The sequence below is a fragment of the Sorex araneus genome, chromosome 2 (assembly GCF_027595985.1).
Source record: "Sorex araneus isolate mSorAra2 chromosome 2, mSorAra2.pri, whole genome shotgun sequence".
In the NCBI taxonomy this organism is placed as follows: Eukaryota; Metazoa; Chordata; class Mammalia; order Eulipotyphla; family Soricidae; genus Sorex; species Sorex araneus.
The window spans coordinates 196,427,518-196,571,696 of NC_073303.1; the positions used below are offsets into that span (position 1 = coordinate 196,427,518).

The following is a 144,179-nucleotide window of genomic DNA, read 5'->3' on the forward strand; positions in this document are numbered from 1 at the left end:
CTTGTAGTCAGCTGACTCAGGTTCCATTCCTGGCATGACACTGCATAAGATCTCTCAAACACACCAGGAGTGATCTCTGTGCCCAAAGCCAGGAGTATACAACCTGTGACAGCTGGGTGTGGCCCAAACTTCCCTCTCCTCCCCCCAAAAAGGTATGTGGGAACTTTCTGTATTATTTTTTACTATTGCATATAAACCTAAAGTTCTCTTACATGGCTTGTAAGAGTCTATCATTCTGTATCTGTAACAGCAATGAGAGGTTAATTGGCATGGTCCAGTTGATGAAGAGAAGTAATGGTTCTGAGAAGCCAACACATAAGACTGCAAAAGGCAGCATTAGAACCACTAGCCCGAGCCTCTGCCTCTTCACAGGGGCCTAAGAAGTCGGTGGATTTGTATGCCTCCTTCCCACCGGTCCCCCATCCTTCCTTTTGCTGTGGTTAGAGTCCTCATTCCTGCTTATCTCTGCTTTTCCTGCCAAGCCCTTTGTGAATGAGGACCACTCAGAGTAAGCTCGGGAACTTTTTGATGACTAGTAATCTCAGAGTATCTTCTTGAGACTATTCCATGGAGAATAAAAAGAGATGAAAATGTCTCAAAACCAAACACCAGCTTGACACTAAGCCTTTTAACTTATTTTTCCCAAATGTTACTCAACTTGTGCCCAAGTTTTTTTGTGTATGAATATTTAATATAATTTTTTGCCACACCCAGTGGTACTCAGGACCTACTTAGTTCTGTGCTCAGGGATCACTCCTGATGGGCTTAGGGAACCACTTGGAGCGCCAAGGATAGAACAAGGGTTGACCAAATGCAAGGCAAATGTCCTACCAACTGGACTATCTTTGGGTCCCTTAAATGTTTTTTTTTAAAAACTTTCATGTTGAATCGCCTTGAAATATGTAATTACAAAGCTGTTCAAGATTGAGTTTCATATAATGTTCGAACACCCAAGCCTTCACCACTGCACATTTCCTGCCACCAATGTACTCAGTTTTCTTCCTGCCCCCCCCTTTGCCCTGCTGCTGCAGCTGGCCTCTAAGACAGACCTTTCTCTTTCCCCCCACTGCCCCCCACTTTTCAGGCACTGTGGTTTGCAGTACTGTGAAAACATATCATGCATATCACCTTACCTCCTTTCAGCACTCGATTTTTGTCTAGGGTGATTGTTTCCAACTATCACTGTCATAGTGATCCCTTCTCTGTCCTACCTGCACTCCCCTTCACCTTGGTAACTTGTGTCCAAGTTTAAGAAAGGTGGTGGAACACAGCAGTATGGTAAAGACAGGTATATTTATTTCATGTGACGGCACATTTCACAGGATATGTATGTACAGAATGCTCAGATACCACTGACTTTCATACTGTATTTCTATAAAGGGTATAGTTATAAATAGTGGATGCCACATCAGCAATAAAATACTTACATATAAACAGAAATCTACTATAGAGAACAAGTAATTCACAAAGAGATTCTTAGTGTCTAATTCCTGCTCTGCTTTCAACAGAGCTGGTAGATACTTTAATAATACACAGAATAATGGCTAGTTATTGGCAGCAGACCTTCAACTCTCTTCATGGTGCCCTTGTAGCAACTTGCCACTTGTAATGTTCCTGATAAAAGGCTGAGCTGCTACATGATATGTATATTGTAGACAGTAGTTTATATTCAATGGGAAACACTGGTCACAGAACTTCAATCGGCACTGGTGACGTTTCTATGGAATCGCTTGGCTAATGGAGAGCAAATACCATGTACACTAATCACAGAGATGGTAAAGCCACGGGTTCAACAAGTTAGTTCACATTCCGAAGCACACTGCTTAATACTGTTGTTTAAGATATACTACCGCTGAAATGATTAGAACACCCCCCACCCCCAAAAGCACAATATAAAACTCACAAGAGTGATTTCTAACAGCAAAATACGGGCTGTTAACAGAGAGGATTACTGCTCTAGAGAGTCATTTGATAACATTTGAGCATTTAGAAAAGTGCATTTTTCCTACTAGATTTGCTTCAGGTGCTAAGTGCAATGCAGTTTGCTGTGCTTTTACATTTCACACATTCTGAGCCATGAACTCTGTTTTCTGATCCTCCCCCAGTGCATGTCTTGAAAGGTGAGTGCGGACAAAGGAACTCAGGTAGATAGAGACAATTCTTCAGAGAAAAGGAACACTAAAGTAAGCCTCAGTGAGTGCAAATGCTCTGAACCGGGACTGAAAACAAAACATCTCCTGTTTAAGGAACTTTCTGGTTGGACTGGCCTAATGCTATCAAAATATAACATTCTGTATAAAGTGAAGAGAAGCAGGACCACGTGCATACTGGCAGTGCAGAAGACAAGATCAGAAAACTTAAAGCAGCATTGGAGATATGTTCCATCGCCTGACAGGGAGAGGGAGCAGGCGGAAAGAGCCCAACTCAAAGCCCTGACAGCACCTGGGGCGGCTGACGAGGTCCCAGAGTACAAGCAGCAAAGGCCCAAGTGCGGGATGAAATGGGCAACAGACAACTTCATGTTTGGAGAGATGAGTCTGTTCAGCTCTGGCTTTTTCACAGACCTCTGGGGGAGTGGGGTCTCTTCTCCAGACCTAAGGCCATAGTGCCTTCTGGAAAGGGTTGGAGTGTGCATCTCTACCTCCTCCAGAGGAAAGCACAGAGGCTCGGGAGTGGGAAGGGATAGGGCAGCATCCATCGTTTGAAGGCGGGGTGGGGTATAAAATGAATGAGGCTGGCTTTGCGGTGGACTTACTGGAGTTTGGGAAGGGCAATGAACACAGTGATCGAATACATTTCCAGCTATCCTTTTGGTTATGAAATACCGAGCAATGAACTGTTAGAACTTTTAGAGAAGAATTTGGCCTGAGTTATATTCTAGACTTTAGGAGTTTCCCCAATATGTGTCTGTGTGTTTATGTACACTTTTTGTTTTTTTCAAAATTCTATTCAGTATAATTTCGATAGTTCTTTGGTAAATTATTATAAATACCAATTGTGAGCAAATGCCAAGGGCTGACAGGAATGACAGCTAGCTGGTAGGGCTTTTTTGAGATTTTCAGAAGACAGACAAGGGAATTCTGCATAAAGACTATTTTCTAAAGTAGTTTTGAGCACTTTTTAGGGCTACTACTCTGGCTTACTTATCCAAACAGAAACACACCAAAACTCCGGTTAATAATAAGGATTCGTCCTTATTTCCAATATACACATATTCCAGCTCTGTACACATTCAATAGTGGTATCGTGAAGATATCAGTGCACTAAACGGCGACTTATTGCACATCATGAACAACTAATGCCCCATCTTTCAGCCCCGCCTGCCCCGCCTGCAGAACACTGCTCTCTGCTGTGGAACGTCATCTTCCTGTCGAGAGAGGCCGGCGGGCTGGGCTGGGACCATCGGGAAGCCAGGGCCACGGGGCTATGGTCTTCCAGATGGCGGAAACCTTCATCCCCTTCCTCTCCCTCCAGTCAACACCAAAGGTCCACACTGGAGCCCCAGGCTACCTGGGCTGAGCGCCCCGCAAATCTGGAGAAGGCAAATGGGTTTTGCCCTTCACACCAAAGTCCTCTTCATCCTCAAAGGTCACCCAGCCTTTGGGGTGGCTCGGATTGACTGTCAACTGGCCTGGCGGCTTGAAACTGTCCTGAAAGCCATCGAAGGATGGAGCGGGCTGATCAGGACCAGAACCCAGAGGCTTCAGAGGTGGGAAGGGCCTGGCAGCCAGCGGCGGCTCTTTGCAGAACCAAGCGGCTGCCTCTGATTCCTGAAACTCAGCCCGGAAGGGGTTTCTGGGCACGGCAGTCCTATCCACGAAGGGGTTGGTACTGGACAAGCCGGCGGTGACAGGGTCTGAGGCAGTGCGCACGCTATCCTGGGGCTGACTGCGGGCTGGAATGGGAAGCAGTGGAGGCATGCAACTTGCAGAACTCAAAGTGTTCATGTTACTTGGTGTCGCGGAGGGCAACTGAATCAAAGGCCAGGGCGATGGGGTTGGGGCCAGTGATGTTGGAACAGAGAACTGAGTCTTGGAGACCGCAAGCAGGTTCAATGACAGGTCGTCAAATGGGTCACTCTTGAACGGAGAGTCCAGTCTGACCGCGGCCACTCCGTTTGTCTTTGCCTGGAATGCAAGAGAACATGGAGGCATCAGAAGGCTTGGCACACTTGCTTCGAGCACCCCTCAACCTTCCTGTCTCAGTTACTCTTCATGTTGTGGGATGAGGATGCAAATTAAATGATAAATAAATAAATGAGAAGTAGCTTTGTGTAGTCTGTTACTCTGCCAGTGTCAGTAAGGGAAAACAGACTCAATCTTCTGGTCTCAAAACTCCCTCCTAAACCAACCCTTTCTAAGGAAATACCTTAGAAAGTTTTTCCTTCAAATCAAATAGAGCTCCTTTCTTTCATGCAAGGTAAAATAGAGGCACATACAGAATTGGCTAGTGAGTTTGATCATGCCCTGAAAGATCCAACAGGAGCATGAACTTGGAGGCAGACGCAGGGACTCTGGAGCAGCCAGCCATTCATGTACAGGCCTGAGTTTGACCCCTCAATACCCCATGGTCCCCTGAGTTCTGCTTGCAAGGCCCCTCCAAAATAAAATTTAAAAAAATCAAGCATCCCATTAAAAGAGAACTGCATATTCAGAGCTTATGCTGGATCTATACAGGTAACTTCCAACACCTATCTACGATGATGATGATGATGTGGTTCCTTTTGTGGAATAATACATTTTTATTGAAAGTTAATGTGGGAACATTCAACTTTATTGAGGGATGAATTTAATTTTTCCAATATTCATAAGCTGAACACAATTTTTGTCCTTGGGGGGAAAATGTTCAAAGTATTCTCTGCCTGTTAAAATCTAAGTTGTCTTTAACAGACTTGAACCCTGTGAATAGCTTGACTATGGTCCTTAACTGACCTTCCATGTAAGGAAGCCAAATAGTTAAAATCAGAGTGGGTGTGGGAAATCCTACTTTCGTTTTGGTGTTGTGATTCTAAAATCAAGATGAAGCAGTACCCAGGGAGGTGGACAGTCCGTCCTCTGTGACAGAGCTGGGAGCAAGTGGCTTTGACGAGTGTCCAGGTAATTACCAGCTCACGAAGTTCACCAGTGGCTAGTGCGCGAAGAAGGCAGAGGAGTGGGAGTGACAGGGGAGGGGACAGGTGAGGTGGTTTTCCTTACAGGAAACAGAACTAAGATCCAGCCTTGATAAGCAAATGACTGAGGCACTTCATTTTAATAAGACAATTTTAAAAAACCCTAAAGAACTGAATCTCATTTATGCCAATTTCAAATAGAAAAATCAGCTTTGGGGTGGCAAAGAGCCGGAGAGGGCAATTTATAGCTCAAGATTTGAAAGATAAACGATGAAGCCAAGTGAATTCAGACATTGTTGAAGCAAAATAGTGAAACTTTCCGTGACTGTGGAAACTGGAGTGGCATGGAACAAAACAGAAATCTGGTGGTGCCTGAGAAGAGGGAAGGCTGCTGAGGTGCAAAGCGTGACGGTGTGGATCAGTGTCTCCAGCCACCGGTGCGAAGGGGTCAAACCGGCCCGCAGGTGTAGAAAGGCCGAAGGACACTGGCGTGAATCGTAAGGGAGTAACGCTCAGCTCTCTATCCAGTCCCACTGTCTTACGATGGATTTCATAACCCAACAAACACATTTTTAGCCAAACCTGTTATGACAACAAAATTTTACAAAATTCATTTAGGCATATATGTTAATGAGTCAGTCTCTAAATTGCATTCTGTATGTATCAGAGGTTAGCAAAAACCTCTATGAAAATCTTTGAGACACAAATTTATTATAGACATCACTAAATTATAATTAACTGTATTATCTACAGTCTCAGGAGAATTGGAGCATAAAAAACAGAAGTATTAGGCTGGTACCTAATGCTCCCCTGGCAGCTGGAAGTCCATAACTCAGAATATTATGCTTTGCACAGCTTAGAACAGTAGGCTCTTGTCAAATAAATTCTATATATTTAATTGTCTTTATTTTCATATCTAGTTTGTTTCTTAAAATACAATTTATAAGAAATGAATCATTTTGCCCAATCAGACTTGAAATCATCTGAGAGCCACACCGCCAGTCATTGCATCAGAATTTATTTATAAGCAAAACAGGGTTTATTATTACATTAAAAACTGGTGTTTCTATAAAACAGAGAAAGGTGTTGGAAGGACCTTTAAATAATCCGTTAGTTAATTTCACCCTTTTAAATCACCAATTATTCCTTAACAATAAGAATCCTGCTCCTAAAATTATTGGGGTGGGGACGTCCCCCAAAAAATCCAATACAAAAAATATAATTTTATATTTACATAACTATGCCATTGTTATAACCAAGAATCTATTTGATTTCGCCAGACTTTTACATAGCTAATGCTTACCTTCTTGATGTTACACTGTTAAGTTTTGTTAACTTTCATTAAAAAAAAGCAAGAAATAGAAAAGCATTAGCTAGAATAACTACGATGGTTCCTAAAAACTCAAAATACTAAGGAAAAGAAATGGCTTTATGGCATGAAATAGAATTATTAATGTGGACAGGTGGTTTTAATAATGGGTGAAACCTTAGATGTATGAAAAGCAAAAGATTTCATACATCTAATGTGCTCTGACAGATGGAAAGCACAAGTAAGACTGAGAAATAATCCAATACCTGTTACCCTGACGGTTGCTCCTGCTTTGAGAAAAGGAACACAGATGTTAAAGGCAAGAGTTAGGAGGACAATTCCAGACCCCCAGCAGCAACCCTACCCAACCAGTCTTCAGAGGACTCTGAACTCCATGACATGTGGACAGTCAGTTCAGGAGTTGTGATTTTGGGGCTCAAGAGACCATTCCAATTTCTTTGTAATTGTAAATGAAAAGATGTCTCTCCGAATGAGGGCTCACACTTTGATTCTGCATTAGGTCGATTACTAACCCGTTTAAAGTTTTGTTATTCTCCAAAGGGTTTGGGAGCTCTGAAAATATTTTCAGTGGTCTGTGGTGGGAAATGCTTGCTGCCCCTCCCCCAGCCCTTCAGTGGTATGGCAACTGGAGATGAGGTCTCTGGAAGAAAACTGGGGTTTGATGAGGTCACAAAGGTGGGGGACCCCAGCCAGGAAAAGAGCTCTCTACAGAGCAGCCATCTCGGATTGTGGCCTCCAGACCTGTGAGGAAACATATTCGTACTGCTCAAGGCACTCAGTGGATGGGGATTTGCTGTGGCAGCACACCGAGAGCAGAATACAGGATTTATGTATACAGAATTTATGTAATACAGAATTATGATCCAAACTCCAGAGTTCTGAGGGAACTGCTCCCATTTTGGAATCCGTCACCACAGCAGTCTCCACAAAACAAGACACTCCCTCCTTCTCGAAGAAAAGTGTGTTTGTGCATAAGATATCCAGAGGAATTGGAGAGGGGGAAAGTGAGTTAGGATGTAAGCCATCTTTGGTCTTCCTGATGAGCCAGATGCAACTAGAGAACATCATCAGGCCGCAAGTAAAGTACATGCTCCGACCGCCTGCCACCACGTCACTACTCCCAACTCACAGCAAGCAGGACCCCTCACAGTGGGGAATGTGCTGAGAGAAAGGAGTGTGGCCAGCATTGCCATGTTCATCCCAGCGAACGCTGCAGCTGGGTGGGACTTTGTACCAGAAGCTGCAGTCTGGCTGACACCTTTGGTCTTTCTGCAGTTTTTCAGAGTACTGGAACTCAACTTTGGGATAGAAGTTCACTTTTACTATGGAAATAGATGCTCAGTTTCTATCCTGAAACAGTAGTAAAAAATTCTAAGATGTCTAGTATGAAAAGTTTGGGAATATTTTTCCCCTAAAATTACATTAAAAAAAAAAGATATTCCACACAATGCAAGAAAATGAGAAGACAATTCCTGGCTCACTACAAGTGGATGGGGAGAGAGAAAAGCAGTGGATATATTGTTTTGTTTGGGGGCCACACCTGGCTGTACTCAGGGCTTATTTCTGGCTCTGAGTTCACGAATCACTCCTGGAAGCCTTGGGGTACCATATGGAATGATCAAATGATGGTCAGCGACCTGCAAGGCAAGCGCCCCACCTGCTGTACTACTGCTCCAGCCCAAGCAATGGATATTTTTATCTTTAAAGGATTTACACAATTATCATCTATCCTTACCAGATTTAATTGAAAACAAAAAAATGCAGAATATCTTTTGGAATTAATCAGCTTAAGAGAACATTTTCTTCTCAACTAAATGTCCTTTTTACCTTGTACAGATGTGACCAATACCCTCAGAAGGGTTAATCACTCACAATATCCATTTCTGCTCTGAGTTATATGTACTCTCATATCTGCTTTTCATCATGCAGAAGGATTAAGAAACTATTAACTTCTGTCCACCAGTTAGATATGACCTTCTATCTGTAAAAATAAATGTTATTTATTATTTATAAATATGCTTAGGAGACACTGCCAATATGTAGCATTTCAGTATCTCAGATCTTGTCAAGGAATAAAGACTTTTCAAATATGACACATGTCTTTGTCCTTGATGGCAATTTCTGGTTAAATTTTAGGCTAAATAAAGTTAAGGCTAGACAATGAAAAACCTATTTACTGAATACAAATTTTATTTTAGCTAACTGAAATGTACAAAATAAAACTAAATGGATAGAGCTGATCACACTGCCCCCCTCCTTTGAAGGAAGTGAAAGGAAGTGAAAGCTGCCCAAACAAACTTAATAGCTTGGCTGTAAACAATTAAAAAGTTACCTATTGTTTATGCTTATTTATTAAATATTTAAAGTAACACAGGGGCTAGAGCAATAGTACAGCAGATAAGGCACTTGCCTTACATGTAGTCAATAAAGGTTCAATCCCAGGGACCCCCAGATGGTTCCTGAAGCCCTTTACTCCCTGAGTGAAAAGCCAGGAGTATGCCCTGAGCACTGCTGGGTGTGACCATAAAACAAAACAAAGCAGAAACAAGGTAAATCACACACACAACTCCAAGAACATCAAAGATAAAACAGGAGAGAAGCCTCTGGAAATTCCCCCCGGAACCCTAATGTCAGAGGCTGAGGGAGACAGTGCAGAGGACATGCTTGGTATGTAGGAGCCCGGGTTCGATTCCCAGCACTGCATGGAGCACCAAGTCAGAAAGAGCTCTGAGTACCAATGGATCCCCACAACCAAAAAATACTCCGAACCTAGCACCACTCTGACAATCTGGGACCCCTCCGGGAACCCATGTAAATCCAAACACTCCAAATCCAAGCCCTGGGTTTGTTTTCTTGACCAGTTAGCCGAATGTCAAAAGGCACCTAGTTACTGAAGTCCCGTCTCACTCAAGATGCCATTGCCACCGACACAGGCAAACAGGAAACGGTGGGATGTTGGGTTCCTTCTTCCAAAGGCTCCCGGGTAATATGGCCATGTGCAGAGAGCCTGCGCAGCCCTCCCGGCGCGCTTACCTGTGGCTGGGCCGAGGGCTCGGAAGGCAGGTTGTGCGAGGACCTGCTCCGAGGGGGCGGCTGAGGGGGCGTGTCCAGGTTAGGCTGTGCTGCTGCCGTGGGGACCAGGGGCTCCTGCATCTTCTGGCCCGGCGGTGGGAGAGAAGGCTGCACAGGAACGGCTGCCTGAGGCTTCAGCGGTTCAGGAAGGAAAGCTGAACCTAAAGAAAGTCATTCTCCCTTGTTAGTTGCCTTCCAGAAATGTTTGCTTTGGCCTTTGTCAAGCGAAACAATACAAGAATCTAGGGTTTTGATCGCCGCTCAACGTCTCCAGCTCCCCCAAAAGAAGGAGACTCATTTCTTGTGGCATAAAGAAGGATGGAGATTCCCTAGTTAGGAAGTTATGGAAGGTCAGCAGAGGAAAAGGATAAGTTCTGGAAAATATGGGCTGGGGAGGTGCTTAGCAGTAGAGCACTTACTTGCGTAGTATGTGTGAGGCCCTGGGTGTGAGCCCCAACACCACACAAGGGGGAGGCAATACACTAAACTAATTTGGGGCTGGGGGAATACTTTCCATGCAGGCACCCCCCACCCCCCCAACCCCTCAGTGAGCACTGACTGATAACTTAAAGAATGGAAGGAAAGAAGACAGCAAAATCTGCGCTTCTCCCAGTACCCACCTTTCGGTCCTTCTGAGGCTTTGCTTTGGCTTTCGGGGGTGAGTCGACCGGCAGATGCTCGAGCCTGGCTCTGGGGGGCGCTGATCACACCAGCACGGGGTGGAATAGTCTAAGAATGGGAAATGGAACCACAGAGATATTTGTTTTCAACAGATAAGATTTTGTGGAAATGTTCCTATCATCTTTTTCTTAATCATCACGATTTTTTTGGAGGGGGCAGAGGATGGGTGTCGTGAGGCAGACCAGAGAGAAGGCAAGTCCCTTATCTGCTGTACTGTCTTTCTGGCTCCTATTATTATTTATTTATTTTTTTTGCTTTTTGGGTCACACCCGATGATGCACAGGGGTCACTCCTGGCTCTGCACTCAGGAATTACCCCTGGCGGTGCTCAGGGGCCCATATGGGATGCTGGGAATCGAACCCGGATCGGCCGCGTGCAAGGCAAACACCCTACCCACTGTGCTATCGCTCCAGCCCCAATTTTTGATTCCCTATTTATAACCATGTCATCTTAAGTTTAAAATCCTTCAGTTTTAGAGCCAGAGAAATGGCACAGCAGGTAAAGAACTTGCCTTGCATGCACCGGACCTAATTGGATTCCTGGCACACCATATGTGGTCCCCTGAGCCCCATCAGGGGTGATCCCTGAGCTCAGAGCCGGGAGTAATCTCTAAGCATTGCTGGGGGTGGCCCAATACCGTCCCCAACATGGGAAAAACACAGATACACACACACACACACACACACACAAAATAATTTAAAAAAAATGAGGAAAGAAAAAACTTTCCGTTTTATTTTGTTGTTGTGAGGTGCTGGGGATCTACCTCAGGCCTGGAACAGGTAAGGCATATGCTCTCCCAACAAATACCCCTCAGAGATAGGGCTTATTTAACTGTCTTGTTTTGTTTATCTATTCTTTGTTTTTGGGTCACCACTGAAAGTGCCAGTCTGATTCTTAGGGCTCTTCTGGGCAGTAACGCTAGCAAACAACCTCAGACGGTGCTCGTGCAGAGCAGACGCTCCCTTGGAGCCATCTCTCCAGCCCCGCAGTCGGTTTCCATTTTTGTTGTTTTTGGCCACACCCAGCGATGCTGGGGGCTAACTCCTGCCTCTGCATTCAAGGATCACTCCTGGCAGGAATTGGGGACCAATCGTGGTGGGGGGGGGGGCGGGGAAAGCAAGACTGGTTCCACCATATACTACCGCTCTGTCCTCCCTGGAGTTATTTTATTTTTTGTTATTTATTTATTTTTATTAGTGAATCACCGTGAGGTACAGTTACAGACTTACAAACGTTCGTGCTTGCATTTCCGTCACACAATGATCTAGTACCATCCCTCCATGAGTGCCCACTCTCCACCATCAGTTATCCCAGTATCCCTCCCATCCCCATCTCACCCCCCTGGGGTTATTTTAAATGTAGTTAAAAGATCCAGGCAGGGGTTAATCACAGAGCGAGCAGGCTGCAGCCTGGCTCTCCTCCCTGCTGCTGGCGAAAGGCACAGACCCTACCCAGCCAGGAAGGCTCAGACTGACCAAACCAAATGCCTCAGAAAAACCACACTTCTTTCCCACACAAAAACAACTCAGGTGACTAATTCAATATGCTAATAGCCTCCGAGAGGCAGACTGGTGAAAAATACATTTCTATTTCTATACACTTGCTGATGCTCTCAGCCCTAATGCTTACTTCCGGCAATCACAAAATTCTGACTACCCTTTTCTACGCCTCCCTGTGCAATTGATGGCAGCACCAGCAGGAAGCGGAACAGCCAATCTCCCATTTTCCGATCAAAGGAGAGTGGGTGGCGGATCTCTTACTTAGCTCTGTGGGGAGTAGGAACTCTTGGCATTTTTATTCAGAGCGTCACACCAACTACAGAACAGGACCTTTAGATATTAAATGGTCAGATCCAACCGGAAACGAGTCATCTGTCTCCCACACATTAGGAGAGTTTCTCCTGAGAGATGAGGATCAGGCTCCGAGTTTCTTACCCTTCCCCTTTCTGGAGGACAGTAGTGATTCTGTGTCCTCATGCCTCAGCCAAGGCTCACTGCTTTCCCATCCTGAACTTAGCTTCTCTGATTTCTCTTTAGAATTCTTTATATTCCAGAGTAGCACTGTCGTCCCACTTTTCATCGATTGGCTCGAGCAGGCACCAGTAACATCGCCATTGTGAGACTTGTTACTGTTTTTGGCATATCAAATACTCGACGGGTAGTGTGCCAGGCTCTGCCGTGCGGGCGGGATATTCACGGTAGCTTGCCGGGCTCTCCGAGAGGGGCGGAGGAATCAAACCCGGGTCGGCAGCGTGCAAGGCAAATGCCCTACCTGCTGTGCTATCGCTCCAATCCTATTCCACAGTAAAACAAACAAAAATGGTGGGGGCAGTCAGGGCTGGGCTTGAGCCATATCCAGTAGTGCTCAGGGCTTATTCCTGACTCTGTGCTCAAGACTGACCCCTGGCCATGCTCAGTGGGGACCATACATGGTGCGGGGGAGTGGAACCAGGTCCTGGCTGCCAGTGTCACATGGAAGGCAGGTGCCTCTCTGGGCCCCCCTCTTCCCAACCCTGGAGGAAAGAATTATTTAGGTAGCAGAATAATTATAACCAGTTTCATTTCCCAATTCAGGTATTTCCCCTCTGAAATCTGACTTTTAAACTTTCTTCTTGCAGATGACCATATCCTCACTCAGCCTGCTGGACTCAAATGAAAGGACACAAAGCTGCTGCGATTGGTACACCAGACAAACAGGGATGCTACATTCTGTATTTTGAGATCCAAATTGCTTGCTCAAGTCCCTTTTATTAACACCGCGATGGAGGCTTAGCGGGAGGCTTAGTGACTCCTGGAGAATGCGTTCAAATAAGGGCAGAGCGGAAAGGTATCTGGGGACTCAGCAGTGTGAGAGCTGAGAAAACAGAGGCTTTGAGGAGTCACATGATGTCTCCAGTGGGCAAGACTGGTGAGTGGCAAACAGAGCTTGGCCCTGGCCCTCTCGGTTCCCAGGGGTGCTGCCTACCGGTCTGGCCATAGTGTATCCAGCAGATCCTGGGCCCGCAAGTCCTGCTTGAGGGGAAGGCTGACCGCGTCCTGGAATGAGAACAGCACAGTGTGAGGAATGCAGGCATTTCGGAGACGAGAAACCACGTACTTATCTAAACAAAGTGTCGGTTCCAGTGCAGTTTTAAGGGTAAGTAGCCAAATTCAAGTACTTTTACCTATATTATCTTTCCGCGTCACTCCGGGGCTTTTGGGAGCTTTGCAGCAGGAAGGAAAGAGAATGAGTCATAAGTACATCAGAGCAGTAACTGCAGTATGTCACGATGCTCTGTTCCGTGAGCAGCAGAGACGGAGGCGTAGGCCGTGAGGAAGGGGACTGCAGACCCTGAATGAGATTCTCCCCAGGACAGGGACATGGGAACTGGGGAAATGACAAGACTGATCTTGTCTAACCCCTCACAGCGTTCCTTTGAAGGTGCCTCTCACTTAGCCCCGCGGCCCCTGTGCTCAGCCCTGTGTGCAGGCCTGTGTTGTTGCTACCATTACGGATGGAGGACTCTTACAGGACACACCAAAACTGAAGGGCGGAGGCAGAAGACAGGCATCTGGGAGTATTAAATGCCTGCTTACGGAAGACTGCTCAATCAGGGTTTCAACTATTTAGAAAGGAGCCAGATAGCTAATACAGGAGGTGGTAAGGCCTTGCATGCGGTCACCCCTGGTCTTGATCCCTGGCACCACATATGGTTCTCTGAGCACCGCTGGGGGTCACTCGTGAGCAGAGGGCCAGAGAAAGTCCCCGAGTACAGCTGGGTGGGGTCCCAAAACAATACTAAACCCCAGCCATTTAGGAAGGGAGCAGAAATAAAATCCCTTTCGGGGACCAAGAGGAATTTGGCACTTAAGGAAGCACCTCAGATTCCTACTTTTGAAAGGAAATTTAAGTGTAATTGTTACCTGAGGTCCATCAGTCCTTCAAAAACTCTAGTTTCAATGACTGGCCTCCAGTCCTAATGGCCTTTGGAGCAAATTTAGTTCAACATCATTATATTGTACATGGAAACAGTGCTGTTATCTGAAAGTTATATTCTTAGATTTGAAGAGGGTTTAGTGACAATATACTATCATTAATCTTTAAAACTTCCAAGTTTGTATACTGACTCCCAAACATTATTAGACTCTTTAGGTCAAAAATTTTGAAGGCCTCCTAACACCAGACAGTAATTTCACATCCAACATACAAATGAAGTCTCTACAAAATGACATTAAGATCACAGTGAATCTAAATGGGTACCCAAGAGGAACTATACACAACAGAGAACGAAAAGAGAAAGAATACAAGATTACAGGGGGAGCAGAAGGAGAGGAAAAGGACAAGGCACGGTTGGACCACAGAGGGCTTAGAATGCCTTTCCACACATTGAGGAGAGCACAGGAGAGACCCATTTCCACAGTACATGGGCTGGTTACCTTCCATCTCTCGCCTAGCTACCCCGGGACTGGGAGGGGCTCCAACACCTTTTCAGAGAAAGAACAAAAGCTGTATATTGTTCAGAGCCCACAGCACAGAATGAAAGGCAGGCATACAAAACAAGTTCTGCATTAAACTTACTTTTGCAAAAAAAAGGTCCTCAAGTACTTTAAAGGTCTTCAAATTATCAACACAAACCAAGTGACTTTGGATGGACTGGCCTGAAATGGAGTCCCCCTTGCCATGAACAAGAGTAGAAAGCAGGGGTGGGCTGGCAGGGGCGGGGGGCACTTTTCACATCTGAGATCATTAGCAGGAGGGAATTTTAGAACTTGTTTAGTAAAAGCTTTTGCTTTATGCTATTTGCATTCCTTACACACAAATGAAAAGCTCCAACAGACAGTCAAAAGGAAAATGATAAAGCTTCAATTTCCTTTCGAGTTTCTATGAGGCTATATTAGTATCTGCAGAGGTAGTTACTGATGCATTATTTAAAAAGAAACAAAAACAAACTCTAAATGCACCAAAATTACTTTTTTTCAGCTTATTGATTTAAAGGAGTTCTCGGTAATAGAATATGCTGCAAATACCACCGATAAAATAACTCTAAGAAGCAATTTCAAAAATTTAAATCAGATTTCAAAGTGAGCCACTGAGATGTTCACCTAACTGCTCACAAATTCATTGTAAGATCTATCTTCTACAGGTTGTTTCCCTAATATAAGGAGAAGAGACATAGAATTTGTCATGGGGATAAACATAAAAGTAGGTGTTTGAAAGGAGGAAGGAGAGGTTTCCTGGAAGTCAGTGAACCATTATCTAGCGGCATTCTGCAGAAGCTGGAGTGCTGAGATCATGGTTGGCCACCCTGATTGGGCCAAGTCGAGTCTGTAACATCCACATGTAGATCAACTCAACCTGCAGTTACCTAAGAATTGGCTGAAAATGCCATCAAGCAGCAAGAGCAGAAACAGGCCAATTTATTCAGGTACAGTATGTCCCGGCAAGCTACCGAGAATGTCCTGCCCACACGGCAGAGCCTGGCAAGCTACCTGTGGCGTATTCAATATGCCAAAAACAGTAACAGCAAGTCTCACAATGGAGATGTTACTGGTGCCTGCTCGAGCAATTGATGAACGGGACTACAGTGCTACAGTATGTCCCAACAATACGAAAACTGGACTTGCAAAAGCTCCTCTGCGGAACTGCAGTACTTTGCCACATTCTTTCTTAAGAATTACATTAATGGGACCAGAGCAATAGCACAGTGGTTCAGGTGCTGGCCTTACATGCGGCTGATCAGGGTTCAATCCCCAGCACCACATATGTTCCCCAAGCTCTGTCGGGGTGATCCTCCTGAGCACAGAGCCAGGAGTCAGCCCTGAGCACAGCTGGATGTGCCTTGTCTCCCCCCAAAAATAATTACATTGAATTTGACCATTATATATTTGTTAAAGCTCTAAAAGAGCTTGGTGGGAATTTTTTGTGTGAACCAAAATAACTGTACTTCAAACAAGTGATCCTTTTGTTTTTTAAAAGGATCTCTATTGGAAAGAAGATACTCATTTTTATATTAAAAAATGGAAGCATATAAGGGCTGGGGCTGAATCTCAGTGGCAGAGCACATGCCTTGCGGGTATGAGGTCCCAGGTTCCATACCCCCATACACATGCTCCCCATACAATAATATCAAATGAGTTTCAGGTCATGTTAAGCTAAAGCCATGCAAAATGAAAGCAACATTTTAGATAATTACTGTAACTTTAAATTACACTCCTAAGAAATGTTGCTAATCCACAAGCTACTGGAAAAGGAACTTACTAGAGCTCTAATACAAGCTAATGCAATCAAATGTTTGAGAAAAGCTCTATATTCACTGTACCTAAATCACTTAAAATCACTTAAATCACTAAAAAATTTTAAATCACTTAAAATCAGTAGATTTTGGTAATTAATACCAAATTGCCCATATTTACTACATAAAGAGCCAGGATGATGGCTCAATGTCTAGCATATGCTTCACAGGTGGGAGCCGTGGGTTCAATCCCTGGCACTGCATAGTCTGCCAAATACTACTGGGATTGATTCCCAAACATTGCGCCAGTAGTAGTCCCAAACGCAAAGGTATGGCCCCAAAAAATAACAGTGGAAAAATAAAAAGGAATAAATAAGAAAAGGAGAGGGGGGGAGGAAAAGAAAAAAAGAGTAATCAGGCCTTGAGTAATCATCAGAAGCTACTTGAGAAATGGAGGTCTTATTTATTCTAGTCACAAATAAACTAAGTTCTAGTGTTTTACTTGCTTAGGAATATATCATTAAGTCGAGGGCTATTATTAACTTTGAGTATAAATGCTATTTGCTTTGACATTGATCAAACACACCCAAAATGTCTTTTAGTTACAGGGCTCAAACTTTCAGTCAACCAAGATCCACAATTGACAACAAAGAGAAACGGTTACCTCCAAATTCTTTTCTAGCAGGTGCAGGACTCCTAGCCCCTGAGTGTTCATAAGGAAATGTGCGGCAGAAAGGAGATGACAACAGACAAGAGTGGAAATGTCAACGATTGCATTGCACTCATGACGGCAATATGCAGCGACTATGTATGTCACTTGGTAGATTACTTAAAGCAAACCCTTCTAATAATTTAAGTAACACCACTATACTTGTTTAAAATGGCCTCATTTAAACAAATATATACAACTTGGTATAGTTATCATGTTTTTTTCTGTTCTAATTACACATTACAGAAATTAGAACAATGACATCAAAGTAGCAAACCCAAACAAACACAATTTTCATGCTTTAAGATGGCAGCAAGGAGAACAGGTTACAGAAATCTAGTTGGGACATACTCGTTTCACCAATTCTGTTCCGCCTTCCAATGTTCTTTAGAGAACGGCTGAAGAAGTAGCCACAGAGAGGGGAGACCTGTTCAATCTAGAAGCTGCAGTCTGAACCCATGCGGAACTGTTCTCAAAAGCGTGGAGGATGATAGTGGAAATGGACTTAGAAACGGGCTGTTAGTTACCTGAAGGCGGAGGTGGTCTCTGCGGGGGAGCAGGCCGGGCTGGAGGAGCAACCGGGCGGGGAGGAGGGGGACGCTTGGGCTCCAGAGCCTGGGCAGCATCCTTCTGCTGGAGCTGTGCTCCTGGCACACTGTCTACAGGCGAACCTGGAAACAGGAGAGTCAGTGAAAAGAGCTGATTCCGGCGCGTGTGGGTACAAAGGTCTAGCACTGCCTGGAGAGCGAGACACTCTCTCCCTATGCTCAATTTCTAAACTTGCACTCTGAGCTACTGACATGTGCAAATATACAGTTAAATTACCCCTGGGTACATGGGAAGCAGCAGGCAGTAAGTTCTGGGCTTGCCTTGGTCCCGGATTTACCAAGTGGCGCTATCGAGATGGCACCCAGCATTCTACCAGTGTAATCATTTGTGTTGTGGCCGGCAGAGAAATGAGGCAGCAAAGGAGTTTCTCTTGAATTAATACAGCCAGTCCCTGGGGGGCATAATGGGAGAACAGTAGAGGCTGCGGAGATAGAAGGTATTTCCTAGGTATTTTCTGAAGATACTGGTTAGTAGAGAACAATAATTTAATGATTCTGCAGTCAACCATTTTCAGAGAAAAATCTTTCAACTGTGGAGGGGAAATGATGACATATTTTAATCCCCAAATTTGCTTTGTTGCTTTTTTCCCCCTTATCCACTGTAATGTAAATAACATGCAGATAGATGGTTAAGGCCAGACAGGTATGGGTTCTTCCAATCATGACAGAGAATCATCCATTTTAAGACAAGAGCCAACTGACCCCAGGCAGAAAGGATAAACACTTTTCCTCTGTGAGGGTGAATTTCCTTCCCGTTTAAGGCTTAACCATCTATAAACTTCCCTTTTAGTAGACACAGACAATTAAGTCACAAGATTTCAACACTTTCCCATAGGTCACAAGATTTCAACAAAATAGCTCTCCAAAGGCATGAGATCTGACTACTGAAAAGCAGACATAGGAGCCAGAGGAAATGACACAACTTTGAATGAGCTACACACTCTGTGAAGACGGGTGCCCGGGAGTTCTTGCTGGTGCTCGACTAGGCCTTGTGGGAAAGGACGGTACAGGGCCCTCGGCTATTGTGGGGGACTGGCAGGGGCTGGTCCGGGGTGAAGAGCTCGGCGAGGTACCAAGGCCAGAGCTGGAGGAGGGCTGGAGATGCTGAGGAAGAATTTCCTCCACTTCGGCACTATAGTCATCGACGTCGCCTATGGGAACAAGGTTATCAAAGACATCACCATTTGAAGTCTCGAAGTTTCCTTTACCCCAGCAGGGTAGAAGGGGTAAATAAACCACATGAACATATGAGCACTACGATATCACAAACAGGCACCAATGAAGCAAGCATATAAAAGCATTTGTATATGTAAAACTAGAAGTAGTGCCAATGCACTTAGAAAAACTCTATTAATGGATTCGCCTCAGAGCAAGAGGCCCACTGTGACAAACACTTGGAGCTGTATTGATTTAATAATGGCCTTCAACAGCCCACCATGCAGCTCCCTCCAGCCCTCCCCTGCCCTCAGCTCAGGTGCCGTCTGTCACATACCCTCCCCCACCCCAATATACACCACCTCCACTTTAATTCAACACTGACCCTCAAGGTCATCTGATCTACTCTAATCTCAGCCTCAGAGAGTGAGACCCTGGTCAGCTCATTCCAATCTTCCTATGCTGAACAAAAAGGTCTATTTCCTCTGAGGCCATGTTATCCAGAACTGAGGTAACACCTCCCTGCTCCCTCTTGAACTCCCTCACACTTGAACTCATTCCCCCATTACTCTAGGACACGATGCTAAGTGAGGGGACACCCAAGTCCACGGGTGTTAAGGCCATGGTATGGGCGGGACAGTGCCTTGTATTTCCATTACTGACCTTTACTCTCTCACTGTTCTTCACCTGAAAAACATTGTCCCTCAGAACTGCACTCCTGAAAAGATGAAACCAGACTCCTCCCTGGCGTGCCTGGCCTCGCCCTTCTTCCCCTCAGTTACTCTTTCTTCCCGCATCTGGATCCGAGCCCTGGGTCCGTCAATTCTCAGCCCAACCAGATTAGGCGTCCCCAGATCTAACTTGGGGACCCACAGCTGTCACTGGGGCTGGTCCCCTCTGACACTGTTCATCCATCTATGTCATCTTTGAGTAGTGGCACTAGGGAGGCTGCGGTCAGGGCCAGATGAAGCCAGTGTTCAGTGACGACTGCAGTCACGTGAGTGAGATTGTGGTCTTATCTCACCAGAGCCTAGGGGGGGCCTGGGTGCTGCTCTCCCTTACTCCTTTCTACCTCAACTACCTCAACCTTCCTCAACTCTCCAGACTTTAACTCACTCCTATACATCACCTTTTTTTTTTTTGACAGGGTGGGGGTATTGAAGCAAACCTGGCTGTGGTAGAGCTTACTCCTGGCTCTGTGTCAAGGGTCATCCCTGGTGGTGCTTGGGGGACCCTAAGTGGTGCTGGGGATCAAACGTATGTCAGCCACTTGCAAGGCAGGCACCCCACAAGCTGTACTATCTCTTGGGCCCTTAAATCTTAAACTTCACAGAAGAAAAAAGAAATCTTAAGATAGTAAGAATCTGCACCTGAGCTGGAGGACAATCTCTGTGGCACCACACACACACACACACACACACACACACACACACACACACACATGTGGCACCACACACACATACACACACACTCACACAAACACACACTCAAGCACCTAACCATGAACAAATGGGGCCCACACTTCCTCAAAGACTGCTCCAGTATCCATCTGGTCCTGCCTTTGCCCAGTGTTTCTAGGCCTTTCTGTCAGTGTCAAGTCTGCTCGAGTCTGTCTCTTTTCATAACCACACTCCCTGCAAGCCCCCTCTTCTGGGGCCACTGTTCTCTCCTCTCCCTCTTCTTGCCCCTTTAAAGAGTTGTCTGTGCACGAACTTTCCACACTTGTACCATCTCCCTTTACCCCAACACAGAAATGCCTCTGGGGTCACCATCAGCCTCCTTTCCTGGCTCCAGACCACAAGGGACATGCTGCAGCCCTCAAGACTCCTGTCGCTGACAGCACACCACTCACGTGTCACCTCTCCTGGTTTTAAAGCTGGTTGAGTCCCTAGACTCTTCGATATTTCTATAATATTTCCTTCTATCTAGATAACCTGTCTCAAAAAAAAAAAAAGTAGATAACCTGTCTCAAATTACCTTTTTTAGGGGGGGATAACCCCAGCAGTACTCAGAGGTCAAGCCTGGTCTGGTGGTGCTGGGCACCCATATATGATATCGAGGATAAATCAGGGCCAGCAGCATGCAAGGCAAGCCCCTTATGCCCTGTATAGTCTCTCTGGCCCTCCAATTCTGAACTTGATGTGGTGACATTTCTTTGGATGGGCTCTGTTTCAAATGCAAGTGTTCCTAACCACTTTGAGGATTTTCTCCCAATTACTTTGAAAGAGCGACTCTTTCGTAGGAACTATCTTGAATTCTACTTTTCTGCCTTCACTACCATGAATGCAAATCACCAAAAAGACCCATCTGTGATCACACCTTTTCAGGTAAGATTCAACCTTCAAATGGCAGGATGGCAAGCGCATTTAAGTCTTGGGATGAGCCAATTCAGCAAAACAATCTCATTCCTAATCTTCTCCTAACTGCTACGTGAGCACAGTAAGCAGGGAGCCTAAGACTTCAGCAGTAGGAGCAGAAGTGAAGGTATTCAACAGACATACCTTCCATATCGAAATCGGCTGCGAGCTCCGCATCTTCACCGAGCAGGGTAGAACTGGTAGACGATGGCAAAGGAACGCTGATTTTCTCTAAACTCATTTCTTCTTCCAAATTTCTAATCCAGTCTGGACTTTTCAAAGTAATGGTTATCGTTCGACCCAATAACTAGTTGGGAAGGAAGACACAAGATAAGAGTTCATGGGCATGAAAATTAACCACTGAATAAAGCGACTGCTTGAGTTAGGTTGTGTTGTATACTGGGGTTTGGGGTAAAGAAGCCTGACTAAATTCGACCTCCCTTCCTCCCTCCCTCCAGGAGCCTGTGTGCAAAATCTAGTCTTCTTTCCTAGGATGCATCTAGATGCAGGTTCCCTTTGCAGCGGCCAGTATCTCATTCTGGACAGATGTAGATTTTGCTGCATAATTTTATACTTCTTTTGACTTGGAATCATATATTAGATAACAATCTCCAATGCTAATATTCTTACATTCTTATAACTCTGGGCAAGAGATAGAGTGCCACTACAGAGTGCATGCTTCACACGAACGACACCCTACACACATAAAGACACTCATACACACATATACATCCCCAGACACACCCAAGCAGAAGAAAAATACTTTTTCTTCGGGCTTCTCTGATTGGCATATTAGTCTGGAAAGTTGCTATACTGCACAAATAGCTTCAACACTCCAACTATCCAAAGAATGAGTATCCTAAGATTTTAAGACTGCCTTAAATCTTTAATACAAATGAATCTTTACTACATAGGTAAGTGAAAATATCTCTCCCAAGGGCCCAGGAGAGAGCTGGAGCTTTCTAAAGGACTGAAATTCAATCCCTAGCACTGTATGGCTTCCTGAGCACCACTGAGCATGACTCATTAATACCAACCAGCAAAAGCGCCAAAGTATTGCTGAATTTGGGCCCCAAAACAAAAAAGAAATTAAAATTTTAACAAATTATAAGGGCTGAAGTGATAGATAGTACAAAGGGTAGGATCCTTCTTTGCCTTTCATGTGCCCCACCAGGGTTTGATCCCCAACACCCCATATGGTCCCCCAAGCACTGCCAGAAGTGATCTCTGGGTGCACAGCCAAGAGTAGAACTGAGCAATGCTGGGTGTGGCCCAGAAATTAAAAAAAAAAATTATCCCAAATAAAATACTTTAAGTTTTTTATGATAAAATAATAAAAATCAAATTATGTCGTGTGGGAAGTAGGAGGAGGAAGTAGTGTAGGGGTAAAGAACTTGCCTTGCACGTAGCTCTTCTGGCTTGATTCCTGGCACTGTGTGCTGCCTCCCCAAAACACCACCAGGACCACTCCCGAGCACAGAGCCAGGAAGAGATCCTAAGCATCTCTGGCTGTGGCCCAAATCGGCCTCCTCCCTTCACAAAATTAGGTGGCAAACATGTGTTTTTTTTTCTTAGTCTGTATTAGTGGTTAATATTTTTAGAATATAAATATTTTAGGGTACAAAATAATCCTAAACCAATCAGAAAACTAATCTAATTATTAAAGCAAATCATAAAGTCTCTTATTTTAGGGTTTGTTTTTTGAGGATGGGGGGGTCTTGCCTGGTGAGTTCAGTGGTTAATCTTGGCTCTGTACTCAGGACTTACTCCTGGGGGTGCTCAGGGGACCACATGGGTATCAGGGATTGGCCCCTGGTCAGCCATGTACAAGGCAAATACCTTACCCACTGGACTTTATCTCAAGCCCCTCATAGGGCCTTGTATTTTCCTGAACTGGAAATACAATTCTGTAATCTTTCTGCATGTCTATAAAAAATAAACCCAGTTTTAGAAAAGCTTACAATGAAAGAATGTCTCCTTACCTGTGTTCCATTCAGGCTGAGAACACTCAAGGCAGAGCTGCCCTCCAAAAATGTAACCCACATTTTATTTTCTACAAATCTTCAAGAAAAAAGAGAAAACAATGAAAATACAGAATGAATACCTACCCCTAACTAGACAATGACTAAGCCAGTAACTACTGATTAACAAGGACTGGAAATCTTAACAGGAGAGCAGTGTGGGGCAGTCACCTGCAGAGGGAACCCTCTCCCCCCAGGAATTCAGATTCAAATTTCTTTCCAATACAATTGTGGACCCCTCCACTAATGCCGCCTGCTAACCCAGTCTGTCACTTCAGTGACAAGGAAGGAAAGAGCCAGTGGTTAAGTGGGTTGTTCAATGTGACCCTACACGCATCACTTTCACTATCTGAATAACCCCTAAAAAGAAATTTCCATTGACTCAAAAAGTAGACAAGACTCATATATGTGTATGTATGTACATGCACACACATGCATACACATGTTACGTATATACATGCACACAAGCATGCAAATTCACAACACATACATGTATGTATGAGTCCAAAGTGCCCTTAGGTTATGTCCTTTGGTCCCTTTGCTCACTGATGCCATCCACTCTCTGAGGACTTTAATGGTCTATGCTCTGAATCTAAATGTGTAATTCTGAAGCAATAAATAAAACTCCAGCGTAGGGTATGTCATTTGGTTCCTTACTCACTGATGCCATCCACTCTCTTAGGAATTTACTGGTCTTTGGCTATGACTCTAAATTTGTAATTTTGAAGCAAAAAAACTCCCCAAGAGGGAAAAACGAAAAGAAAATTAAAACAAGTTCCAAAGCATATGGTCACTGATATGTAATTACCTTCCCATGCAAAAAAGAATGAAAGGAAACAATAATGTTATTAGTGTTATTTCAGAAACAATTTGATGTTCTGAACTATTCCCAACTGTAAAAATAAAGTTTGGAAATCCTTGCAGATATCTGCAGGGTGAGAGAGAAGAATATGTACACCTAAGTACACATAGACACACTCAGTCTAGGATTCAGAAGTATGGTTTGGGAATATGACAAAGAAAAGCTGAAGACCAAAGTATGTACAAGGACTTTATCTTAGTTCAATTAAAGGTTCTAAAATAATTCTAAGATCATTCAAACGTGAACAAGGAAAGAAAATCCTGGTGTTATATCAGTCAGGTTACTTAATTGCAGGATACTATCATTTGCAAGACAAAGAGTCCTTCTTACCTAACACCACAAGGGCACCTTTTTCAAATTGTTGGTGATGGGTGAAGACTCTCCCTCCCCCAAAAGCTAAATCACTGCAAGAAGGCTGACTGATGCAGCTCCAGTGTCCATGCAGCTTTCTTTGTCAAGAGTGCCAATCTAGGGCCTGGAGCAATAGCACAACGGGGAGGGCATTTGCCTTGCACATGGCAGACCCGGGTTCAATTCCCAGCATCCCATAGGGTCCCCTGAGCACCACCAGGAGTAATCCCTGAGTGCAAAGCCAGGATTAACCCCTGAGCATTTGCCAGGTGTGACCGTCAAAAAAAGCAAAAAGCAAAAAAAAAAAAAAAAAGCAAAAAAAAAAAAAAGACTGCCAATCTATCTGTGGTCTCCGCAGGGATCATCACTTGGTCCTGGCCTTAACTAGCAATGTGTCCCTTGCACACTTCCAATGTGAATAAGTGATAAGAGATTCTGGTTCTAACAGCCCTGGACATTCTTTTAAAAGGTGTATTTTCTACTGCTTTCACACACTAGGGTAAATGCTTTTAGATTCCACCCCTCTCCTAATTATTAGGTAACTTATACATGTAACTTTTTCCCATCTATATCTCCAAGACAACAATAGCACAGCAGGTAGGACATTGCCTTGCATGTAGCCAACCTGGGTTCGATTCCTCTGTCCCTCTTGGAGAGCCCAGCAAGCTACCGAGAGTATCCCGCCCACAAGGCAGAGCCTGGCAAGCTACCTGTGGCGTATTCTATATGCCAAAAACAGTAACAATAAATCTCACAATGGAGATATTACTGGTGGCCACTCGAGCAAATCAATGAACAATGGACGACAGAGTCTATACTATTAATAGTGTTTACAGGTTTTAGTCACTTTTTTGTTTGTTTGTTTGTTTTTGGGCCACACCCAGAGATGCTCAGGAGTTACTCCTGGCACTAAAATGCTCCTGGCAATACACAGTGGAACGTATGGGATGCAAGGCAAGCACCCTACCACTGTAATATCATTTGGGCCCACAGTTTAAGTCACTCCTATGGCTCTTATTCTAGACCAAGGACCATAAAAGGTTTTGCCTTAATGGTCACAGTGGTTCTCTTCTTACTTTTATTGTCTGTCTTCCATTTGATTTAATTTTCTCTCCTAAACTGACCGTGTGACGATGTGCCTCCTTTTGCTACCACCAGGACTTTTCCCAATGATGGTAAGCACTTTGCAGGCAGTGTTCCCCAGACTGAGTTATAGAGCCATACACGTCTTTTGACCTTGATATACACAGAGCACTTTTTTACCGCTACATATAAGGACACTTCTCTGTGACTCTGCTGCCCTCTCACATGCCTCCAAGATGCTCGCTCTAGTGGTTCGGCATTTCTGTGCCTGGCAAAGCTGACTCATCTGTAAGCTTGGAGATCTCATTATGTACTTCTTAGAGCCTTATGTTCTTTGTCATATTTTACAGTGCTGGGGGAGATCTTTATGAAAAGGCTGAGGGAGGCCTAAACACAATTTGTTTCTTTGTTCACTTCTCAGAGAGACACCAGTTTTTGTGGGCGTGCTTCTCACTGTGGAACCCACCAACTTCATTCTGTAGATTATTCTGTCCAACACACACACACACACACACACACACACACACACAGCTCTTCCCAAGATAGGGATCAAAGCTTCAATGTCTCTTCTGTTACTCTTCAACAAGAACAGAGATTTGTCCACCAAATATCTATAAAATGTACTGATGTAACAGCACAGAATATAATTTAATAGTACCTCATCTTTATGTAATTCAGATAGACACATGTTAATCTCTATAACTACTGTGCTTTTTAAACAAGCAAAGAGGCATCTGGGTAAAACAGCAACAAAAACCTAGACTCAGGGAACCACACAGGGTTCTAGAGACTGAATCTGGATTAGCTGTGAGCAAAGCAAGCATCCTAACTTGCGATATTATTTTTCTAGTTCCCCCAATTAAACATTCTCCAAATTACTTATGACATCCAATTTCTTAAATTGAGGGGGGTGGGAATCATCCTACTTTACCCCTATCTTTGCTTAAAATAATAAAATAGGGACCAAAGAGAGAGTACAGGAGTTAAGGTGCTTGCCTTGCAAGCTATTGACACAAGTTTGATCCCTGGCACTACATAGAGTCTTCCTGAACATCACCAAGGATGATTCTTGAATCCTTGAGCACTACCGAGTATGATCCAAAAACCAGAAATAAAGTAAGTTAAAAATAGTGATCACTGGGGCTGGAGCGATAGCACAGCGGGTAGGGCGTTTGCCTTGCACACGGCTGACCCAGGTTCGTTTCCCAGCATGCCATATGGTCCCCTGAGTACCGCCAGGGGTAATTCCTGAGTGCAGAGCCAGGAGTGACCCCTGTGCATCATCGGGTGTGACCCAAAAAGCAGAAAAAAAAAAGCGATCATTGGGGCTGGAGTGACAGTATAGCAGGTTAGGTGTTTGCTTAGCACATAGCCATGGCCGACCAGGGCTTGATCCCTGGCACTGGCCACTGGCACCCCATATAGTCCCTTGAACCCTACTGGGAGTGATCCCTGAGCGCAGAGCCAGGAGAAAGCCCTGAGAAATGCCAGATGTGGCCCCTCCCCAAAGAAAAGCAGTAATACCTTCATGTTGACTTAGTGTTTTGCTATAAATCATACTAGAGAGGAAATCCTGAGGTGCCATATCTGAATATGTGAATATTTTACCATCAGTGGATCTTGTAAAGTTTGACTGCCTGACGACTTATTATACTTCCGAGTAGAAAAAGCACTCTCCAAACCTGAGCTCTTTTCAATATTTTATGTTTTTTTGGTCTTTTTTGGTGATGTTGGTGGGGCTGGTTGCTTGTCTACACTGGGTGGTGCTCAGGGCGTACTCGTGGCTCTGTGCTCGGGGATCACTCCTGGAGGCCCTTGGGACCATATGTGGTGCCAGGATTCGAACCAGGCTCTTACACAATCCCTTTAGCTGATCTTATTGTAGTTTGGAAATACAAATATTCCTATCCTAATCAAGGACTAACTGTGGAATTTCTAATACATGACATATTAGAATTGTCAACTGCTTTTGGACGACAAATGTTTTCACTCACCTTATGAGTATGACTTCGCCATAATTTGTAAACTGCTGCAGAAGCTCATCAATCAGAGCATCATCAAAAAAGTTACTTTCTGGGGAGGAAGTTTTGATTGAGACCAACACGGTCCCGTCGGGTGGCCCCTGCACGGCAATGACCTCCTTATAAATGTTCTGCCTCTCTTCCGCTTCAACTTCAAAGATATCGATATCGATCAGGGCAATGACAGGCCTGCAGGCAGAGAGGAAGACAGCCCGTGAGGAGGGTCTAAGGAAGGGTGTGCCTGCAATCATTTTCAAGCACGATCAAAAACACTGGGGCTGCTCGGACCTGTGGTCTGAAGTCTTCAGCTCTGCGCGCCCATAGTGCAGAAGCGTGCCAGGAGTCCACGTGTAAAGGATTTTGCTTCCATCCTGAAAGCTCGCATTGAGAAGATCTAAGTCTTCAGCTGCATGAGAACAATACACAAAAGGAGCTGCGTGAGCATGGCTGATGTAACATGGCAAAGGCCAAAGTGACCCAACTCAGTAACTGTGGCTGTCAAAATACACAAGAAGTGAGAATTATAAACTCCTCTAAGCTTTCTGCTGTTGTTTTGTGGTTTTTCTGTGGGGTAATTTGATACTTGGTATCATCTGCTACCAAATGGTACCATTTGATACTTGGTAAAATTTAAGATGAAGCTCCACTTCTGAAATTACTTTAGGCCTTGACCAAAATGTTTTTAACAAACCATGTAATGTGGTGCTAATGTGGCACCAGAGATATGAAGCAGGGTCATGGACAAAGTGTCTTTCCTTCTATAGTATATCTCCAGTCCCCCAATACCATTTAAAACAAGGAAAGGGAGATAAAAAACATTTTGCTCAAGTTTAAAACCTTAATAGGGGGGCCGGAGAGATAGTACAGTGGGTGGGGCGCTTGCCTAGCACGTGGCTGACCTAGGATTCCTGGCACCCCATATGGTCCCTCAAGCACTGCCAGGAGTGACCCCTGAGCAAAGAGCTAGAAGTAACCCAAGCATCACCAGGTGTGGCCCCCAAACAAAACAAAAACAAAACAAAAAATACAAAACAAAGAAAGCTTAACAGGAGTTCTAATTTCAATTGACAACCTCATAACCATATTTCCATGCTCCTCTTTGACATGTCACTGAATGAAAATAGATGAAGAATTAAATTATAAGCAGGTTTGAGAATATTTTTCAAAATCTAGTTTATATTTAAATTGTATTTATTTGTTTATTCTAGATAAACTGTAAAACGATGGGCAGAGTAGCCCTCTTCTTAGCAATCAGTACCATTCCTTCTGCCTCAAAGACTTTGCCTTGGGCTCATTGAAAGGAACAAATCCAAGGTTAGAGAGAAACTACAATAGGTAAGGAGCTTGCCTTGTATGCAACTGAATTGGATCGATCCTCAGCATCCCATATGGTTCCCTGAACTTGCCAAGAGTAAGCCCTCAGCACAAAGCCAAGAGTAAGCCCTGAGCACCACCAGGTGTGGCCCAATAAACAAAACGAAACAAACAAAAAAACAAAACAAAAAAGAAGAAGGAGACGAAGAAGAAAGGAACAAGTGTGTTCCCCAACCTGATCTATCAAAAGGCCATTTCCTCCTTCTCCAGAGGACACGGTCTGTCCAGGCAGGGGTGCGGCATTTCTCACTGGTATCATAGTCGTCCGAAAATAAATCATATTTGTATGTTGGAGCAAAGGTTACTTTTCCCTCCAAGAATCCTCTAAAAATCTAAAACAAACACATGAAAGTAAGTTATTCAAAATGTAAGAGATTTCCTAAGATCATAAGGGAGTCACTCCTTTAAGGCCTATCATGAACTGGAAACAAAGGAAACCGTGCATCTGATAACATTATTAAATGAATGAAACAAAGCCATGAAAAATAACCCAAGACATGGTATTTTTGTATTCCATCTGTTTGATCTTCAATTAAACAAAGTACACCAACATGAAGAAGGAATTTCCACCAGACTTTTGAGTTATTTACAACATTCAGTATTGAACAGAATTCTGGAGATCATCCAGCCTTGTGTCTTAACTCAAATGAAGAACTCAGGCCAAAGTGGTGCCCAAAGCATTAAAACTGACATCTGATGCGAGCCAGAGTGAATACAGCAGGGAAGGCAACGGCCTTGCCAGGTTTGATCCCTGGTACTACATAGGTCCTCCAAGCCTACCAGGAGTGAGCACAGAGCAGAAGTAAGTCTGAGCACTGTCTGGTGTGACCCAAAACAAACAAGAACAACAAAAAAAAATTAAGTCTAGTGATCATGAAGGCACATTATCAAAAGGTATTACTTTGAAAAACTCTTTTATACTAAATTTTCCAAAATATTGTCATTAAGTTTTGTTTTGTTTTTTGCCACACCTGGCCATGCTAGGGCCCATGTCATAAGTTTTAAGAAATAAGTTTGAAATGGCAGAGAAAAGAAAAAAAAATTTTTTTTGGGTCTTTCTGGGTCACACCGGGTGATGCTCAGGGGTTACTCCTGGCAGTGCTCAGTGAGCCATATGCTGCAGATCGAACTTATATTGGCCACATGCAAGGCAAATGTCCTACCGGTATACCATTGCTCCAGTCCCAAGAAAAATTTCTTTAAAAAATGCACTTTATCATAAGATATTAAAACCAAGGAAGTGGAATCCTGTAGATTCTAAGTCTACTATGACTGTGGGGAAAATGTATATTCTTGAACTTGAAAATGAATCTTACAGGAATATATTTTTCCTTCTGGGAACTACTGAGTTTTTCTCTTCCTAGCTTTCTTTTCCAACCCTTCCTTCTTCCCATCCTTCCTGATAACCCCATATCTGCTAAGCTACAGATATTTATTTCTTAAGCATAAAAAAATTCAAGCTTTTCAAAAAGCAAAATTATTTATAAAGTGTGTTTCACAATGAGATATAATCTTATACCACAGAGACTTGCACACATCAAAAAGAACAAAAACAACCAGTGCTGGCATGAATGCGGTGATAAAGGAACTCTTTCACTGTTGGTGGGAATGCCGACTGGTCCAGCCTTTCTGGAAAACAATATGGGCATTCCTCCAAAAATTAAAAATTGAGCTTCCATATGACCCAGCAATATCACTTCTGGGAATATATCTCAGGAGGTGCAAAAAAGCACAGTAGAAATGACATCTGCACCTGTATGTTCATCGCAGCACTGTTCACAATAGCTAGAAACTGAAAACAACCTGAGTGCCTAAGAACAGATGGCTGGTTGAATAAACTATGGTACATTTACACAATGGAATACTATACAGCTGTTAGGAAAGATGAAGTCATGAAATTTGCTTATAAGTGGATGGACATGGAGAGTATCATCCAAGTGAAATGAGTCAGAGAGGGACAGACATAGAATGACTGTACTCATTTATGGAATATAAAATAACATGAGACTAACACCCAAAGGCAGTAGAGACAAGCGCCAGAAAGATCACTCTATGATTGGAAGCCTTCCTCATGAGCTAGGGGAGAAGGCGGCTGGGATAGGGAAAGGAACACTAAATCAATGATGGTTGGAGAGATCATTCAGGATGAGAGATGTGTGCTTAAAGTAGATGAAGGAACAAATATGATGGCTGCACAGTATCTATATTGCAAACCATAATGCCCAAAAGTAGAAAGAGTAAGAAGGAAATTATCTGCCATAGAGGCAGGGGGTGGGGTCAGGTGAGGGTGGCAGGAAGGATACTGGGGACACTGGTGGTGGAAAATGTACACTGGTGGAGGGATGAATGTTTGATCATTTTATTACTGAAACTCAATCATGAAAACTTTGCAACTGTATCTCATGGTGATTAAAAAAAAGTGTGTATCATAACAAAAGAGCCCTTTCTCAGAGCAAGTATCATCTTAAATATGTACATACCTGTCCAGAATTTTTCTGATTGATAAGTTGATCTCCTGCAATAAGAGAATCCCAATTTTGCTGTCTTATGAGCTCTTTAACTTCTTCATTTGGAAGATCGATTCGATAGTTGAAATCACCGCACCAAAATACATAGTCATGAGAAAACAGCATCCTTCCCTGCAAGCAAGAGATGGCATTTGAATTTCAAAACTACAAATTAAAAAAAAAAAAACATCAAAACATGTACAGGGGGTTGGAAGACAGCTCAAGCGACAGCTCTGTATGCAGGAGTCCCAGGCTGGATCCCCAGCACCAGGGGGCCCCCAGCACTGCCAGAATGAACCTGAGCAATGAGCCAGGAGTAGGCCCTGAGCAACACCAAGTGTGACCCCAAACAACCCAAAATGTATGGGCCTAAGGATGTGACTCTGTAGTAGAACACAAGCCTGAGGGGCTTAAGGCCCTGGGTTTGATACCCAGATCACCACCACCACCAGCATCACAACACCATACTACGGCCTCAGACATGCTTGCTTACCCACTGTACCCGGTTTATATAATCCAGGAGTGAAAAGACAACCAATATTCACAGGCGAACACTGGAATGTTCCTAAAGTTTCACAAATACTGACAGAGACTTTGGGAGTACAGGAAAATAAGGTTCAGGGACCAGAGAAGTATTACAGGAGGCAGGGTGCTTGCCTTGCACATGGCTGACCTGGGTTCGATCCCCAGCACCCCACATGGTCCCCCAAGCCCACCAGCAGTGATCCCAGAGTATACAGCCAGGAGTAAATCCTGAGCACAGCCAGGTGTAGTCTCCCCCAAAGAAGAATGTTTAGAACTTCTGCTCTCCTGACAAGCAACGAGTGCTTACCATGGGAAAACTCAGCTTGCGTGCTATTTCAACAAAGTCTTCATTTCTTTCTTTGACCTGTGACTGGCCCGCGGCAAAGTGGCTACAGACAAAGCACAGGCTCGTGGTATGGAACAGCATGCGGATTGCCACTGCTCCCTTATTTCCAGTGGCGCCGCCCATCCCAGTCTTCACGGTATCGACTGCAACATCCCTTGAAAATAGAATGTGAAATCAGAGCTCTGAAAGATCCAAGTTTCCTTGTGCAGACGAGCTAGTTATTCTTGAGGATCTGAATACATTCTCTATAGCGACATGGAAACAGGTGGCACTAGAAACATGCAATGTTATAAGCCAATGTCACTGCCAACCAAAAGCAGAGAAATTGGGACTACAGAGGACATTGTTTTAACTACCTATGTTCTGAGGAGTCAGCGTGTGAAACACTCTAGTACAAGTTAGTGACTCTTTCATCAAAGACATTTTAATGGAAGAATCACGAGCAAATTTCTTTCGGAAGCAACAGATGTTCTCTCAACGATCTCTAAGCCTGACGGCAGGGTGTGGCCGTGGGCGGGTGCTGCGTACTGACCTGATGAACGGAGCATGCTGGGGCCTGATAAAAACGAACAGGCAGACGCCTACCAACTGCTCGGATGCCAGCAGCACATACTTGTTGTCCCTGGAGATGGTCTTCTGAAGTTCCACAGCCCAGAGCTTCTGATTTGTGGTGCTACCAAGAAAACATCAGGAAGGAACTCTCTTGAGAGGACAGAAGCAAAGGCAGTTTTCTAAGACACTGCCAGTGGTGACCTTAGGTACCCATATTCACCAAGACTATCTGGTGGTGATTAAGTCTTTATGTGGGCTATTCTTTAAAATAAAAAAAACTCTCAAAAATTCAAAAAGCATCACATTTTAAAATCGATTACTCCTTTACTATGAAATTCTAAGACCATGTATTAAATGAGCATTCACCACATAAATAACCTGGACCTTATACCCAGCTTCAATGGTTACCAACATATATTTTCTTTTTTTGGGTCACACCTGGCAATTCTCAGGGGTTACTCCTGGCTCTGCACTCAGGAATCACTCCTGGCAGTGCTCGGGGGAACCATATGAGATGCCAGGGATCAAACCCAGGTCGGCCGCATGCAAGGCAAACACCCTACCCACTGTACTATCATTCTGGCCCCAGTTACCAACATTTTGCTTCTCTGCCTGCCTGCCTGCCTGTCTGTCTCTCTCTGTCTCAGTCTGTCTGTCTGTCTGTCTCTCCTCTCTTTCTTCTTTCTTTCCTGCTTTGTTTTGTTCTTTAATGTTTTATGGTCACACCTATGATGCTCAGGAGTTACTTCTAACTCCACTCAGGGGTCACTTCTGGCTGGGCTCATGGTACCATACGGGATGCTGGGGATCAAATCTGGGTCAGCTGAATGCAAGGTAAGCCTCCTATCTGCTGTACTATCTCTCCAGGCCATGCTCATTATCTTTGTGATGTTCCAAGGATTAGATTCAGCCTGGGGCAGTTCACGGTCAGAGAGTGTTCAGGGGGGTCCTAAGCACTAAGCCAGGAGCAACCCCAACCATGTAGGTGTGGTCCCCAAACCAAACCAACAAAAATCCAGGTTTCTTGATGATGAAACATCCCAGGGATGGCGAGCTAGTACAGGAGCAATCATTCACCTTGCACACAGCTCCTTCCGTAGTGACACGGGTTCAATGCCTGGCACTGCATATGGTCCCCTGTGCACTGTCAGGGATCACTTCTGAGCACAGAGCCAAACACAGGTCCTGAGCACTGCCAGATATGGCTTCTGTCATCACTGCCTTTGGTGAACTGTTACTGCTTCTTATCTGTCTCCTCTCCTGCTAGAACAGAAGGGCATTTCACTGATGTATATCTGGCGTGCAAGAGAATGCGCTCTTGAGAGAGGGGCTAAGTGACTATATAGTCATTTAAAGAGTATCACTGTATCACTGTCATCCTGTTGTTCATCGATTTGCTTGAACGGGCATCAGTAGTGTCTCTATTTGTCCTAGCCCTGAGATTTCAGCTGCCTCTCTTTACTCGTCCTTCCCAACAGTGCTGCGTTGGAGCTCTTTCAGGGTCAGGGGAATGAGACCCATCACGCACTGTTTTTGGCATATGGAATACACCACGGGGAGTTTGCCAGGCTCTGCCATGCGGGCAGGATACTCTTGGTAGCTTGCCGGGTTATTAAAGAGTAATTTAATTAAATCTACATAGACAATTCAAAATATGTCTAATACCCAGTGGTCTACAAATATGTTCCATTTGAAGACTTGAACATAAGTTTTCAGGAAAGAGCAAAATGAATCTGGGTTTCTTTTCTATTTGCAAGTGTGAATTTTATTCACTTCTGAAAAAAAAAAGCATTTGTCTGATGGTTATAAAATAGTATGCAGCATACTCCTTTTGAAACTCTTTTTTCTTTTTTGGTTTGTGGGCCACACCAGGTGATTCTCAGGTGCTACTTCCAACTCTGTGTTTGGGGGACCAAATTGCATCAGAGCTGAAACCCAGGTTTCCGACATGAGAACCTTTTAGAGTTCAACACAATAGCTGAACACTGGGGGAGAAGGCAGTCGGGATAGAGAAGGGAACATTATGACAATGATGGTTGGAGGGATCACTCTAGATGGGAGATGTGTGCTGAAAGTGGGTGAAGGACCAAACATGATGGCCTCTCAGTATCTGTATTGCAAACTATAATGGCCAAAGAGGGGGGGGGAAGAGTGAAAGAGCGAGAGCGAGAGCAAGAGAGAGAGAATGAAAGAGATGAAAGAGAGAGAGAAAGAGAGAGAGGGGAGAAGGGGAGAGAGAGAGAGAGAGAGAGAGAGAGAGAGAGAGAGAGAGAGAGAGGAGAGCTTGCCATAGAGGAAGGTTGGGGGAGTTGTGGGGAGGGATATGGGGGATATTGGTGGTGGAAATGTACACTGGTGAGGGATGGGTGTTGGGACATCATATGACTGAAATTGGATCATGAAAGCTTTGTAACTATCTCATGGTGATTCAATTAAAAAAAAAAGGAGTACTGGGGCTGAAACATGGGCTCCTATGTGCAAAGTGTTCAAAACTGTTCCATCCAAGAGCAAGCATGCTTAAAAGTAAGCACTGGAACTGTTATTTTTTTTTTTGCTTTTTGGGTCACACCCAGTGATGCTCAGGGGTTACTCCTGGCTTTGCACTCAGGAATTACTCCTGGCAGTGCTTGGGGGACCATATGGGATGCCGGGGATCGAAACCGGGTCGGCCGAATGCAAGGCAAACGCCCTACCCGCTGTGCTATCGCTCCGGCCCTAGCACTGGAACTTTTAAATCCCACTCAAATAATCTGTATTCGTAGTACAACTTGGGAGCAATAGCTTTAAAAGTGTGCTCTGCAAATATCCCTGGGCCTCCCCCCAAATCACAAGGTGAAAACTCTCTGGAAGACACTGAGACACTCTCTGCCTTTCACTGTGCTGACTCACATTTGTGCAACGCTTCAAAAACAACAATGTGTAAACATGCCGAGGCCTCTTAATCCAGGCTGCCAGCTTTAACAGAGAGTGTTCGTTCTGGTCTCTACCACAAAGCACTCTCGGTTACACAATGCCATTTTACCCAAGAAGATCCTTGCCAAAGCAGAAACGTTACTCATTTTATCAAAACCCAGCCCTGGAGTCACATCTTTTAAATACCCTGCACGCTGATGGGAAACATACACACACACACACACACACACACACACACACACACACACACACACACACACACACACACACACACACACACACACACACACACACACTTCTGCCTGTGGACTGCTGCAGCCAAGACAGGTATTCTAAGACTGTTCCTTTAGGGAACACACTTTTTACCTAAACTAATGACAGACAGGATCTTATTATTCAGACTTGGTTATCTGGCAAAGTATTTTATAAGCAAAAATGAGAATTTTAGATCCACAATAGGTTCTCAAATACATACTTGAGAGCCCAGAGAAATAGGATAGCAGGCACAAGGCTACTTGGATGTCTTGTATTGCCTTGTATGCGGCTGATCTGGGTTTGATCCCCAGCATCCCATTTGCACCCCCACCCCAACCCCAAATTCATCCTGGAGTGACCATGAGTGCAGAGCCAGAAGTGAGCTCTGAGCACTGCCAGATGTGGTTCCTGCTCCCCCCCCTCCAAATACTTGAAAGATTTTCTGGTAAGATCAAGTGATATTACTTAACATGAAGCTTTGATATCATACAATAAAATGTGTCAAACTTTGGAAGACCTACCTAATTCAAAAAATTGTTATTTTCCAAATAAACAATTATGATGTTTAAAATCATATAAGGTAAGAGACAGAACACTGAAGACCAGAGCAATAGTACAGCAGGAAGGGTGTTTGTCTTGCACGTAGCCAACCCAGGTTAGATCCCCATCAACCCATTTGGTCCCCCATGCACCACCAGGAGTAATTCCTGAGTGCAGAGCCAGGAGTAACCCCTGAGCATTGCCAGGTGTGGCCCAAAAACCGGAAATAAGAGAGAGAGAGACAGACAGACAGATCAATGAATTTTAATATGCACAAAATGTTCACTGCTAGAGCTATGCTTTGGCAAAGTATCAGAGAAGAAACTATTTTCATTTTCAATTATACTTTTGTTATTTTCTTCATATAATTCAATCAAAACAACATATGGCAATGGCTAACACTTAAATAGATGTGAAAATCCAGCTGTCTTAAGCCAGATAGATATTAAAGAGAGATTAGCAAAACCATAAAAAATACAATCCACAATGCCATCCTTCTCAGTAAATTTTTGTTTGGGAGAGTTACTTTTCTTCTTTTTTTTTTTTGTTTTTTGTTGCTGTTGTTATTGTTGTTGTTTGTTTGTCTGAGGGCAACACCTGGTGGTGTTGAGAGCTTACTTCTAGTTTTGCACTCAGAGATCACTCCTGGTAGGACTTGGGGAACCACATGGGATGCCAGGGATTGAATCGGGGTCGGCTACAAGCAAGGCCAGTACCCTACCCACTGTAGTATCACTCTGGCCTGGGAAGAATTAACTTACTAGAGAAAATATGCACTGTTTTTTAGTCTATAGTAGGTTTATTACTATTTTTAAGTTAAAAAATTAAACTTCATTTTAAATTTTTTACTGTGATAGTCATGAAGAGCTATGATACATATGTATAAAAATTCTGAAACCAACAACTTTAAGAACTATTATTCTGGGGGTTGATAGTACAGGGAAGGGCTAAGCACTTGGCTCACATGCAGTAGATCTCTGCTTCAAGCCCCAGCACCAAAAGGTGCCCCAAGTACTGCCAGGCGTCACCTCTGAGCACAAGCCAGGAATAGGCCCCCAAACATTGGGAGGTTGGCCCCAACCCCTCCCCACCAGAAAAGAAGTGCTATTTTGCATTTAAGAAGCACATTTAAGGGGTTGGAGCCATAGCACAGCTTGTCAGGTGTTTGCCTTGAACAAGGGCGATCCAGGTTTGATCTCCAGCATCCCATATGGTTCCCCGAGCACTGTCAGGAGTGATTCCTGAGTGCAGAGCTAGGAGTAACCCCTGAGCATACCCAAAAGCCCACCCCCCAAAAAAGCACCTTTAAAAATATTATCTTAGTTTCTTCTTGGAACTACCTGCCCTCTGTATCACTGATGACAAGAACATTTTCCAGAGTTACCACACTAGCTTACCTTGCATTCACAATGTTTCCAGCATTCAGTTCTACCATTTCTTCAAAGCCAATTGCAAATATATCCGTTGGCTTACTTCGTTTGTCTGCAATTAAGCATCCAAGAAAAACTTAAAACATGGCCTCAGTTACATAGGAACTCCCTACCCCAACAAAACAAAGATCAATTCCAAATTTCACACATATACATAGAATGTTTTTTGTGTTTTTAGTTTACCAAATTCAAATTAAAAGCAAAAATGCATGAGGGGAACAAAATTAAATTAAAATTAGAGACTGAACCAACAAATGAAAAATATTCAGGGGCTGGAGAGATAGCACAGCAGGTAGGGTGTTTGCCTTGCACTCGGCCAACCCAGGTTCGATTCCCAGCATCCCATATGGTCCCCTGAGCACTGCTAGGGGTGATTCCTCAGTACAGAGCCAGGAGGGACCCCTGTGAATCACCGGGTGTGACCCAAAAAGCAAAAAAAAAAAAAAAAAAAAAAAAAGAAAAATATTCAGAACTGGAGTCTTAGCTATCAGTTTATTATTATTATAGAAGAATTATTACTAGTTCAAATACCATTTCAAGTGAGGTTCACTATAAAGAAACAACTTTTTAAAAAATAGGGGTTGCAGGCTGGAGAGAGAGTACAACGGGTAGGGCGTTTGCCTTGCATGTGGCCCACCTGGGTTCAATCCCCAGCATCCCATATGGTCCCCCAAGCACCACCAGGAGTAATTCCTGGGTGCAGAGCCAGGAGTAACCCCTGAGCATCACTGGGTGTGACTCAAAAAGCGGTGAAAAAAAAGGGGGTTGCATTTGACAGGCATCATTAAGTGCTAGAGATCAAACTCAAGATCTTTCACATGCTAGACATGTGCTTACCACTTAAATTGTCTCCCTGGCCTCCAAAAGGACATTTTTATAAATATCTGTCAGAAACTATGATTTAAGATGTGAATGCACAAAAATAACTAAAAATGACAACTCATTTTTCTTTTTCTAATTTTTAAAATTTACCTTTTTATAAAGTTGTTCATGATAATTTGTTACATTCAATATTCTAACACCAATCCCACCACCATTGCATCTTTCTGTCACCATTATTTCCAATTTTTCCAATCACCCCACAAGTCTGCCTCTATAGTAGGCTCTGAATAATTTATTTATATAGTCTGTTATAAATAATCCCATTAATCATCGATTATAAATAATTCACTAAAAATGATCAAAAAATGTTTCCTTAAAAGAAAGTGTGTGAAGATTATTGCATCTCACCATGGAGCCATTAAGACATTGTATAGGAGATTACTAACGTGTTGTTACAGGGTAAGTCTTGTATGCTTATATTCTGTTAATCGAGATTGGTTGCCTTCTACCTTACATGCCATCCAATGTAGTGTGCTACTCATGGTTTATCAGTGATGAAGAGTTTGAGATGTCGAGTGGCCACATTTACAGCCATGCGCTCCAGGAATTCAAAATATTTGAATGGGCTGATACAGCTGCAGTTAAATTTTAACTGGATGGTGACTTTGGGTGGCTGGACAACTCATTCTGGCATGGGGTCCAGAAGTGTCTCTGCTACTTGTTGATCTCTTTCAAGATTAATTTATGAGTCTCTGGATCATGGCCAGTTAATAAGCTTATTGGACGCCAGAGGCAGTCCACAGGCATGACTACCAAGGCTTCTGGAAGAATGAGGGAGGGAGCCCATCCCCGACTCCCTGAGAGTCTGGATATTCAGTCACAAAACCTGTATACCTGACTTTTTCAACATATTAACTTAGAACTTATTTTTCTTATTTATAGCTTGCCTTACAGGATATCTGTTTAAGGATAAATATATTTATTTATATCTATTTAAAATATTCTATTTCCGAGATTCAAATGCCTCAGGAAAAAAAAAACCTTTTTATTGTAGCACTGTTTTATGAAGTAGAAAATAAAGACCTAGAAATAAAAAAAAGACAAAAAACCCTAAGACTTGGGAATAGAGAGAGTACAATGGGTAAATCCTGCATAAGGCTGGCATAGGATTGAGCTCTGGAACTCCATATAAGTCCCCTGAGTACTGCCCTGAGTGATCAGAGAAGGAGTAAGCCCTGGGCACAACAAAGAATGGCCCACAAATCAAAACTAAAAAAATCAACAAAATAAAACAAAACTCCAAATAAAACATAACTAAGAATTAAACTGAATTGCTATTACTTACAAAAATGCTAGCCTTCAACTTTATAAATTCTAGGTTTAATGTATACAATATAATATATATAATATAAACACACACAAGTAAAACACTAGACATAGTTTTCTAGATCAATAAATCTTCCTGTTGCTCATCAATTTGTTCCAGCGTGCAGTGAAAGTACAGTGGGGAGGATGCGACTGACCCGGGTTCAATCCCCATATAATTTCCCAAGCACTGCCAGGAGTAAGAGTAACCCTGGAACTTTGTCAGATGTGTACCACCACCCAGTGCCATCACCACCCACTTCACCCTGGCACCACCCGCCCCACACACAAAGGGCAACCTTGAAATTCCTGGATGCCAGCCAACTTGGGTGCGTCCAGAAGCCAGTCAGTGAGCGTTTGGTTCTTAAAAGCTATGCTGCGAAACTGCTTCCCGCCATTCACGTTCCAGGTGCCAACACACACACGGATTTTCTTGGGCTTCGAATACTTGTAGAAATTCTCACACATGCTCTTTAGGACTTTAGACGACGCTAATCAAAAACCAAAACAGAACATTTTTTAAAGCATGACATCACTTATAAGTACTGTCTTTCATAACTGAGAAACGATGTCTGGGGAGTACAGTTACCATCAGAGCAGGCGTAAGAGGCATGCACAGGTACAAACAGGGAGCAGAGCAGCCTCAAACTTGGACAAAGTCCAGCAAAATGCAATTAACCAACTACACAAGAAGAAAAAAACAGTGCACAGAAGTCAGTTTGGAAAAAAAAAAGCTTATATAAAATGATTGCAGCAACATAAAACATGCAGAACAGCTGTTTCAATGAAACAGTACAAGTGAAATTAGGAACTACACATTTTCAAGAAGAATAGCAATTGATGTCCGTATAACTTCTATTGGAGGCGGGTAAAAGATAAACTTTCTTTTTCTTCAAATAGGAACCTTGAAGAGCATTTCCAGACAAGATTCTATCTAGCTCTGGGCAGCTGGTATACTGAAAATGACTTTTCTGACAAACACAGAAATTGCAGATGATAATGAGATGTTGAAGAATGACCTCATGGGAGACACTGGACATTTCACAGTGAAATCTTCCAGGCCCTAAACTTTCTGCCGTATCTTTCTGTCCTCATCTGCCAGCCCTCCCTGTTCACTTCCCGGCTCTTCCAAACCTATGCCAGGTGTGTACCCATCACAGAGCCTTTGCACAGGGGGTTCCAATTGAAAGCAGCCCTCTTTCCTTACCTTCAGATCTTCACTTTCCCTTTCTGAACACCTTCTCTGAGATTTCTTTCTGCCCCTCACCATTCATTTCTTCTCCTTGTTTTATCTTGCACTCTAGATTGTATCACCATGTACCAGTTATATGCTTATTTCTGCTGCAACTATCTGTCACCTCTCCCAAGAACAGAAGCTCGGAGCAGGCAGCACTGTTCATTACAGATTCTCTGGTGATGAGAAGAGTAATCTGGTACACAGTACTCTAGATCTGTTCAGTGAATGGTAAACAGTGCTCTAGATCTGTTCAGTGAATGGCTGCGCCATGATTCTGAACCTTCGTCACTTTCTTCAGTCTGTGTGAATGTGTGTATATGCTGGTTTATTTATTTATTTATTTATTTAAACCAATTCTCTTCCTTCCAGCTAAACCATACTTTATCTTGGTTAGTTAACTTCAGCACTTAAAAGTCAAGAATATCAATGTAAAAACAGATAATGCACTTACTTGGCAGGGTATAGAAAAAAAAAAGGCATGAGAAACAGGAAGTTAAAGGTACAAAGGAAAAAAAAAATTACTGGCCCAAGGGAAAAAATTCAAAACGATTTTCACTTTTCCACTGTACAGTCTTTATTGCTATTATTTTGTGATACTAAGATTTGTAAAAACTGAGAATGGGGCAGATAGCATCTTAGTAACACAGTATGGAAGGCGCTTTGCCCATGACTCCCCTGAAACAGCTGTGACTCAGACATCAAGCACAGGCCTACGGTTTCTGGGGAAAGTGGGCAGCTTCTGGCTCTCTTGATTTTTGATTCCCTCCTACAGAAAAACTTCTGGTGAAATGAAAGCAGGTGATTTGCTCTGGCCTGTTGTTGTTGTGTTATTTGTATTCAAACCTGGCTCTTTTTAGACAAAGAATTATTCTCCTTTGCTGTTATTCTTCATTCTTGCAACTATGGGCACTGCCACACCATCAAACACAACTTCTATAATGATTAAAAAGCTTAGAATAGTCAGCAGGGCAGAAGAATGTGTAACAAATACATTTGCCATGTAGTATGAACTAACAATATCTTTTTTTCCAATGAAACTAAAAGTTAAGAGGAATTCTTAGTTTATTTTCAAGTTGAGTTGGCAAATAAAAATAAGGAGGGGATTCTATCTTTTTTTTTTTTTTTTTTTTTGCTTTTTGGGTTACACCCAGCAAGATGCTCAGGTATTATTCCTGGTTTTGTACTTAGGAAATTACTCCTGGCGATTCTCAGGGAACCATATGGGATACAAGGGATTGAGTCTGGGTAGTCCGAATACAAGGTAAACGCCCTACCTGCTGGACTTGCTCCAGCTCCAACCCATGGGGGGTGGGTGGGTTCTATTTTCAACAGATACCCAATATTTTAAATACTGCACTGTAGCACTGTTGTCCCTGTTGTTCATTGATCTGTTTGAGCGGACACTAGTTAGGTCTCTATTCTGAGACTAGTTGTTACTGTTTCTGGCATATTGAATACACCACAGGTAGCTTGCCAGGATCTGCCGTGCGGGCGGGATACTCCTGGTAGCTTGCTGGGCTCTCTGAGAGGGACAATGGAGTTGAACCCAGGTCAGCCGCTTCAGAAAACTGGTTTTGTTAACTCAAAAACAGATCCAAATATTCTCATCCTCCATCCTTCTCAAAAACACAACCAAGAGTATCTCCACAACTATACTAGTAATTCACAACTATTATTAAACAAAGTAATTCACAACTATTATTAAACAAAACAATGTTAAGTGAAGGGATGAGGAAATTTTCCTTTTTCTGGGGAAAATTTTTGTTCCTTTTTCTAGGGAAAAACGATAGTCTGGGGAAAGTTTTTGTTTCTTTTACCACAGATTCCTGTTTTGAAACTAGATCATATATCATGATGAGATATGAATGTATGGGAATGAAGGTATATGATTCCCATGAACAGAAAAGGTGAAAAAAAATGATGAGTTAGGTTTTACACATTGAACTTTTAACTGTTACCAATCTTAATGATCTTGAAAAGATTTTAGAGTAGGTTTTACAGTCACATAAACATTTGATCTACTGCATGAGAAGATGAGTCACTCCCTCTCCAGTATCGTGTGTGAGAAGCACTGCTGGGTCCTCATAAACATCCCAGACAACACTCGGAAATTACTCCCAGACAGGCATATCCGGCTTTGTTTTCCGTTGGCCTAAGGATAAAATCTAATTTGCTCAATAATACATGAAAGTGAAATTAAAACTAGACAAGTTATGTTTAATTAAAAGTAACGGGCCAGAGAGATAATACGGAGGTGAAAGCGCCTGCCTTGCATGTGGCCCACCCTGGTTCAATGCACATATGGACCCCTGAACACTAGCCAGGAATAGGTCCTGAGCACCGGGTATGGCCCCAAACCAATAAATAAATAAGATAAAGTAAATGAAATAAAGCACATGTGACAAGAAGACAAGGAGTACTACTTATTTCCTTCGAAATGAAGTACTTTGTTTTCTCAAATTTAAGTGTTATTTGTTTTTCTGAGAATAAAACAAGGTATCAAAACAAAGGCAAATTAAGAAATTTCATTTCTGTGACTTTATTTATAATATCGGCTTTGGAAAAAATAAATAAAAAGATGCTTTTATTATTAATTTGATTTTCTATACTGTACCTGACTGTAATGTCTGTTCAGAAACTAGGGATGCAGCAAGAAGAAAACAAAGAATCATTAGTCAAGCAGCAAGTTAAGAGTTCAAATGTAGTATCATGACAGAACATTCTAAGACCGTCTTCCTTTTTTTGTTTAAAGTCTATGTGACCACTTTACTTTGCTTGGTGGCTAAAAGGCCCCAAAGACAAACCATGAGTGATAAGCTTGGTTGGCACAAACCCTCTGTATCTAAAAAACCGGACAGGAACTACTAGATGTCCCTCCGGAATCTACCCTGACAATCCCCAAGTGCCGCATGGGCCTAGCATTCAGTGGTCTGGCTGGTCGGCCTTCAGCCACTGGGGGTGGTCGCCAGGCCTACTGATCATTGCGTGGGAGTTTCCGCACCCCAAATCACCATGCTAATGTAAAACAGTACAAACTCCCTGCGTCACAGGGACAATGGGATTAGGGCTCTGGGATCTCCTCTAGGGGCACTCCAGAAGAGAGAGGAGCCTGCAAACAGTAGCATGGTCTCACACGGGGGAGGCGGGCAAGAAAGAACTGAAACTCCTTTAATACGACAGTTCATCTTGGAAAAGGAGCTTACGTTTGCTTGGCAAAATGGGTATCACGAGGGACCCAGCATGTAATTGTGAGTGATGGGAGAATAGTTCTCCGACATCGGAGAGAATGGTGAAGTGTGAATGCAGGGGGCTCCTCGTGCACCTGGTGAACGAAGGCAGGGAGATATCTGGAGAGGGTGCGGATTTGTATGTGTGCTGCCTCTATTTTTACGCACCTCTCTTCTGTATGGGACAGTTTTCTGCTCTTACCAAGTGCTATTGCTAGTGGAATAAAGTATAAATTAACACAGAACTAGCATTCTCGATGTTCCCGATCAGAGCATCCTGTTGAAGGAGACCCCTTTCTCAGAATAAGTGTTATAGCAAAACTGACCACAAGGACTCTTTTTACATGTAGTAAAATATTTCAAGGAAGGCAAAACAAGTCATGTTTGGTCAGGTTCTGAAGTCCCTGGCTTCTTTCCTTCCTCAGCAAGTGCTTGCTTCCCAGGTCTGCTTACTGCTATCTCCACAGCGAAGGGGGCACAGGTGGAAGGAGGGATCAGGTGCAAATTAGGCAGGAGTCGGCTGCTGGAGGCAGGATGAATGCCTGCAGGTGGAAGCTGTAGCTAAGATCACAGTTTGGTCTTTCCAACATCAGTACCCCAAACATCTCATAGGCACCCCAAGGAACTAGCAGTGGGGATTATCTTCAGCCCCAGGTAGAATTCTGAAAGAATCTACGGTAAACTCTTTGACCAAGTAATTACCCCAGAGTATATGACTCACTGGGAAACAATTTCTCCTATGTGAATAGGGGAAATTCAAAGGTTTCGTTTGGAGACAGCAGAAAGAAAAAAATAGGCCACAGTGCTGAAAAGTTAAAATAGGAAAAAGCAGAATTAAGAAAGTCTAATTGAGTGTTAAGACAAATGCAGTGTTCCCAAGGTATACTATGTATATATACATGCTCACTGACATGAGCTCTAACTCTTTTGCTGTTAAGAAAAAGGTGAAAGATAAAAAGTCATTAAAGAAAGTTATTAGATTTGTTAAGTACTAAGTGTCAAACAATAAGCAACATTTAAAATTACTGATTAATATGATTTAATATTTATACAGATGGTTGAAATTAAAAGGTAAGATAGAGTTATATAAACTTTTGGGTAATGATTAGCAAAATAACTACTTGTGTTCCTTCCAACAAAGCATTTGTTTTCTACATAATTAACTACTGAATGCTCTTCTAAAAACAATGGCTATCTTAAACTATCCTACCTTGTATTACTACTACACTTAGTAATACTTAAATCATTTACCTCTTCAATCATATTTTTTAAAAAGAAAATATGCATGGACTTCTATTTTTGAAAGAAAGAAACTTCCTTTGGAGAATGCTTTTAGGAGAAAGTTTTAAAAGATGGACAGAATTTGTTTCTAAAACTACTTTAATCAATGTAATGCAAGATTAATTTGTATAGTGTTAAATTTACCTCTTGGACTTTTAGAAGGAATATAAATAATATAAAGAACGCATACCACGCAAACTTCCAGTAGTTAAAAGTGCTCTAGCTTTGTCAGCTAAGTCACTATTTAGAGTATTTCCCAGAAGCAAAACATCAATGGCCTCTTGCTTGGAGCTGTCAAAGAAGTTATTCTGAATTGTTCGAGTCACAGAACGAGCACCATCTTTTAACTTTCCAGCCTGTTTGGGGAGAAAGGAGCAGGGACTTTTTTCATTCAAAATACCATTGGGTTTGCTGAATAAGCATCCTGAACGCTCTAACCAGTTGTATATCATTGTTCTGCAGTAAAAAGGACTGAACGCATCTATTCTAAATATTAAAGTATGAGACTGAAATGGCTCAATACTGTCACAACAGCTCTGCATAAGAGATGGGAAATGCTCAAAACCGCAACAGTGTCCATAAGGGATATCTAGAGCAGTGAATGTAGAGTTTTATGTTAACACAAATAAATGGAAGCAAGCATATTTAAAACAAGGAAATTACTTCTTAAATCAAATTTATAAACTTACAATGGGGATAAAGCAAGGGAGAAAAAGCACACACGCTGCATTTAGCTGACTCCTTGTAAAACTCTAAAATGCTTAATAGTAGAATAGTAAAATGAGATTGCTTCCAAACTCTACTAACTGAAACTAAAACTGAACGGGAGAGACATTTCAATGGACTGAAGTATATACTTTGTACCAGGGAGCCCCCAAGTTGGATCTCTAGTACCACCTGGTCCCTCAGGCACAGCCACAAGCGATCCCTGAGCACTAAGCTGGGAGTAGCCTCTAAACATCACTGATCATAGTCCAAAACCCCAAATAAATAAATTAGAGCATAAATGGAGGCCTAGTGTTAAAAGATATATATCTATATTTCAAAAATAACTATTACATATAAATTATAGTTTGACAATTGTAGGTCATTTTATCATCTATATAAATATGTAATAAAAATAACATCCAATTCTAATAGTAAGAGATTCAATTATAACTTTTAATGAACACACACATAGGCATATAATAATGAACATAAAGGTTTTTTCTGATCTTACAGATACTGATGAATTGTTTAAAAAACAAACTTTAGGAAATAAAACACTAGCCTGCAGTTGCTAACTTTTATTATGTAATAGACTTAGAAGCTTAAAGTGTTATTTCCTCCTCCATACAATGACACACACAAATGACATGACTTGAAAAGGGCACTCACCATTCACATTATCAGGCAATTAACCAAAAGGAACCCAGAGAAGAAAGGAAAAGAAAGAGCAGTTCAGAAGTTAGATTTTAGTTCAATCCAAACTAGTATATGTAATATATAAAATTTCATATCTACTTGTTAGAGATAAGAAACTGAAAACATATGTATCCTCTGACATACAATGTCTTAATCATTGCAGAAACAAAAGGTGGAACATAATAAGCAATAGTTGTAGACAATCTGGTTTTGATAGTAAGAATTATGTTCTTAATTTAAAGAAAAATAATGAAAGTTTAACAGTTTCAGGTTTTCAAAAATAGCAACCATTTGAGAACTGCTTTTTGTAAATGCCAAAACAAATTATTTATATGAATTAAGAGGATAAAAAACAGAACTCCTGACAAACAAAAAAAGGAATTACAGCCTTATTAAATTTAAGCTAATAAGTCTGAAGCATGGCATTTTATAAGAACAGGACAGGAAGAAGATTTAGAAATTAAAAGATTAAGTGATGAGAAATGTTCTTTAAAAGAATTTCAGTTACTATGATGAAGAGGCTAAATGTTTTTGTTTTGTTTTGCGAGTATGTTGAGGAACTTGAGAGAATTAAAATGTTAACAAATTCTCCTGAAGCCTGGAACCTTAAGAAGTCAGCATTTAAATATACAAAAGAATGAAAAAGATCTCAAGTGTGCTTCCAAAGGGGTCAAATAGTAGAGCAGAAAGTAGTCTTAGATGAGACTGGCAATCAGAGTTGAGACATAAATTATAATCAAGTCTACATCACAAACTTCCTTTGCATACTCCAATAGCTTGCATCTCAAAGTAAGATAAGGAAAAGAGAGAAAATGCAAGCCTTAATGGCACTGAGTTCATAACAGGTGTTACAAAACAGTGATAAATGTCCACTGGCTTGTCTAACACCATTTGTAATGCAACGATTAACAGAAAGCAACCGTCAATTAAACAATATAAGTAAAATATATGCAAGGAAAATTCACAAAAAGGATAAGCAAATCTACATATAGCCACAGTGAATTATCACTCAATGGCTAACTATGTCAACAAAGAAATAATTATTTTCCAGTCAGTTATTCACATCTGATACAGAAAGAAACATTAAAGAGGACACAAAAACATGATAAAAGAAGTCTAAAACAGGTATCTTTAAAAAAAAAAACCCCTACTGATTAAAAGTAAACACTAAGAAGCATATTTTTAGAAAAAAATTTTAAAAATTTAATTGAATCATTGTGAGATAGCCCATTACAAAGCTAATTATGTTTGGGTTTCAGTCATACCCATCCCTCCACCAGCGCACTTTATTAAGAGGGAAAAGAAGGGGTCTTTTGTACAACTGTTATGCTGTAGACCTACCTTTGCCTTTCCTTCGAGAGCGCCAGTTCCCGCATATATCTTACTGATCGAATCACCATTCACAGACCACATGGACCGAAAAACTTCTTGAAAGCGAGTCACCAGCTGAGGTTTCTCAGCTAAGCCCAGAGCTTCCAACTGTCTAGCTAGCATCTGAAACAGAAGAGAAACTTTTGTGAGTATACGCTAGTTACAGTGTATAACTACTAGACTTTTAAAGCACTAGTTACAGAGGGACTTTTAAGAACTACCATAACTAAACCAAAAGTTTGGTCTTTGGGTCTCACCGTTTCTTCATCACTGATAATGGGTCAATACTGGAAATGAATTTAGCATGAAATATGGTCAAGTCAAAGGAATAAATAATCCTTATTCAGCCTATTTAGCTTATTTGGAACCCAGTCATAGTGTCTATGGCTTATGGTTTTATTCCTTCATTGGCTTTACCTATAAGTATGGTTATATCCATATATACAGATGAATCAAAAATTAACATTAAAAAAAAACTGAAGAAAACATTAATGATATTTTTGAAAAAACACTAGGCTAGGTTTACTTGATCTCCTAAAGACTTATCCAGTGACTTCCTTTTTGTTTCAGTGTGTGTGCTTGTTTTGGGTTTTTTTGTCTGGGGGCCACACCCTGATATGGCTCAGGGGTTACTCCTGGCTCTTCTACTTCCTCTGTTACTGGAAGTAACTGGAAGTTACTGGAAGAGGAATTCTCTCTTTGAAGAAGTGAAGACTGATCTCTGCACTACTTAGCAATAGTAGCTGCTGTTTATTATTATTTTACCTACTTTAGCAATAAACTGTGTGTGTGTGTATGGAGGGGGGAGGTAACAGTTGGTGGGGTGCACATCAACATGCCAAGGGTTCCTCCTGTCTCTGAACGCAGGAATTATGCTTGGCAGTGCTGGGGCCATTAGGGATGTTGGGGGATCAAACCAGCGTCGGCCATGTGGCAGGCGCCCTCCCACTTTACTACCACTCTGGCCCGAGAGTGATAAACCTTTTAACTAATAAACCAATACCAAGGAACATTCTCATATCTAACTTCCATGGCAGCACTGCACTGTAGCACTGCTGTCCCGTTGTTCATCAATTTGCACGAGCGGGCACCTGTAACATCTCCATTATGAGACTTCTTGTTACTGTTTTTGGCATATCAAATTTGCTACGAATAGTTTGCAAAGCTCTGCCATGTGGGCAGGATATTCTCGGTAGCTTGCCGGGCTCTCTACGGTAGGGTAGTTAAATTGCAATCTTAAAATTAACACTTTTTAAAATAGTTTTTCAAGTATATCAATAAGCTCACTTTTAGAATCTAAAAAAATGTATTCAGGAACTTAAAAACAGAATTTCAGACAAACCCAAGTCCTTCGACTAAACCCTATCCAAAAGACTAAATGCCCACTTTCATTTTTGGTTTGTTGAATTTTCTAAATAAGTTATGATAAAACTGAATGAGCTTTCAAAAAAGGCAAAATAGTAAATTTTATTCAAACGTGAAAAATATATTTCTGGAGAATTTTAGACACTGTTCTATGTTTGTGCTAGAAAGAACTTTAACTGCACAGTAACTAATACTTTGGTAAAATTTAAGCTTCATTTACTAGAAAAAGTAAGTACATACTGTTTTTTAAAAATTTATTTTCTTTATGCTTTTTTTTTTTTTTTGCAGGGGGAGGGGAGCAAGGCTGGACCACACCTAGCAGTGCTCAGGGCTACTCCTGGCTCTGTGCCCTGGATATATGTTTGGGGCAGGGATGTTTGGGGCCACATCAAGTGGTGTTCAGGACTTACTACTAGCTCAGTATTCAGGGCCTCCTGATGGTGCTGGGAACTAAACTGGAGTTGGCTGTATGCAAGACAAGTTCCTGAACCCCCTGGACTGTTTCTCTGGCCCTCGTAAGTAGTTTTTAATCATTTATCTATTTATTTGGCAGTGCATGGGAGACCATGAGGTACCAAAGATTGAACTGAGATCAGCTGCATGAAAAGCAACTGCCTTAACCCAGTTCTATTTTTCCAGTCCCTGTTTTTTATAAACAAACAAATAAATAAATAAAAATCAAAAGAAGTCTGGGCTGGAGAAATAACTCCATAGGCTTATGGACTGCATGCTTCGCTTATAGGAGTCTTGCATTGAGCACTGAGAGACCAACAGGCATGGCCATAAAACCTATACAGACAAAATAAACCTCATGGTTGTTCCTTAAAAAATAGTATTTGAGAACCATGCTAAGTTCCTGTGGAACTAAATGGAGACCTACCATAGCCTTATGACTCTGCTGTATGAGAAGAAAAGAAGGATCTAGAAATCTCAATATTGTCATAGTTTGTCAGATAGTTGAGAAGTCTATATTAAACTAAATTTGATGGCTAAAAAATGATGAAAAAAATTTTTATTTTTATTTTATTATTATTATTATTTTTGCTTTTTGGGTCACACCCTGCGATGCACAGGGGTTACTCCTAGCTCTGCACTTAGGAATTACTCCTGGTGGTGCTCAGGGGACCATATGGGATGCTGGGAATCGAACCCGGGTTGGCCACATGCAAGGCAAAACACCCTACCTGCTGTGCTATTGCTCCAGCCCCGAAAAAAACTTTTTAAAATGCCACTTAAATAGCATTGGTCGGGGCTGGAGAGATAGCACAGCGGGTAGGGCATTTGCCTTACACGCGGCCAACCTGGGTTCAAATCCCAGCATAAATAAATAAATAAATAAATAAATAAATAAATAGCATTGGTCTCTAGACAGTTTAAAGTATTATCCTATAGCCTTGCGTATGTGAAAATAGACCCTCCCTAATTTCAAGGAAACTTTTAAAAGAAGAGAGAGAGAATAAAGGTCAGATAAACACACATAAACATACTCGCATTTTTTTCTTCCAAAGACAAGCAAAAGAAGCAATTATTGGAATAGAATCAACAGTTGTTTCTTAAAGGGAATTTTAAAAGTTTAACAGTGGGAAATAGCTGCTTAAATAGGGTACTCTTTACCCCCACTCCTACACCCAAAGACTAGAAGAGAGAATGTTTTTGAGGAAGCAGAACTTTGTTTTGTGGAAAGTAACTAATGAGCAACATAAATATTACAAAAGTGCTGACAGAGCAAAGACCACAAGTCACACTCACACATTACATAAACATAAGGTAACTTATGTTTTACCTCTAAGCCAAAGAATGCCTGCACACTATTTGTTCTATCAAGACAATCCAAGCAGTTTGTCCGAACAGTACCGCTCTGGCATCTGTAACCAATTTAGCAAAGTTAAACAGCTGGCTTGAAACAGAACAAACTGAGAAAAATGAGAGGGATTACAAGTGCAGTGCTCCTATTCTAGTCCCACAGGTTTATTACAATTTACAAACATATAATAGATGCAGAAGTTTGCCAGTGAGTATGGCACCGTATATACCTACCACCCAGATTCTGCAACTCTGAACACTTGCCATATATATAAAATAGTTCCTTAAAAAATCAGAGTCATGCCCAACAGGACCTGGGGAGCCCAAGGCTACCCCCAAAAACAAGGGTGAGATGGTTTGGTTTTCAGGCCCAAACTGAAACAGAGTTTCAGAGACAGAGTGCTACTCAGGTCTACTGGTGTTGGGAGGCCACCAGGGTGACATGAGGTGGTGTTAGGAGACCATGGGATACCAGGAATAAAACTCAAGGCATGAACTATACCAATTAAACTATCCCTATGGCCCTTTGGGGTGGGGATGTTTAGGGCCACATCTGGTGGTGTTCAGAGCTTACTCTTAGCTCAGGGCCTCCTGGTGGTGCTAGGAATTGAACTGGGGTTGTCTGTATGCAAGGCAAGTGCCTGAACCCCCTGGACTATCTCTCTGGCTCTCTTATAAGTAGTTTTTAATCATTTATCTACTAATTCCACCTACTATATATTTATATATATATATATTTATATATACATATGCATATAATTTGGGGGTAACACTTGGTGGTGCTCAGGTATACTCCTGGCTCTGCACTCAGGGACCATTCTGGCAGTGCTGGGTCAGCACCCAACATCACAGATAAATCTGGGTCAGCTGAAAGCAAGGCAAGTGCCTTGCCCTCTGTACTATCTATCCAGCCCCAACACACCTATATATTTTTAATTAGGCCAGTGAGAAATTAGATACACATTTAGATTTATAACCTATTCTTGGACTATAAAAAATAACAAAATATTTATAGAATTAATTTTTAAAAACTAAAATATGGGGCTAGAGAGAGAGCAAGAGAGAGTAAGAGCGAGAGAGCGAGAGGGAGCAAGAGAGAGAGCAAGAGAGAGAGAGGGAGTACAGTGGGTAACACACATGCCTTGCATGCAATTGACCTGGGTTTATCAGCATATTGGGTGCTGGCCTAGCACCCCACATAAGTCTCCCAAGCACCACCATGAATAATCCCTGAGCACAGAGCCTGGAGTACGCCCTGAGTATCACTGGATAGTAGCCCAAAAATAAATTCTTAAAAAAATTAACTTAAATCCTTTATATTACTATCTTATAAAATTTCTATGGCATTGACACTAAAGACTGTACAAAGTGAAAAAAATTTTTTTAAAACTTTCAGATTCACTAAAGCTGACCTCTATTTGTGCGTGCATGGTGCCAAGGTTTGTACTTAGCATGTCCAACGTGCAAGGTAAGCACTCCACCACTGAGCTACATCTCAAGCACCTCACCCTCAACTTACATTTGGGACTTAAATCTTTTAATACTTATCTTTCATATTTCATAATCAAAAATGGAGACACAGACAACCAATGCCCTTAACTGCTATTCTGTATTTAAAAATTCTCACTGAGGTTGGGAAATAATAAAAGTTTTATGAAAGTAAGACATCTTATTGAGGAACATATTTATCTTTTACTTATTACGTATAAAAAATACTATTTGGGGCTGGTGGGAGGGAAACTGGGACACTGGTGGTGGTAAATGTACACTGGTGAAGGGATGGGTGTTAGAACATTGTATGACTGAAACCAAATCATGAATAACTTTATGATTGTGTGTCTCATGGTGATTCAATAAAAAAATTAAAAACATATATATACTATTTATATTCCATAGCTCAGCACTTCATAGAGTGTTACAGATTATAACATCTGCCTCAATTTTAATCTGCCCCAATTCCTCAAATGTGATAAAAAAGAAAAAAGCAGAACCCATCCCTACAAATGCTAACAAAATATGTAAAGACTAAGTATACTGCCTAGTCTCTGGTATGTGCCCAATAATTTAAACTGTTATCAATTACTGATTTATAGAGAAAGAAAAACAAGTTTAATACAAAGTATAAAACAGGAACATATTTTATCTCATAATAAACAATTTTTTTCAACTGTTCAGTGGTAAGAATAAGCGATTTTGTTTTCTTTTGTTTTGGGGCCACACTTGGCAGCGCTCAAGTGATCGTATTTGGTTCTGGGATCGAACCCAGGTTGGCTGCATGCAAGGCAACTGCCTTACCTGTTGTACAATCTCTCTGGCCCTATGAATAAATTTTAAGGTATAGCAAAGTTCCAGTTTAAAGAAAGAGAAACAGAAAGATCAAACCTTTGAACATCACTTCCGTTGTAATAAAAAAATCCATAATCTAGAAACTTCTGCACTTGAGGTTTAAGAATACTATGCAATTTTTCTGCCTTTCCTCCTTTCACCATTTGATGATAGTCAAAGTTCACCATCTGGATATCAGCAGCATGTTCAGAAGCTTTCAAATGACTCTGAAAACAAAAGGGCAAATATTCATCAAAATGTTAACTAAATATGATCTTAGTGTATAGTGGTTTAAATAGAACATATTTTTTGTTGCTGCTGTTGTGGGGCTAGAAACCCAGGAGGCTTACTCCTGGCTCTGCGCTCAGGAATCACTCCTGGCAGCTTGGGGGGCCCTAAGGGGTGTTGGGGATCGAACGTAGGTCCACCACATACAAGGCAGGTAACTTAAACGTTATAATATTTCTTCAGTTCAGGTAAATTACTCTCTAAGACCAGGCTTATGGAAAATTTAAAAATTATCTGTTTATGGGGCCAGAGTGACAGCACAATGGGTAAGGCACTACAGCCAACCCAGTTTGATTCCCAGCAAAACCCACCAGAGTTGATCCCTGAATTGCAGAGACAGCAGTAAGCTCTGAGCACTACCGGGTCTGTGCCCCACCCCCAATACTCATAACATTCTTTTTTTTTTTCTTTTTTGGGTCCCACCTGGTGATGCACAGGGGTTACTCCTAGCATTGCTCAGGGGACCATATGAGATGCTGGGAATTGAACCCAGGTCGGCCGCGTGCAAGGCAAATGCCCTATCCACTGTGCTATTGCTCCAGCCCCAATCATAACATTCTTAAAATTAAATTGTTTCTTTTCTGCAATGCCAAAAACTGAACTCAGATCTCGGGCAAGGCCTTACCACAAATTCCTGCCCTCTGGAAAATTCATTTTTAAACCTCTTCTGAATATCATTAACTGAACTTTAGAAAATGTTTTATAATCATATAGTTTAACTTTAAATTAGCTTATAATCTTAGGCATCACATAATTTTTATTAATTTATTATTGATACAACAAGCTTTTTTGAAGAATATTTTTTTCTTCAGAAGTCAGACATTTGGTGCTTGCTCTTTAAGCCCAGGTTCACCCTGGGACACTTATCTTGCTTATCTCGGTGTTTTTGTGCTTGCCTATTTCCACTCTGGAGAAGTTCGTGTTCTCGCTTGGACATGTACATCTCCATTTCCCCACACATTTTTCTAAATGTTTCAATAAAACCTTTCTTGCTTCACCAAAAGAAAGGAAATCAAGACATTTGGTGCTCTTCATTTGTATTTTAAATTCTTTCATTTTCTTTCACCAATACAGGAAGGTAAATTCAAATGCATTCTTTGCCATTTCACAGTATTAAAACAGTCACTACGGTTTCTAGGAAATAGGCAAGGCACTGAACAGATGAAGGAGAAATCTGCCTGGTGTTTTTCTATCAGTGGCAGCTGAGATTGAGGGAGAATATTCTTCTGCTTCTTCACCAAATAATAAAAGCAGATTTGAAAACACTGCCATGTTTCTTCAAAGGTTCTGTACTCCCAATTTCAGCGCCCTACCCTAGATTGTTTCCTAAGAGCTCCAAAGAGTTAATGATTCCAATAAGCACCCATCTTTTTCCAAAAAGAAATTTACCTCCAGGAAGAGGGTGATTATTGTACTGTACTTTTTTGAAATACCATTCTACGGGCTGGACAGACATTACAGAGGTTAATGTTCTTGACTCGCATTGCTTATGGTGCCCTGAGCACCCTAGGACTGATCCCTGAGCACAGGGCCAGGACTGAACTCTGAGTACCACCAGGCCAGGTACGGCCCCAAATCACCACTCCCCACCCACCCAACAGTACCACTTTAGGTACCCATGAACCAGAAGAGAAGAGAAAATAATCATGCTTACCTGGAAAGCTTTACTTAGCATATGTTCACCTTCCTTAGATCCAAGCAAATTTACTATTATTTGTTTGCCATATAAATTCTTAAGAGTTCTAAAATGCCTATTGAAGAAAAGAAGTATATGTCAAAAAAATTTTTTTAGAAGATAAGCCTCTATTATTAGAAGAGAATCAATGTGGTAGAACTTAAATGAACAGAATTGGCAAAATTGAATGCAAATTCATTTCACATGGTCCTGAAACTCTGAATTTATGAAAGCTCGGTTAATGCCACTTCCGTCCTGACTCATCACTGCTAAAGCTCCCACCTCCGTGGGATGTGCAGTAATCACTCCCTCACTGCTCAGTGACGCTGTGGTGGACAACACAGAGAACACAGCCATCCATGCAGCTGCACCCCACACGGCCCAGGATGACTCAAAGGACCCCCTAGGAGCTAAAGCCTTGAGATTGCTCACATGATGAGCTGCTAAATATTTCAGGGGCTACAGCACAAAGCCATCCAAAGGAAGTACAAGATGAATCAAAGAAAGCGTTTAAATCTTCCGTAAGAAATATATTCAGAAAGGGTATGCAAATACAACTAATGTACATGTAATTTATTTCAGCTAATACAGGTATCATTTCATCATTTCAATATGTAATCAATATAAAGTTAATTGCTAATATTAGCTTTTTTTTTAACACTGTGTGAGATCAAATGCACATTTCTTTTTCTTGCTGTCTTAAAAAAATTCTTTGTTATGGGGCCACAATTGGCTGTGCTGAGGGTTTACTCTTGGCTCTGTGCTCTGGGAAACACTCCATGCAGGGCTCAGGGACATATGGGTGCTGAGGACTAAACCAGGGTCAGCTGCATGTCCATTATACTATCTCCATTATACTATCTCTCCGGCCCTCAAATGTGTGTTGTTACTCAACTGGGACTAGACCCATTTCAGCTGCTGAACAGCTACATCTGACTGAGACTGTCTTCTGGACAGCACATCCAAAGAGAAACCTTTAAGGCCAAGAGAAGATGGGCCACACACCCAGCACTACCCCTGACACTAGGGGCAGCAATGATAGTGACAGGGTGTCACTGTCTTCTAGTTAAATTAGAAGTCCAAAGACTTTTAACTCAGAGTTAAAAAAGAAAAATGGATCTGAATCAGTAAATACATTGAACTAGCCTCACTGCTTACCGACATTGGAACTTAGATCACTATGTACAAATGAGATCTCACCGATCAAAAGCTGGTGCATTGGCTTCAAATCCCCTTGACATACGGACACGATGAGATCCCACCTAGGATAAGAGAACTACATTTAATTATATTGATAGTCAATTTGCTGACTGAAGAATTCCTGTTTATGACATGTAATGATTCATTGGCTGAATAGAGGAGTATGATCACCTAGTAGCAAATGAAATAATTTATTTACATTCAAATGCTGGGGCGAGGAGGTAGGTCAAGGGGTAGAGCTAATAATGCTCTGTATGTAGGTGGCTCTGAGTTCCATTTGCAGCATAGCATGAACTGCAGAAAAACTCTAGGTGTGGCCAGGGGGTGTCCCTAAGCTGGGAATGGTTCTTATTTAAAAAAAAAAAAATCTAGGGTTGGAAAGATAGTACAGCAGTTAAGGCACTTGCCTTGCATGCATCTGAGCCAGGACTGATCCTTCGTACTACACAGTGTCCCCAAGACCTGTGAGTGAGGAGTAAGCCCTGATCACACTCAGGTATGGGCCCCAAACCAAAGATAAATAAATATATATACACCTGGGTGTTTTTCCTTATTTCATTTTTTAAGGCATGTTTTTGAAGGATCCACACCCTGCAGTGCTCAGGGTTCATGTCTGGTCTGCACCCAGGGATCACTCCAAGCAATGCTTGGAGGACAATATGGGGTGCCAGGTTGGCAGAATTAAAGAATTAAAGACAAGAGCCTTAAGCACTGTACTATCTCCCCAGCCCCTCATTTCATCTTTTAAAAAGCATATCTTTATAGGAATCAGACAGAGAGCATAATGATTAAGGCAGTTGCCTAATATGTAGATGGCTCAAGTTTGATTCCTGGCTCCACATTTGGTCCCCAGAGTTCACAAGGAGTGATTTGTGAGCACAGAGCCAGGAGTCCTGAGCACAGCAAGTGTGACCCAAAGCCAACAAATAAATAAGTCCTCTCAGGACTAGAGAGATAGTTCAACAAGTGACAACAGGTTATGGGGATGTTTTACAATGCAGAAGGCCCTGCTCCCCTGAGCAACGCTGAGAGCAACCTCCAAGCACGGCCCTTAGCAATGGCTTCTAAGTACCACTAAGTATGAACCAAAATCAACATATATAGATGTATACTAAGAGAAAGAAAGTGAGAGAGAGATGGCTCCTAACTTCTAGTTTATACTACTATGAAACACTGGTAAACAACTAACAAGAACTTTCATTCATGAAGATATTTTTAAAGAGTTCTTTCACACATACCAGCTTGCTTTATGCTCAGACTATATTCTCTGTAGAGCTAACAGATACTAATACCATTTGGACAATAAAAAAGACTGAAAAACAGAAGGTGTTTTTAACTCAGGAGAGAAAGGTGTGGGTAGGTTGTGGTCCCCTGAGCACCGCCAGTGCAGAGCCAGAAATAAGCTCTGGGCATCACCATGTAAGACCCCAAAATCAAGCCAAACTAAAACAGAACAAACAAGACAAAAATGCAAACAAATAAAATAACTTGTCCTCTTAGGTCAACACAACAGATTACAAGAAAGACTGACATTTGAAAGTCCTGAATTTTTACTCTTTCAAGCTATTTTCTGTTATGCCAAATACTCCATTAACTTCTTCACCAAAAATGAAAAACTTTTTGAGGGGGGGAAAAGCATCTAAATCAATCTTTTCCACAGCTACAGTAATAACACATTTTATAGAATCAGAAATTTTGGATTAAGAGATTTAAACAAGAAGGAAAATTGTGTTTTATGATTTTTTTCATAAAAGAGAATAGCAGAGAGATGATTGTGAAAGATGAAATGGATACAAAGAATAAATATGAAAATGATTACGTCCCCATACCTCACTTTTAAACATTCCCCTCTGAGACTCTGGGGATCAAAATTTCCTAGGATTTACGCATATTAGTTTGTGAACAATGCACCTTTAAAGTGGCATAAGGAGTCAGAGGAATAGAACAGGAGGGCAGAGTGCTTACTTCGCACACAGCTGAGACCCAGGTTCAGTCTCCAGCACCACATATGTCTCCTGAGCACAGAGCCAGAGTAAGCCCTGAGCACCACCAGGTGTGGCCCATAAATAAATAAATAAATAAATAAATAAATAAATAAATAAATAAATAAATAAAGGAGCCATAAGAGGAAGGCTACCAGTTACATAGTTTAAGAAATACAATCAGGGGCTAGAGAGTTAATTTAATGGGCTGGAGCACAAGCTTTGCATATTGGAGACCCAGGTTCAATCTCCAGCTCCACGCAATCCCCTGAGCACTGCCAGAAGTAGTCCCCAAACACACAACCTGGAGTCCTGAGCACTGGAGGAGCTGATAGCAGAACCTGGCTTCGCCCACAGGTCAGAAGTTGTAGTTTCTGGACGTAGGCATCTACAAACTCCCTCCCTCCAGAGGGTCCCCCAGAGACCTCCCTGGAAGTGTGGGAGGAGGGTGCTGACACACCTCCACACTGGGAGGAAGGAACCATGGGAAGGCAGCACAGAACCCCACCAAGAGTAGTGGGTGAAGCCAGTAATCCTGAGGATGCAATCAGCAATAACCACCTCTACACTCTCCCCGAAAAGGACCTCAGAGTGGAAATACTTCAACTGTTTAACGAGCTCAAAGGAACAATGGACCGATAAAACACCAGAGGTGATGAGAGCAGAAATGAGAAAAAATACAAACTGAAATGACAGAACTGAAATGTATAGTCGGCTAAATGGAAAACTCTGGAAGGATTCAGCAGCTGAGTAACAACAGCTGAGAACAGAATCAGTAAGCTCCCAGAAGCAGAATCAGCAAGCGGCAGAAAATCTCCAAACAGCAAAGATGGAAAAAGGCCCAAATAACCAAAACCAAATGACAACTATATACGTATATAGATATGTAATATATAACTAGATACATAGATTCATGCTTTAATATATTCACTCAACTCTAAACCTGAATTAACAAATGTTTATTATTTGTTAAGTATTCTCCCTTCTGCCCTAAGTCAAGTAATATATTGACTGTTTGATAATTGACAGAATCTCCTTTTTATGGTTTTCTTTTTTGTGGGGGTCGGGGCTGGGGGCACACCTACTGGTTTTCAGGGCTTACTCCTGGCTCTGTGCTTACTCCTGTGGGCTTAGGGGACCATACGTGGCGCCAGGGATTGAGCCCAGGTTGGCAGCATGCAAAGCAGGTGCCCTACCTCCTATACTATCACTCTGGTCCCATATGTTTTTATTTTATTTATTTATTTATTTATTTATTTATTTATTTATTTATTTATTTATTTATTTTTACCCCACCCCTGTTTTTATTTTTACTAAGAAATTGATCTCTTAATGTCTCATCTGTATTCAATTTTATTTTTCAGTGCTTAATACTCTCTGTAAAATTAAAAACTTTAAAAGATGTGTGCTACAAGATCAAAAGCATTTTAGACTGCAACAAATTTAGCTGAAGTCAATACTTTTTCTAAAGTAATCTCAGATAATTGCCCATAATTCTGTAAAAGCTAACGACTTAGTATTTCATCTCTTGATTAATATTTACCTTATACAGTATGCAACTGTCAAGATGAAAAAATACAAGTTCTCAGGTTTTCAGAAAATGCCTGTGGTTGTTCCCAACCACCATCTCCCTGGTAGGGAGTAGCTACAGATCATAACCCACAGAATGATCTATGGTTAGACTAGACAGGTTTTACTGCTCAATGTTACAGGAAATAAAAAAACAAAATCTCTAACCAAAAGAACTATTATGTCAACCATGATAAAATAACACTCTAGGAAGTTTTAAGGCTTTAAGTAACCATTAATTTACTCAACTTAAACAAAAAGGCTGTATCAGAGATACATTTAAAACACTGAATTGGGTACTTTCATTTCCCTGAAATATTATTGCTTCATGCACACATATTTCTAAAACCTCAATTTTTTTCCTTTGAGCCACACCCAACAGTGCTCAGGGCTCGCTGCTGGAAGGCTCAAAGTACCATGTGGTGTTCCAGGGACCAAACCTGTGTTAGCTGCATGCAATGCAAGAATGCTACCCGCTGTACTACGGCTCCGGCCCCTCTGAATCCTCAATTTAATCAAAAGTCCAGTGTGCTATATCACAAGAGGCCTAGGGATCACCATGAATATCAGTTATGCTAGAAACCATGTCAGAACAATACAACTGTAAGTGCTAAATAACTTCAGAGAAAGAAAATCATAATCAAGTGAGGTGGCAGCACTTACTTATTCCTAACTGGGTGGTACTATGACTACTCTGACAATGCAGAAACAAATTCCCGTTGAGAGAAAGGCTGAAAGGCTGACTCCCAAACAGACCGAGAGTCTGAATTTCTTGTGGCGTATGGGATTCTCTACAGAATGATACACTCTGGGAAGAACTGATGTCTGGAAGACATCAGTGCAAAGGAACGACCAGAATGTACTCAGTGAGATGCCAGTTGGCCACAGAAGGACCACAAAGCTTAATTCAGGGAGCAGAGGAGCATGGTTGGAAAAAAGCAAGGCTTGGGGGACCGGGAACAGCTCAGTGGAAAAACAATTAACCTGTAAGCTCATAAGGCCACAGGTTTGATTCCTGGCTCTGCCCCACAAAATCTAGTGTAAACCTTAGGGGCATTGCCATTTGGGATCCCTAGTGCCACAGCCAAGTGGTGTCATCTCCAGTACAGTACCACCAGGAGTGGAGAAGCCCCACAATCAAAGTGTGCAAGCACTACAACCAACACACTGCCAGGAAGTCACCACTAACGCCTGCAGCCCCCAAGCATGTGTGCGAGCACCAACTCAGGGCATATCTTCTAGCAAGTACCATCAAGCACTTGGCATCTGTGGCCAACACAGAAGAAACTAAGAAAGGGCGGAGGCTAGACAGACAGTACAGGTATTCAGGTGTCTGCTGACCCCAGTACAATCCCTAGCATTATGTATGGTCCTCCAAGCACTACCACCCCCGAGGACAAACCCAGGAGTAATCCCTAAGCATCTCTGGATGTGACATCAAAACAGACACAAAAAAGGGCAACGTTTTATTATTTATTTGCTTTGGGTGGGGGTGGGGGGGCACACCAGGCCATACTCAGAGGTTACTCCTGGGTCTGTGCTCAGGAAACCATACACAGTGCCAAAATGGAGCTGGCCAGAGTTGGCGAGATGCAGGGCAAGAACTTTAACTCTTACATTATCTTGTGGGTCCCATGGTTAAGTAGTTGCTGTTGTTCTTTCTTTTTATCTCTTGGTTTTGGGTGCTCTGAGATCATTCCTGGCAGTGCTCGGGGGACCATCTGGGGTGATGGGGATCAAACCTAGGATGGCTGTGTACAAGGCAAGTGCCCAGACCGATGAACTGTACTATCTCTAGCTCCAGGATTAAGTCTTCAAAGAAGTGGACAATCCCTGAGCAACGCCAGGTAGGAGCCCCAGGAGCACTACTGTCTCACCAAGCTGAGAGCTGAAATCTCAGGCCTTCACTGCTGGAGCAAGTATCACATGGGTGACCTCCTGACTGCCAGAGTTCTGCATGTGGGAAGGGACTCTTGAGAGCTTGGTCTGCAAGCACTGGCCAGCAGGCAGAAGTCATGAAGCCCGGAAGTGAAACAGCAGATACGGGAAAGAAAGAAGGGGCAGGAGGCTGCATCCCCCCGCCACTGCCGCCTCTGCTTGCTCCAGGCTTGGGACTGGCAGCTGCAGGACAGGCCTATCTGTAAGCTCTCAGGTCACGAGCCCGGGGCCCCATGTGACACGAGCTCTCAAGTCTGAGCATGAGGGAACTTTATTTTTTTTTTTTTGGTTTTGAAAAAATGCTGATTCTTCGCTCCAGCCTAAGAGACTATTTCCAAAGAAAGGAAGTAGAAGTCATGAGTCCACATTCTACAAGTTCAGATGATTTCTTTAAAATCTTTTAATTGAAAAAAGAATTAGAGGTGTTAACCATGGAGGGTAAAAGGCAAGAAGGGGCCCAAAGCTTCTGGCCCTGACTTTTCCAATGACTGAGAAGTCGGCTAAGGTAAATTTCAGTCATGGAAACACTCATACACACAGACCCCTAAGCCCAAAGGGCTAGTCTGGGAAGACCCTACCTTCCTTTGTTTGTTTCAGGGTCACACACTTCTGTGTTCAAGCTTACTCCTGGCTCTTTGCTTAGGGATCTCTCCTGGTGGGCTAAGAGGAATATATGGAATGCCGGGGATCGAACCCAGGACACCTATGTGCAAGACAATTGTCCTACCAACTCTACCGTTACTCTGGCCCAAGGGAAGACCTTATGCTTATTTCTGAGATTGGTATTCTTTTTAGTTCTTCTTCTTTTTTTTTTTGTTGTTGTTGTTTGTTTGTTTGTTTTTGGTTTTGAGCCATACCCAGAGGAGCTCAGAGCTTATTCCTGCCTCTCAGCTCAGAAATCTCTCCTGATGGTGCTTAGGGGAATCTATGCAGTGTCTAGGAACCAAACCCAACTCAGCCACTCACAAAGCAGTTGTCTTATCTGCTTTAGAGTTTCTCTAGCCCAAAGGTTGGCATTCCTATTTTTTTAAATCAATATTTTTTAGTTAAAAAAAAAAATCAATGATATATTTTTATGCCTCTTCTGCCAACTCCTTTAGAAAGGGGAGGGAAATGTGTTTGCTCTGAGCTACTCCTGAAATGAATCCGTTTTTCAAGGAAAGGCTGACTTTGAAAACTGCTAAGCTAAATAAATAAGAACTGCTGACCTAATCTTCAACCTAACCAAACCACAACAAGAAGAAGCAAGAACATTGACAATTTAGAACTGTGGACCTGTCTCAATCTCAAAAATTACTTCAGGGTCGAGGAGATTATATAGAGGGTAGGGCACTTGCCTTCCATGCAGCTGTCCTGGGTTCAATTCCCGGCACCCCATATGATCCCCTGAGTACCATCAGAATTGATCCCTGAGTGCAGAGGCAATAATAAGCCCTGAGACCACCAAGTAAAATGTGGTTGGAGGTCATGTGGGGGAAGGGTGAGACGGGCAGAATACAGACTAGAGACTGAACACAATGGCCACTCAACACCTCTATTGCAAACCACAACACCTAATCAGAGAGAGAGAACAAAAGGGAATTCCCTGCCATAGTGGCAGGGTGGGGTGGGGGGAGACGGGTCTGGGGAGGGGGGGAGGGATGTTGGGTTTACGGGTGGTGGAGAATGGGCACTGGTGAAGGGATGGGTTATTGAACTTTGTATGGGGGAAGCATGAGCACAAAGATATATGGATCTGTAACTGTACCCTCACGATGACTCTCTAATTAAAAATAAACTATTAATAAAAAAAAAAAAAGAAAAGAAAAAAAAAATAAGCCCTGAGGCGCTGGAGCGATAGCACAGCGGGTAGGGCGTTTGCCTTGCACGCAGCCGACCCGGGTTCGATTCCCAGCATCCCATATGGTTCCCTGAGCACGGCCAGGGGTAATTCCTGAGTGCAGAGCCAGGAGTGACCCCTGAGCATCGCTGGGTGTGACCCAAAAAGAAAAAAAAAATAAGCCTGAGCATAGCCAGGGCCCTTAATTTTTTTTTAAGTTACTTTCTTTTTCAAGAAATGAGAGATTGGAAAACCCACCGTTTCCAGCCCATATTCATAGGCTATTTATCAATCAGACTCTGTGCAGGCAAGCCACAGAACACAGATGGGAGGAAAAAAGGAAGTCCTGCCCAAAAAGGATCCCTCTGTTTTAAGTCTTCAGAATCCACTCTCACTGAACCTCTTCATAAAACCAGGAGCAGGGCCCAGAGGCTACTGGGCTCTTCCTTTGGGGTTTTTGTTTAAGGGTTATGTGTTTTGTTTGGGGGGTCACACCCCGCAGTGCTCAGAGCTTACTCTTGGCTGTGCTCAGGGAGCACTCCTGGAAGGGCTCAGAGGACCATAAGGGATCCTGAAGATCAAATCCAGGTCAGCTGCATGTAAGGCAAATGAAGAGCTCTGCCCAGCATCCCATCTCTCTGGCCCTGCCACAGGACTCTCTTACACTCGCCTGTTCTTAAAACAAAAGCTCTCACACACCCTGCATCAAATCAAGGCTTCAGGAATGTTCTTAAAACAAATATTCCAACCCTGCCTTCTCTCACTGCAAAGGAGAGTAGAGATTGAGCTGGAAATCTTTCCCAAGAAATTCAGGGATAGATAGACATACTATTTACATATAGATAGTGGTAACACATATGCCTAGGATAAACTCATGCAAGTCAAACTGGTATGGCAAGAAGTCAAGAATTTTAGTGGAGCAACTCAAGTGTTAGTGTTTGTTATCTCTTCCTGGCCTGCTGTGAATAAACTGTATTATTCAACCGGTTCCAATGGTCTGTAGTTTTTCTCCACACTACACCCCTAGAATATAAGAGTCAGCAAAGATCTGAAAGGAAGCAATATTATTATTTTTTCTTTTTGGGTCATACCCGGCAATGCATAGGGGCTACACCTGGCTCATGCACTCAGGAATTACTCCTGGTGGTACTCGGGGGACCATATGGGATGCTGGGAATCGAACCTGGTTCTGCCGTGTGCAAGGCAAATGCCCTACCCGCTGTGCTATCGCTCCAGCCCCCAATATTATTTTTTTCTGTTCATTTTCTCAAGACCATAGATTACGGTGCAAAATTTACTAAACACTTGGTGTCTAAAATAAATATGACTTGGGGCTGGAGCAATAGCACAGCGGGTAGGGCGTTTGCCTTGCATGCGGCCGACCCGGGTTCTAATCCCAGCATCCCATATGGTCCCCTGAGCACTGCCAGCGGTAATTCCTGAGCGAAGAGCCAGGAGTAACTCCTGTGCATCGCCGGGTGTGACCCAAAAACCAATAAATAAATAAATAAATAAATAAATGACTTATATTTCAGGGACTAAAGAATTATGAACACAGTAAAATGCAAAACCACTATTATTAATCATCTGATAATATACTTCTACATGAAAAAAATCTTATAAAGATTAGATATTTATAACAAAAAAAGGAAAAGAAAACGATCAATAAAAGGCAAGTCAGAGGCAGCAGAAGAGATGGTACAGGTGGCAGGTTGTCTGCCTTGCACATGGCTGACCCCCCAGCACCCCGAATGGTACCCTGAACATAGCTCAGGAGTGATCCCTGAGCATAAAGCCAGGGATAATCCTAAGCACAACCAGGTGTGGCCCAAAAACCAAAAAGGAAAAAAAAAAGGAAAAGGCAAGTCAGAGAAAACAGTCAATGAAACAGTAGGTACTCAAAGTTACAAAGTAAAATTTCAGTAGCAAATGTATTCTTACAAACAACATTAAGAACATGCACTTCTACAGTGCTGACCATGTATGCCAGACTCAAGTCCAAGTACACTTCACTTCATCGATGTTACAAGAGGCTAAAGAGCAGGTACTACTACTCTGTCATTCCTCCTATTTTACAGATCAGCTGAGACATAAAGACAGAATCACTTGGCCAAGATCCTGCAGCTAGAAGTGGTAAGGATCCCAATAAACAAATTGTTTTCAGCTCTAAGAACTACATTTTATTTTATTTTATATTGTGGGGGTGGGCCACACCCAGAAATGCTTAGGGGACCATTCAGAGACTGAGTAGGATAGTCACATGCAAGGCAAACACCTCAAACCCTGTACTTTCTCCTTCAACGCCCATACCCTGTTCTTTTTTTTTATTTGCACAGACTAGTAATCTCTAGCTATAGAACTAAGGTATATATATACTATACATTGAAATACGAAATATGGACACTTCTGAAAATCATCATGCTATAAAAACATCAAAAATTAAATATTAAATAGCTGAATTCCCCTGGCTATTAAAAAAAGCATTAAAGGAAAGAAGGTTTAAGACAATTTTGGAAGTCTGTACTTAAATCTCACTATCTCACTTATGAGGCTAGATTATTTTATTAGAATAATGAAACTATCTAAGTAAACTGATTAAGTTATCCCAAAAGTTTAGACAATACAGAAAAATTTCAAGAGAAAAAATAAAACGCCCACCAAAATAAATGTCAAATAACATACCTGTAAGCCTGGTTGCTCCCAGAATAATGGAACAGATCCCCGAATTTGTATGAAGGAAGAAACAGAATCATCCAAGTATACAACCTATGAGAAAATAAAGTACAGTTATTTCCACAAAGCTGTCTTTTCTGTATTGGAAGACAAACCCACTCATATCTCTGGCATGCTGCTTATATCTAACTGACCCATCTCTCAAATCCAAATTCTACAAACAAAAAATTCAAAGTAGCCACTAAATGAGTTTTTCTTTCCCTTTTTTTGATTTTTGGGCCACACTTGCAGCCCACAGGGGTTACTCCTCTCTCTGTGCTCGGGTGTTACTCCTGGCAGTAAGAAGTAAAGGGAACTCAGGTTTCCAGGGAGAGAATCCAGCCCTCCAAGCTATCTCTTTGGCCCATAAATTTGATATAGATTAGTGATAGTTCCTCTCTCAGTAAGAACCATGCAAATGGGAGCCAGCGCTATAGTATAGCAGGTAGAGCATCTGCCTAGCAAGCAGCCAAAACAGGTTCAGTACTTGGCATCCCATATGGTCCCCCGAGCAATGCCAGGAGTAATTCCTGAAGGCAGAGCCAGGAGTAAACCCTAAGCATTCCAACTGTGGCCTAAAAGCAAAAAGAAAAAAAGAACTACACAAATGTAAAAAATATTAGCTTATGTCTATTCACAACTTTAAAGAAACGGGATCTATTTTAAATTTTGGTACTTAAATTTAACAATTTATATATTTCATGTCCTTTTTTCTTTAGCTTTTTATCTTTTTTAAAAAACTAGAAGATGGGGCTGGAGCAATAGCACAGTGTTTTGTTGTGCTTTTTAAACATTTAAAAATTTTTTTTTAACTTTTGGGGATTTGTGGGGTTTTTCAGTTTTGGATCACACCCAGCTGTGCTCAAAAGCTAGCTTCTTGCCCTGCACTCAGGGATCACTCCTGGCCAGCATGGGGAACACACCCCACAACACACACACACAAAGGGCGTTTGCCTTGCATGCGGCCAACCCAGGTTCTATTCCCAGCATCCTATATGGTTTCCTGAGCACCGCCAGGGATAATTCCTGAGTGCAGAGCCAGTAGTAACCCCTGTGCATCGCCGGGTGTGACCCAAAAAGCAAAAAAATATATAAAATAAAAAATAAATGAAAACCAGAAGATCTGAGAGGGCAGGAGAAATAACACAATGGGTAGGGTGCTTCCTTGACTCCGTCCTTGGCACCCATATTGACACTAAGCCCCACCAGGAGTGATCCCTGAGCAGAGAGCCAGGAGCACGCCCTGAACACTTCTGGGTATGGCCCAATGTAAAAAACAAAAAGTAAAGCAAAATGAAACAAAACAAAAAACTAGAAAATCTGAGATTGGCTGAGTAGCATGGCCTGGATTTATCATTATATAGTTTCAAAGCCCAAAAATACAGTAACTTTCAATTTTAGATATTGACAGATCTACCATTAAAACTATGTTTGTGGGACTGAAGTGATAGCACAGTGGGTAGGACGTTTGCCTTGCATGCGGCCCACCTGAGTTTGATTCCCAGTATCCCATATGGTCCTCTGAGCACTGCCAGGAGTAATTCCTGAGTGCAGAGCCTGGAATAACCTCTGTGCATCGCTGGGTATAACCTCCCCCCCCCAAAAAAAAAAAAAAAAAAAAACCAACTATGTTTGAGAGCCAGACAGCTAGGTCAGGGGTTAAGGTACTTGCTGGCATGCACCAAACCTTGGTACCATCCTGAGTAGACCTGGCCCCGAGAGCACTGCCAGGCATGGCCCTACCTAGAGGCCCCTCAGGTACCAAAAAGGTGACTTATGGTTCCTGTCACCAAAGGACTCGAGTAACACATCACAATGACCCACTGCCCTGTGGGCCACGAACTGCAAATGCAGCTTCCTGAATATTGCTTGAGAAACAATGCGCCCCCTCCAGCCCCCAACAAAGAAAAATTCTTCTTAAGGAAGCTAGCTCTAATATTAATAGTTTTAGTTTGCTGTTGGTGGTGTTTGTGTTTTGTTGTGCTTTTTAAACATTAAAAAATTTTTTTTTAACTTTTGGGGATTTGTGGGGTTTTTCAGTTTTGGATCACACCCAGCTGTGCTCAAAAGCTAGCTTCTTGCCCTGCACTCAGGGATCACTCCTGGCCAGCATGGGGAAGCAAATGGGATGCCAAGGATCAAACCTGGGTCAGCCAAGTGCAAAGGAAATAAATGCCTTACTCACTGTACTATCTCTTTAACCCCAAATAGTAATAGTTTTAACACTCAACACCAAAGCCTTTTTCCCTGGCAATATCACACAGATTAGTGTCATTTCTGTTATTCATTTGAAGACTAGTACCTAAATAAGTTTTAGAAAAACCTGTATTTGTTGTTGTTTTGGAGTCATACTCAGCAGTACTCAGGGCTAACTCCTGGCTCTGCACTCAGGGATCACTGCTATCGAGGCTCAGGGAACAATATGAGTGCCAGTGACCAAACTGAGGTCGACCACATGTAAGGCAAGCACCCTAACCGCTGTACTGTCTATCTAGCCCCATGATAGTATTTCTTAAGGCCAAGTGGTTGCCAAGAACCACAATAAATGACAGAAAGGATATCAAAGTGAGTTTTGCCATCAAATTGTAAATGGTTAATTCTATTGTTATTTTCAGGGACTCTCATCCGATACATGAATTAAGCAATATACCTGCTCCGTTTCTACAAAATTAGCAACATGACCATCATCATTGGTTCCCCGGACATTGAACCTGGTCCCAGCTCGCTCGCAGCTTAGTCTGGAAATGAGGCAAGCCTTGGCCTGCTTGTGTGCAGCATAAATTGTTCTGATTTCTACTCCGCCACACATGAGGCGTAATAACCAGTCGTCACAATTCACACCGTAGTGCTTGAGATGCAAGTGCAAAGACTGATTCCTGGCAGGAAAAGAAATGAACTGCATTAGTGAGATGTGGAGCAGGTAACACAGTATACATTTTAAAAGCACGCTCTAGAACATCAAGTATATTAAAAGGCAGCAAAAATAAAATCAAAATGCTACACCAAGGCTCAGAAGCAGAATGATGAAACATGTCTGTGAATCTGAAGCCTGTGGCCCATAAAAAGCAATGTAGCATTGGTTTTCCCCCACCTGGTGCTAAGGACTGAACCCAGGGCCTCCAGCATAACAGGAGTGCACTTTCCCATGGAACCACAATATATATATATATATATTGTTTTTTGGGTCACACCCAGCGATGCTCAGGGGTTACTCCTGGCTTTGCACTCAGGAATTACTCCTGGCAGTGCTTGGGGAACCATATGGGATGCCGGGGATCGAACCCAGGTCGGCCGCATGCAAGACAAACGCCCTACCCACTGTGCTATCACTCCAGCCCCTATGTAAATTTCTGATTCTAGAACCAAAGTTTTCCCAAAGGGATTTCATAAACACATCTCCATGCCACATTGGAGTCATACTTTAACGAATTTTTTTGAGGGGGGCTTTTTTTGGGGGGTCACACCAGGCGATGCTCAGGAGTTACTCCTGGCTTTGCACTCAAATTATCCCTGGCAGTACTTAGGAGACCATATGGGATGCTGCGGACTGAACTTGGGTTGGCTGTGTGCAAGGCAAATGCACTACCCACTGTACTATGGCCCTGATACTCTAAAGGATTTACATGATGGAAGGCTCAATACAAATTTGAATAGTCAGTGCTAGAGTGGTAGTACAGTGGGCAGGGTGCTTGCATTACATGCAGCAGGCCCGGGTTCAATCCCTGGCACCCCATATGGTTTCTTGAGCACCGCTAGGACTGATGCCTGAGTAGAGAGTCAGAAATAAGCCCTAAGTGCTGCTAGGTGTACCCCCCCCACCTCCCGCCACTTCCCAAACAAAAACAACATAATATTATAAGTTTGACTAGCCAGATGGGCTAGTAACTACCAGATTCATGCATGCCTAGAGACTTCCACTGCTCTGAACACTTGTAGGACTCTAGGTAACAGGTGAAGCCTGCTTTCCAAATGGTTTCTGGGTCCCCCCACCGAACCACCCCACAACACACACACCAAAAATAGTAAAAGATGTGGAGTCAGGTTGATGTGATAGTACAGTGGGGAAAGTGCTTGCCCAGCATGCAGCCAGTCTCTGTTCGATGCCTGGTACCACATATAGTCCTGCTGGGCTTGGCCCCAAACTCAAAGCAAACTAACAAAATGTGTCATTCTGGTAAGCCAGCTTCAGAAATTCATCTCCTCCTAGGCAATCAAGAAAGCACCGAGAGATAAAAAAGCAGTAGAATAACATTCTCTGATGACTTATTTGCGGAACACACATACTACTTAAGCTTCTGTACTTAACTCTGACTTCCTCTGATCCAAAGCAAAGCTCAAAGTTCGGTGACCCAGTCTGACCAGGTCCCAAATTCATTTGTCCCTGTTTAGAAAGCAGTGAGACTCAATGCATTCCTTCCGGGAGTGCTGCCTTCTCTGCTGTCAGTGTTCATTTCTCTTTGCTGGCCATGGGCTCCTTTTTTAAACTCTCTTTAGACTCACCCACAGCTCTCAGCTGGAAGCAGCCTCACAATGCCAAGAGAGGAAAAATACCTGGCTTTTGTGACAGGTATCTGCTATACTTGACTGTACCCTGCGCTAATATTTCTCTAAGCCCTGAGGATAGGCACAATGACTTCTCAAAGTTTTCATTTGTCTATGGAAAGTGAAGCCCGAGACTGCCAGTCCCTGGCAAATTGCAACTCTTTGTACATTGTGCTCAGTTATGAACTTTGCCTCTGGGCTCTCAGCCATCCCTTTGCTTGGTCTGTCTCCTGCTGTCCTCACAACCTGCAATCCATATTTGCCACCATGATGGAATATCACTGTATCACTGTCATTCCGTTGCTCATTGATTTGCTCGAGTGGGCACCAGTAACGTCTCCATTGTGAGACTTATTACTGTTTTGGGCATATCGAATACGCCACGGGTAGCTTGCCAGGCTCTGCCATGCAGGTAGGGCGTTCGCCTTGTATGGGCAAATCCGGGTTTGATTCCTCCGCCCCTCTCGGACAGCCTGGCAAGCTACTGAGAGTATTATGGAATAAAAGGAAGGAAATGAGTTCTAGGGCCAGAGCGATAATACAGCAGTTAGGGCATTTACCTGGACATGCCCAACCGTGCCTCAATCCCCGGCATCTCACATGTTCCCCCAAGCCCCACCAGGAGTGATCCCTAAACACAGAACCAGGAGTAGGACTTGAGCACTACTGGGTGTGCCCGCCCACCACCAAAAACAAATGGTTTTTTTGGTATTCTTTTTCTGTTCTTTGAGTAGGGCCACACCCAGCAATGCTCAGCAATTACACAGGGCCCTGTGCTTAGGATTCACTCCTGGCAGTGCTCGGAGGAACCATATGGGATGCCAGGGATCAACCGGTCGGCCGCACACAAGCCAGGTGCCCTCCCCACTCTGCTAACACTCCGGCCCCGTGAGTTGTCTGGTTTAACAGATGTCTGGTAGCAGATGTGCTTGATGGCTGATGACTGAGCCAATATACCAGCACCTGCTTGGCCTTCTCACCATCTCAGGAAAGTTTGGCTCTTTTCATCTAAGGAATGTGGGGAAGCGGGGTGGGGTGTGAAACAGCTGCCCTAAGCTCCCTCTGCAAGGACTTCAATATCTCTGCCATCAAAGAATGCTTCGAGTTGGGGCCAGGGCGATGGCTCAAAGGCTAGAGTGCAGCTTCACAAGTAGGAGCGGCAAATTCCCTCTCTGATACTGCACAGTGCCCTGAGCACCTGCGAGTGTAGCCCTGGAGGGCCCAGACATTGTAGGCCGAGTCCAAGCACTGTATCTTCAGGTCTGCACAATTAGGATGAGTTTTGCTGGGAGGGGACCCAAGGTTCTGTGAGCATCACTTGGGCATACCCACAAAAGGAAAAGAACAAATTGTAGAGTTGGCATTGAGCAGACAAGGCGCTGTGCCCCGTCACCTTCAATGGCAACCTGGTCACGACCCCCACCTATACACATTGTCCCCTCTGTGCAGTCTCCAAGGACCCAACTCACTATAATGCCACCAGCAATTCTTTCCCCCTTCCAGTGGGACAAAAAGCAATAAGCATTTAGTAGTAATGCCATTTTGAGGCCCAGGGAGAGAGCTCAAAGGCTGGCAGGTGGCCCGTGTTCCACCCAGGGCTCCACAACAAGAAATGCTCAGTACAGTCAAAAACACTGACAATAACCAGAAACTGTATTGCAAAATTTGACTTGATTTCCCCCCCAGACTATCCATGTGGTGTGTGACCCCTAAGAGATGATGACAGAAGAAACAATGACAACAGCCATGCCCTCCGGAGGGTCAACAACAGCCACTCAATAGAGGTCAGTGCTGCTAACCACTATGGGTGAGAGATGGTCCTGACTTGTAATGGTTCAACTGATACCTTCAGTAACTTACAAGGGATGATGGGATGGGACCCACTATGAATTAAGGAAGACCTGTCACGTACTCTGAAACCTTCAGCATTCTGCCCTCCCTTTTCCCACAGGCCATGACTCAAGTCCAGATACGTCCACAGACGCTCCAAAATAACCAAGCTCTTGCTCCAAAGTCAGTTTTCTTTTTGATTGTTTTGTTTAGTTTGGGGCCCAAACCTGGCAGTGCTCAGGGCTTACTTCTGGCTCTGTGCTCAGAGGACCACATTCAGTACTGAGGATGAAACTGGGGCTGGCCGCATGTAAGGCAAGTGCTCTACCTGCTGTACTACCTCTCTCTACTGACCCCAAAACCCTCTCACAGCCAAGGCAGAATGATCAGACTTCCATGCACTCTTCAAGGCCCAGAGGGGACGATGGAGAAGAGTGTGAGGAAAGAATATGCAAGGGGAACACCTTGAATTTGAACTACCCGGGGAGGGAGCCTTAGAGCAGAGAGAGCTGGACTTTGGCCTTATCACTGAGGGAAATACAGTCAAACACAACTTGTACATTGCGTTCAGGAAAAAAGTCAATAGTAAGGCTGGCTGTGAACAGTACAGAGCACACAACACTTGAAAATCTGGTCTGCTCTAATAAGCAGCGCTAACTCTGGTCACAAGGTTCAGCTTATCACTTGCGCCAGCCTAGAGACGGCACTGTGCTGTCCCACAGTGCGGGATCATACAACAGGTCATAGTTACCTACTTAAATCTCAGTTTAGTGGCATACTAAAATTTACCCGGGCACACTACTTCTTTAATCTGTGGCTCTTAAGTCACGAGCATGACTGTGCAACTCAAGAAGACAGGAAGGCTGACTTAGAAAGACAACACATGCGGGGGCTGGAGCAATAGCACAGCGGGTAGGGCGTTTGCCTTGCGTGCGGCCGACCCGGGTTCGATTCCCAGCATCCCATATGATCCCCTGAGCACTGCCAGGAGTAATTCCTGAGTGCATAAACCAGGAATAACCCCCATGCATTGCCAGGTGTGACCTAAAAAGCAAAAAAAAAGAAAGACAACACATGCAACCAGGGACAAGAGCTCAAAACGAAGAATGGCAAAGGTTAGCAACACAATTCTGTTACAACTGATCCATTCCTGGTTTTGAAAGGAACTCTGCAAATGTCTTTCCGGAAATGAAATATCAGTTGAGATCAGGGAGAGTCGACCGGTTTCCAGGTGCATGCCAACTCCAATAAATGCTCAGTAGAGACCTGCCTTTAGACAGTGACGGTTCAATCTACCAAGTCCACTTACTGCACAGCGTGTGGTTCCCCAGGAAGGGAAAAGAGAAAACCAACTCACCAGAAGAATCTATTATCCGTGGTGTGTTCTTGCATGCTGCGATGGGCATTAAGACTCAGATCTAAACTGATTCCAGAAGCAGACCAAGCAAAATAGAAGTTTCCTGAGTTCAACACTTTACGCACTTCTGAAATTCGATCCTCATCTGAAGAATCAACTCGGAGTGATATGAATTCAGTGGAAGTAACTCGGAAAACTTCCGATTCTTGAATCTTTCCCACAGACATACATCCTGTTACTAGGACCAGATAATGTAGCATGGTATCACCTGCAAAAATCAAGAATTAAATGGGTCAAAGGTTCCAACCCCTCAAGCTATTCAAAATTTCTCCAGACCTTCTTCTTTTACTTCCATCTTTTAAATTTTACATTGCAATCATTTTAAACTTACCATGGACAAGTTGAAGTTCTCGACTAGATTTTAGGGGAAAAAATCCTTGTTTAAGTATATTTAGTATGCTAAAGCACTTAAACATTAGCAGAATAATCTCAAATTTCTGTAAATGTTCCCCTACTTAGCTAGGGTTATATAAAAGAAAGTTGAGGGGTGGGTAGGGTGGGAAGGAGGCTTGGGGCCACACTCACTGGTGCTCAGAGCTTAGCTTACTCTCATTTCTGTGCTTGGAGGACCATATGTGATGCTGGGGATTAAGACAGGGTTAGTCACCAGCACAGTAAGCCTCTTAACCTGTGTTACTATCTCTTCAACCCCAAAGTTATGTAAGATTCATCAAATTGAAAAAAGGAATTTGGGGCCAGAGGGATAGTACAGGGGCTAGGGCGTTTGCCTTGCATGCAGTCAACCCAGTTCAATTCTTTGCATCTCATATGGTTCCCTGAGCACCAGAAGGAATGATTCCTGAGTGCAGAGCTAGGAGTAACTAGGAGTAATCCCTGAGAACTGCCGGGTGTGACCAAAAAAAAAAAAAAAGAGGCATTTTCTGATGGGAGAGATAATACAGAAGATAAGACATTTATTTGCCTTACATGCAGCTGATACCAGTTAGATCCCCATCAGCTCGTAAGGTCCTCTGTATTAAAGCACAGAGTCAGGAGTAGCCCCTGAGCACCTCTGCTGATCCTCCCTAGCACCCCACCTGCCAAAAAAATAACTATTGTTTTAACTTCCCTATTTTTATTTTATGATTGGTAGGAATTCAGGCCTGGAGCAATAACACAGTGGGTAGGCATTTCCCTTGCACGAGGCCAACCCGGGTTTGATTCTTCCGTCCCTCTCGAAGAGCCCAGCAAGCTAACAAGAGTATCCTGCCCGCATGGCAGAGCCTGGCAAGCTACCTGTGGCATATTCAATTTGCCAAAAACAGTAACAAGTCTCACGATGGAGATGTTACTAGTGCCTGCTTAAGCAAATCAATGAGCAACGGGATGACAGTGACAGTGACAGTAATTTCAAATAAGCTAGTGAATGTAAGAAGTCTTTGTAAAGAGTAAAGTGGAAAATGATAAGCATATGTGAGCATGGGAACTGGTGCTCTTATATGAGTAAAAAGTTTCTGGCAACAATTTCTGAAGCAATTTGGTATACATAAATGCTCAAAGATTTTTTTTTTCTAATTTTGACAAGATCCTGCAACATCAATCTATGAAGTTGGAACTTACCAGTGGGGTACTTTGAACAGGGGCTCTGTTAGAGGCAAAAGTAGTCCCAAGAGTGGCGCAAGGATTTGTTTATCTTCTGGACCAATTTCAGTGTGTCAATACAAACAACAGGAGATTCGCTCACACATTAGGTTCCAACAAATCTCACCACACTCTGAGTTACATAAGATACTATTAACTACATACCTCTACAGAGAACTTTGTAAGAGACTCAAAGAAATAACCTGTCTTCAGTTTACAGACTAGGGCTTCTCAGTCCAAGAACTGTTGTGACTAGTTTACCGTAAGTAAAGGTGTTTGCCTGCCCACTTCAGAACGGAAACCAATGATGTCACTCATTCATCCTTTGTTTTAGCTGACGTTTTCCCTCCATAGTTAAGATTTATGAAGGAAGCCATGGGTCAAGGTTCATGATGAGGCAAACTCTGGATCTCACCACAGACAGATGATAAAGCAGGTTAGGGAACAATCTTAGGCTTTGTACCACACAAAGAGTCACACCAATATAGAGAAATTGGTTTCTGCCAAGATAACTGTGTAGCGCCAGATAGTATTAAGTGGCCGAATTGTACTGGAGCTAAAGCCTTCTGAATACAAACCAGATGTATCCCCCACTCTAAACCATGTATTTCCCTCTGAGACTTCTTTCCCGATATGCAGTAAGGTAAAGGCAATGAGCAATGCCTTTCTCCTCTGACAAATAATACCATCCTCTTACAATAGGACTCCATTTCGGAACTTAAAAACACAGGGGCTGTTGCTTTGAAGCACATCTTTTCCAGCAACAAACAATAGCCCAAGACTGATTTCCCAAAACCTGAAAAGATGTCACCATACTTACAGCTCCAATACAGAACCCCAAATGATACAAAGGCAGTCTTTCTCAAATCCAGAGAATCACAGAAACAGAAATCAATTAATTAAACTGAATGACAAACTTACCGAGATTTAATCGCAGAACACCAAGGAGTCCATAAGCATCCAGTACTTTGGTGTATGTACCTTTGATTGCCTCTTTTTCTGCTGATGCTACAAAAAATAAAAGTTTTATGTTTAAAAAAATGACCTGAAACATCAGATCTAATTGGCTATATAAAGCCAGAGTTTCAAATATAAATTTTTTTTTTTTTGGTGTGTCTGTGTGTGTGGGGGAGGGCATATCTGGCAATGCTCAGGGGTTATTCCTGGCTCTGTACTCAGAAATTACTTTGGGTGGTGCCCAGGGAACCATATGGGATGCCAGGGATTGAACCCAAATGGGCCACGTGCATGGCAAGTGCCCTACTTATAGCTCTGGTCCCTCAAATATAAATTTCTGAATCTAAACCTGTTATTTTAATGTATTGCATAAATATTTCTTTAAAATTAGGCTATAAAGGAGCTAACGCATTCTTGCAGTGCCACCTACTAATCAAACCACCTTTCAGAATACGCACATATTTATAGGTTGCTTTTTAGATTTTCTTTTCCATCCCGATGATCTTAGCTTGCCTACTCTTAGTGAGGGTCACTGGTGATACCATTCTGATAACCTACAAGGTCTTAACAAGAAATATCTCAAAGGAGCCTCAACTTTTTCTGCTTCATTTTTCATCCCTCCTCTCTTCACCACCACCCTTCCGTCCCTTCTTTTTTTTTTTTTTTTTTTTTTTTTTGCTTTTTGGGTACACCCAGCGATGCTCAGGGGTTACTCCTGGCTTTGCACTCAGGAATTACTCCTGGCGGTGCTTGGGGGACCATATGGGATGCCGGGGATCGAACCCGGGTCGGCCGCGTGCAAGGCGAACGCCCTACCCGCTGTGCTATCACTCCGGCCCCCCGTCCCTTCTTAAATTACCTGAGATGCTCCCTGCTGCTCACATTCCTTCCTGGTTCCCTATTTCCATACAACATCCCCTGCAAGGTCCCACCCAACCAACTGTTGCCTCCAGGCTCCCAGAGTCATGGAAACTACTTCTCCAGGCACAGTTCTTTCCCAGAGGCCCTCAACAAGTTGCAAAAAGAATTGAAAGTATCCACAGCATCTTGCTAGTCCCCACCACTCCTTAAAAGCAGAAGCTCGCCCTAGTTACCCTCTACCCCTGACTGAGAGCAGTGCCAGGCCCACAGAAGATTGATGTTTTCAGTGATAAAAGCCACAGCAAACCCTGACTACACAGGTTAGCACAGGAACTCATCAATCTAGTCTCCTCTGAACTTATGTCTTTTAGTTATGAAGGTAAAGCTACCCAGGCAAAGTAAACTAACTCAAAGAATAATTTCCCTGGGGCAAGCTGCTGCCCTCCTATTGAGAAAAAGCATAAGCAAATTTAAATTCTCAAATTTCAGGGAAAAGCCTGCCTTAGTTTTTAGCAAATACACATATTAAAAAATTGACAAAGGCGGCTGGGGAGAGATCCCAAGCGGTCGAGCACAGACCTGGCATGAGTGGGCTCTGAGTCTGATCCCAGCCCTACATGAGCTGAAGGTGCTTAAAGGAGAAGGCTCACCAGGCCTCCAAGCATGGCTAAGGGTAGCCCATGGGATCGAGAAGCAACACTGGATAGGATCCCTACTGGACACAATGGCAAAGAACCGAGGAAACAAACCACTAGCTAGAATCCCAAAGCACAGTTAGAAACAACACATTCTAAGATCGAAAGATTGGGTCTGATCCCTCCCTCCCTCCCTCCCTGGACCATATGGGGTTCCAGGGATCAAACCAGTCGATCAACCCTGAGTTGATGGGTGCAAGGCAAGCCACCTGCTATACTATCTCTCTGACCCCAAAGAGTCTGATTCTCTTTGTCATCATCCCTGTCCCTTCTAGCTTTTGTACTCAGCTGTTCTTCCTTTTCCATACCCCTCTCTGTATCCTCTCCTCACCATTGGGTGGCTGGTTCACTCCTGTTTACCATATTCTCTTCCACCTACTATTCAGAGTTAAGAGTACAGTTTGGCAAAGCTGGGGAGTTTCACATTAGAAAAACCCTAGATCTTGTGGTCCACCCATTGTGGGTATCTTTATTGCCAAGGAAAGCGCTATCATCAGCTCTGCCTCTTTCTGTGCTTAATTCTCTACAATATTTCACATTAAGGATCTTTCCTTCTGTTTCCATGGTCTTTCCGGAGTCCTCTAGATCTGGTTGAGAATCACTGCTCCTGCCCATCGCATGTTCTCTACTGCCATTTTCACCACCTTTCAGACTATTTTCACTGAAGTCCCCACCTCTGCTAGGCATGAGAGCTAGTTGTAGCAGGCAGCAGAGGCCCAGACCAAAGGGTCCAAATACTCAGTGAAATGAGACTGTTATTGTTCTCTAGAACTATAGCTTTCAACCTTTTTACATCTCATACTGATGAAAACAAGAGAAATTTCTTGGACCATTAAGGCAAAACTGAAAAATAAGATTTCTCAGAAGACCATACACCCATATTTATAATTATAGTGCTCGATGATCCAGGATACCGTGTGTTAAATGGCAAAACCTTTCACAGATCAACTGGACACTTTTGCCCGTCAAAATGGTGATGACAAAGAGAATCAGACTCTTTGGGGTCGAAGAGATAGTATAGCAGGTGGCTTGCCTTGCACCCATCAACTCAGGGTTGATCGACTGGTTTGATCCCTGGAACCCCATATGGTCCAGGGAGGGAGGGAAGGATCAGACCCAATCTTTCGATCTTAGAATGTGTTGTTTCTAACTGTGCTTTGGGATTCTAGCTAGTGGTTTGTTTCCTCGGTTCTTTGCCATTTTCCACATTGGCCCGTGGACTGGTGCCTGAAAACTTCTACTCTACAATATTCATTATTAATGGCGACCTTTATCTTCATCAAACCACGAGTATACAATTACGTGAGGATGTCACCAAGCCCTTTAAGTTCCAGGTATCTGTATTTCAATATGCATTCCTAGCATTCTCATTATATTATTATTATTAGACTGTATGTTCACAGAGCAGTTATACCAAGCATTTAGTGCCAGGCAGCACAAATATAAAACTTCTCAATATAAACTTAAACCACTTTTTACCAAGAAAAACATAACTTTCTCCTCAGTTTCACCTTGTTAGGAGGACCACAAGCGCACAAAATTGAATGTTAGATTCTACCAATGGTGAAAGTACCATCATTAGGGCCAGGGATGCACCTCACCTGGAAGAGCACACACTCCTTGCTTATGTGGGATCCTGAGTTCATCACCACATGGCATTCTCCACAACCCCCTGCCAAGAGCATAGCTGAGAGCAATAAATTAATCCATCAATAAAATACAAGAGTCAGAGCACTAGAACAGGAGGCAGGGTGCTTGCCTTGCTTTCGGCCAGCCTGGGTTTGATGCCCAGCATCCTATACGGTCCCTTGAGCCCTGCCAGGAGTGATTGTTGAGCAGAGTCAGGAGTCAGTCCTAAGCCCTGCCAGGTGTGGAACAAAAACCAAAACAAAATTTCAAACCCACATGCACTTTTGACTCTAAATGTTTCCAGAAGAATTTTCTTCTTGGTTTCTTACTATTCCTTCCCTGCCTTGTGTGAGTTTGAAGACAAGGTCTCTGTCAGACCCTGGAGCCCAGACAGGCTCGGAGCGATGATCTTATGCAGGGATGATGTAGGCTGGAACCTGAGACGTGTGGGATGGAGCACACAGAGGAGTGCCCAGGGCAGAGAGGTGGAGTCCCGGTGGCTGCTATGGCAACAAGAGTGTGATCACCTATAAGAGTGGAGACAGGTCTCCCATGCATATGGAGAAAGAGAACAAACTGGGAGAGCATCGAAGAGGTAGGACAGAGCCCTGTTCATACATATGGTTCCTCGAAGATTGTTCGGGGTAATTCCTGAGGACAGAGCCAGGAAGTTAGCCCTCAGTACCACTAGGTATGGCTCCAACCCCTCCTCCAAATCAAAACAAAAAACCAAAATGGACACTGAAGCGTGGATTTGAACTGGTGTTACCAATAGGTACTTAAGTTTTCACACCAGAAAGAATTGCAAATATAAATATATACTTAGACTTTTTTTTTTCTTTTTTGGGGGTCACATTCGGTCATGCTCAGGGGCTACTCCTGGCTCTGCACTCAGGAATCACTCCTGTAGGTGCTCAAAGGACCATATGGAATGCCGGGGATTGAACCCAGATTGGTCACACACAAGGCAAACCCCCTACCAATTGTACTATCACTCTGGCCTCATACTTAAAGACTTTTTTTTTCTACCCACTGGTGGACCCTGAAACCAGTGATACTCTGATAGCACTGACTCTGCCCAGCACCCAGATCTCACTTTCTAATCCCATTCTCTAACAAAAGGAACTAGGACTCTGGAGAAATGACTAATTCCAGGACAAAGGGTGGGGAGATAAGATGAGGCTGGAATACATTCTTGCACCAGGAAGTGTTCAAAGGAAAATGGAGACACTTCCCCCAAATGCAGATGTTAACTTCAAAGCCCTCAGTGGCAGGATCTGTGCAGTTTGAGCACCAAAAATGCAAGAAGCAGATCCGAATTCACTAAATAAAACTATAAATTGAAAGTAGATGAGGAACTGGATATTTATGAAGTTCCCAAAGTACCTAATTTCAAAACAGAAGAGTCTGCCAAGATGCCTGCCAGGCAACACCCGAACCAACTCACTGACGTGGACACCAATGACAATGGGACCAGTCCAAATGGTGCCACTAGCAGGAGGCTCCACTGCTTGCGAAACTGCCCTGCCAAGCTGCAGAATCTGCATCTGTGCCCATATACTCATGACACGAACTGGAATGAAGGCACCTGCTGCCAAACATCCAGCCTTCCTCTTCTGAAATGTCACCAATGAACTTTTCTCAATTTGGGGAGACTCATGAAATGCACAGATCTGTTACTGCACTCTTTCTTCTACAAAAGTCAAAGCTGGGAGAGCTGGCAAACTTAAAATGGAGTCTGAAAACCACCACCACCACCCTGCCACCAGGATATCCGGAAGATCCAGAGGCTCCCACCCATACCTACTATCTTGCTGGCAGAGAAACAGCCCAGCTCCACAACTAATCATGAAAAGAACATGATGTAGCTGAGATCCCTGTCCCAGGTAGATAGTGTGGGTGAAGAATCTGGGGCCTTTTCAGGACAGGGCCAGACAGAATCCTCTTTCTGAAGGCCCAGTAGCCACCGCCCATACCTTCCAGCATAGAAACGGCCCAGCTCCACAACAGAACCATATTAAGCTGCCAAGCTCCTGGCATTCACAGCAGCATATGCAGCCACATGACACCTCCAAATTTCATATACTGACAGCCCACTAGGAGCACAGCAAATGTGATGAGAAAGTTGCATAGAAGTCCAGAAAACCCAGTGAGTGAAAACTGGAACACAGAAGGCTCAACTAACACCAGCTAGCCCAGTAACTCTGCCAGTGACCTTAGTAACACAACTATGAGATAGGACAATCACAAGTTGACTTTCATTGCTCTTTTGATAATTCCATTTGTGCTTTTGTTGTAATAAGCAATATGGAGTACATTTGCTTGTGTCTGCTAAGGGGGGCAGGTTTGGGACTTGGGAGGGAAACTGGGGACAGCGATGAAGGGAAAGCAACTCTGATGGTGGGATTGGTATTGGAACATTGAATACCTGAAAACACTGTATTATGAACAACTTTGTAGAACTTGGGACAACTGTGTGTAAGACAAGCACCCTACCTGCTGTATTATCGTTCCAGCTCCAAAGATAAACCCTTATAATAGCATACTATACCCCTTCATACTATTCTTAATGAAGAAAAGAGTGTCCCCTATTTATGAAACTCTGTAACAAAGTAATTAAATTACTGCCCCATTTATTTGAAAACTTTTCAGAAAATAACAAGTCTTCTACTAAATAAGAAAGTCACTGTAGTTGAAAAATACAGTAAGGATGGGGCCAGAGCGATAGTACAGTGGGTAGGGTGTTTGCCTTGCCCACAGCAGACCCAGGTTCGATTCCCGGCATCTCATAAGGTCACCTGAGCACCACCAGGAATAATTCCTGAGTGCAAAGCCAGGAGTAAGCCCTGAGCACCGCCCAGTGTCACCCAAAAAGCCTCCCCTGGAAAAAGAAAAGAAAATACAGTGGGGGAGAGGAGGAGTGGAGAGATTGTACAGCAGGTAGGCCAAGCCAAGTTCAATCCCTGGCACCCCATATAGTCCCTCAAACTCCTAAATGATGGGGTGATCATTTAGGCATGATCCCTAAATGCAGAGACAGGAATAAACCTTGAGTACTACCAGGTGTGGCCCCAAAACAATGGGAAGAGGGGAGGAAAAACAGGACTGAGCCTAGAGCCAGAGAGACAGTTTAAAGGGCTGAGCATATACTCTGCAAGTGAGAGCCAAAGAGTCAATGCCCAGCACCACACTGTCCTCTGAGTACCTCTAGGAGGGATTTCCAAGTGTAGAATGTGAGTAACCTCAAGCACTGCCAGATGTGGCCCCCAAACAAAAACAAAAAGAAAATAAAGGACTAGAGAGCGCTCCATGGGTTAAAGTACACGCTTTGTGTGTAGGGATTCCAGTTTTGACACCTAGTACCAGAAGGTCCCTTAAGCAATCCAAGAGCCCCCTCCACCCCAAGCAGTGAGCAGGGGGAATCCCTGAGCATCACTGGGTATGGTCCCAAAGCTCCCAAACCAAACCAAAACACAGCAGGGCATTCAAGGTTCAAGTTTCCCCAGCGCTGGTAGAAGCACACCTCTCTTTCTTCAGCCCTGGTTTGCCATTTATTCCTATTTGAATTCTCATTTCTTGCAGCCATCTCATGCTGCAGCCAATGAGTCACACTGCGTTCGCCCCATCTTCTCCCTCACCTGCTTTTTGCAGTGTCCGTGAATTCCACTATATCCTCCAGTTATATATTTTCCACTACATCCTCCAGCTATATACATTCCACTATATCTCTGCACACTTCAAATATTGCCCTGCCTTAGATCACGAACTGAAATGTCACTTCTTCCAGCATTTGCTCCGCTAGCTGTTTGTAGTTAAATCCTGCTCTCTTTTATGGGACAGTCACTTGTAGAATAATGACAATAGAAACAAGGTCTCCTTTCTTTACATTTTCACACCCCCACACCCCAGTCCAACATAGGGACACTCATTCCTGCAGTGGCTGAGTCTCTGCTGAAGGCACAAAATAAACCAAGAGGGTTTTGGCTCACATTAGAGTAAAACATTAGATAAAAAGAACATTGTAGCTTGCCCTGGATGATATTTCAGTGCCCTCGTTACTGAAACTTAGCCATTCTGCGAAGGAGCATGAGGGTCTCAGGTGAGGTAAGGCAGGATTGCCTGCTCAAGACCTCACCTGGGTCTTAAACTCAGAGAGTTTATGGGCTGGCAGGATGTGTGGGAAGCGGAGAAGCAAGAAGAGACCTAGCAGAAAGAACAGATGGGGGAAGTGCCAAGAGGAACGTTCAGGGCGCTCCCTGCCCAGGCCAGCCCAATCTGTCCAGGGATCTACAGAGCTCTCAAAGAGGGGAATAGGCTCTGTCACTCCACAAACCGGAGCCTACGGAAACCAACCCTGCCTTTCACAAATTACTGATGTCTGGCCATGAATCTGTGTGACTGGCCAAGAATACCAGTTTCCAGGGAACTGAGGAAACTGAGCCGACGATCAAGCGTCCTGGAGGTTCAGCTAGGGTAAAGAGGCTGCACCTCTTGGACTCAAGTTTGAAACCGGGAAGTTACTTCCAGCAAAGTCCACTCTGAAATGGCTGCTCACATGCATTGGGATAAACAGTTCCCAGTGCCCCAAAGAGCTGCTGTTAAATAGAACTTGACAACTGGAGCAATAATATAAAGGGTAGGGTGTTTGCCTTGCACCAGGCTGACCCGGGTTTTCATATGGTTCCCTAACCATCGCCAGGAGTAAGTCCTGAATGCAGAGCCAGGAGTAACCTCTGAGCATTGCCGGGTGTGACCCAACAGGGGAAAAAAAAAAAAGAGAGAGAATAACTCTCAGCACTTTCCTTCATGCTTTCACCCTTTCCTGTGTCTTTAATCTACTGTGAACATACGTTTCCTGGAAGCACAGTTATCTTCTCTCCTATGCACAGCACACAGAGGAGATGAAAAAGTATTTAAAACTACAAAAAGTCCCAAACTTTATTAAGCAAGCTCAGTTGAAACTACAAAAAGCCCCAGACTTCATTAAGCAAGCCCATACCCTAGTTTAGCTCCATGCATGCTTACAAACTCTGCTTTTAGGTGAACAAGTTCCTAACTGAACCTACTTATGCTATAGGAAAAAAATGAAAATAGAAGCTGTAGAGAATATTTGTAGACTACAGAAAACACTTGGTAAAAATACATTAATTGTTTTCTATCCAAATTTAACAATATAATTGCTCTCCGCGACATAATTGGACACCCGTTTGTGCTGGAGCATAAGCAAATTTGGCTTCCATAATGCTATGTCATGTAGCATAACTAGCATTTGGCACTGGTGGGGTCACACTCTGTTCTCACATTAAAGTCAAATAATGAAGCAGGTAAGGCACTTGCTTTGCACATCCCCAACCTGGGTTTGATCCCTGCCATCTCATCTGATTTCCTGAATGCAGAGCCAGGAGTGGCCCCTGAGCATTGCTGGGTGTCTCACACACACACACACACACACACACACACATACACACACACACACACACACACACACACACACAGTAGAGGAGCCAGAGCCTTGCAGGCAGCTAGCTAACCCAGGTTCTATCCCCGGCACCCCATATGATTTCCTGAGCATGACAGCAGTGGTCCCTGAGCACAGAGCCAGGAGTAAGCCCTGAGCCAGGTGCAGCCCCAAGGAAAAACAAAACAAAGAAAGATCAGACTAGAAACTAAGACAAAAACAATCACACATCTAGGGCCTGGTTTTCCTGAGCTGACTCGACAACAGGTTTCTTAAACAGAATACTGGTTACATGAAGATTACACCTGCACTGCAAATGCCCGTCACTCAACTTATTACTGAGACTTATTGAATAATCAAAATCCTTTGCTTTTCACTTAATTCTACTTTGAGGACTAAACGTCCATGTAATTTTCTCTAACTTTAGATGCATTCCAAATAATTAAGCTACCTACTGGAGGTTTTTCGATCCAAAGTCAACATTCTGCTGCGGCTCAAGCCTCCAGATGGGGAACAGACTGTCTTTCCTTAGCTGCCACAGGCTCCCAAGCACAAAAGAAAGTCAATGAAAGCGTGCAAAAAGATGACAAATTATGTGAGCCTCTCAGAATTACAATTTGCCTGTGGTTGCATGCACTGCAGTTTGTGGGCAAGTAATTTGCATTACAGGTAACACATGGGTGAACCAGTGAGCTGCCTCTCCTCAGAGGCTCCTAGAGCTCATGCACCCCAAGCTACTCATTTTCAGAAGAACGTGACTGGCAGCTAGCTGATTCATCTAAGACCATATAACTAGCTGGCAATAAAACCTCATCACGGTTCATCATACATAACAGAACTTTCATTTGAAAGGAAAAGGTTTTCCTTGCATAATTAACTAATTAAAATTCCGACTCAAAGACATAAAACCATCCAAACTATGACTATGTAAACTACACACCAAACGTGATGCAATTTAAAGAAGAAAATAGTCTTTCACTCATTCAAGCAACAAGTATTGTGCCAACATCCTGGCAAGGCTCTAGGAACATAGAAATTCAGGGGCCTTATACTTTCTATTAGGAAACAGATATTAATATAATCACGCAAATGCAAAATTATACAAAGCTCTATGATGGAATTCCAATACACTACAACCGGAAGAACTAACTTAAAATTGTTTATTAGAGAAGGGCAGTGATTAGAATGGGCCAGTCTGCTATCTGAGGAAGTGACCATTATGCTGAAACCTGAAGAATAAATAGTAACTCAGCCAAACGAAAAGTGGTCCTGAAAAGGTCCCTGACAACATATATGAGTTGACCCAGCAATTCCATTCCTATGGAAACAGCCAGTAGAAATATACACGTGTACAGCAATAGCATAAAGCAGGGTGTTCTTGCAGTGTGATTCATAACAGGAAACAGTGGATACAGAGCAAATACCAATTAAAAAAATACTGGAATATTCACACAATGAAGTATTATGTAGCAATGGAAACAAATTGACCACTCTCATATGCAATGATAAGTTTGATACACCATATAACCGCGGTGTGGTCAAGGCCAAACACAATATTGTATCCATAGCAAATCATACGATTAGTGTTGAGTTGGGCTGGAGTGATAGCACAGCGGGTAGGGTGTTCGGTTTTCACTCGGCCGACCCATGTTTGATTCCTCCACCCCTCTCGGAGAGCCTGGCAAGCTACTGAGAGTATCGCGCCCACACGGTAGAGCCTGGCAAGCTACCCGTGGTGTATTGGATATGCCAAAAACAGTAACAATAAGTCTCACAATGAGAGACGTTTACTGGTGCCCGCTTGAACAAATCAGATGAGCAACAGGATGACAGTGACAGTGACAGTGTTGAGTTAAAAACAAGAAAAAGTGAATCTATGATGTAAGAAGTCAGGACACACTCACACTGGTGAAAGGAAGTGAACACTGGTGAGGGAATTGGTGTTGGAACACTGTATGCCTGAAACTCAATCAGGAATAACTAATTCACGGTGATTCAATAAAAATAAATTATCAATATTTCAAAGTCAGGAAAGGGCTGGGGAGATGGTTCAAAGAGCTATAGCACATACTGTGCATGCGAGAGGCCTAGTTGCCAATTCTGGCACCACGGAGCTTCCTGAGCAACAAGCTGGAAATAGCCCTGGGGCACTGCAGGGGGTGGGCCCAAAGCCAAAACCAAGGGGCTGGAGCAATAGCACAACAGGTAGGGCATTTGCCTTGCATGAGGCCGACCCAGGTTCGATTCCCAGCATCCCATATGGTCCCCTGCGCATGGCCAGGGGTAATTCCTGAATGCAGAGCCAGGAGTAACCCCTGTGCATCACTGGGTGTGACCCAAAAAAGGAAAAAAAAAAAAAGCCAAAACCAAGAAAAAAGCAGTAAGAACAGTGATGTGATTATCTTTGCAGATCATGATAGAGATAATTGGAAAAGGAAGACGAACTTTTGGAGGAAGCGAACACTGAGATAGAAGTGGTCAACATGGTCCAACTCCCAGCATGACACGGGGTGTCATTCCCCCCCCAACATCCACACCCAGCTCACTACACCCATCCAGCACATAGCTGAGAGTAGCTGGAGCACCACTGGGTGTGGTTCAAAACCTATTCCCCCACCAAAAGAGGAACTTCTGGGCAGTTAGTAATAATATCCGATTTCTCAACCAAGCAATGGTAAAGCAAGGCCTTTCTGTCTTTACTGATTCGGCAAGTTGTACATTCATGATGGATATACCTTTACATATATAAATTAAGTTTATTTAAAAGAGGAAAAGTGTGAGAAGGAGTTAAAGCATATAGGAAGACCCTGAGAAGAGACAGAAGTTGCTATGCTGAGAACTGAAAGAAGCCAACGTGACTGGGGCAGGAGGAGGGATGGGAGAGGGTCCTGGGGACTCGAGAGCATGTTTAGCATCAGCAGGCCCAGGGTCACCAGCACTGCATGGCTGCCGGAGCACCTGTGTGCTCCCCTAGCCCCAAAAGATAAGACTGAAGGAGACAGAGACTCAATGAATTGCAGCTCATTTTACGAATCTGAGAGTGGCCAACCACTGAAAGGCACTAAGCATGGAGACGCAACATGGTATCTAAACTGTGTTTAAAAGACTGATGTGGGCAGGTGGGGTAAAAGCAGGGAGGTCAGACAAAGGAAGCTACCAAGATAAGCTGTGAAAGAGACCTCGATGGCTTGACCAGGGTAGAAAAATGTAAAATGTAGCTGACACAGATTCTCAATAGAATTGGGAGGTTGAGTTCACTGAATTAATGGAGTTGAACATAGAAAGCGAAAGAAGTGGAAGTGTCAAGGATGGTCTTAGTTTAAACAAATGTATGAAGGGCAATGCATCAAGATCAGAAAGAGTTAATGAATAATTAGATGGAGAGGTCATTCAATGGGCTAAGATCATGCTTTCCATGCAGGAGGTGTAGGTTTGATCTCCAGCAAGGCATAGGGTTCCCTGAGCATCACCAAATGTGGAACAAACTTTCCTTGCCTCCTGCCTCAAAAAAAAAAAAGAACAACTACAACTGTAACTGTGGATCATATTCCAATCTTTCTTTTTGTAGCTATTGGCCACCACACAGCAATTTCTACCTTCTTTTATCAAAGGTCTATCCAACCATGTCTAAGCCCTAACAACAATCATAGGAATTGGCTTAGGAACGGAGAGAGAACTCAATTTATTGACTGTAAAGGGGAATCCACTTGCAATTGGTACGTGCAAACCCATTATTTCAATTTGAAATAGCTGGATTTCAGTTGTGTTCCCTAAAATAAATCATAATTCCATCCTGTTCTGTATCTATCCTGCATAGCATCTGAATACCTATAAATCAGTTAACTATAATTTTACCTCTTAAGCAAGAAAATGGCAAAATTACTGAGCAAAATGCATCAAAGAAATATGAACACTAATGTACAATTAATCTAGAAATTTACTAAGATCTATTCTACTTGCCAGTACTTCACACCTGATCAATAGAATATTAAGACTGAAATCTAGATGTCAGCAAGGTATTCAACAAACTAGAGAACAAAATGAAACTCCTTTCATAATACACATTCACTGCAAAGAAATAGTATATATAAGGGCACTTTGTATATAGAGTTATATGATTATAATAAACGAAGAATATCTTTAGTGATCATAACATACTTGGTACATAGAAACAATGATCCAGTCAGCAACTTAATAAAAATTTTATGAATTTTTTTTCTTCCACTGATTTAAGCTATCTCAAAATTGTTCTGGGATTTATTTTGTTGTTGTTGTTGGGCTTTGGTTTGGTTTTTGGGCTACAATTGGCTGTGCTCACGTCTTACTCATGGTGGTGTTCGGGGGACAACATGTAGTACCAGCAATCAAAGCAAGGTGGGTCACATGTGGGTGTCTTATATGCTGTACTATCCTGTACTAGCTCCCTAGCTCCTGTCAAGAGATTCAAAAGACACATATTCTTTCAAACTGAACTGAAGGAATAATGTTCCAACAAAGAGGTAATGCATCTAACTTCCAAATCTCAAGATAATTGAACTAGTTCAACATCTGTGAAATACATGCCAGTGAGAATGCATGTACTTTTTTTTTTAATTTTACAGAATAATGGCTTATACAGCAAAATCTCTTTTAGCTGGAGATATAATACCTAGTTTGATCCCCAGGACCCCAAATAGTCCCTGAGCTCTACCAGGAGTGATCCCGGAGGGCAGAGCCAAAAGTAAGCGCTGAATACTACTTATGTGACAAACAAAAAAATCTCTTTTAGCAGGAAAAAAATAATAGTTCTTATTTTATTAACAACCATCAAAACACTAATTACAACATTAAGACAATTTCAATATCTTTCCAAATTTCTGTGTGAGGGGGCCAAAGAAACAGTAAGGGGGTAAAGTACTTAGCATGCACCCAACTCAGATTTAATCCCTGGCACCCCATTAACGGCCTCCAAATTCTGCCAGAAGTGATCCCTGAGTGCAGAGCCAAGAGTAAGCCCTGATCACCACCAGGTATTGGTCCCCCCACATCCAGAAAAAAATTAAACCATCTTAGAATTTTTTGAAATTGTTAGCATTAGATATCTAAGGGGGGGTGATCTATTTAAACTGTTGCCCATTACAACATCTCATATATATCTGGCTTCTGTTTATCTGAAAAATTCACTTTTGTGGTTGGGCATATAGTTTTATTTTGCCTTTCCTTTTGGGACTTCTCAGATGCTATTCCCTGGTTAAGATTGTTTCTAAAGAAAAGTCCTCTCATTCTTTTTGTTCGTTCTTGGACCTTACTGGCGTGCTCAGGACTTACTCCTGGTTCTGCTCTCAAGGATCACTCCTGGTAATGCTCAGGGGACTAGCAGGGGGCTGGGGATTGAACTCAGGTCAGTCGCATGCAAGGCAAGTGCCCTACCCACTGTATTATCTCTCTGGCACCTCATTCCTATGTTCATTTTTCTAGATCAGCAATTCTCAACTAGGGTCTATATGGGCTCCTCTGGGCTCCCAGGATATTCCCCAAAAAGTCACAGGTGAGACTTGAGAAAGCAGTGGCCACATGGAGGGAAGAAACAAGGTCAGAAGGGGGCTTTGATCAGAAAAGAGAATCACTGTTCTAGAAAAATATTCTTCCCTCTGTCTTAGGCAGCCTGTTCTGTTTTGTAGTTATTGTGAACAAGTTTACTTCAATTTTTTTTTTCCTAGTTTGGGATCAAAGCCACGTTTGTACGCAAACGCAGTTTACTGTTCAGTCATATTTCTCTCCCTAGTTAAGTTTTTATTACATTGAGTCATTATTTGAATTAAAATGTATAAAGAACATAATATATATCTTGAAATTGTATTTTGGTTCGGGGACCACACCTAGCTGTGCTCAGGGCTTATCCTGGCTCTGCATTCAGTTCCTGGCAGACTCAGAGGACCACATGGGATGCTGAGGATTGAACCCTGGTCAGCTGCATGCAAGGCAAGTGCCCTACCTGCTGTACGATAGCATCAGCCCTCCCATAATTTATTTATGTGTATATGTATATGTGTATACATATGTACATATACATATACACATAAATAAATAAATTATATATATATGTATGTTGTTTTGCTTCTGGGGTCACTCCTGGCGATACTCAGGACTCACTCCTGGCTATACATTCAGGAATTACTCTTGGTGGTGCTCAGGGAACCATATGGGATGCCGGAGGGAAACTCGGATTGGCTGTGTGCAAGGCAAATGCCCTACCCACTGTACTATTGCTCCAGCCCATGATATATTAATTCTAAAGCTACCCATCCTTTGAAAGTAAGAACTAGTCAGCATAAATGTCCATGGTAATCCTCAATTATTCTTTCAAGTTTTCATGTATTTACAGAAGGCTACACCACCAGCAGGTGAAACTAATGGGTCCATAACACATACTAGACTTATGTTCTATTTCTTGAGCCATCTCTGTGACTTGGGCTGATTTATGAGGTTTTCTCTGTATCATAGTTCCCCACCCCCCATATCACTACCCTAAAGCAATTTGGTTATGTTCTTTTTTGTGTAGTTTTCTTTACATTTCTTCTGCATTCATTTAGCTTCTTGGATCTGTGGATTTAGAGTTTTCGTCAAATTTGGAAAACTCAAAGTTACTGTTCCTTCAAATATCTTCCTGCCTTACTCCGTCCTTCAGGAATTCTTCTCACACTCACAGAATGAGCCACCTGAGGTCATCTACCAGCCCAGTAATGCTCTATTAACTTTTTTATTTGCTTCTTGTTCGGGGGGAGGGGGCCCAAACCCAAGTGTTCAGGGGCTCTCTTAGTTCTGTATAAGGGGGTCACTTCTAGTGGTGCCTAGACCATACAGTGCCAAAGGTTAAACCTGGGCCTCTGACATGCAAAGCATGCACTCAGTCCATTGAGCTAAGTCTCCTGCCTTCTCTCTCTCTCTTTTTTTTTTTTCTTTTTGGGTCACACCTGGCGATGCACAGGGGTTATTCCTGGCTCTGCACTCAGTAATTACTCCTGGCGGTGCTCAGGGGACCATATGGGATGCTGGGAATCGAACCCAGGTCGGCCGAGTGCAAGGCAGATGCCCTACCCGCTGTGCTATCGCTCCAGCCCCACTGCCTTCTCTTTACTTAAAATCTGTTTTTCTCTGTTCCATGTTGCGTAGCTTTCATTATTGTATCTTCGAACTTGCCAGTCGTTTATTCTGCCATGTCTAATTCCAATCCACTTTTATTTTCAATTCAGATTCTATTTCCATAATTCCAGGAGTTTGATCTGGTCCTTTCATAATTTTCATGTCTTTCCTTGACACACTCATTCTTTTCTCCATTTCTTGAACATATGGCGTACACTTATAATAGCTGTTTTAATGCCCTTGTTTATCAGTCCTAGCATCTGTTTCTACAGATTGACTTTTCTCCTCATTATGGGATATATATTTCTTCTTCACATATACATATATACATATATAAAGGATTTAAAGGTGGTTGCTTCTTTGATGAGCCCTATGGCACATGTGGATATAGTCAACCTGAAGATGATGACTTCAACTGGGAGCAAGTGAACACCTTTAACCAAACCAACTTCTGATCCATGGTTGCCATCAGGTTTGTGTTTAGGATTTTTTTTCCTTTTTTTTTTTTTTTTTTTTTGGTTTTTAGGTCACACCCGGTGATGCATAGGGGTTACTCCTGGCTCTTAACTCAGGAATTACCCCTGGCGGTGCTCAGGGGACCATACGGGATGCTGGGATTAGAACCCGGGTCGGCCGCGTGCAAGGCAAACGCCCTACCCGCTGTGCTATCGCTCCAGCCCCTCCTTTTTTTTTTTTTTTTTAATAAATTGAAAGTGCTTGATTCTAGGGTTCAGAGAAATAGTATAATTGGCAAGGTGTTTGCCTTGCATGAATCTGACTCCTGTTTGATCCATGACCTCCCATATGGTTCCCTTGACCTGCCAGAAGTGATCCCTGAGCACAGGTCAGGAGTAAGTCCTGAGCACTGCTGGATGTGGCCCCAAAACAAATTGAAAAAAGTGCATGAGATCTTAACCACAACACTGGCTATTGGTTGAATTAATTAGGATATTAGTCTTGGAAGAGCCTGGCAAGCTCCCCAAGGCGTATTAGATATGCCAAATACTGTAACAATAACAGGTCTCATTCCCCTGAACTTGAAAGATGCTCCAATCATTGGGAAAGATGAGTAAGGAGAGGCTGCTAAAATCTCAGGGTTGGGACGAATGGAGACGTTACTGGTGCCCACTCGAGTAAATCGATGAACAACGGGATGACAGTGATACAGGACATATATATATTACCCAGTGGTACTCAGGGCTTACCCCTGGCTCTGTGCTCAGGGATCACTTCCAGCATTGCTCATGCAACCGTATGGATGCCAGGGATGAACCGCGTCGGCCAAGTACAAGACAAGCACCCTACCTCCTGTACTATTTCTCTGGCCCCCCCAGAGATCATCTTTCGTTGAATGTCAGACATTATGAATTGAGTGGGGTTGGATGCAGAATAGTTGCTATCCCTATGACTGTTTCAATTCTGTTCTGAGATACAGCTGTTTGGAAATGAACCCAATCTTTTGGATTTTGCTTAACCTCTGTCGGGCAGGAGCAGAGCAACAGATGGGGCTACTTTGCCCCACTACTGAAGCAATTATCAGCCCACCTCCACCCTACCCAGTAGTCACCGGAATTCCCTGAGTGTTTCTGGATTGCCCCAGTCTGGCTGTTTAGAGCGTCCACTCTCCCCATCCTGAGAAGCATCAGGATTGTTCTGCCAGATCCTTTTCCTGCCTTTAGTAGCTTCCTTGCATCATATGAACAGTAAATCGTGTTTAGGCTATGCTGTCATAGTTAGCAAATATGCTGTGATAGAACTAGACTGGTTAATGTTGTAGATCTAAAACCATCCATCTCAAAAGTCACAGAATAGGGCCTTACTGGTCAGTGAGAGGGACATCAGATCAACACAGCAGAGTTCAAAGAGAAATCAGAGTGCTTAGAGTTCCCGGAAGAGAACAACACAATTTTTCATGGAGCATGTGGCCTCGGTTTATTTACTTACTTACTTATTTATTTATTTCCCCGCAAGGCAGAGCCTGACAAGCTACCTATGACGTATTTGATATGCCAAAAACAATAACAACAACTTGCTCTTCGTGTTCCTGGAGCAAGTAGATGCCACTGGGCTACACTACCACACGACAGGGACAAATGAAAACGTTACTGGCACCCGCTCGAGCAACTCGATGAACAATAAGATGACAGTGATACATTGATAATATAAAGTGATATATAAAATGTCTAAATTTCATCATTCCTGTGCCTAAAAAGTCACCTATAAAAGGGCTTCTCTTCATTCAACTTAAAATTTTTTCTGAAAAGGAGATAAAATCCTGCAACTTCTCTTAAGGTCAATCATGCTCACTGGTAGCATTTGGCAATTAAAACAACCAAAAACCCACAAACAACTACACACATTTCTTGTCATCACCACCTACTATATATCCCCCAAAATTCTAGAGCCTGACATTTAACTGGCCCAGCAAAAAAAAACCCTTCATTTTCATTTTCATGACATCACTGCAAATCAAACCATGTTTCCCCTCAAATATTAATAGTTCTGTAGGCTAGAGCACAGCATCATCTACATTATTATATGGCAGTTCAGAAAAAACTTAATAATGTGGCTAATGCTTATTTCCAAAAGAATCTTTCAATAGCAACTTCAAACAATGTGTAATATATGTCTTTTATACTGACAGTTCTGTAAAATAGAACAGAAACTCTGTAAAGCAATTCTGTAAAATAGAGGAACTATTAGGAAAAGACACCATACTCTCAAATATTAGGAAAAGACACTTGTACTCTCATACTCTACTGCATTTTGGTCAACTTTGTAATCTAAAAGAAGCTGATAGTTTTTCCTTTGCCATTTATTTAATAAGCATTTTATTCTGGAGTTATGACAAAACCCTGAACCAAGCCCCAGAGATACAAAGATATTTAAGATATGGCCTTTTCCTCAAGAACTAAGTTCAGCATTCAAACAGAAACCTTAAATCAACTTCACGTAATACTAAGCACTATAGGAGCATGAGAACTCAATTCAGACTGAGGGTTTTAAGAGAAATCATTATTTGTCCCACAGAGTTAATAACAACATTGAAATTCTGGAAATGTGGCTCATTGGAATAAAATTTACAGACAAAAAGTGTAACCCTGTGATCACTCATAAAAAGGCCTATACAAACTATGCTCAGAAATGATCATCCCAATCTAAAGACATCAGAATCTCAGAGGTGGGGGAGAGGCAGGGAAGGAGGGCATGGGGGACGGGCACTTGTCCAGGGGCGGAGGATCAATAGGTCAGTAGCTGTATAAATCCTCCCTAGGTGATTATTATGTGCGAACAGGGTGAAAACCAGTTCATTAAGTTTTTGCCTCATGATTAATTTAAGCTCAGGAGCCAATGAACGTAAAGATAAGTGGACCTTTGGTCCCAAGGAGGACCCATGACCTGAGATTTCTTTCACAGTGTTTCACCTGAGGCCTATTTATTCATATGTACTAATAAGATAGGACTTTTATGACTGGGGTTGCCAGGAGGTAAGACACCTGCCTCACAAGCGTGAGCCCCAGGGCCACCACATGTACCGAGCACCAAGGCAGCACCCTAGTACTAAAAGTGATTTCTGGTCACTTAGCCATGGGTGTACAGGCACCTCAAGTAAAGGATAGGATCCCTAGAAAGAACATGAGAGAACATAAGGGGGGGGGTTAGGGGGAGATGGGGGGTGGGGAGGGGACAGAGAGAACATGAAAGAGAAAGGACATGAGAGTGAGTGAGAGAGAGAGAAAGAGAGAGAGAGAGAGAGAGAGAGAGAGCGGCGCACACTCTAACCACGTGGGCAAGCCAAGGAGCACATGCCTCCATCCTAGGGAGCACTCTAATCAGAAAGTATGTAAGCACCACAGAGACAAAAGGCAGCAAACACCATGGCTGAGTTGGTGTGTGTCATTCCCCCCTCCCTCTCCCTGCAATAGCATCATCCACAAAGGAAAGTAGAAAACAAAATTTCTGGCTCAAGTCAGAAAATGAACTGCCTGCAAGCCCTCACCATGTGCTACTGGTAATATACCATATAATGACGATGTTTACTTATTTATTCAGGTTGTGCTCAAGGGTCACTCCTGGTGGTACTCAGGATACCATATGGCAGTGCTAAGGATCAAACCTGAGGGCCAAGTGCAAGGCAAGTGCCTCACCCACTTTTTGATCCTCTATTTTATATTTTATTTTTATTGTATTATTATTTACATTTTTTATTTGTTTGTTTTGGCTTTAGGGCCATATCAGCAATGCTCAGGTCTTACTCCTTGCTCAGGGGACCCTATGGGTCCTATGGGGTGCCTGGAATTAAACCCAAAACAGCAATATGCAAGGCAGACACCCTACCCACTGAATTATTGCACCAGCCCCTCCATTTTTTCTTTTTTTAAAACCTGGACTCCTGAAACTGAAACAGGAGAAATCATAAACTTTAGGTAATGAAGACTCAGACCTACCAGGCTCACTTTCACACCATCTGCTTGCCAGAAAAACACCTAAGAACAAGCAAACTAGCATACATAGTGTTCATCTTGGAATACAAACTAAGTTCTACAGAAATAAAGGGAAGAAAGAGACAGGTGAGCTGGGTGCTAGGGGATGGTGAGTCCCATACAGAAGACTTGAGCCTATGTCAGGCTTGGATTGGAAATTAAAGTTGTGAAGAAAGAGAATATGATGAAGAAGAGCATAAGGAAGAGCATGGACAATGTATAGTACACTGAGAAAGCACTGTCGAAGCCCCAGTCCCTTTAAAGGAGACTGATTTTAAACAATCAAGTGTGGATTAATCCCAATTTTAGAATAATTTCAAATTATGGGTATGTGAAGGCCATGATATTCAGGTTGATGAATCCATATTTAACCATGTCAAAAAATGGAGTTACACCTCGATGTAATATCAAAAATGCTCTCAGAAGATTCTTTTGGTAACCAGAAAGCTAGTACAGTGGGTAGTTACTTGCCTTGCACATGGCCAACCCTACATTCGATCCCTGGCACCCCACATGATCCCCCAAACCCTGCCAGGAGTGATTCCTGAGTGCAGAGCCAGGAGTAAATCCTAAGACCAGCTGGGTGTGGTACAAAAACAAAATAAAATTTTAAAAGGGGGTTATCTCATGGTGATTCAATAAAATTAAAAAAAAAAAAAATTAAAAGGGTGCGCTGAGTGCTAGCAGTTTAAAGGATATTTCCTTACTTTACTGACCTTTGAGTAAAGCAAGCAACAATCCTAAAAACTAGGAATAATACATATCTTGTATTATTGTAGCTGAAATTTTAACTCATAGTATTATCAGAACTACAATTAAAAAAAAATTTCACATTTAGGGGCTGGGTAGGTAAGCATTTTTGTCTTGTACATAGCCAACCCAGGTTCAATCCCTGGCATCCCATATAGTCCCTTGAGCACCATCAGGAGTAATTCGTGAGTGCAGAGCCAAGAGTAACTCCTGAGCACCTCCAGGTGTGACCCCAAAACCAAAATAATAAATAAATAAAATAATCAAGGGGCCTGAGAGATAGTACAGTAGGTAGGTCACTTGTCTACACCAGATGAGCCCTCCAGGAGTGATTTCTGAGCACAGAGTCAGGAATAACCCCTGAGCACTTCTAGGTGTGCCCTTCCCCCCCAAAAAAAATACGAATGAACAAAACACCCAGTACCAATTAAAATTTAAGCAAATTAGGAAATCAGATGTCACCAAAAGCAAAACAGTGCTTTCAGAAACTATTCCACCAAACCTGAAGCTCTCTAATGAAGAATTCATCTCTTTTACAGTATGAAAATTATGCTATGCAATTTCATATTGTAGCAAGGTCTACATTAGTTATATAAAAATAGGGCAAGAGGGATAGCAGAGAAAAGGCTAAAAAAAAAAAAAAAGAAAAGGCTAGTATAGGTGCTTTGTATGTGGGAACCCTGGGTCTGATTCCTTGAGGATTGCTGGAAGTGACCCCAACACTAAGCCACAATAGCCCTTGGGCACTGCTGACTTAGGTAAAACCCCAAAATATAACAATAAATTTTTAAAAACAGTTTGAATGAAGTCCATATTAGTGCATAAAAAACCTTATTACTAATGTTTCACAGAGCATATTCCAGGCTTTTCCTCCCCACAGGAACCATAGTACTCCATGTTCCAGATAACATATATACTTCTTAGACACTGTTCTTTGCTTAAGATTTACTATGTTGCAATCCTTTTTCCCAAAGCAGACAAAAGTTTACTATTTTACCATATCCATATCAGGTTGCTACTTTGATGTTTGGGCCAGAGAGATAGCTCTGCTGGCTCAGCACATGCTTTGCCTGCAAGAGTCTTGGGTTTGAGCCCTGTCATTCGGGAGTCCACTGAGCACCACCAGGAGTGACCCCCTGACACAGTGCCAGGAGCAGCCCCTAAGAACTGCCAGGTGTAGTTCAAAAACCACATACACACATTTGCTGGCTGTTGTTCTGAGCCACACCCAGTGGTGCTCAGGGCTTACTCCTGGCTCTGTGCTCAGAAATCACTCCTGGCAAGACTCAGGGGCCTTTTAGGGTGCCAGGGATTGAACCTGGTGACATGCAAGGCTAGTGCCCTACCTGTTGTATTACTGCTCTGGCTCCTAAAACCTTGGTGAAAATAAAAGGTGCTCACCATAAAATACTCTGATAATAGTCAACAAATAATCTCAATCCATTACTATTACTGACTTGAAAGAAAATCTGTTCAATACAATTAAAAAAAAAGTCAAGCAAGCCCTCTCATAAGTTTATGATATGACTTAAACTGTAATATTTCTTGAATTTGGTTATTTCTTCCAAAACAAAGATTTCCTTCTAGATACAGCAGAAAAACTCAAGAAAGCAAATAACCTTTAACTCAAACCTCTACCTCCCTTTTACCTCAACAAACACCTGCAGAGGGAGGAAAAAAGAAAATGAAAGTGTGGGGCTGGAGAGACAGAGCAGGGGTTAAGGCACTTGGACTGATTCCAGCTGATCACCTCAGATCCATAACCCGCCCCACCACCACCACCACCACCACCAAGCAGAACCAGGAATGATCCCTGACCTCTGGGAGGTGAGGAAAGAGAGGGAAAAAGAGAAAAGAGAGGAAAGGAATGGAAAGAGAAAGGAACAGGGAAGGAGACGGGGAAGGGGAAGGAGAAGGGGAAGGGGCAGGGAAAAAAAAAGGAAAGGAAGGGGGAAAAAGGGAAGGGGAGGGGAGGGAAGGGAAGGGAGAGAGGGAGGGGGAGGGGAGGGAAGGGAAAGGGAAAGGAAAGGAAAAGAGAAAGGGGAAGGGAAGGAAAGGGAAGGGAAGGGAAGGGAAGGGTAGGGAAGGGAAGGGAAGGGAAGGGAAGGGAAGGGAAGGGAAGGGAAGGGAAGGGAAGGGAAGGGAAGGGAAGGGAAGGGAAGGGAAGGGAAGGGGAAAGGAAAGGGAGGGGGAAGGAAAGGGAAGGAAAGGGAAATGAAAAAGAAAAGAATATGCCAGACGAAACAGAGGGTTAGGATGCCAAGCGTCTTCTCTTTAAAAAAAAAAAAAAGGTGAAATCTTTGCAAACCAAAATGACTGCAAATCCCAACAGAGCCCCCTCCCCCCCACCTGCCGGCGGAGGGCCGCGGGGCGGGGGGGGGGGGGGGGCGACTTACAGAGCACGGCCACGGCCCCGGACTCAAACATGAGGCATTCCTCCTTGTGCCGCGTCTCCACGATGAGGCTGAAGGGCGGCGGGTCCAGTTTGTGGTAGATCCGGAACCCTTTGCTGAACGCCATCCTGCGCTCCTCCGAGGGGGCCCTGGCGGAAAAGCAAAACAACCCCCAGCGAAGCCGGGCCCATAAGGCGCGGGGTTTCTGGGGGGGGCCCCCGGCTGCCTCCCGTCCTGCAGAGCGTGCACAGGGCATGGGGGGGGGACCGGGAGGAGGAGATGCGGGAGTGGGGGGGGGCTCCCGGTTCCCCCTGGCTGCCCTGGAGACGGGGATGGGGGCTGGGGGCCCGGGCCGGGGTGCTCGGAGCAGGGACGGTTCCTCCCGGCAGGTGAGACGTCACTTCGCCTCCCCCCACCCCCACCCCGAGGCGGGAGGCCCCCGACTGCCCGGGGCGGGCCGGGGTGCGCTGCCCGTGCCCACGGCTGTTTACCGGCGCGCGCCGCAGCCCCGAGGTGGCCGCCGGCTTCCCGCCGCGGGAGGAGGACACGGAGCCTCACGCAGGTCTCCGAGGAACCGAGTCGGAAACCGAATCGGAAACTTCAAGCCCGTTCCCCGGAGACTGTGTGGGGAAGAAGAGGCTGCTGTGATGGGCAAGGGGGGAAAGGTAGCGCGCGAGGAGGGGAGACGTGAGGGAGAGAGGCTGAAGCCGACGGGCTCAAAGCTCCTTAGCGGGCGGCCGCGCGCGCGGGGATGACCCGAGCCTGTGGCAGCGGCGGCGGGGGGGGGTCAGTGACCCCTAACGCCTGACCCCCAGTCCCGGGGACCCGCCGCGATCGCGGCTCCTCAGGGTCGGTCGGGGTGGGGGGCGAGCCGACGCGGGCACTTGAGCGCCCGAGCCCGGCGGCGGCTCCGCGCCCCGCAGCGACAGGGCTCAGGGGAGACGGTTAGTGGCCCCCGGCGGCCCCATCCCTCCCGGCTGACAGGGCGCTGTCACCGCAGTCCCCGCCTGACCCGGCGCCCCGCACCTCCCGGGGGGGTTCTCCTCAGCCGCCCGCCCTCCTCAGCTCAGCGCCCCGCGTCGCCGCCGCTCGCCGCCGCCTCACCCCTCGCGCCCCCCGGGGGGCTGCTGCGGCGGCGAGCCCCGCCTCAGGAAGTGTCCGCCCGCGCGCCCGGCCGCCGCCGCCGCCGCCGCCGCCGCTGCTGCTCCCCGCCCCCCACCTCCACACAGTCCTCTCAGCTCGCGCCGCCCGGCAGGCTCACCTCTTCCTCCGGCTCCTCCTCCTCCTTCTCCCGCAGCCGCCGCCGCCACAGCCGCCCGAGACGTCACTTCCGCTCCAGCAGGCCCAGCTCTTCCGCATTGCGCCGCGGCCGGGGGCGGAAGCTCCGCCTCTCGCGGGGGAAGGGGCGGGGCGCCCGAGAAAGGCCCGCCCCCTCGCCTCTGCCCGCCCTCCCTCCCTCCCCCCTCCCACACGCACAGCTGCACGCGAGTCCTCGGGCCGCTGCGGTCCGGCTTCCCGGGTGGCCTGTCCGCTCCCCACCCTCCGGCCCTGCGCAGGCCGCGGGGGCCCGGTCCCGGCGCTCGCTCGGGGGGCTCTCGGGAGAGCCAGGATCCCGCTTCCCCCGGGCCTCTCTCGCGTGGGCTCCGCGGAGCTTACCAAGCCTCCCCGTGGGCGCCAGGGAGGGACTTTGGGGAGCAGCTTCTGGGACTGGGTATCGAGACGTGCTCGAGACGGGTGTCGGGACCACCCCCTGCCGCCCCCTCCGGCTTGCCGGGCGACGGAGGAGGGGGGCTCGGGGCTGCGGGCGCGTCTTGCAAAGCAGGCGGCGCCTGCAAGCGCTGTCCATGGTGTCTGGGAGAACAGCGCCCGGTTCTTAACCCCGCGCCGGCTGCTCTCTGCCCACTTTTGCATCAGCTCGCCTGGCTGGGTCTCTTGTCTCTCTCTCTCTCTCTCTCTCTCTCTCTCTCTCTCTCTCTCTCTCTCTCTCTCTCTCTCTCTCTCTCTCTCTCTCTCTCTCTCTCTCTCTCTGTGTCTCTGTGTCTCTGTGTCTGTCTCTCTGTCTCCTGCTCTTGCATCCCGGAGCTCCCGGCAGCACGGGAGGAGAGAGCTCCCCTGTCTCCATGGCGGAGGGGGTGCAGGTTCTCAAACCCGAATCGGAACCCGGAGACCGAACAGGGCTCATCGCGGGGCAAGCTGCGTTGGCCGGTTTGTCCACACCCTACTTGGTTTCCTTTCCCAACAGACGGATGATGCGTCCTGGTACAAATCAGAGTGTTCCACCAACTTCTCATTCTGTTTCTTTCTACTAGTCCCGCAAAGTGAGAACGAAGCCAGAGCTCCAAGACTCAGAAGGAACTGAGAACTCAGAAGCCATTCATTTTCACTTAAAAAAAAAAAAAGGCGGGGGGGGGGGATCTCTTCCCCTTCTTGCTTTGAACAGCAAATGCAGAATTTAAATTTGGTATATTGCACAAAATCACTTCCCCTCCTGATCCTTATTGCCTGATTTCATTCCTCCCCCCCCCACACACACACACCCGGTCCCATTCATTTTAGAGAAGCTAAATTCACCCTCATTTCAGAATATAACTCATTCTTTTCTAGGTGTGCAAACTTGGATTTTCATTCTGGGAGCTGAAGAGCATTTCTCATTTAGAAGGGTCTTAGAAAGGCAGCTCTTTGCTCTTTGTAATGGTTACTGACAGCAGCCTCCGGATCCAATTCATCTTAACATAATCTACTGCTTTGCCTTTGCTTATTTTTCTTTCCAGAAGAATCCATTTCAACTGGAAATCTTTGAGAAAGAAAACTAAGTGGGAGTGGGTGAGAATGGAATTTTCCCTATTTGCTTTTTTCGGGTGCAATGCCTCTGTAGGCCAGAAGGAATACCAGACAGAGGTAGGCACCAGAAAAACATGACAATCGAGCCAGGGGATATATATCTGTGTTTACATAGATGTTATTGCTAAACATACAACCCAGGAAGTTCAGTTCTTTAAGTATTTGACACCTGCTCTGCTCCCTTAAGACCTGTTTGGCCACATCTGTGCCCATGGCAAGAACCTACTTTCTTAGAATGGAAAGGAAGTGTTCTGCCTATTCATGGTTTGATTTTTGGAGTAAGGAGATTGAATTTTCCTGGTTCTAGAGCCTGAGAGATAATACAGGGGTTAAGGCTCCTGTCTCGCACGCAACTGACCTGGGTTTGACCCCTATAGGGTTCCCTGAGCCCAGAGTCAGGTATAATCTGTGAGCACCACTGACTGTGACCCCCCGCCAACCAGTGTTTTCTTTATTCTAAAGTGGAATTGTTGCTTCTCTTCAAATTAAATTGGAGTGGGGGAGGTAAAATCACTTTAATCACAAAATTAGCAAATGCGCAGGATTGAAAATACAAGGGTAATTCTACTAGTGACTCTTGGGGGCAGGGATCCAGAGGCTGGGACCCACTTTTCAGTGCACAGGGGCCACTCATGGCTCTGCACTCAGGAATGAGTGATGCTTGAAGGATCAGATGCAGTGCCAAGGGTCCAACCAAGGTGGACGACATGCAAGGACTTACCCCTCCTACTCTCTCCCATCCTTATCAGGAATTTTTCTATCGTTTGATTTTGGGCCGTATTCAGTGGTGCTCAGGGCTTACTCCTGGCTCTGTGCTCAGAGATCACTTCTGGCAGTCTCCAGTGCAGTTTGGGGTCGTTGCTGACCACCAGGCAGCAAATGCAGAGAATTCCTATGGGCACAGGCATCCAACCCAGCTATTCCTGCCTGGAGACCAGGAAGCAGGTGTGGTAAGACGTGAATACATCCTCCTGTCGCCTGGGAGATTGGCTGGAAACAGACCACACCCTCTGGTGGCTGCTTTTGGGAGCCAGTCCTAATGTAAGCTCCATATTGAGCGGGGGAGGGAGGGGCAGACCCAGAGTACTCAAGGGTTACTCCTGGGGGTGCATGGGGAACCATATGGGATACGAGATCAAACCTGGGTCAGCTACATACAAGGCATGTCCTACCCACTGTCATACAGCTACAGTCCACCCTCCACCCCCACCCCATTTTGGAATTAACGCAGAAGATTGCTTCAAAAGAGAAAAAAAACCACAAAGGCCAAGGTAGGCTTTCAGTTTGGTGCCACCCCCTGAATTTATCTTTTGACCATCCCCTGCATAAAAGGTATACTGGGGTCAGCTAACAAAGGCGCTTTCCTTACGGGCAGCAGACCTGGGTTCAACCCAAGCCCCACCAGGAGTGATCCCTGAGCACAGACCAGGAGTAAGTCCTGAGCACTGCTGGGTGTGGCCCCGAAACCCAGAACAGTGAAGTGTCCTTCAACTATTTCAGAATAAACATTCCCTGGCTATGATGTAAGAATCACTGTGTCTTAGTTTCATGATAATTCACTTAACAATAATTATTAACAATGACACAGAAATTGCATTGTGCTAAACTCTTCAAGTGTGAGCTACCCATAGTCCTATCAACATGGTAAGATCCTGGCATGGTGTTCAAGTCCATTCCCCAAACCGAAACAGCTGGAGGGATTTATTTCATAGGACTAGTCTTCAGTTTACTCCTAATGTGAGAGTCCCTAAAAGCAGATGTAGAAAGGCAATTGTGCTATGAGTTTAGAAATGCAAACTGCAGGCATAAAGGAAATATGTGTTGTGTACTTACACACTGGGAGATTTAGCTCTACTGGCGGTGATGATGTCAGCAGGGAAGGTGGTTGGTTGCCTTATACATGGCTGACCCGGGTTCAATCCTTTACACCACAAATGGTTCCCAAAGCACTGCCAGGAATAATTGAGAAAACCAAAACCCCATCCAGGATGTTTGTAGAAACAGCATTTCCATCATAAAGAAAAAACTGACATAAAATCAAAGTGCACATACACAATTCAAAAGCTATTTGGGGCGTCAGGGCAATAGTTTCTGGGGTAGGGCAATTGTCTCACATGCGCCTACCTAGGTCCTACCCCTGGCATCCCACATGGTCCCCAAGCCCTGCCAGGACTAAGCCTGGAGTGTGGACAGGTATGCGCACCCCCAAAAATAAACAAAACAGCTACAGCTAGTTGACTTGACCACAGGCACATGTGCTGAGAGTATTATTGCAATCATTTGAGTCATTTGAAATAGTCTAAAATTAGTCGCCCACAAGATACAACAAAGGATATATTTAAAAATTAATTTAATGCTTGGCTAAAGCTTAATTACATATATAATTATCAAACAATAGTCCTTAATTTCCAAAAAGTTCCTCTTTTGAAAGTCACAGAATCAGAAAGCATAAACTTTAAAACAAGTTCTCTGGATATTTACAACATGGTAGAAAGAGCATAGAAGACCATGGATAGTAAACTGCCGGGTTGAGGGAATCAGCAAGGCGTATTCTTTATTGCATATATCACTCACATATGTGGGATTTTTCAATGACAGACTGCTCCAATCCAAATGCAGGTACTGTTAAGCTGGTCAGGGAGACAGTTGGCCAGCCTAAAACCATGCAGTTAGGTTGTGGGACAATGAGTAATTTTCCATAAAATGAAACTCCTAGGTTCTTTCACAAGCCCTCATTGCACCTATTGTCGCAAACTCGTGGGCGTTTACGCTGCTTCAGACGGAGGTCCACCATTTCCCCACCAACAAAGCCCAGACTCCGTGCTCATGTTTAAGGCAGCACACAGCTATAGCCATAGCAATTGCTAACCAGAGGGAAGGGACACCCAGTCACCGGCCAGCCCTTTTGTTGCAACAGTGTAGTAAGTTCCTTAAGACAATTTGCTACTGAATAATTTTCTGCTGTTAAAAACACTTGCTCTGTAGAAAAACACCACAAATTTCCAGTGTGAAAGTAACTCCATGGTGGTATAAATATATATTTATATATATGCATAATTACACAATTTACACCGCGCACACTGTTTACAGAGAACAATTAACTGAGGGTTCATCTGAATGACCATATAAAAGGCTTCTGTAAACCAAATATGCCAGGCAGTAAGGGAAACATTCACAGACGCTCTAGAAATAATCTACGTTCCTTTCATTCTGAAGAAATCACATTTAGGGACACCGTATTGAATGTGAATAATGTTCTTTGTATTAAAAGAAATAATTTACAGTTTAAGAAACTTTACATATATACACAATTTTTACATCGGGAATGGTGTGTATTAAAGCAAACATGCTTTTCCGGTCTCACAGATCTATTTTCCTTCAATCAAAGACTTAAATTCTTTCACATTATGTTCACTTGCAACAGACATGGCATGATCCAGCGCTCGAACACTTGCAAGGAGTTTCACTATCTGCTTTATGTTTTCCCTAAAAGAAAAAACAGGTATCTCATTAATTGTTTTGTACAAAGCCCATAGGGAAAACTGGCTCCAAGAGCCACATGCAAAGCGTGAGCCTGGCTGTCTAACACCTCAGCTAAAAGGCAACAGCCTTCTAAGCAGCCCTCAAGCCTCGGCATCTATTGTGGAAAGACAGGCCACAGGACCAGCCCCGGGCATCACTGGGTAAGTCTGGTGGCAAGCCTGAGCGTTTGCATGCTAATAAACTTCCCAAGTGACACTGCTGAAACAAGAACTGCACTTGAAGAATGAGTAAGTTTTCGGGCTGGAATGATAGTACAATGGGAAGGACGTCTGCCTTGCATGTGGCCGACCAGAGTTCAATCCCTGGCATCCCACCTGGTCCCCCAAGAGTGTTTCAGAGCATGTATGAAGGGTCGAGGGCCAGTGCAGAAGGCAGGGTGAGTTCAGCTGTCCCGGCCCAGCCCACTTCCCAAGTCGTCCCCAAACACTAAGACACAAGGAAAAGAAATGAAACCATGCTGAAGCATTAGGTTTGAACCACCTGTAAAACACATCGGGGAGAGAGAGACAGCTCAGAGGGCTAGAGAGGGGAGGCAAGCGGGGAGGCGTCCTGGGGTCACCCTCTGGCACTCCCTGAAATCGAACTGAGCATCAAGGCAGCAGCAGCCCCCGTATAGCCATGTATGTATGCCCCCCCCAAAAAAACAAAATGAAACCCCACAGCACAGAGGGAGACAACAGATGTCTACAAAATTCTGCAGTTCCAAGTGCCTCTTAGGGAAGAAGATAAACATGTGTTAACACTTTGCTAATGGTGGGATCTACTCTATAGGCAGTGCATAACCCCAGGCGCTTAAGGACCGGCTGGGCCCATGCCCCCCCAGAGCAGACACTGTTTGTTAATATGTAACTTCAAACTTAATCGATATTAAATCTGTTTGTTTGTTTGCTTTTTTTAAGAAGCTTCAGGGCTACAGGTCAGCTGATGGGGCAGGGCGCTTGCCTTACATGTGGCTGACTGGGTTCTACCCCTATAGTCTGTAGTAACCTGAGCCCACCAGGAGTGACCCCTGAGCACAGAACCAGGAGTAAGCCCTGAGAACCACTGGGTATGGCCCCACACCAAAAAAAGCTTAAGGGCAAGAGGTAACTGAAGGGTGAAGACACTTGTCTTGCACACTGCAGCACTGGGTTTAATGCCGACACCACCTGGTTTCCTGGGCACACAGTCAGCGCCAGCACTGCCAGGTGTGACCCCAAACACAAGAAGGAAAAATAAGTTTTAAGAAGTAACTATAGGTAGGACTTATCTAAGAAAATACAATTTTAGGGGCCGGAGCGATAGCACAGCGGGTAGGGTGCTTGCCTTGCACGCGGCTGACCCGGGTTCGATCCCCGGCATCCCGTATGGTCCCCCAAGCACTGCCAGGAGCAATTCCTGAGTGCAAAGCCAGGAGTAACCCCAGAGCATCATTGGGTGTGACCCAAAAAAGAAAAAAAAAATACAAAAATACAATTTTAGAAGAAACATCAACTTTTAAGTAGCCACCTGGCATACATTAAGATGAAATTAAAATACAAACCAATTCAGTCACCTGCCAAAGAAATTTACCACTAAAAATCTCTACCTAAAAGAAAATTTGATCCAAAATTTTTGCAAATTTTCTCTCAAGAAAACAAGTGTCTGTGTCATAAGAAGGGAATTGGGGGGGGGGATTATAGGATACAACTAATGCTGTAATCTAAATAAGCAAAAGTAACTCTTTGACATTCAGATGACTACAATGCAACTTTCATTTATTTTTTTTTTGTTTTGGGGACCACACTTGGCTATGATCGGGCTCACTCCTGGTGCTTAGAGGCCATATGCAGTGTGGAGACGGAACCTGGGTCAGCCACGTGCAAGGCAGGTGCACTCTCCCTTCTTTACAATCTCTCCGGCACTACCTAGCATGCAACTTTTTATTTTGTGCTTTGTGGACCATATCCAGCAGTGCTCGTGACTTCTTCCTGGCTCTGTGCTCAGGGACTACTCTCGGCAGGTGTTTGGGGGACTCTATCCAGTGTTGCGGACAAAACCCAGGTTGACCGTGTAAGGCGAGAGCCCTACCCACTGTACGACATCTGGGGCCTAAAATCCAACTTTTCACTTTTTTGTTTTTGTTAGAGGGGGGCACACCCCACTGTGCCCGGGGTTTCCTCCTGGCTCTGCACTCAGGGATCACGCATGGCAGGCTTGGGGGTCGGTATGGAATACTGGGGAGCAAACTCGAGTCATCCACGTGCAAGGCAAGTCCCCTCCCTCACAGTAATGTCACTCACATATCATCACTCTAAAATGCAACTTTTAAAAGAAAATCCATGAAAATGTTTGTGAAAAACTTTAGTATACAAAATTTGGGAAAATCATCTTCAATATACTTAGGGTTTCAGTGACATCATTTATTCCAGGGTTTACGTCTATAATCAAACCCCACAGGCCCACGGGCATGCTGCGAGGCAGAACACTCCCCATGCTCCAAGGGCACAGAGAGGGCTTCACTCAAGCCCTCCCAGGCCGCTGATCCTTACCAGAAGGCTTTTCCTTGACACCTTTGTAAATCAGCATATGTTAAGGTTAGGGAAAATTGAAAAATTTTTTTAAAAAATGACATATGCAGCAGGAGAGACAGCTCAACGAGTTGATAAGGGATGAGCATTGCTGGCAGGAAGCGGGGCTCACCCCTGCTACTACGGCACCCGTCTCCCAGCCCCACAGGGAGCAACCCGAGCACCACTGGGTATGGCCGAGAAACAGAAACACAAACAAAAATGTGTATTTTTGGTATTAACAATATGTCAACATACAGCTTAAAATACACATGTCTCTCTTTAAATCACTTCAACTATATTAAACCTTAAAGATTCTAGACCACAAATTCAGTAAATAATAATTACCTTGCGTTTCTTTTTTCCACATCAGAACACCCGATGCTGTTTCTGTAAATTGTATCTGCTAAGTGTACAAGATAGCGACAGAAGTTTTCTAACTGAGAAATAGTTCTTTCTCCTTTCAAATTCACAAACCACTGCTTGGGGAAACAATTGATTACCTGTGGAGAAGATGAGAAGAAAATGTTAAGAAGAGGGGCTGGAGCAATAGCACAGCGGGTAGGGCGTTTGCCTCGCACGCGGCCAACCCGGGTTCGATTCCCAGCATCCAATAAGGTCCCCCAGCATCGCCAGGGGTGAATCCTGAGTACAGAGCCAGGAGTCACCCCTGAGCATCACTGGGTGTGACCCCCCAAAAAAATGTTAAGAAGAGTTAAGTAAAAAGTTTAAGAGCTCATTACACCTACTGGATGTACCATACTTGGTATTGGGCCAAAGAAATAATAACTGTGATGGGGCTATTCCTTTAAACCTGACTTCCTATGGTAACTACAGGGTTTTCCCAAACAATACTAGAATTCTCCCTGCAGCAGATAGGCCGGATATGCAAAGGAAAAGACCAATCATTGGACGAACATTTAAGTATAGTTGGTCTTCACGGTGATAACCAACTGCTTCACTTTTTCAGTCTCCTGGGAAGGCCCAGGGGGGCTGGTGTCCCGGTGAGGGGCAAAAGTAGTCCAAGCTCCACACAACCCGTGCCAAGAGTTCAGTGACTGACTTCACGCATGGAGGAGAGCACATTCCAACGGAGGGCCTGGCTCGGAGAAGAGGGCACAGCGGGCATGCTGGCAACCCGAGGCTGCTGCCCACCGGGGAGAGACTGCTCCCAGCTCAGGGATCCAGGGCTCCTTGGAGAAATGACTGATTGCGCAGTCATCTGAGCGCACAGCCAGTACAGAGTGAGTCAGGAACATCTTGTTCCAAAGAGGGGAGAAATGAAAAAAAACTGCTCCCCCCAAATGAGAATCCAGCTTAAGATAAATGAAAATATGTCGCATGTTTACACAAGCCAACTCGGAGACTCCCACTGATGAAACTGGGGCCAGAGGAATCTGAACGAGTGAAAGATGATGGCAATGCAGCTCACAGGGCCAGAGCACGAACTCTGCACACAGTACCCGGGTCACCAAGCCTCAGACCCACACTAGGCCTGAGCACCAAGGACAAACAAACCAAAAACCACACACCAAACAAAAACCACAATCAGGGGCTGGAGTGATAGCACAGCGGGTAGGGCGTTTGCCTTGCACGCGGCCGACCCGGGTTCGATCCCCAACATCCCATATGGTCCCCTGAGCACCGCCAGGAGTAATTCCTGAGTGCAAAGCCAGGAGTAACCCCTATGCATCGCCGGGTGAGACCCAAAAAGAAAAAAAAAAAAACCACAATCAAACTGTGTAGCTCATGCATGTAACAAAGAAAGTAATACCACCCCCCACCCCCCAAAAGAAAGACAGATTTCTTGGGGCTCAAGAGATAGCACAGGGGTTCAGGGCTTGCCCACAAGTTGCTCATCCAGGTTCCATTCCTGGCACCACCAGGAGTGATTCCCGAGTGCAGAGCAGGACTACGCCCTGAGCAAAGCCAGGTATGGTTCAAATGCCACCCCACAAAATTATTTCTTAAATGCTGAAAATGCTTCTTGAGTAATATGTAATATACAAATGATGACCAAATTAAAGAATTAAACAGATTAACAATGATGACCAAATTAAAACTTTTTTTTTTTTTTGGCTTTTTGGGTCATACCCAATGATGCTCAGGGGTTACTTCTGGCTCTGCACTCAGGAATTACTCCTGGCGGTGCTTGGGGAACCATATAGGACGCTGGGGATCAAACCAGGGTCAGCCACATGAAAGGCAAACATCCTACCCACTGTACTATTGCTCTGGACCCCAAAATTGAAACTTTTAACCATACAAAAATACTGCTATAAATGGAGATACATATACCCATATGAAGTTGAGTATACATATATACACACATATAAATACATATATATACACACACACACATACATATATATATATATGGATTGGAGCGATAGCACAGCAGGTAGGGCGTTTGCCTTGCATGTGGCCGACCTGGGTTCGATTCCTCCGTCCTTCTCAAGAGAGCCTGGCAAGCTATTGAGAGTATGCTGCTTGCACAGCAGAGCCTGGCACTACCCTCGGGATATTCAATATGCTAGAAACAGTAACAAGTCTCACAATGGAGATATTACTGGTGCATGCTCGAGCGAATCAAACAACAGGACAACAGTGCATGTTTTGGTCACATCCAAAGGTGCCCAGCGCTCCAGGAACCATATGTGACGCCAGGGAACAAACCCAGGTCGGCAGGGTGTAAGGAAAGCATGTTACCCTTTGAACTACCTCTCTAGTCCACAGGTATAATTTTTTATTGTTTTGGTTTCTTGGGGGTCACACCCAATATGCTCAAGGCTGACTCCTGGCTCGGCAATTGGGTGTAGAGTGGCAGGGTTCAGGGAACCATATCGGGTTCTGAGACTCGAACCACCCACATCAGCTGCGCACAATGCAAGCATCTTACCTGCTGTATTCTGTCTGGCTTCAGGTACACACTATGTGTATAATGTTGTAAGGGCCTGAAACATTCTGAGCATGCACACTGTCAATTTTATAACAGCCAAAGGGCTTTTTATAAAATATCAGATCTTCCTTCAACCAAAGAAAATCGTTCACTTTGGTTGATATACTCTGAGAAATGGTGATGTGTCACTAAACTCACGTTTTGGGCTTTTTTGATGCTGTCATCTCCATATTCTGAATTCTGGAAAGCCATGAGAATGTATCTGTTTAGCAAACCATCTATTGATAATTCCTGCAGAGTTTTATTTGAGAAAATGCCACACCATTGAAGAAAATTTCCTAATAGCTAAAGAGAAAAAAAAAGAGAAGCAATGTTAATCCAATTAGGTATAAAGGGAATGAGTTACATGGCAACTTGCCAACTATTCCTTTAAAAGGTCAAAACATTTCAAAATCTAAGGATTTCAGAATTAGAGGATTTGAATCTTAAATTTTAACAAACCTATTACTGTACTAAAAGCACAATTACATGTAGCTTGATGTCTACCATATTAGAGACTGTGGACATAAAACATTTCCTGTCCATTAACAAAATATACAACTGCATTAGTGCTGATTCTCAGGTAATGTTGCCCATTCAAAGCCAAGCCAGGGTGTAAGAGACAGTCCAGAGGTTAAGGCTCTTGTTTTGCATGCAGCTGACCGAACCTTAATTATCCAGCATCACCTATGGTCCCCTGAGCACCATCAGGATGACCCCTGAGCACAAAGTCAAGAGTAAGCCCTGAGCACTGACAGAAGTGACCCAAGAATCCCAACACTAAACCAAGCCAAAGACAGTTCTATGACACATCCTACATCCTCTCCCACCAAAAGAACTAAAGAAAAGGAAGGGAGGGAGGGAGGGAAAGAAACACAACAGATATTCTTCCATTTTAATTCTGGCCACACCCAGCAGTGCTCAGGGATTCCTCCTGGTGGGGCTTGGGGGCCCACATGGGGTGCCATGGACTGAGAGCCAGTTTGGAAGCATGCAAGGCAGGTGCCGACCCGCTGTACTCTCTGGCCCCTGAAATTCCTTTCTGCAGAATACACATTAAAACCCTAGGTCTCGGGGCTGGAGCGATAGCACAGCGGGTAGGGCGTTTGCCTTGCACGAGGCCGACCCGGGTTTTAATCCCAGCATCCCGTATGGTCCCCTGAGCACCACCAGGGGTAATTCCTGAGTGAAGAGCCAGGAGTAACCCCTGTGCATTGCCGGGTGTGACCCAAAAACCAAAAACCAAAAAAAAAACCAAAAAACCCTAGGTCTCAACACAGAGATCTCAAGTTCCAGAATCTCAAGACAGGTCAGACAGAAGCTGAGCTCTCTCCACTCTAGAGGTCGAAGATGCTCAAAGTCTCCCAGAACTGTCACACTCTTCCCCCGCCCCCCCCAACCTCTACCCGTGCTGTCCCTTTCTCCCCCTTCCCACGGGCAGCACCCCATGGGCTACGTAAGTCACCCCCTCTTTCTGCACCCTACAGCTACTTCTTAATTAAGCAGCGATCACCTAAGAAAAACCTGTAGAAAACTCCTCATTCTGTGTCCCAGGGCCAGGAAGAAGCTAGTAACGGGAAAGAAGCGCCCCAGGCACCTTGGCCATGGCAGAGCCCTGGGGCCTTTCCTCTCACTGAGCGCAGCAGCAAGAGGCGCTCCAGAGTGACACTCTTCCGGAGTGTCACCAAAGGTACCTCCCTCGACAGACAACTCTGTGCCTGTCGCACCAGGAGCACCAGAGTCTAGTTTCGAGGACTTGTGAGAATTCACAAGATAACTAGAGCAAAAGGCCATGTCTGCCATCACTGTCGTCCCATTGTTCATCGATTTATTTGAGCGGGCACCAGTAACGTCTCCATTGTCCCAACCCTGAGATTTTAGCAGCCTCTCCTTACTCGTCTTTCCCAATGATTGGAGGCTCTTTTCAGGGTCAGGGGAATGAGACTGTTATTGTTACTGTATTTGGCATATTGAATATGCCATGGGGAGCTTGCCAGGCTCTTCCAATTTTTGCCATATAGACACATAAACATGCAACAAGTATTTTTTTTTCTGGGGGTTGGGGGGTGGTTTGGCTACCCCTGGCAGTGCTCCAGGATCACTCCGGGCAGTGCTCCAGGATCACTCCGGGCAGTGCTCCAGGGATCATGTGGTGCCAGGGATTGAATCAGCATCGACCACATGGCTTATCCCCACAACCTCTCCAGTCCCCACCTTCTCTCTGGTAAGCAATAAAGAAAACATTTCCCCTCACCTTATTTTAATGAATGAAGACACTGGTTTACAAACCTGGAAGAGCTGTGTTAGGGTGCAGTGTTACTCTACCATGATCACAATGTCCCCCCAGCTTCTGTGCACTGGACCACCTCTCCCTCTGCAGCCCCTAGCCCCCAGGGAGCCGGCCTCAGCCCTGCAGCAAGAGTTGAAGCTTAACTTTCGCTGGATCACGTCCGGACACAGGTTATGTTACCTTATGTGCCACACGTGAGTGAAATACAAAAACCCAACTTAAAAACCATGTATGTCCCTGTCTGCCGAGCGGCCCCAGAAGCCGTGCCCCTGTAGTGCTCACTGTTCTCGCCTTCTCCACTTCCGATATGCCAGGCTCAGCAAGGCATTTTGGTGAACAGCTCCTTCCCAAGTTTGGAACCCAGAAATTATTATCTACTGTGCAAAAAGCAAACCTGAAGAAACTTTAAGAATAAAAATTATTTTGTTAAGGGGCTGGAGCGATAGCACAGCGGGTAGGGCGTTTGCCTTGCACTCGGTTGACCTGGGTTCGATTCCTCCGCCCCTCTTGGAGAGCCCGGCAAGCTACAGAGAGTATCCTGCCCGCACGGCAGAGCCTGGCAAGCTATCCATGGTGTATTCGATATGCCAAAAACAGTAACAACAAGTCTCACAATGGAAATTTACTGGTGCCCACTTGAGCAAATTGATAAGAAACAGGATGACAGTAATAGTCACTGCTTTTGCAAAAAGCAAACCTGAAGAAACTTTAAGAATAAAAATTATTTTGTTAAAGATCTGGAGCAATAGCACAGCAGGTAGGGCATTTGCCTTGCACACGGCCAACCCAGGTTCAATTCCCAGCATCCCATAGGGTCCCCTGAGCACCGCCAGTATAACTCCTGAGTGCACAGCCAGAAGCAACCCCTATGCATCGCTGGGTGTGACCCAAAAAGGAAAAAATTAATTATTTTGTTAAGATTTTAAGAATTATCTATTTGTAAAGCTAAGCCTCTGGGGAAGCAACTTAATGAAACAGGAAAATGCTCCACAAAATATAATAAGGTCAAACATAACAACAAGGATTTTGAGAGATACTACAGATATACATACCTTAACTGAAGACCAAAACTGCCGTTGAAAAAACAAGTAAGGCCCAGAATTTTTATTTTCCAAGACACTGAAAGAGAAACAGCATGATCAAATGCTTTATATTTAAGTGCTATATGATTCCAAGAAGAAATGCTGTCTACAAGTAAAATTCATAAAAGATCAGGTAATTTTCAAACACCTGTATCTCAGAAGATACTAAGTGCAAAAAGCAGAGAAAATGTACTCCTAGTTCCTAAGTGGTAGCAAAGCACTGTTTGTTTTCTCGGCTGAGGGAAGAGCTGGCCCCATGAGCCGGTTTCTCTGGGCAGCAGGTGCACACTGAAAGGGGAACGATTCTATTATAAGAAATCTTTAGTTTCCTCAAACTTAAAAAGTTTTCCCTTTTTAAGGGTAATTAGAGGATATTACAATTTTTTTTTTTTTGAGCGGGGAAGGGGGCCGCACTCAGGATCATATGGGACGCCAGGGATCAAACCCAGGCCAGCTGCAAGGCAAACGCCCTCCAAAGCAGCTGGACTATTATTCCAGCCCCATATGGTGATTTTTAAAAGTCACTTACTTTTTGGGATATAAGGGCATGAACACATCATCATCTAAAGTTCTTCTCATTCTCAACAGGAGCGCCTTCAGGTACACCTAAAGCATTCAAGATAGAGCACACCTTTAATGAAGGCTTGGTAAAAGTTCAATTTTAAGAAAGGAAAATACGGAAGTGTTTCAGACCATAATTCCCCGAGTAGGACTCTCTAGTGAACGTCTCCTCAGCTTTCCAACTACCCTCATGAAAGGCCTTCAGGTCTTTCACGTCAACTACTGCTTGGCCCTCCGCAACTATGAAGCAATAAGGCCATTTCGAAACAATTCCCTGGCTGTCCACAACCCTGTGCTTCTAAGAATGGGGGGTGGTGGTGGGGGTGCTACAGCGCACCCTTTCCACATCTGAACAGCCCCTGGTGTCTACCAAGGACGACGACATTCGAGGCCTGGGAACTAGTTACGAAACAGCACTTGGCTGTCTTACCTGCTCTTGGAATAGTACATTTCGCTGGTATTTCCACGCCCCTCCCAATCGTGGGTGGTGCGGGTACACACCCAGTCGTGCTCTGGGCTTACTCCTGGGTTGCTTGGGCAGACCGTGTGTGGTGCCGGAGAGAGGGAACCAGGGTCACCAAGTACAAGGCCACCCTTAGCCCCTGGGCTATCTTTCCAGCTCCAAGAGATTTGCGAAAGTGAGCCACAGCGTAGAACACAGGCTTCATGACGGGAAGCCTGGGCTCTATCCCCAAGACCACACACTGCCAACTGAGCACTGCCAGGAGTGACATGCTGAGAAATGAGCCTCGGGTGACCTCCCCAAGTGAAACTTCCTGAAGGCATGCTCCCTTGACGCCACTGAGAGTGAGGGCGAGGTGATTCAAAGGGACTAATCTAGGCCACCTAGACTGAAGGGAGCATCTCCGTACAGAGATTTCTGGGCTGTATCTAGCAGTGCTCGGGGCTTACTCCTGCTCTGCGCAAGGGATCACTCCTGGCGGGGCCTAGCGGACCATACGGTGTGCTGGGGACCAAACCCAGACAGGCCACGTACAAGGCACGCACCCTAGAGTTGTACCATCACTGGCCCCTACTGAGCAATTTTCTAATTGAAAACTCTTCTCCCAGAGTTCCCATCTCTCAGGCCACACCAGACCAGACTATCCATGTGGGAGCGGTAGATGTTCTGCCTGGCCTGCAACGAACACCCCATTCTTTCAATACTTGCTCACTTTCAGAAAGGTGGTGGGGGTCATCATAAAACACCATTCATTACCTGTGTGTTTTTGTTTTCTGCATTCACTACTGAAGGATATCCATTTATTAATTTTAGTGTAATCCCAACCATTCTTGATGTCTGTGTTGTAGAAAAAGGATCCCACATATTCTCTGCTATCACTAGGAAGGAAAAGATAGGCTGTGTTAGATACAAACGTAAAGACGAGAGTTAAGTCTGATGTCAAGGTGCAGAGCTGTCCGGGGCATTAGCATCTGCCTCGGACGCACGCGGTCACAAGGTCAAGTCCCTGGTGTCCCACATGTGCCAAGCATGATCCTGAGGGCCCTGAGGAGCTGGGGCCTGGCTGCTGTGGTGTCTGCTATCTGGAAAGCCCCAAGCCACTCCCCATAGCACTGTGGCTGGGTGCACACGCACAGCCCGGGCCAGGGTGGGGTGGGGTGGGGAGGAGAGCAGAGCTGGAAAGACAGCCAGGCTACACGGCCACCAGGGCCAGCTCGGCACATGCATGAGCCCCACTGGCAACCTGTGGGTCTCAGCTAGGACAGCAAGGCCTGGGCAGCCCATGGCAAGCGCCACACCCGGCTACGTGAGCCCAGGCGAGCACCAGGGAGGGGGAAAACCACAGGCTGGAACAAAGGGTCTGAGTGGTGGACAGGGAGAAAACACGTAACTATAATTTTAAAAAAAAAGAAAAGAAAAGAAAACCCCAACTTATAAATGCCAATCCTGACTCATTTCTCTCACTAAACAGGCTCACCAACAGTTCTGGCCCACTGTCCTTTTTCAGGAGAGAAAAAAAAAAAAAAGAATTGCTCAGTGCTCCCCTGGAAACTTATTTAAAACAACAAATCAGGGGTCGGAGCGACAGCACAGTGGGCCAGGTGCTTGCCTTGCACATGGTCTACCTGAGTTTGATCCCCAGCATCCCATATAGTCCTCCCTCCGGGCACCGCCAGGAGTAATTCCTGAGTGTAGAGCCAGAAGTAGCCCCCGAGCACTGAGCATCGCCAGGTGTGGCCCCAAAAGCCAAAAATAAATAAATAAAAATAAAATAGATAAATAAAATAAAATAAAAATAAATAAAATAGACAATAATAAATATAAATAAATAAGATTAAAATGAAACAACAATTCACCCCAACTACACCCAGAGTTCCTACAGCCCCTTCCTGCATCACCCCAGCCCTTGGGGAGCTGTGGGGAGTTGGGATGACACAACATGACACATATGCCTCACTGAAGGAAACACTGCTACAGGTACAATCATCTTTTGGAGTCACATCCTGTGCCACTCTGGGTTCGGATTCAGGGGTCACTCCTTACAGTGCAGAGTGTCAAACCGGGCCAGTCAGGTTCAAGGCAAGCAGCTTACCCACTGTCCAATCTCTCTGGCCCCATCTCTTATTGCTGCACCAAATGTAGGAATGTTCAGTATTTTATTTTCTCTCTCTCTCTCCCCCCCTCCCCTTCCCCAGTGTGTGTGTGTGTGTGTGTGTGTGTGTGTGTGTGTGTGTGTGTGTGTGTGTGTGTGTGTGTGTGTGTGTGTGTGTGTGTGTGTGTGTTGGAGGCTGGGAGGGGGAGGGTTTCTGGAGGGAAAAAAAATCCTAGGAGATGAATATCCAGGCATTTTGTCAATAATTGTCAATAACTGCAATTACATGCAAAATAGGCTATTTCAGGATTCGTAAATTTTTTGAGGGGGGTTTGGAGCCACACTTGACAGTACTCAGGACTTAGTCCTGGCTCTACACTCAGGGATCACTCCTAGCAGGTTTAGGGGGCCCTATGAGGTTCGGGGGACTGAACCCAGGTGAGTGACAAGCAAGGCAAGGTCTGTTCGGCTGGTCTTGCTCCGGCCCACAATTCCTAATTTTGCCTAAGACAGTAATGCAAATATTCTAAGTGCTCCCCAGAAAAAGGCTTCTGGCCTGCAAGATGCTGTGGTTTGGTGCCTGCAGTCTCTTCAGCGCACCCAAGACTGCTCATCACCCCCAACCTGGGGCACACACCCCTCTCCCCACAGCCCTCTGGATGCCAGTCAACAGGGAGCGCCGTCACAGGCGGGGACTCCAGGCTCAGGCTGAGGAGCAGCCTGGATAAAACCCAAGGGTCGGAACAGCCCAGGCAGCAGAGAGCTCACCTGTGAGCTTTGGAAGAATCACCTTCTCCACAATCGTTGGCAGCAGCGCGACGTCCACATCGTCTTTCTCCTGCTCTCGTTCTTCACAGCCATAAAACAGCAGAGATTCGAACCACAGCATAGTCTCAAAGTCTCGACACTTTGCCTAGAAAAATATGGCAAATTAGCAAACGTGTGCTTCTAGCCACGGGAAGAGGGACAGGCCTGGAGTCAGCCTTCCAACAAAGCATCGCACAGAAACAAAAACCTTCTGTCAGGGGGAGGCAGGCCCAGGGCCTCGGTTCCCGGTTGAGTGGAATCAGTCCGAAGGAGAACAAAAAAAAAAAATACCAGCCGTTCTCACACATCTGCTGTTCGAGAAACATGCGAAATAGCAAAAAAGGCTCAAGGATAGCAAGCCTTTGGCCCTGGATGGTACACGGAGAATGCCAAGGCAGGAGAAATGAGGTGGACTGGGGACACAAGAGGGCACCGGGAAAGGGTCCTGGTCATTTCCATCGGATGGAGGTAAACGAATCCTATGCAGGGGCTGGAGAGACGGTACAGAGGGGAGGGTGCTTGCCTCCCACATGGCCCAACTGGGTTCTATCCCCAACACCCCGTATCGTCCCCCCGGGGCACTGTCAGAAATAATTCATGAGTGCAGAGCCAGGAGTAGCCCATGATCCAGTGTGGCCCCAAACCCAAACCAAACCCAAACTCTGCACATCAGAAGCCCAAGAGGCAAGAGGGGAGCTGGACAAGTGCTTCGCACCGGTGCGAGCACGAGACTCAATAAGCTGAAGGAGCTGGCTACGCAGGTGGTGGGGGCAGAAGTCCTGAAGTCCAAGACTGACAACTTTGCCTCTATCTCCCAAAAAAACTATTTTGCGTTCAGTTCACACCTCCAGCCCCGAGCCGCACTCCCTGGCTGGGGACGGTGGAGCCACGTACCTCCAGAGGAGTCCACGTGAGCAGCTGCAGCCGGATAAGGGGGTTGAACAACTTTGGCAAGCAAAGGCCGATGTAAGCATCCTTGTAGGACGTGTAGTACTTTGAACGCCACGCTTCAAACTGGGACTTGATACAGTCGATTGAATAAAAACTCTCAAGGACATCTTCAAACACCTTGCTAGACTCTTTTGAAATGCGATCTAGAAACAACAGTAGCAATAAAACCAGAGAGAGAATCAAGATTTAGTACAGCTCACTGTCTTCAAAATGTTTCCTTTGCAGCCTATTAATAAGATAGGCTCACCAACAGGAACTGAAGTTTAAAAGGACCAGCCGGGGGGCTGGAGCCCAAGTATAGCAGGGGAGGGAGCTCGCCCTGTACACTGCCAACCCAGGTTTAGTCCTCAAAACCCCATTAGCATATGGTCCCCTGAGCACCGCCAGGCTGTCCCGAAAATAAAAAGCAAACAAAATACATGCCATACCCAGAGAGAGAGTATGGGGTTAAGGCGCTTGCCTTGCATGTGGCTGACCCCATTATGTCCCCAGCGCTATATGAACCCCCGAGAATCACCAGGCATGGGTTCAAACTCCCCCTCCACCCCAGCCCAGAATAGTCATAAGTCAAACTGATAGTGAAACTCATCTCCAAATACACAACTAACCTTTCTCTAAATTGAAATTTGTAATGTCGGTCGAAGTTTCCTCGTCGTCACTGGAAAGGCCTTCAAGGTGATCTGCCATCTTCCCGGTTTGCTCTCTGGCTTGTCTACGCCGAGTCCTGAAGAGCAAAACAGCAAGTTCCCAAACCAGATCTGAGAGAAGCTCCCAGGGCCGTTCCCACTGACCACCAGCGCGTCCTGAAATTACCTTCTGGCCTCCCGTTCTGCAATCCGACGCTTTGCATGCTCTTGATACAGTGCCCGATCTCGTCCGAAGGAATCAAGATTGGGAGCCATCAGAGCCTTATCTGTAAAACAGCAAGAATTACAATTACAAGCCTTCCTTCAACAATCCTGAGGAAAGAGTTTGCACAGAATGAGCCATGACAATGCTGGCTCATCTCAACAGGACTCTGCAGTAACTGGTAAACCAGGTATTTTCTAGCGCAAACCTCAACATTATCCTATGTTCCCATTTAAAAAAAAAAGAGAGAGAGAAAAGAAAAAGTAGTAGAAAATCAACAAAGTCTCGATGCCCGACACAAATGCAATTGGGCATGCTAACTTATTCTTACATCTAAGTGGAAGTTCTCATGCCTTACAATTAGTTTATAGTATTCAAGTGCAAGAAAATTAAAAACCTAAATTATCTGTACAAAAGAAAAATAGCAAGACTATTTTTTAAAGGAAAAATGTGCTGAATGATATAAAAGACAGCAAAGAATCTGGTTAGGATGAGAGAAGTTTTGTTGTTGGAATTTAATCATTTCTTCTATTTTGCTCCAATTTACTTCACAGAAATTCATTATCTATTGTTGCTTCTAAGAAATGGGCAGAAACAGTTCTGTATACAGAAAACTTCCTTTTTCTTAAAGTACCTTAAGCATTTTAAAATACTACCCTTTCGTAGCACAAACCTCCTTTCTTATTTTCCATTCATCTCTTGCCTCATGGGAGAAGTTTTCTGGCTTTAGCTTCCAACCTTCCAATTTAAATTTATATTTCAGTTACCACTTTCCAGTTTCTAAGGGATGGTTCTTCCTCTGCTCCTGTTCTCCTCGCCCCCCAACCCCCCCACCCCGTGTGGGTAAGGCCCTCCATGGTCTCCCAGTGGCTCTCAGTTCTGTCTGAAACTTTTCTGCCACCCGCACTGTCTCCTCAGGCCTTAGATTCTCTTGCCTGTGAGTCTCCCTGATGACCCCTAGCTCCCCACTCAGAGCTGTCTGAATGGGTATCTCTAATCAAATCACAGGATGCAAAAGGCAACTCTTTAGGTGGGGGGCCCCCAGTGGGAGCGTCTCTGGGTCTTTTCTCTAGCCTACCTGAAGAGAACCTGCATCAAAAACACTCTACCCACTATGCTATCACTCCCATCCCTGATGCTATTATTTTTAAAAGTTAACTTTTTGCTATTTTTCATTCATACTTTAATTATAAACAGTAGAGAAGAAAGATGATTTTCAGCTCTACCCCAAATGTGCATTTGCTACATACCAACCATGACTTAGTTAAAAAGACCCAAACTACAGACATAACTCCTGTCTCTTTATGAAGGATTGTCACTCAAGAATTCTTTAGCCAATATTCACTGCTACGTGCTGGAGGATTAGCACAGTGGGTAGTGCATTTGTCTTGCACACGGGCCGACCCGGGTTCGATTCCTCCGTCCCTCTCAGAGAGCTCAGCAAGCTACCGAGAGTATCCTGCCCGCATGGCAAGAGCCTGGCAAGCTACCTGTGGCATATTCGGTATGCCAAAAACAGTAACAACAAGTCTCACAACGGAGACGTTACTGGTGCCCACTCGAGCAAATTGATGAGCAACAGGATGACAGTGGTACAGTGACAGTGATTCACTGCTATATTAACAACTAAGAATGTTGCTAACAAATTCTAAATATATAGAGAAAGATATGAGAGATAAGGTTAACTCAAGTGATGGCCTTCTTTCATGTCTGTAGAAGTAACTGTGACAACTGTTAATAACTGTTTATAAAATCTGTTTAGTCTAAATAGTGGTTTCCTTAATGAGATCAGAGAAGGAACTGATTCTTTAGCAGCCCATGAAATTTTCATCAAATCTTTGGCTATTATAAAATATACCCTCTAGGGCAGTATTTTTCACTTTCCCACTACTTTTTTAATTCTATTTCCAATTCCCAATGTAAAGAGCATCCATCACTTTGGAATCTACACCAGGCAACAGTTTTAAATTGTAAAAAGCACTATAGGCAAGCAAAAAGCACTATAGGCAAGCAAAGTATCTAATGAAAAGCACAGCTCACATCATCTCACTGACAGAATATGACTTTCCTTCAGAGGAACTATGGTTACCTGTCATCTGCCCCAGAAATCTGTCTGGATCAAAAGTGATCTGGAAGGGATGCATTAATCACTTAGGTGCTAATATAGCGCCAGTTCAATGGAAACTTGAGTGGCAAAAACAGAAGGTCAAAGCCACATGTACTGCTCGCAGCTGAGTCTGATACAGACTGGAGGGCCTATCCCTACCCTCTGTGACTCCAGACCCCATTTGGCACACAGGACATCCTTTCTTGGTGATTCAATGTCTCTCCAGTTCCCACGACACCCTTAACAACAGCACTATTTCAGAAACAATAACCAGAGGGCCCCCTGCCCTTGTGTCACCCAAACACATAGATATGACACTAAACCAAGAAAGACTCACTCTGAGGGTGGAAGCGGAAATTTGCATTTCTAAATAAATATCATGGGTAATTTTAACATGTCCTGTCAATTTGAGAAAGGTCACAAGAAATCCATGCTAGGAAATTTCCCATAAAAGCACCCCTGAATATACACAGCAATGTGAAAAAGGAACTTCAGTGAAATGACCTGGTCACAGAACCTCAGCCTAACTGTTTAATCAGAGACTGACAACCTCTGTTAAGACACTGGTCTCTGCTAATACACGTCATAATGACAGAACCATAGAATCAAGTTCTAAATTGCTAACATTGAAAGTTCAGCAATTACAGGCAGAGCTGACTTACCAAAAACTAGTATCTAAGGCAAATTGGAAAATACCCCCCAAATTTAAAAATACACAATTTTTATTTATCAAAGGGATGAAGCTCAAAAATCCCCTAATACTGACTACAACCTCCCTTCCTCTCTTCCTAAATTTAAAATCTTTCACAATTGCACTTTTACTGGTGGTATGAAAAAGAAGAAAATAGAAGTTGGAGAGAATCAATTAGGGCCAAACAGATTAAGGTTTATGTCGCCACCCCTCCCCCGCCGCCCCAGACTACGTAAAAGACATATCCCAAGAGTAAGATCGACAGAATATTGGCACATGCTTTTGAGCTCCTCAGAGAAGCTGTATTTTCTTGAATACAATCAGCTATGTGACTTTTATACATCTACCCAACACAAGAACAAGGAAACAATAGCTTGAAAAAAAAGAAAAAAGAAAAAAAGGTCTGAGATCTCTAATTTTCAATTAGACTGCACTAAGTAAACAAGGTTGTTTAATGAATAATAAAAACCTTCAAGATGGACTGACTTGAATGGCTTGAAAACTCCGAAGATTCATCTTTAATATCATCTTGTCGTCTTTGGACAAGGCGGGAAGCGCGCTGTTTGTACAGCTGATGTATTGCTGATTCAAGTTCATTAATCAGTGGCACCTGTGAAAATACAACACACTCCGTAACACCAAACTCCTCAGCTGCTTCCTTATTTGAGGGTTCCATCCTATTTCCGGATTTCTGAAAAAGTACCCTCTATGGACAGAACCACCATGACTTCCTAATGGGACACAAATAGCAATTGAGTTTGGTGATGTTTAGGAAACATCACTTCTTCATTTTAATCCTCCCAAAGTACTCTAATGTCCGGTACCGAGCTACTGAAGCAAAAGTTTGGTTAGGAAACTCAACAGTCAGTATTAGTAAAGAGGAATGTCAAGATTTTCAGTGATTTTCCTTTAGAATAAAATAATTGTGAAGTAGTATTTATTTCAAGTGCATTTGTTTAGTTTTTTGTTTGTTTGGGGGTCACAACTGGCGATAATCAGGGCCTACTCCTGGCTCTGCACTCAAGAACTACTCCTGGTGGTGCTTGGGGGACCATCTGGGGTGCTGGGGATAGAACCAGAATCAACTGCATACAAGGCAAACCCGCTACCTGCTGTACTATCACTCTGGCCTTCGAGTTCATTTTTAATTTCCCAGTAAGCATCATTTCTAAATCATCATTTCTGTAGTTAAAGTAAGAATCTTCTAACTGCCTTCTTATACAACAACTACATTATTGTTACATATTATTGTCACACTTAATGTTATAGTATTTTGCAACCTTACTCCATATTTTAAATGTGAACTGCATTGCTTTACATAAAAATAAGGCAAATAAAATTCCCATCACTAACCTATTTAAAAATCAGTGTATCTTAAAACCAGAGGTTTTTCATGAATTATTCTACAAAGGCAATACACTTTTCAAGGTTAGTAGTTAAGCGCTCCTTTGGCCCATACAGAATATGAAAGCTTAGAGAACGTGATCTAACTTAAAAAGGATCCCTCTGGGGCTGGAGCAATAGCACAGCGGGTAGGGCGTTTGCCTTGCACATGACCGACCCGGGTTCGATTCCCAGCATCCCATATGGTCCCCCGAGCACCGCCAGGAGTAATTCCTGAGTGCACGAGCCAGGAATAACCCTTGTGTATCGCCGGGTGTGACCCAAAAAGCAAGAAAAAAAAAAAGAAAGGATCTCTCCTTACTCTATATAAACTTTATCACCAAATGACCATTACACATACCCAAGGAAACCAGATATTCTAGTTTCCTGATGGTTAGTGCAAATGGAAAATACATTACTTAGAATCTGGGAACACTGGCACCAAGTGTTACTGCAAGCTTCCTGATCAGAACAGACTGCAAATGGCAAATTTTTAAAAAAAAGAAAAAGAAAAAGAAAAAACCCCACAGGTGGAATACAGAGATGTCTGTGGTCAAAGTGAGTTCATGCACGTGCATGAGGTCACTGTAAAAGCAGCATGTTCACAGACCTGTCAAAGTGATGGAGTCACGGCAGTCTGCCACAGCCGAGGCAGCAACGTCCCCAAATCGGCAGGACCTTAGGGCAACGGAGCCCGGAGTCCGCACCATACATCATTTACTCTGATGGGCTCTTTGAGTGATTTGGGTTGGATCTTTGTGACTGACACCTGCCCCTGAGTTTCTGCAAGCCCTGCAGGACCACAGCCAGACGGAACAATGGCATCTAGGGTGCAACATTTTCGTCCTGGACACGGTCTGCATCCTCCACCGTGAGAGCCTCACACCCAAAGCGGCATTCTATAGAATTTAACTACTTAATTTACACGGAAAACGCTAATGTGATCTTCTGCTTAAAAGCGCCTTTTCACAAAGACCAGAGAAATCTGTATGCACCATGACACATTCTTGACCCTCTCCAGATTTCAAACTGTTACTGACTATATTATTTCAGGACCAAAGTGAGGGTGAAGAACACAAGGAAGATGACTATAGGGAAACAAAACAATGGAAAGTTAAAATGATCTGCAAATAACTTAAAACCACATAAACTTTATAACAACAAAAAATCCAAGGAATGTTTATCTTTTTATGGTCTAACTCTGACCAAGTAGTTTTACAGTAACATGAATATTTTAATTGCTCCTGAATTTCTCCAAGATGACATAAATAAGCAACCCTCTTTATAAAACCAAATGCATATGAAAATGTCAAAATGAATTAAAATACTCATCTTTAAAGTGATAGCTACCTCACTTTAAAATAGAGTAATTGTATAATAAATAAGGTATAAAATTTGTTCCTACAACATTCATTTTCCAAAGGACTCTGAAACCTTATTAGCACACAGCTATAGATGTCGCTAAGAATAGGGCAATCAAAGAGAAGGTACACAATGAATTCTTTTAAAATACTCAACAATGAGAACTATATGATCTATTTGCCCTGCTAATAACTTTAATTCAAGAGTGACATAATCTTGCTAATCACACTTCTCTATTCTTGGAGGGGGGGAAGGCACACAAGTGGTGCTCAGGGTCTACTCCTGGCTCTGTGCTCAGGGATCACTACAGGCAGGGCTCAGGGAACCGTATGGGGTGCCATGGAACGAACCTGGGTTGGGCACATACAAAGGGCCCCCCATGCTGTTCTGTGTTGTCACCCCGGCTACAGCCGGGGTATATTGAAAGAGTTAAGTTTACAATTACGAGTACGTCAAGTTCCATAGCAAAAGGTAAGAAACTTCAAGGGTTGAAAAAAAACCTCCACAGAGACAAACCTCACTGACAAAGTATGGTTTCGGGCAATGGTTCTGTTTCTACGTGAGAGACCGGCTCCTACCCAGATCCACTGGGCCCAGAGGGTTTCCTCAGTAGAAGGAAGGACACTATCGCAGTATCTGCCCCTGAGGCCTGCTCCTGGTCTTGACCCTTCAACCCTGTCAAACAGCCCCTGAACTGCCATCAAGGGGCTGAGGCTGCTTCTCCAGCAATCCTGGGAGGTCAGAGCAAGCCCACGGGCAGGGCCCGCTGAGTGCTGGAACCGCCTGGACCTGAACCACCCCAGAGCTCTGGAGCCCTGAAGCTGCATGAGGAAGCCCAGGCAGGCAGTTTGCTCTGTCGGCCACTGGACTGAGGGGAGTGAGTGACCAAGACACACAGGACAAAAGGAAACTATTTCCTTGAACATACGAAATGCTTCTAGACCAAGCCTACGCAAGTATATCTCCTGAGTCTGTCATTGAGCACAGGGTCTTTAAAGCACTTAGGATTTTTTTTTCTTCAGGATAAGGTCATGAAGTCCAGAAATATTTATAAATCAATGTATTAAGTGGAAAAACGAATTACTTTAGAAGCCACCTGAGAAGAAAGGAGATTTTGTGTGCAGCGAATTTTAAAAATGCAAACATGCTAGAATACAATGCAAATATTTTGCTAATTGACTATTTGGGGGAGGGGGGAAGAACTGAGAAGAAACAAGAACTTAAAAGAAATTATGCCCAATGAATGGTTTCTGAAATGAATGAGTCATACTTTTTTAGATGAAAACTAGAAACAGCAACGATCAACTTTAGCATTTAAAAAAAAAAAAGCCTGATAAAATCTTGCAATCAAATGTATAGATGGAATTACTTGCCAATTTTTTTTTTTAAAGTTTAGAGCTGAACCACATAAAAGACAACGCTATCAAATAACTTCCTTTGATTCTATTAATTCAGGCCACCATCCTGTTTCCTATGAAGGCCAGACTTGCCAGTGCTTACTGGAATGTGCTTTATCATTTGTTTGTAACAAAGCCACTTAAGTGCCCCCAAGATATAATGCCATGAAGTATAAGATATAATGAAATGAAGAAAACGAAGTGTGACTTTTCATCACTTCTAAAGCTCAACTCAGTGGGTATTTTTTTGACACAGACAGACAAATAAGATCTATACACGCGGTCGTCTAGACCACCCTAAGTTTTGCCTTATTCAAAGAGATTAGTATTTTTGCATTCTTACCTTTTCACTGAAACACTCAAGCAAGTCTTGGACATACCCTCGCATTTCTTGCAAAAATTTATACCGTTCACCAATACCCCCAGAAGACCCTTCTAATCTTTCAATGGCCCTGGTCGAGTCCACTCGGCTTTGCAGGTGCTTCTCATGCTGCTGGCGGTTGCTTTTGTGCAATTCTTTCATAGAGTCCAACCTTAAGAACACAAAAGGATAAATATAACACATTTACATCCCGAGTCTATGCTCTCAGGACTCTTGCAATATTATTATAATGCATTAAGTTCCACTACTAACATAAAAATCATAGGAAACACATCTTTTCATCTGTACTGCTTTCTCAAGAAAAAAAAATTAAAAAATAAAAAAGGAGGGTGTGCAGCAGACAGACTTCATCTAGTAATTTGGCTAATCAAAATCTATTTTGCTCCCCCCCAATATCTTGACTACACTTTTTTTTTTCAGAGTCCAAGAGGTGCACATTCAGAACTGTCTTCAACAAGCTCATGGAGAGGCATTTTAAAAGAACGTTTCCAGGCATCCACAGAAGGAAGACGAGAAGGTAGCAGAGTGCAATGGGAAGTCATCTTCGGGGTTAGCTTTGGGAGGCGGGCCAAGGAGTCTTCTCTGCCGGAAATCAGAGTCTGCTAGCCCAGACTACACGCTGCCTGAGGAACAGAAAGCTAGGACGGGTCTTTAAGAAGGTGATCTGCCCTACCTGTCTTTAAGCTGTTTCTTTACCAAATCAATAGTAACGGGAGTCATCTCATTACTGGGAGTTTTGAAAGGGACCGTATTATCTGATTTCTGAGACTTGGCGTCAGATGATCCGTAGGCCGTGTAGCTGTAAGGAATGCCATAGGAGGAGCCGTAAGGCATTGCCTGGTAGGTGTTCGGGTAGTACATGTTCACGTCCGTGGGCTGACTTGCTTGAACCTAGAAGAAGAAAGGGACAGATAGGAAAATGGCCGCCTAAAAATGGGAAAACCGTGTGTTTCTAAGGCCAAAAAAAGGAAAAATTATACAAACTCTGTAAGCAGTCGGAGGAGAACTGATGGCAGGACACTTCAAAATCAAAATCAGACTGGTTAAGTCACAGGATCTCAGTTCAGAATTTAGTAACTGGAGCAATAGTATAGTAGGAAGGCTTTTTTTCACTTTGCACATGACCAACCTGGGCTCAATCCCTGGCATCCCATATGGCCCCCCAAGCACCATAATCATAGGCAATTCCTGAGTGTGGAGCCAGGAATAAGCCCTGAGCACTGCCAGGTGTGGCCCCCCAACAGACAAAAACTATGAAGTTTAGTGCTGGAAGGGATAGTACAAAGAGTTCAAGGCCACTAATTTATTAATAGAAGAGGATCTCAGCCTTCACACAGAGAAAGAGGACATGAAGTGATCACAATCGAGACTCCTTCAACTTTCCCTCCTGTGGGAGCCTCACTGACCCGAATGCATGCCAAACGCAGTCTTCAAACACTGGCAACACAAAGTTTCCCATTACCCACCAGGGCCCCACTTCTGCATTCCCAAATCTACCAGAAGGGAGGGAAGAAACAAAAAACTACACAGGGAAGAACCACTGCACCCATACAACAAAAGGCTCCTACTCATCCCAAAGACCTGGTCGCCAGGTAGGATGAGCCCAGGGTTCCTCAGACACAATCTCTCAAAAGAACGCGAGAATCTGGGAGAAGAGGTGGGGTGGGGTCCTGAGATGGGGCTCTGCCCTGGGTTCAGACCTCAGCACCGTCAAACACTAAAAGGGTGATATCTGTACTAATCTGTACTAGTCTATTTGCATAATACTCTCATAATGCTGCTAAGGATCAGAAAAAAAATAAAGAAAAGTTTCCAAAAGAAAGAAAAATTTCCATCATTGTGATTACAAAACTTATTAGATCCATCACTATGATGGGGGAGGGGAGGGCGGTTTGGGCCACACCCGGCAGACCTCACAGCTTACTCTGGCTCTGTGCTTAGGGGGTCACTCCTTGCGGGGCTCGGGGACTAAATGCAACCCAGGGGATGGAATCGGTCCACCATGGTCTTGCCCTGTACTGTCTTTCTGGACCTATGATTTTACTTATTCAGTTTTTTGGTTTTGGTTTTAGGCCACCCCTGACAATTCTCAATGACTCCTGGTTCTGAACTCAGGAATTACTCCTGGCAGTGCTCAAGGGACCATAAGGGATGTTGGGATTCGAACCTGGGTTGACAGCATGCAAGGCAAACGCCCTACCCGCTGTGCTATTGCTCCAACCTACTAAAGCAGATGTAAAAGGGTGATTTCATTCACCTTTGAGTTTTTGACATTATTTTTTTGAGGGGGGCAGGGAGCCACACCCAGCAATGCTCAGGGGTTATTTCTGATTTCTGGTGGTGCCTGGGGAACAATACGGGATGGAATCCAGGTTGACCACATGCATGGAAAATGCCCTCCCTGCCATACAACGGATCCACCCCAGTTTTTGAAATGGAATAGAGCTCTTACCTGAGGGATATTAATTCCTTTCCGGATCTGCTCCTGCTCCCATCGGCTGAGCTCTTCATCTTGTTCTCCAGTTACTAAAGCATCATCATCACTCCCCTCAATACCTAGAGCCGCAACGAGCAGAGGGTCGTCACCCAGAGAAGAGGCAAAGATGTGCTAACCGCTTCCACCCCGGACATCAAGCCCCAACAGTGGTGTGAACCTGGCCACTGCACTGCGAGCAGACTGTAAGTTCCATGTTCATTCGCTACTCCTCACTGGGAGCCTTGCACAGTAAGTTTTGAAGCTAAAACTGGTATAGATGCATGTTAAGGCATGTGTTCATGCATTGAACACCACTAAGGCCTTCAATGCAACAGCTGGAACAGAGCCTCCAGCCGCTAACAACATCAGTCAATTACATCAATTCACGTATGTAGAGTGATTCATAAACATAAGATAGCAAAACTGGGGGCGGGGGAATGCTTAGCTAACTTCTTTCCAGTCACAATACTGGCCACATGGAAAGGACCTGATAAATAACAACTCTCATAAGTTGCACGCGCACATGGAAGGGGGGGGGGGGCGGAGGGGGAGAAGGAAGGGGAGGGAGGAAAGAAGGGAATACTTTCGGCCCATGCCTGGCAATGGCTCAGGGCTTATTCCCAGCTCTGAGCTCAGGAATCAGCCCATGCAGGGTTCAGGGGTAATAAGGGGCTCCAGGGATGCAAGGAGCATGCAAGGCAAGAGCCCTGCCCACTAGCCCCTAGTTTTCAAATAAGACGTTCTTTCTAGCCAAGCCAGCCCTCGGATAGAAACAGCCCGAAGCAGCTGGCGCACTGGACCACAGCATCCACTCTCAGGGAACAGCAACACAGAGGGCGGATGTCTGGACTGGTAGATCAAGTTACCTATTTCCTCAGCAATTTTTTGTCGCTGTGACTTTTCTTTCACAGAAAAGACTATGCGGCGCTTCTCGTCATCATCCTCATCGTCACTGGCATCATTCTCATCTTCTCGAACCAGGCGCCCTTTACCGGGCTCGCTGTCGTGGGGGGTGAAGTCCCCTAATTCCCGGGCCAGCTGTCGCTTCTTCCTCGCAGCGTGTATAAAAGCAGCATCTGGAATTTCTCCTAGAAATACAGGGCAAGAATAAAACACGGCAGTATGAGGGTCTCAAGGATCAAAAAAAAAAAAAAAAATCAAGTATAAAAGATTCCCCCCAAGACAACTGCCAAAGTGATGTTCTGACAATAGCCCCTGGTCCCTCTTCCCAAACTGTCTGCAATTCAACTGTCATATCTGGTCCTTTCAAATAACACCTGGCGGTGCTCAGGATTTACTCCTGGTGGGGCTTTAGGGGACAATATGGGGTGTCAAGGACTGAATCTGGGTCAGCCGCGTCTCATGCGAGTGCCTGATCTGCCGTACTATCTCTCCAGCCCATTCAATTAATACAACAATTTTTAAAAAGGAAGAGCTATCTCCTTGGCCCTATTTGTTGCCCCCCCCCATAAAAGTAGAAAATAAAAGTCACGTTTTAAAGCTACAAAAGTGAAAATATGCATGGGAAAGAATTGGCGCTGGGAATCCATCACATCAGGCTTATATTTTAAAAACCTTCTTGGGGGGTTTGGAGGCAATATCTGGCACTGCTCTGGGAACCATATGTGGTGCCGGGATTAAACCTGCGTCAGCCACCTGAAAGGCCAGGACTCTACCCACTGTTATGTAGCTCTGGCCTCTATCGCATCTGTTTTATTTATTTATTTATTTATTTATTTATTTATTTATTTATTTATTTATTTATTTATTTATTGGCTTTTTTTGGTCACACCTGGCGATGCACAGGGGTTACTCCCGGCTTTGCACTCAGGAATTACCCCTGGCCATGCTCAGGGGACCATATGGGATGCTGGGATTTGAAGCCGGGTTGGCCGAGTGCAAGGCAAACGCCCTACCCGCTGTGCTATCTCTCCAGCCCCATCTATCGTATCTGTTTTTGACTGTAAAATTTCCCCCTATCTTTTAAGGTAAAAGCAAAATTAATTACTAAATTAGAAAAGGGAAAAAATAAAAATATCAGAGGCTGAACAGTACAGAGGGTAGGTTGTTTGCTTTGCATGCAGTTAACCCGGTTCCATCCCTGGTATCCCATATGGTCCCTGGAGTACTACCAGAAGGAATTCCTGAGTGCAGAAACAGGAATAACCCCTGAACACCGCCAGGTGTAGCTCCAAAATTTAAAAAAAAAAAAACAAAAAAACAAAAAACTAAAACACTAATAATCTCACAATCTAAAAAAAAAAAGCTGTATTTTTCTTGCAAACAGTATTTATTCACCTGGAGCATATGTGATATATAATTCTATCCCTAACTTTCTTCATATAAAAATTTTTTTTCTCCATGAACCTGTTCAGCATTAAATTGATTTTTAAACTTAACCACACTTATGGAACAAACAGAAAGCAATTCATTAATGAAATAACTGCTCTTTTCACTTATAAAAAAAATTAGTGTTTGCTTACTTCAAATAGACCTAATATGCTCAGGGGACTATATGGGACGCCTGGGATCGAAGTCGGGTCAGCTGCCCTCCCACTGCTCGGCATCCATACAAACTATCTTAATATCCTTTATTCATTGACTTGAAATCCCATTCACTTTCATCACAAAATCAGCTACCTGAGTAAGTCTACAAAATTGAAGTGTTTCTAGTTCTCACTTGATAAGCAAAAGGAAATTGCCCTGTGTTTTCCCAACACAGTAGACAGAAGTAACAGCATTAGGCAGCTTCTCCCCAGTTCACCCTGGGGGCTCACTTAGGTTCCCGCAGCATTTGCAAATACACACCTGGCCGGAGAACGTTCAGGGAGGACAAAGCATTTGCAAAAGCGCCCCCAGCCTTTGGCTTCTCTTCCTCCTTCTCGCTTTCCATATCCATTTCCTCGTCTCCGGGTTCACTGATAACAGTCCCATCCTCTGGATTGGCGTCTTTAACATGTCCCAATTTGTCCAGCGGCGGCTCATCTACGGTTTTGAAAATAAGCAATTTAAACTTATTTAACTTATGTTGACATCACTTAAACTTATTGACATCACAAACTGATCAAACGATGTAGTCTGTGTTTAATTATGGGCCCAATTCATGAGAATTGAAACCATTCTATAATGACATCAAACCCTCAACTCCCCACAGTATGAAAATGGCACATGACAACAGCCATGAAGAAGAGGTGACAGTAGTACAGGAGGGACACACTGCTCCAGCCTACCGAGATGCTACGAAATGAACTTTACTAGTGGACCAAAATGAACTGCTTCTTCCTTATAGCTCCCGGTTTCAGTAAACTGCACTTGAGGGGGCTCTCTACTGCGACCAAGTGTACAGACCAGACAAACCTCACTTCAGAACTTCTTTTCACCCTTTGCTAGAAGGGTGAACCTTCGACTGCGCGATCCTGACCCACTGCCACAGCCAAATGCCTGAGAGTGCACTGTTGCTGAGCAGACATAACCAGATACTTGCTGGGGTTCCGGAATCAGAACAGAGGAATATGACAGAAGAGGGGACACAAAGACCAAGTCAGCCAGAAAGGGAGGCGTGGGGCACTAGCTGGTGCCACGGGTGGACGGGTTCATCACGCTTTGCCTGTGTGCTTCCCGCCACGACAGGCAGTACCCAGGGAACCTGGCGATGCTGGGGATCAAACGTAGACCCCCTGTGTGTAAAAGCTGCACTCCAGCCCTTGAGCTAGCACCTCGGCCCAGTCACTATTTGTTCTCTGCATTTGCTTCACACCAAGCTGGCTTGTAAACTAGTCCTATTATCCCACATATGGCTCAGACAAAAATGGAGGGGAAAAAAATGGTTTTTACCTCAGAGAACCATACATACAAACAACAAACAGGAAAAGGAAGACAAAAGTTTGTCCTAAATAATATTCTTCTGTTTCCCAAGAATGTTCTTCTCCCCCAAAATAGCCCTCAACAGTCTCTCTGATTCTGTAACCATACTCTTGCCCAAATTCCCAGGAAAATATTTCCCATTCCCATTCCCACTGACCCCAATTTTACTAAGATCTAGGTCACTCTGCTTTTTTATTATTGTTTTGGGCCATACCCAGGGGTACTCAGGGGGTAACTCCTCGCTCAGGAATTACTTGGTGGCTCAGGGGGACCATATGGGATATCAGGGATCAAAGGTGGGTGATGGAATCCAAGTGCCATACCTGCTGAACTCTCTCCAGCCTCTAGAGGTCACTCTGCTCAAGATTTTAATAAATAAATAAATAAATAAATAAATGATTTCCCACCACTTTCCAAACTACCTTGCAGGCCACTCTTCCTTCATGCTAACATGAAATTTAAAATCAAGGCAAGCTGGATGCAGCGGAAAACTATGTATTTTGTGCCACAGATATTACAGTGGGCAAGGTGCTTGCCTTGCACGCGGCCAATCTAGGTTTGATTTCTGGCACCCCATATGGTCCCCCGAGCACTGCCAAGAGTAATTCCTGAGTGCAGAGCCAGAAGTAAACCCTGAGTCCCGTAGGGTACAGTCCAAAAACAAAATACAAAACCATACATTCCCTTTTGCTCTACTAAATCAATGGCACGTAACTGACAACATAACCTGTGAAAAGTCTATACAACTCACCTCAGAGCATAAAATGATTTCTGCATATTTTGAAAGATGCAATTGCCAAATGAAGTTGATGAGTATCTGCTTTTGATTAAGCAAATTCAAGCAAAGCATGGCAAAAACTGCAGTTTGTGGGACGGTCACAATCATTCTTCCACTTCAGAAAACAAGATGCAAAGGATCCAGAGACACAGTACAGGGGTTAAGGAGCTTGCCTTGCATGCAGGCAACCCCGATTGCATCCCTGGCACCAATCATGGTTCCTCAGACCCCACCAGGAATGCTCCCTGGGCACAGAACCAGGAGTAGCCTGTGTGTCCCCCACACCCCCTGCCCCCAAAAGGATTTGCAAGGAGCCAAGGCTAAACAGCACTTGTGTGGATGAGACGCTGGGTTCAATTTCCTGCATCTCCAAATAAAACCAACACATGCTAAAAATCTTTTCCTGTAACCTCAATTTCTCCTCTTGTGACCTCAAAATCTCCTCTTATGACCTCAAGTTCTTTTACCACTGCTTCAGAAAGAAACTGCTTTCAATTAAACTTCCCTTTATGTTGAATTTAAGGTTCTCCCTCTTTTACTTCAGGAGGCAGGAAATGAAAGGGGGATTGAGCCAAGTGCTCGAGGCTTATTTCTGGATCTGTACACAGCAACCACAAAGCAAACACCTGAGGGTGCTCTGGGCCCCACATGGAGTGCCAGGGCTGGCGGCACAAGCGCCTTACCCCCCTACGTCTCCCGGCCCCAAGCTCACCCTCTTGATCCCGACATTCTGGCCCCTCTCTCCACTGTCACCTACCTCTCTCCAAAACAGTATGCACCTGCTCCCTACCACTTTTCACCAACTGCACCAAGGATGAGCCCTGGCAACCAGCCTTGATTTCTCCCATTCCCAGCCCACCAACTAGCCCAACAACCGTGGCCAACATTACTAAGTTTACCTGCTGAACAACTTAGAAGCTGTTACTTCCTCCAGTCCAGCTTCTCTAGACCCTGCTATACTACAGCTCCCGCCCTGCTCTGGCTTTTATTGTCTGGGGACCACACCTGGCCATAATCAGGGCTTACTCTGGGCCCTGTTCAGGGATCACCCCTGGGGGGTCCTTGGGAGACCATGCAGTGCCAGGATCTAATCTGAAAGTGTGAGCAAGGCCTGCTTCTCAACACCTGAACACCTGTATCTCTCTGGCCCCACATTTTTTTTTTTTAGCTTTCCATGATTACACAAGCAATCTTATTATCATCATTATTTCAATCTATATCTTTATACTGGCCACTTCAAATGCAAAAGCAAAGTCATTCTTTTCGAAAAAGGAGGCTTAGGAGAGGTGTGCTAGGTCAAGGCTGGCAATGAACACACATCTGGGGCTGGGATGTGTCTGGACTGGTGAGCGGGTTCAGTGCCCGAGCACCTTGAGTGAGTGGTGTGTGAGCGCGAGGGTGAGCTGTGTGGCGAGGGAAGGCAGGTCGGCCCCCAAGAGGCCTTGGAAACCAGCTCCTTGCTCCAGCCACTAAGCCCAACAGAAAACCTGCCCTGCCTTGTTCTCCTTTCTCCTGACCTTTCCTGTACTAATTCCGTGTCCAAAGGCAGTTCTCGACAACTTGGGGAGAGTGAGGCAGTTACCCCCACAGCATAACTGGGTCCCTAAAAATAGTCGCCCTCCCACTGTGTCCTCATTTCCTCATGCAACGTGTGATGATTCGTTCTCTCAGTCACTCTGGCACAAAGGCTCCAACTCGACTCTTCAGTGCGAGAGGGGAAGCATTTTTACCCAACTTCCCTTGGGATATTTCTTTCATCCTTTCTTTCCATTTCTTTCCCCACATGTAAAGCAAACATTTTTAACTCAACTCTAATTCAGAAAAGTCTCAGTCTGGAACCACTGACCCATTTAAAACCCACCAGTAGCAGATCCGAGCTGGCCCCTGCGTCTATACTGTTCTCAGCTTCGGGTCACTCCTCAGACCATCCGAACTTTGCTCTAGTAACAGGTAAAAGTTCCAACCAGCACCTCACCATTACACGGCAATGCTGAAGCTTTTAATGGACACTAAACATACTCCATGATCTCCCAATAACTTATCTTTAACCCTTAACCTCTTTCTGCCAAAAGCTGGCCACCTGGGACTGTCAGGGTACTTGACATTTTCTGAAAATTAGTTTCATTTTTTACTTAAAAAAAAAAAAGCCATATATATATATATACACACACACATATACATCCTGTTTTTTCTCTCCCATCTTTCAGAACTTCAATGATCAAAGATCCATCTTCCAGTGCCAGCTACCTGTGAAATATTCCTTTTCCTGCCTCTGAAAATTACTATTGGAACCACTACCACTCACTGGACCCTTTGCTAAACACTGGCTACAATTCAAGGTGACAGTATCTTCCAAAGCAGACCATATATTCAGGATGCAATGACATATTTTATCCACATTATAACTGTAGCTGAGAAAGTGGAAGACAATTCCGCCTTTAACTCCACAGGAAGGAAAAAATGGGTCCCACACCCCTGCATGAGAAAAAACAAGAGCCCAGCAGACTGTGATGGACCCACTTTCCTAGAGAGCACAGGACTCAGAGAGGGCAGGAGAGCTGGCAGAACAGGGCCTTTATCCATCAATCCTGCCAGCCCTCGGCCAAACAGAAACACAACATTAAACTTAGCGTAACTTAGCGTACTTAAAAGTATCGTCAGGATTAAACCAACTGTCAACAGCCCACCGAGCCTGTGTCTCTCAAACACAAACCTAGGAATTTGGAGAGATCGGAAACATGGCAGGAATGGGGATACTTCCTAAAAATGCACCTACGGTGCAGTTGTCAGAATTAAGCCATAGAACTGTTTTTGACCCCTAGACAGAATTAGATGGAGTTTCAAAACACTGATGGCAACAAATCCAGCAACCCCATCTCTCCCGCGACAAAGCGCTTTCATTAGCCATTTCTAAAGAAATCCATTAGCGCAGTACTTACTGTCGGTGGAGGAGTTGAGTTCTGTCTTAATCTTCGACTTTTCAAGATCTTCTTTATATTCTTTCTTAAGCAACTTCACTATTTTTTTACTGTAACTTGATTTCTTCACTTTGAAAACTTCTTCATTTTCTTAAAAAAGAAAGTAAATAAGATCTGTAGCATCATTTCTAGTGTCGGCGTCTCCCTGCTAACCCTGACAGCATCTTACATGCAAACCAGGACACTCCAGCACAAAGTCACACGCCACCTCAAAGTCCTTCCAGACCTACAGACTCTTGAAAAACAAAGTCAACTCCATAAATTAGTGTGCAGCAATGTCAAACTTGATACCCTTGTTTTGGGTTTGCTTTGGGGCGACATTCTGTGTTGCTGGCAGCTTACTCCTGGCTTTGCGCTTTGCTCAGGAGGGGTCATACCTGACCAGGCTCAGAAGACCCTATGCAGTAATGGGGAACCCATGTTCTATCGCTCCAAGCCTAAATGCAACACTTTTTTAAAAGGCACAACATAGAAGCTTCATAGAACTTTTTTGATTGTTTACATTTCCAAGCCATCCGCAAGAACATTGCAACGAACAGTCCCTGCACCACCGAAACAAACAAAAAAACCTGCCTGCGCTCCTTCTTAAAGAAACCTCCTGGAAAGGTCAGGAGATTAAAATGGCCCACTTCCGTGAAAACCCCCACAAATACATCTTCCCGAGCTCGAGATTTTGCTGGGAAGTCTCCATTTCCTTTTTAAAAGTCTCTGGCTGGGACTGGAGCTATAGGACAGTGGGTAGGGCATTTGCCCTGGTTCAATCACCAGTAACCCATATGGTCCCCAGAGCAGCACCAGGAGTAGTTCCTGAGTGCAGAGCGAGGAGTAACCCCTGTGCATCACCAGGCGTGACCCCAAAAAAAGCAATATTAATAATAATAATAGTAATAATAATAAGTAAAAGTCCCTGGCTTCTATCAACACACTCAGCTGGGGGCGACAAGATCTGACTATGAAGGCCGAGCTCATTGGCAGGAAGCAGGAAAAAGATCGAAGGCTCAATGAAGGGGGGAGGAATCAAAATGCACTGCAGCTCGGGATTGGGACTGGGTTGGCGGACGCCTGGGAGTAGGATCACACCTGTCCCTGCAGTGTTGCAAAAGCCAATGGGGAGCGCGGCCGGATATCCGTGCCACTGTTTACTTCCAGGAGGACGACCCGGGTAGGAGGGCGAAAACTGAGGCTCGGCCATCGCAAGGGACCGGCCCAAGGTCATACAAGATGCACGACAACTCCCAGATGGAGAGGGTGGAGGGTGGCGGGGGAAGAGGGGGGCTCCGGGTGACGCACGACCAGAGAGGGAGCACCTGAGGGAAACGCGCGGGTGCAGAGTCCCCCCGCAAGTGCAGCCCTAGCGGAGGCCCCACACTTCGGTGCTCCCTGGAGCATCAGGGAGAAGCAAAAAATAAAAGAAAAGAAAAAGCGACACAACCGGGTGTGCATGGAAAGGGCACGGCGCCGCGGCCGGGTGGGGGAACCGCCCCGGAGGGCGGCGAGGAGGAGGAGGAGAAGGAGGCGGTGGTTAAGAAAAGGCTGGCGGCGGCGCGGGAACGCGTGCCCAGCCCGAGCAGACGGCCGGAGGCGGGCACAGATGCGCGGCGGGCAAGTCGGGGAAGGGGCCGGCGTCGGGGCGCCGCGGTTACCTTCCTCCTCGTCCTGGAAGCTCAGCAGACTGGCCCTGGGCACCTCTTTGTTCTCGCGCTGCCTCTTGCGCGGCTTCAGCCCGTTGCCGGGCTCGGCGCCGCCGGGGAAGCCGCCCCCGGCCTCGGCGGCGGGGCCCGCGGGGAGCGCGGCCGGCGGCGGCGGCAGCCCCGACTGCGGCGGCCCGGGGCCCAGGAGCGACTCCCCGCCGGGGGCCCGGTCGCCGCCGCCGCCGCCGCCGCCCGGCTCTTCGCCCGCGCCCGGCAGCGGCAGCAGCGGCGGCGGCGGCGGCTCCTGCTCGTCGTCGCGCTCTCGCTCCTCCTCCTCCGAGTCGTTCCGCTTGCGCACGTTCACCCGCCGGGCCTTTCGGAACATTGCCGCGGCCCGCACGGCGCTCTCGCACCCGCTGCCACCCCGCGGCCCCGGCACACGGGGCGGGAGCCCGCGACGGCGCACGCGCGCTGCTTCCTCTCCCGCCCCCCCAACCCACACACACACACAGACACGCACACGCGCGCACGCACACACGGCGCGCACACACACCAACACGCGCACACACTTAACCCCCCCACCCCCGCACCGCCGCCAGCACCAACCCCGGGTCCCCGCCGGGGCTGGCACCGCTCTCCCGCTTCCACGCACTCGCCAGCGCGCAGGCGCCGAGCCGCCGCGCTCTCGGAGAGAACCCGGCCCCTCTCGCGAGAACGCCCGCGCTCTGCACTGGCCTCTGTCGGCCCGGAGGACCGATGACACGGTGCCGGCCGACGAGTCACAAAGGGGATCAGAGAGACGAGGGAGCCAGAGAAGCCGCCCGGTCGTCCCCTCGGCCGGCGGTGCTGCAGTGCGTCTTCCGCGTTGACGCGCCGTCACGTGAGGAAGCCTCCCGCCAAGGTGCGGGGAGGGACGGCTGAGTGCGGGACGGAGGGGGATGGGAGAGGGCTGCGGGGAGGCTACCCGAAGGTGCTTGCTGGTTTGGGGAAGGAAGGAGGCGTGCGAGGCGGGTGGGTTGGTCTTTTCGAAACTGCAAATTGAGCCGGGATCTGGTCTCGATCACCAACTCCACTTAACAACGTTCCGCATTTCTTCCACCGTCGCCTTCCGGGGCCACCTGTCGAAGCTTGGCGTCTCCTGCCCCGACGACAGGATTGCCGAGCCCCCTCCTTTCAAATTCGGCATCCAAAGCCAAAGTGCTTCCGAAGGAAGGCTGAGTTTGCTAGAGGCTCTATGACGAGACAGCTCATCAAACATAGCAAATTTAATGTATTTTTTTTTAAGTGAAGGTGGTGGGGTCCCATTTCAGATCTCTGCCACGCAGAGATAATAGTTTTAGCTTACTTTTCGAGCCAGCCCTGGAACCAACCAGGAAGTTGAACCCCCATGCTTTGCATTGCATCTTCAAACGCAGGAACCGTTTTCTTGCAGAAAGAACGTTCAGGGGGCGGAAGCGATAGCACAGCGGGTAGGGCGTTTGCCTTGCATGCAGCCGACCCGGGTTCGAATCCCAGCATCCCATATGGTCCCCTGAGCACTGCCAGGGGGTAATTCCTGAGTAAAGAGCCAGGAGTAACCCCTGTGCATCGCCGGGTGTGACCCAAAAAGAAAAAAAAAATTCAATGTAGTAGGGATCACCCACTCCCAAGTCTAGAAGCCTCTAGTTCACCACCGAGAGTTATTCTATCCACACCACCGTTCACAGACACCTGATGAACAGTGTAAACCCAAATGCCTATTTTAACAAATTACCCTTTTTTTTTAACAGTGTGTAGTCCGTTTTCAGCCTAACTGAAACTTGGTTTCCATCTGAACGTAGCACATCTCTCTGACCCAGCTGCAGAGCTATTGTTGGAATATAGCCCAATGTATGTAATCATAAAAAAAATGCATAAAAATGCTAAAGAGGTTATTTCCAGTCTTGATATAATCAGCTTTGAAAAATTATTGTCTCGATAGAAGGAACTAGAATAAGAATGGCCAGGTCCCAATGTATGTACTTGTAATTTTGCTCAGTGCCTGTTTGCGACCACTGACCTCTCCAGATTTTATTAAATGTAAGTTCCAAATGGAAGCTAAAGACCCCAGGCTCACCAAGAATTTCAGTTTCATACTTATTCTTTTGCTTTTTCTTTGACTGGATTTGAGATCAGTCCCGCCAGGTACTCATTTTCCATGTAGGCTGAGAATGGCAACATCTTCCCTAGTTGGAAAGGCTAATAACAACTTGCTTCCATCTTACTCGCATTACACAGCAGTTTTATTCTGACTGTTCGGCATTGATTTAAGTTCAGATTCCACCAGAGTTCTGTTGAAGAAATTGAACTCCAGCTCCCATGACAAAAAAATCCCAATTATGCTTGGTCTGGCTCTGACACAGAGCCAAAAGACAGATCTGCAGTAACCTGAGGGCAGAGATAGTGAAGAGTGCAGAATATTTGTGTTATTATCTGGGCCTAAAATTTCAAAAAAGTCTTCCACCCTATAAGTGGGATGGAATATGGATCAAAGAGACAACCTCTTGCCGTTGCAAATAGAACCAAGATTATGAAAGACGAATGGCAATGTACACATTTTAATAAAGAACAAAAGTAAACCCTTAAGTTCTCTTGCTCCCCACACAAGCCAAAAGTCTTTCTACTACAAGTTAAAAATTTGATGGGTATTAAAGTTCCTGAAATGAAATCCCTGCTTTTATTGCCTATCGATCAGTACACTATCGAAATCTTATTTATTATCTTTTACTGAAATATTTTTTATAATTCAATTAGCCATTTTGTTAAAATAAGCTCACTGTCACTGTCATCCCGTTGCTCATGATTTGCTCAAGCGGGCACCAGTAATGTCTCTGTTGTGACACTTGTTGTTACTGTTTTTGGCATATCGAAAACGCCAGGGTAGGTTGCCAGGCTCTCCGAGAGGGGCGGAGGAATCAAACTCGGGTCGGCCATGTGCAAGGCAAATGCCCTACCTGCTGTGCTATTGCTCCAGCCCAAGCAATATACATAAATTTTTGTGCCTGCTAAGGTTTGGGGAGTGGGTGGGAAACGGGACAATGGTGAAGGGAAG

General features: G+C 44.3%; 2 protein-coding genes across 5 annotated transcripts; both read right to left on the bottom strand.

Annotated features, from left to right (window-relative positions):
• Positions 1–1,274: 1,274 nt before the first annotated feature.
• SYNJ1 (synaptojanin 1) lies at positions 1,275–102,527 on the bottom strand. Of its 4 annotated transcripts, none has more exons than XM_055129748.1 (33): positions 102,377–102,527; positions 101,119–101,264; positions 77,688–77,774; positions 75,126–75,393; positions 70,047–70,272; positions 67,367–67,450; positions 57,377–57,438; positions 56,156–56,252; positions 54,271–54,440; positions 51,869–51,950; positions 48,691–48,843; positions 46,136–46,292; positions 44,052–44,075; positions 40,500–40,691; positions 37,981–38,065; positions 32,856–32,996; positions 32,285–32,477; positions 31,426–31,584; positions 29,121–29,277; positions 27,860–27,977; positions 27,545–27,760; positions 23,216–23,294; positions 21,378–21,540; positions 18,663–18,872; positions 17,641–17,784; positions 17,069–17,107; positions 14,609–14,656; positions 13,357–13,395; positions 13,158–13,228; positions 10,133–10,241; positions 9,474–9,673; positions 6,686–6,706; positions 1,275–4,127 (listed from the first exon to the last, which is right to left on the bottom strand). In XM_055129748.1, the coding sequence occupies exons 1-32, from the start codon at positions 102,472–102,474 to the stop codon at positions 6,689–6,691; spliced, it is 4,035 nt and encodes a 1,344-aa protein (XP_054985723.1). In that variant the 5' UTR covers positions 102,475–102,527; the 3' UTR covers positions 1,275–4,127; positions 6,686–6,688. The 4 variants fall into 4 exon arrangements, with proteins under 4 accessions (XP_054985723.1, XP_054985722.1, XP_054985724.1 ...); XM_055129747.1 differs by having other exon boundaries at positions 6,686–6,709; positions 102,377–102,526; XM_055129749.1 differs by lacking the exon at positions 14,609–14,656 and having other exon boundaries at positions 6,686–6,709; positions 102,377–102,526.
• A 4,437-nt stretch (positions 102,528–106,964) lies between these two features.
• On the bottom strand, positions 106,965–141,664 carry PAXBP1 (PAX3 and PAX7 binding protein 1). Its single transcript, XM_004620344.2, has 18 exons — positions 141,122–141,664; positions 139,440–139,568; positions 134,667–134,843; positions 132,725–132,946; positions 131,835–131,938; positions 130,056–130,273; positions 129,344–129,533; positions 125,345–125,468; positions 122,025–122,124; positions 121,820–121,935; positions 121,155–121,354; positions 120,222–120,366; positions 118,118–118,239; positions 116,867–116,943; positions 116,308–116,374; positions 113,125–113,271; positions 110,376–110,530; positions 106,965–107,442 (listed from the first exon to the last, which is right to left on the bottom strand). The coding sequence occupies exons 1-18, from the start codon at positions 141,492–141,494 to the stop codon at positions 107,325–107,327; spliced, it is 2,784 nt and encodes a 927-aa protein (XP_004620401.2). The 5' UTR covers positions 141,495–141,664; the 3' UTR covers positions 106,965–107,324.
• Between the last annotated feature and the right edge of the window lie 2,515 nt (positions 141,665–144,179).

Coding starts and splice junctions, on each gene's coding strand:
- SYNJ1 (XM_055129747.1), bottom strand. CDS start 102,474: ATGCGGAAGAGCTGGGCCTGCTGGAGCGGAAGTGACGTCTCGGGCGGC. Junction 101,265..102,376: donor AGGAGGAGCCGGAGGAAGAG/GTGAGCCTGCCG, acceptor CTTTTCCGCCAG/GGCCCCCTCGGAGGAGCGCA. Junction 18,873..21,377: donor AGCCGATTTCGATATGGAAG/GTATGTCTGTTG, acceptor TTGTTCCCATAG/GCGACGTCGATGACTATAGT.
- PAXBP1 (XM_004620344.2), bottom strand. CDS start 141,494: ATGTTCCGAAAGGCCCGGCGGGTGAACGTGCGCAAGCGGAACGACTCG. Junction 132,947..134,666: donor CCTGAACGTTCTCCGGCCAG/GTGTGTATTTGC, acceptor CTGTATTTCTAG/GAGAAATTCCAGATGCTGCT. Junction 121,355..121,819: donor AAATTTCAATTTAGAGAAAG/GTTAGTTGTGTA, acceptor TGTTGTTTCTAG/ATCGCATTTCAAAAGAGTCT.